General features: G+C 39.7%; 1 protein-coding gene across 5 annotated transcripts; it reads left to right on the plus strand.

Annotated features, from left to right (window-relative positions):
* Positions 1 to 9,066: 9,066 nt before the first annotated feature.
* csde1 (cold shock domain containing E1, RNA-binding) lies at positions 9,067 to 121,610 on the plus strand. 5 transcript variants are annotated; one of them, XM_069941446.1, is made up of 21 exons: positions 9,067 to 9,171; positions 22,035 to 22,375; positions 39,704 to 39,851; positions 41,246 to 41,444; positions 47,976 to 48,085; positions 52,714 to 52,812; positions 59,422 to 59,519; positions 64,265 to 64,346; positions 65,176 to 65,304; positions 69,230 to 69,355; positions 70,396 to 70,608; positions 70,896 to 71,036; positions 73,686 to 73,850; positions 81,977 to 82,084; positions 91,090 to 91,265; positions 93,616 to 93,728; positions 102,801 to 102,920; positions 103,410 to 103,588; positions 112,148 to 112,311; positions 118,181 to 118,313; positions 120,627 to 121,610. In XM_069941446.1, exons 3-21 carry the CDS (start codon positions 39,711 to 39,713, stop codon positions 120,672 to 120,674), a joined length of 2,544 nt encoding a protein of 847 aa, XP_069797547.1. In that variant the 5' UTR covers positions 9,067 to 9,171; positions 22,035 to 22,375; positions 39,704 to 39,710; the 3' UTR covers positions 120,675 to 121,610. The 5 variants fall into 5 exon arrangements, with proteins under 5 accessions (XP_069797547.1, XP_069797551.1, XP_069797549.1 ...); XM_069941447.1 differs by having other exon boundaries at positions 9,154 to 9,244; XM_069941450.1 differs by lacking the exon at positions 70,896 to 71,036.
* Positions 121,611 to 121,896: the final 286 nt, after the last annotated feature.

Genomic DNA, 121,896 nt, shown 5'->3' on the forward strand with positions numbered 1-121,896 from the left:
TCTATAAATGTAGTCTGATACCTCAATGTGAGCTCTTCATGGAATCATGTGAGAGTGTTTCAAACACCCTTTTTAGCTTAAGGGCTTCAATGAATCGGCTCAAAATTTCTATCTTGCGGTTTTGTCTGAGTATCCAAAGGGGTTATGCTTTACCATTGCTGAAGAACCCTCCCGGCAGCCTACGGCCCCATCTTCTCCAACACTGTGCTGTGTGCAAGCAGTGACTAGTTCTTTATATCAAGAATATAAGACCTATCCAAATCTTCTTAGAGGACCAATGAATACAAAGCACTGATTCTTGTAGTAAGACACTATTTGGATTTAGCCCTCTGGAATGGATTTTTTTCTGCAGTAATAACTTTGAACAATAATAAATAATTAAGGTTGCATTAAAGACTAACCAATTGTGGTAACCACAGTATTAAAGCCAAAGCTCCACCCCTTCAATAGGTTTCAGTTCCATTTCTGACTGGCACTTGTCCTTAGTGAAAATGATTTTCAGGACCTGCTCAGAGTCCAGGCCACTATATAAAGGTCCTCTCCTAGAGGACAACAATGATTCTACTGTGGCTAGATTTAACATCTCTGTGAAAAGATATTCACCTACATAATCCAGGATAATAATTATGAGTGTTAAAGATGGTGCAATACTGAGATTGGAAAATGCATTAAGATTATGAGCTGTTCAGAAGTAAACAGAAGAACATAACTTCAGTATATGATGTGTACTGTATCTTTATGCGACTGCTTCTGTTCCTGAATTCTAGAGCAGCTGTCTTTTGCTTCCAAATATATCACAGTATCACAAGCTCCTTCTTTTGATAGTTTTTATTTCATTGCCATGAGCTCTGCCAAACATCAAACTAGTTAAAACAGTAACATGACATTCACTCATTGGATCTTTAACAGATGATTTCAGTAACATCTCATTTTTCTTTGTCTTCTGGTTGGGAATTCGATGAACAGTCGAAGGACAGGACCAAAGGTCATGTTTGTTTCTCTTGCGCCCCTTACTCAGATGGATACTTTCAAGGTCATGTTTATGTTACTGGAGTTGAGACATAGTATTTCATGACTGAAAACAAATCTAGTAACCCAGCAATAAAAATACCCATGGTGCAATCATTGGAAAAACAAAGATTTTGTAATGCCGCCATTAAAAGGAATAGTAATAGTGAAAACAATGTAAAAAGAATGGGCAGCACGGTTCCCAAGGCTATTATAGCATCAGCGATCAGGATCAAGGTTCAAATCCTGCACTGTCTGTAAGGAGCTTGTACATTCTCCCATGCCTGTGTGGTTTCCTCCGGGTGCTCCAGTTTCCTCCCATCCTTCAAAAGGTACCAGGCTTGTAGGTCAATTAGGCGTTATTGGCAGGCCGAAAGGGCCTGTTACCATGCTGTCTGTCTAAATTAAGTGATGTCTCTGTGCTCCGGTTTGAAAATTTCCAGGACTTTGATGAACCATGAACCTTCTCTCTCTCTTGCAATTTCACCATCATATCCCACTTCGGGACAGAAGCAGTCGACAGTAATGCCCATTGTTCTTCCAGCTGTGACTGCCTCATGAAGATCTGCCAATTGCACTGAACTGACCAATCACACTTGAAACACAAGATTCTTCCAACGAAGCTTCCAAAGAATCTTCCCTCCCAATTCCAACGAAAGTTAACAAGTCAACTAATTGTTCACATTCATATTAGATTTCAGACTCATTGTCTGAGTACAAACATGTCATTGCAAACAACCGAGCTCCCTTTTTCCTGTGGGCATGGCAGAATTACCACTAATTGGTGGTGCCAAAATAAACTGCACACAGTGTAAACATGTAAACAAATAAAAAAACCTATACAGATAATTAATGCAAACAAACTGACTGCACTACAGAGAGAGCAAAAGAAAATCAATAAAGTGCACCAATAAGAGTCCTTATAATAAGTCTATGATTGAGTTTGTCCTTAAGGAGTCTGATGGTGGGAGGGGAAGCAGCTGTCCCTGAACCTAGTGGGTGAGCACCTATGGCCTCTTTCCTGATGGCAGCAGCGAGAATAGAGCGCGTGCTGGGCGGTGTGGGCCGTTGTTGATTGCTGCTGCTCCTCGATGGGTCTTGGGGTGTGCCCACTGTCATGATAATGAATATGTATGAGATGTACCAGAAGTCACGTGGTATGAGAGAGAGATAAGATCACAAGCAGGAGAACAAAGGAAACTGGAAAATAAAGACTCTGAGAAGTTTACCTGATAAAACTTGTGTTTGATGTTTTATTAACTTCACATTTCGGGCCACAAATGTGACATTGGCGACGAGGATGAAAGAAGCTTGAAGAAAATTAAAGACTAAACAAGATTACAGAGGATTACAGAGAACTTCAAGGTGATAAGAATTTTCTCTTTGATTCAGTACTTTTGGGGCTAGAATATTTCCTCATGGCTGGGGCAGACGGTGACTTTCTAACGCATAGTGGAATTGCTCATTTTGACCCAACGGGTGATGCAAGCACTGTAAGTGTGAAGTGGAAGGCATGGCTGGAAGAATTTGAATCCTACGCCGACAGTCGTGGCCTATTTCTAGATACCGGTACGGTTGAACAAAAAGCGCAGAGAAGGGCATTACTTCTTTTCACTGCGGGACCTGCAGTTCGGGAAACATTTAAGATACTTTTAAATACTGGAAGAAAGGATGAGTACCGGAAAGCGGTAGATGCATTAAATGCACACTATGTAGTGACAGCAAATGCTACATTTCAACGCCATTTGTTTAGGAGAACGAGACAAGAATATGGCCAGACAATTGCTCAGTACGTAACGAGACTACACCAGCTAGCTGTTGGATGCAATTACATGCCAGCTGATTTGGACAACCAATTATTGGATCAAGTCGTACAGCACTGTAGATCAGATAAACTCAGAAGACGTCTACTGGAAAGAGGGAGTGAGTTGGAACTCACCGATGCTTTAACCATTGCTGCTGCATTAGAGGCTGTTGAAGGGAAATTTCATACCATGACCCTGAAAGACAACTCAAGCCAGCAAATTAAGAGGCTCTCACATCGCCATAACCAGCCAAGATATACGTCGACACAGGACGTGGAGTGTTATCGATGTGGAAACCGAGGTCACTTTGGAAAAGACCCATATTGCCCGGCCAAAGGCAAAGTTTGCAGAAAGTGTGGAGGTAAGGACCACTTTGCAAAGAAGTGCAAAAGCAAGTCCAATGCAGACCAGAAGAGGAAGAGTACAACTTCCAAAGGCAAAGCCTGGGGGAAAGGAAAGTATCCTGGAAAGAAAGATACCATTCGCCAGATAGACGGTGATGATGATGATACCCAGGAGGAATAGAGTTGTTGCCAATTTACGTTGAATGAAGTACATCATGAGAAGGTCCTGTTGGACTCTGGCTTTAACTTACTCTTAATTTTAGTCTATGTGTAGTCTGAGTCCAGCGCGTTCTTTGAATGAAGTGATAGGAGAAGGTATTCGGTTCAACAGTCAATTTATTACACAGCACAAGAATAAAACTTAACAGAGCTCTGGGTCAGTCTGTTAGTTCATAGGTCACCTGCCAGTGAGCTACTCCCCGAGACTGACCCCTATTGTCCAGTTGGTTCAGTTTATATAGGTCAACCTTATCATACAGAACAAAAGTTGGCTTCCTTTGCTAGATTTCATTATCATACAGAACAAAAGTTGTCTTCCTTTGCTAGATCTTTTTGCATAAGGGTTATCACAAGTCATCTCCTGTTTTGCAGATATCTGGGGTGTAGCACTCCCATGTTAATCCTCCTGGCCAGACTATCCCGTTGTGTTGATCAGAAATTACTTCATCCCCAGATATCTCTAATCACCATTCTGTTCTTGTCCTGCCAATTTCTGCTGTTCTCTTTAACACCTCCTCCTGCCTTAATCTTCCTCCTAGACTGGTTTTCCATTCCCTTTGATTCTTGCGGGCCATTCTTTGTTCTGATCTGGCCTGTGTCTCCTGTGCTACTTCCCACCTCCTTCAGTTGAGCATTCCTCCTAAATCGTTTTATGCATATCCTCTCCCTGTATCTTGGGAGCAGCCAATTTTGTTCAGCCAACTTTGCTCCATGCTGTGACAGCCACTTAGCCACATTCCTCTTTCCCTGACTCATGCAGTCCAAATAAACTTATTGATTAATCATTTATTTCATACTGTTTTAACCCCTAGATTCCATGCAGTAAATATACACTTATTAATTTATCATTTATTTCATACTGTTTTAACCCCTAGATTCCAACAGTCCCAGTGATCATTGGTGGAGTGACAGTGCAGGCCATTGTAGACTCAGGCAGCGACAGTAATGTGATTGATCGACATTTATGGGAGAAGTTGAAAAGGAAAAAGATCATCTGTACCTCAAAGAAGTGTTCCAAGAAATTGTATCCATACACAGCAACCAAACCATTGAAGACCATTGGATGTTTTACTGCAACTGTTGAAGCTGGAGATAAGTACACCGAAGCAGAGTTTATGGTCATAGAAGAGAGGGGAGAACCATTGCTGAGTAGAAGTCACAGCGCAAGACCTGGCAATACTTCATATTGAAGCTTGTGTCAATTCAATTCAGTCATACGAGGATATGAAGCAAGAATTCCCCGCAGTCTTCCAAGGAGTAGGAAAGCTGAAAGGTCGACAATTGAAGCTAGCGGTAGATGAAACGGTCAAACCCAAGGCACAACCAATGCGCCGAACTCCGTTTGGACTTCGTGGGAAAGTCGAAGCCAAAATTAAAGAATTGATCGAACAAGACATTATTGAACCGGTGGATCATTTGACACAATGGGTCAGTCCCGTAGTGATTGTGCCCAAACCAAAGGGTGACATAAGACTATGTGTTGACATGAGAATGGCCAATGAAGCTATAATTAGAGAACGACACCCTATACCAACAGTGGAGGAAATACTTCAAGAACTAACTACCAGCAAGGTATTCTCAAAAATTGATCTGAAATGGGGCTATTATCAATTAGAGCTGGATCCAGGTTCCCGAGATGTGACAACATTTGTGACTCACTGTGGATTGTATCATTACAAGAGACTATCATTTGGAATTAATGCAGCTTCGGAGATCTACCAGTATGAAATCCATCGAGTGATTCAAGGCATTCCTGGAGTTGCCAACATTTCTGACGACATCATAGTCCATGCACCAACAAAGGAAAAGCATGACAAACGGTTGAGGCGTGTACTATCTAGACTACAGGAGGCAGGCCTTACCGTGAATGGAAACAAGTGCCAGTTCGGTGTGTCAGAAATGGACTTCATGGGACACAGACTTACACGGGAAGGACTAAACCCTGCAGAGGCCAAGGTGAAAGCTATTGAAGAGGCACGTGCATCTCAGAATGCAACAGAGGTGAGGAGTTTCCTGGGATTGGTCAATTTTTGTGCAAAGTTCATTCCTAATTTCACTACAGTGGCAGAACCACTAAGGAAACTAACCAGGAAAGGTGTACCATTTCATTTTGGATCTGAGCAGAAGAAAGCGTTCACAGCGCTGAAGCAAAGCCTGACAGATGCAAAAACTCTTGGATATTACGATCCGGCGGCATCAACCAAAGTCATAGCGGATGCCAGCCCAGTTGGTTTAGGAGCCGTGTTGGTCCAGATGCATGATGGAGGACCAAGAATCACTGCCTATGCCAGCAGATCGTTATCAGATGTGGAAAGAAGATACTCTCAGACAGAGAAAGAAGCACTCGGACTTGTATGGGCCTGTGAGAGGTTCCATGCATATTTATACGGCATTGAATTTGAACTCATCACAGATCATAAGCCATTAGAGGTGATCTATGCACCTAGATCCAAACCATGTGCCAGAATAGAGAGATGGGTACTCAGACTACAACCCTACAAATATAAAGTAATCCACATTGCAGGGAAAGCAAACATTGCAGATCCGCTGTCCAGATTGGTGAAGGATGGTGGTCCACAATCCAAGTCAGAATTGGGAACAGAAACAGAGAGCTTTGTACGCTTCGTAGCTATTCAGTCGACACCGAAAGCTGTGACTACGAAGGAAGTCAAGAGAGAATCCGAACGTGATCCAGAACTCATGGAAGTAAGAGAATGCATACAGAGTGGACAATGGGACAAGTGTACTCACAGGGCTTACATTCCCATTAGAGACGAACTTTGTTGCATCGGACAGTGTGTGTTAAGAGGTTGCAGATTGGTGATACCGCAAAGATTGAGACCGAAGATCGTATCCTTAGCGCATGAAGGACACCTAGGTATTGTTGGTACCAAGCAAAACCTCAGGACCAAGGTATGGTGGCCAGGTTGTGATAAGGACGCAGAGAAATTTGTTAAAACTTGTCACGGATGTCAAATCATAAGTAGGAGTAATCCGCCAGAACCGATCCGGAGTATGCAACTCCCGACAGGATCATGGATCGACGTAGCTGTTGATTTTCTTGGACCTTTACCGACGGGTGAATCAATTATGGTAGTGATAGATTACTACAGCAGATACTATGAGTACGTGGTGTTGAAGTCGACAACCACTGAAAAAACAATACAAGCGTTAGCAGAGATATTCGCAAGATATGGATTACCTGTTACATTATACTCTGACAATGGTCCACAATTCATTTCAGAGACATTTGCGGAATACATGAGGACCACAGGTATCCACCATCATAAAGTAACTCCGAAATGGCCGCAAGCCAACGGGGAAGTAGAGAGACGAAATCAGTCCATTGAAAAACGATTGAGGATTGCACACGCTGAAGGACAAAATTGGCGAGAAGCATTGCTATCTTATGTGGCTGTCTATCGAGCAACGCCTCATGCAACCACTGGAAAAAGTCCTGCAGAAGCATTTTTTGGGAGAAAAATCCGCACAAAAATGCCAAAAATAAAGGAAATCTGAGACGACCAGGAGATGAGGGACCATGATGCTGAAAAGAAAGGTGCAGCAAAGCTGTACACAGATTCGAAACGCGGAGCCAAGTACTCAGACATCATGCCAGGAGATAATGTTCTAGTGAGGCATGAAACTGGTGGTAAGCTAGACACACCTTATTACCATCAACCCTATACTGTCGTATCCAGAAGTGGCAGTATGTTGACAGTCAAGTCTCCGACTGGAGTCAAGTGTAAAAAGTTACCAGTCCAGAGATGCATCGAGCGATGAGGTTGAAAGGCCAATACGAGATGCTGAAACTGAGAGACCTGACGATGTTCCAGAGGCAGTTACCAGCACTCCTGATGAAGTGACTAGAGCGCCAGAAACACCCGAAGCCGTGGCGAGCAGTATTTCCGACGCCGAGAGTGAACAACCGAGAAGCGACGACAATATCGCAGGCAGTCCGAAACGAAACCGGAAAGTGCCCAAACGATACAAAGACTTTGTGCCATAGTTTTAATAAGAACTTTGGGACAGTATTTTAATCTTATATCATAAAGTGCATGTATGAGTGCTGTAGGAAGTAAATTTTATGTAGTTGAGTTATAGTATTACCATTAGTTACGATGTTTGTATGTTTCCGAGGGATATTGGTAAGTGAAGGTAAAGTTTATTTCTGATTAAAGGAGAGATGTCATGATAATGAATATGTATGAGATGTACCGGAAGTCACGTGGTATGAGAGAGAGATAAGAGCACAAGCAGGAGAACAAAGGAAACTGGAAAATAAAGACTCTGAGAAGTTTACCTGATAAAACTTGTGTTTGATGTTTTATTATCTTCACATTTCGGGCCACAAATGTGACACCCACTACCTTTTGCGGGGCTTTACGCTCAGGGGTACTTGTGCCCCCATACCAGTTGGCACACTTTCCACTGAAACCTCTGCAGAAATTTGCCAGGGTTTGCCCCGATGTCATACCAAACCTCCACAAACTCCTGAGGAAGAAGAGGCCCCCACCTGCTTACTTCATGGGGGAGTTGGGGGATTAATTCTCTCTTCTCCCTCCCCTGTCTCTCCCCCTCCCCCTCCCTCTGCCCCTCTCTCCCTCCCCCTCCCCCCTCTCTCTCTCCACCCCTCCCCCTCTCTCCCCCCCTCCCCCTCTCTCCACCCCTACCTCCCCACTCCCCCCTCTCCACCCCTACCTCCCCACTCCCCCCTCTCTCCATCCTCCCCCTCTCTCTCCCCTCCCTCCTCCTCTCTCTCCCTTCTACTCCCCCCTCCTCCCCCACCCTCCCCCTTTCTCTCTCCCCCCCCTCCCCCCTCCCCCCCTCCCCCCTCTCTCCCCCCCTCACCCCTACCTCCCCACTCCCCCCTCTCTCCCCCCCTCCCCCTCTCTCTCCCCTCCCTCCTCCCCTCTCTCCCCCCAACTCCCCCTCTCTCCCTTCTACTCCCCCCTCCTCCCCCTCCCTCCCCCACCCTCCCCCTCTCTCTCTCCCCACCTCCCCCTCCCCCCCCCACCCTCCCCCTCTCTCTCCCCACCTCCCCCTCCCCCCTCCCCCCTCTCTCCCCCCCTCCCCACTCCCCCCCTCCCTCCTCCCCTCTCTCCCCCCAACTCCCCCTCTCTCCCTTCTACTCCCCCCTCCTCCCCCTCCCTCCCCCACCCTCCCCCTCTCTCTCCCCCCCCCCTCCCCCTCCCCCCTCCCCCCTACCTCCCCACTCCCCCCTCTCTCCCCCCCTCCCCCTCTCTCTCCCCTCTCCCCCCTCTCTCCCCCCCTCCCCCTCTCTCCCCCCCTCCCCCTCCCCTCCCCTCCTCCCCCTCCCCTCCCCCTCCCCTCCCCCTCCCCTCCCCTCCCCTCCCCTCCCCCCCCTCCCCCCCCCTCCCCTCCCCTCCCCCTCCCCTCCCCTCCCCCTCCCCTCCCCTCCCCCTCCCCTCCCCTCCCCTCCCCTCCCCTCCCCTCCCCTCCCCTCCCTCCACCCTCCTCTCCCCCTCCCCTCCCTCCCCCCTCCCCTCCCCTCCCCTCCCCTCCCCTCCCCTCCCCTCCCCTCCCTCCACCCTCCTCTCCCCCTCCCCTCCCTCCCCCCTCCTCTCCCCCTCCCCTCCTCTCCCCCTCCCCCTCTCCCCCCCCTCCTCTCTCTCTCCCCCCCCCTCCTCCTCTCTCTCTCCCCCCCCCTCCCCCTGCGCAGCGGTCCACGCGGGATTTGGCCGGAGCCGTGGGCCGTATCGCGAGACTTTGATTTATTCCTACGTCATGTGCCGTGCTGCTTATGGCGGCGCTGGAGTGCTTCTGCTGTTGGGGTGAGTCGTTGTGATTGAATGTCGCTCGCCGACCCGGCTCTTTCTTCGCCGCCTCACGGTCGCTGAGAAGGCGGTAAGGTCGGCGGTGTGTGTGTGGCGGTTGAGCGGGCGGCGTTCGGGAAGGGGGGAGGGGAAGGGATGTGGGGGTGGGGGGGTTGGTGGCGGGGCCTGTGGAGCTGCGCCACCCTGGGGAAGCTCCCAGTGTTTTTGTTCCTGATGTCGTCGTCCCCCCCCCCCCCCTCACGTTGGCAGATGACGGGGCATCTGAGTGCGGGTACCGTCCGTCACCGTGGACGTGGTCGGCCTCCATCGCCCTCTCTTTGTCAAGAATCTTTTGGCTTCCGGTGATATTATTATTTTCTTAGAACTAAACCCCCTCCCCTCCCCCCCCCCATTTTTCTTTTGCGCGTGTGGATCACCTTTTATGGGTTGACGTTGATCGATGCGGCGAAGAACCAATCATGGGTGGGTAAGGGGTGGGATTTCCTGGACGACGCGTTAGCTTCTTGGAGCAGTAGGTCTCGGTTTCCGGGCGGGTGGGGCGTCGCGTGAGATGGCGGGGACTACAAGTACCATCGACCACCGCGCCAGCTCCTTGTTCACTGGTCAAGAACGTCCATGGGTGAATTTGCGCAATCGGCTGGGCTGGGAACCGGCGAGAAGAACCATGAGCGATACGTGTGATCTCCTTCCCTGCAAAGTGGCCTTCAGTTGTTATTCTGTTAAGCGTTGCGTTAAATTTATTCTTTGGTGTTAAGTGCAGGATTAAAAGGTTGAGCTATTATTAAACTGGAATCAGCTTTTGATTGGAGAGTTTCCTCGCGTTTTTCTGTTAATTGTTTCGTACTTTTAGTGAAGTAGAAATAAGTCATAAGGTTAATTAAATATAATGACGACAGGTTTTTGCATAGTAAAGGACATATGGGGGGGGAGTCAGATAGGTGTAACAGCCAAATCCAACATTATCTCAGACCTGTGGCTCGTATGCCTTGTTAATTCCAGACTTTATTATTGTAAGATTTAGCATATATAAATAACGTTTGACAGGGTGGGTGCAGCAGGAACTATATTTTAGTTGGCTGAGGTTATAGTATTGCAATAGAGTTCAGCAGTTTACCACGTGAAGTAGGCTTGACTGGCCAGGTCGAGTGTTTTTAGTTTAAAAGCAATTTTGTTAGTGTTCATAATTTTCACTTGGTTTCCAGGCTGGATAACTGGTTCAAAACATTCTGCTGAAATAGTTTTGCTAGCATTTGTAGTTGATCTTTAATCAATTAAATTGTTTGGTTTAATTTTTCTTGTAGCAGCTGCAATGTTATCTAACTTCTGAGTATCTCTGAACAATTGAGGCATTTCCATCTCTATTTTGAAATGATTGATCAGATCTTTAATAGTATGATTGCCAGGGATAGTTTAGGAGATTTTCTGGGTTGTTTCTTGAGCTGAGAATGTTGTCCTCTCAAAGAAAGTTAAAGGAGTTGGATTTGTATTCCTTAAAGTTAGGTGTTGTTATTCAAACCTTTAATAACCCAAGGGAACTTGGCAGAGTATATACTGAGATGGTTCCACATCATTAGATGTATTTAAGGTGGAAATATCACTTTGAAAGATTGAGGGTGTAAGGGTAACTGGCACTCTTGTCAGCCATGATTATTTTGAGGACCAAGTGGCCAATTTCAGTGCCTTGACTTAAGAATGTTCCTGAGAAGGAAACCAAGTGAATCTGTACTACCTTGTGCTTGTCACCCAGCAGATCTTGTTACAGAGATCTGAATGTGTTCTTTGGATATCAAGATTAATCTTTGCATCTGTTTATTTCTTCATTGATGGGATGTGGTGTCACTGACAAGATTAGTAATATTTGTCACCCTTGATTGCAGACTGTTTAGTTGCTTTGAGAGTAGTTAGGATTCAATCACAGTGGTGTCTTAAAATTTTTTGAGCCAGATGAGTTTTTACAATCTCGTAATTTAATAGTTGCTATCACTATGACCAGTTTTTGTTCCAGATTTATGTAAATTAAGTTGAAAATCAGGCCAGTAGTTCACAAGTATCAACAACATCCAGTGAATTAACCATCAAGTTATAGTTAGTCCAGAGGCTGAAGAAGTGCCTCTTAAAACTCTTATCCTGGTACCATGTATGTCCTTGCCACCTTCCTCTCTGTTTCTGTAGCTCCTCGAACAGAACATATTCAGTATCAATTTGGAAAGCTAGTCATTTGGAATAAAGAGAAAAGGAAGAAAATCTATGAAAACAAATTCAGTCTTTCCTGAATTTCAGAAATTGTATTGGTTTATCATGCTTTTCTTTTTCTGGTTCTTGTTGTCAAAGTAGTATCACTCCAGCTTTTCTTCCTCAATTCTAATAGTGTGATGGTTACACTATTTTTATGTTATCCTCTATAGTTGGCAACTTTTTATCATTTCCTGCATTCTGTGACAGTTTAATAATCATTGTAGAAATTTGTAAAAGAATATTATTCTGTCCATTGGAGGATCCATAAATGAGTACTCTTTTGAAGTTGTGAAATCTGAATTTAGGCACTGAATTTTTTAATCATTATTGATAATTATTATTACATATTGAATAAGCACCGATTAAAATCGCAGCACCAATCACGTTATATAAAATTCTGAACATGAATTAACTGGAGAGCAACCTTTTTAAGGATATTTAGTTTTATTAAATCCTGGATGGCTCAGAATCCCCTCTTTTCCAGTACTGTCACTCCAGTAATGTGATGTATTATTTTGATACTCAGCAGATTTTTCCCAAGATTCAATGATTGAAATTTTAATGTTGCTTCCTTTTAGGATAATTTGCTTTAAGAAGATGTAGATTGTCTTTGAATCTCTAGGGCTGTTATCCAGCTGTGGCGAGGTATCTTGTTAGAATGTTTAGGCCTCCATTTCTAATACCATGGTTTCCATCTTGAAATCAGTTATGAATCACTATCATGATGTCATGTACTCTAAATTATGTTTTGACGAATCATTGTGCACCACTACTTTTATATCAGTAACAAAGAACCATAACTGGAATGAGTAGACCCTGTGGATTAATACTGCACTTGAAATATTTTAAATTTTCCCCATGATTCTTCTCTGGTGCCTGCCTGAATGATTTGATTTGTCATCCATACTTTCTTGGGCCCTTTTGCTCTGGACTTTTTCATGTGGAAAACATTTTGATCAAGACCTGCCTTTTTGTTCTAAATTCTTGCAAGAGCTTGATCTGGTTTTATTTTCCTGATATTCCATTTAAATCATCTTGGACTGGTCAGTGATCACTTTCAAAGTTCCACTTGTTTTCTTTTGTTTACCCAATAAAGGCTCATTGAAGTGACTTTTTTTTTGCTACAACATTGCTATCAAGACAAGAAAGAGTAAAATATCTGCTTCAGATTCATTGTCTCTTTGTTGACTGCCGACTACTGACCTGCTGAGTTCCACCAGCACCTGTGTGCATTTCCCTTACACTTCCGAGATGTGTCCTGTGCCCCTATAACCTTTGTAGCTTCGTGGTTTTTTGACTTGTCTAGCAGTGATCCCAAGATTGGGGCGTCCAATGGCAACCACCTTCACCCAGATTCCAAACTCCTGAAGTTTAGGAAGCTCTCAGTTCCTGGGTTCCTTTTGGAGCCTTGCTTTCCTTGTGAATCTTAGACCCTGGTTTGAGGCCTTTGGCTGCTCAGCCCTGCGCTGGCCCCTGCTGTGATGTCCTACCCTGCTGGGTGCTCTCCAAGGTTCTTTCTTTGAGAGTGATCTGCTCTGGTGTCCTGCACTAATCCACTGCATCCTTGGAACCCACAGCCCTTGAAGCCTGGATTGTTGAATGTGGACTGCACCATCTTGGGTGCCTCATCTCTGAGGATTGGTGTAAAAACCACTGCGGACACTTTAAACTTGCATGGAGCTGTCGACCGCTGGGCCCTGTAAAGGAATGCTTGAAGGCTTTGGGTCTGCGGCAGTGCTGCTCAGCTTTGGTGAAAGGAGACAGCCTGACTTCCTGTCTTTTTTGCCTCAATCCTAAAAGCTGCTAAATGAACTTGCAAAATTGAAATGTGCATAATTCCACTGGCCAAATAGTCATAGAATCATGTAGCATGGAATGGCCCTTCTGCCCAACTCATCAATGCTGACCAATTTTGCACTCTGGGCCAGCCCAATTTGCCTATCTCAATTTTCATGTCTGTCTTTTGCCTTCCTATCCATAAATTTGTCCAAATGCCTTCTGAATGTCAGAATGTTATGGAAACTTATGTTTCCATAAGTTAGTTTGTCAAATGAGTTTTTTTTGGAAATCATGGCTCCATTTTCCCAAATTCATTGTAATTTTTTTCCCCTGTTCTGATGCAGTTTGCCAATCTATGGTCAGTTGTGTTTTGTTAACATGAATAGAAGGAAAGTTAGGAATAAACTTGTGATTAAATTCATTTGGGAGGCAGTCTATTTCAAAACTGCATAATTTGTTGGCTTCGGGCATCTTGTGATCCTACATGCCAAATGAAAATCTGGCAAAACCTTATCAGAATTGTTCTGAAACTGCTGATTCGGTTTGTGGGAAAATCAGTATTGATTAAAACTGCTTATCTAAATGGAAAAATAGCAAAAATATGTCAGGTCATAATCTCCATTGGAGGTGCTGTTGCATTGTTTTAGCTTAATGGAGGAGAAACAGGTTTACTTTATGTTTTGGTCTGTAAAGCCCCAAATTTCATACTAAATTGTGAAAATTAACCAAATATTAATTTCTTTTTAGTTAACATTATCATAAATATGCTGTTGTTTGACCAAAGGACTGATGGTAACATTCTCTTCCTTCATGTGGAATTGCACAAATCGCAATGTTTAACACTTGTTACACATTTCTGTTACAAAATTATTCAGGGAACTTTATTGTACACTCCTTATGATTAGATTAATTGAAATAAAATATTCTAGATGCTAAGAATCAAATGACTGATGCTTAAAAGCGGTCTGCCGGAGGAACTCCTGGACAAGCAGCATCAGTGGGAGATGAGAATAGCCAGTTTTTCAGGCTGGCTACCTTCACCAAGATTGGACCCTTGAGTAGCTTGTGCTTGATGCTCCTTAGTCTCTGTTCTTCCAGCAGTATTTTTTTTGCCCCAGATATCAGCATCTGCAGTCTCTTTGGTGTCTCCTCGTGAAAACTGAATCTTTGTAACCATCCAAGCAGATGAATTAAAATGGTTTCACTTCAACTGTTAGTTGAGCCAAGATTGAATTTGTTGGTGTGACAGATATTCTGAATGAACCTGGGAGAAAAGCAAGCTCTTGGTAAATGGTATGTCTTCTCAAATGTTGAGAGAAGGATTGATTATTCAAAAACTATTTCCTGATCTATATTAATAATTGTTCATTGTCTTATACATTGTACAATCTGAATATGCATCAAAGTTCTTGCTTGCTGCAGCTGAACAGGCACTCTGCCTTTTTAGAAATAATCACAATCCATACATAAAGAGGCAATACAAAAGATAACTAGATAACACCATTCTCCTTGACAAAAAAAAAGACTAATAGGGCCCTCATTCCTTTTGTGATATCTAAGCAGTCCATGATAATGGGGAGGGGGGGGGGGGGAGAGTTGGGGGATGGGTTCATGATCCTGATAACTATTGGAAATGAACTGTTCCTTGATCTAGAGGTGCTGGTATTCAGGCTTCTGTACCTTCTGCCCAAAGGTAGCAATGAGAAAAGATTGTGATGGAAATGACTTTGCTTCCTATTTTCTGGAGCTTTCTGTGCTCCTGGGCATTTGAACTGCAGCCAATCTGTTTACTTTTCCCAGTCATTTGTGGAAGTTTGGTAGGGTATTTGATGACATGCCAAATCTCATCAGACTCCTTAGAGAAATCGGTGTTGCTGCCTTCATTTGTCTTAATGTGCAGGTGAAGTTTGAAATATGTGCTCCCAGGAATTTGAAGGCCCAAACCTATTTCATCTCTGCTCCATCAATGTAGACAAGTATGTCTTCTTCCTAAAATCAACAGCGATCTTTTTGGACTTTGAAAGCAAGATTATTCTTCTGGCACCACCAACTAGGTTCTTGATCTCCATTCTGTATTCTGACTCATCCTTTCCTGTTTGTAAATTGCAGTACGTTGCAGGTTATAGGGAATAGAGCAGGGACTAAGCTTTTCTTGGGATGCCCCCGTATTGATGGCCAGCTTATTACTGATTCAGACTGGTGTCTGCCGATGAATTGGATTGTGTAAAGGTTCCATTCTACATTTAGAATGTAACACACATTTTAGAATGTAACTTTGTCTACATAAGGAAGAGAGTCGCCACTTTGTCCAGCGCCCCTCACAGAAGTGAGAAACGAACTCGTAACCCCTGGTTTACAAGACCAGTGTTCTAACCACTGAGCTATCGGAGCCTCTGTGACATACTGCACAATATTTCATGGTACAAGTCAAATGGGTTGATTTGTAGCACCGGTATAATTTAATCTAGAACTGTGAGATGCAGTCAATTACCAAAAAATCCCACCTGTCAAAAGAACCAAATCTATGAGGAAAGTAGGTGGTGGTTATCTTCTGTCAAGCTTGTGATTTGAAAAAGAAAATTGTATTAATAGTATTGGGTTGGTGGGGTTTTATTTGGGGGGGGTGGTTTAAGAACTGCAAAAGTATAGAGACATATTTTCTGCGCCTGAGGAACTTGATTTTTTGCTATTTTTTTTAAAATAATTTTTTTATTTTTCACACCATAAATCACAATAGCCATGATATACACTTTTTCTTTTCCACACATTTACAGTGACTTTTTCTCCCTCCTCCCAAGCCACCCCCCCACCCCCCACCTCTCATCCATTTTAGGTATACAATCTAGGTTGCATTAATTCAGTTAGACAATGTTGTCATTCAACAAAAATACACCAGAAATTCTACTGAGTCCATTCTTTTCTTTTCTTCTCCTTCCATCAACTTAGGTAATGTTTGTTCCCGGTAGGTTTTCGCTATTGTATTTAATGTAAGGCTCCCATACTTGTTCGAATATTTCAATATTATTTCTTAAACTATATGTTATTTTTTCTAATGGAATACATTTATTCATTTCTATATACCATTGTTGTATTTTCAAATTATCTTCCAATTTCCAGGTTGACATAATACATTTTTTTGCTACGGCTAGGGCTATCTTGACAAATCTTTTTTGTGCATCTTCCAAGTCAATTCCAAATTCTTTATTTTTTATGTTACTTAGGAGAAAGATCTCTGGATTCTTTGGTATATTGTTTTCTGTTATTTTATTTAATATCTGATTGAGATCATCCCAAAATTTTTCTACTCTCTCACATGTCCAGATTGCATGAATTGTTGTTCCCCTTTCTTTTTTACATCGAAAACATCTATCAGATACTGTTGGGTCCCATTTATTTAACTTTTGCGGTGTAATGTATAGTCTGTGTAACCAATTATATTGTATCATACGCAGCCTCGTATTTATTGTATTTCTCATCGTTCCAGAGCATAACTTCTCCCATGTTTCCTTTTTTATCTTTATATTTAAATCTTGTTCCCATTTTTGTTTAGTTTTACCATTTGTTTCCTCATTTTCCTTTTCTTGCAGTTTAATATACATATTTTTTATAAATCTTTTGATTAACATTGTATCTGTAATCACATATTCAAGGTTACTTCCCTCTGGTAAACTCAAGTTGCTTCCTAATTTATCTTTCAAGTAGGATCTCAGTTGGTAATATGCCAGCGCTGTATCTCCAGTTATATTGTACTTATCTCTCATTTGTTCAAAGGATAAGAATCTACTTCCTGAAAAACAATTTTCTATTCTTTTAATCCCTTTTTTTTCCCATTTTCTAAAGGCAAGGTTGTCTATTGTAAAAGGGAGTAGCTTATTTTGCGTCAATATTAGTTTTGGTATTTGGTAATTTATTTTATTTCTTTCTACATGAATCTTCCATATATTGAGGAGATGGTGTAATACTGGAGAAGTTCTATGTTGTACCAATTTTTCGTCCCATTTATATAATATGTGTTCAGGTATCTTTTCCCCTATTTTATCTAATTCTAGTCTCGTCCAGTCTGGTTTTTCCCTTGTTTGATAAAAATCTGATAGGTACCTTAATTGTGCGGCTCTATAATAATTTTTGAAGTTTGGCAATTGTAAGCCTCCTTGTTTATACCATTCTGTTAATTTATCTAGTGCTATCCTCGGTTTCCCCCCTCTCCATAAAAATCTCCTTATTATTTTCTTTAACTCTTTGAAGAATTTTTCTGTCAGTTGTATTGGCAATGCCTGAAATAAGTATAGTATCCTTGGAAAAATGTTCATTTTAATACAGTTTATCCTTCCTATCAGTGTTAGTGGTAGCTCTTTCCAATGCTCTAAATCGTCCTGTAATTTTTTCATTAGTGGATTGTAATTGAGTTTATATAATTGGTCTAGATTTTTGTTTATTTGCACACCTAGGTATCTTATTGCCTGCGTTTGCCATCTGAATGGGGATTCCTCCTTAAATTTTGAGAAATCCGCGTTATTCATAGGCATTGCTTCACTTTTATTTACGTTTATCTTGTATCCCGACACTTCTCCATATTCCTTCAATTTCTTATATAGTTCTTTTATTGATAGTTCTGGTTCTGTTAAGTACACTATCACATCATCCGCAAACAGACTGATTTTATATTCCCTGTCTTTTATTTTTATTCCTTTTATATTATTATCTCTTCTTATCGATTCTGCTAGTGGTTCTATAGCTAGCGCAAACAATAATGGTGATAGTGGACATCCCTGCCGCGTTGACCTGCTTAAGTTAAATTGCTTTGATACATGTCCATTTACTGTCACTTTCGCTAACGGTCCCTTATATAATGCTTTAATCCAATTAATATACTTCTCCGGTAAACTGAATTTTTGCAATACTTTGAACAAGTAATTCCATTCTACTCTGTCGAAGGCCTTCTCTGCGTCTAAAGCAACTGCTACTGCCGGTGCTTTATTTCCTTCTACTGCATGAATTAAGTTAATAAATTTACAAATATTGTCTGTTGTGCGTCTTTTTTTGATAAATCCAGTTTGGTCTAAATTTACCATTTTCGGTACCTGTTCTGCTAATCTGTTCGCTAATAGTTTAGCTATTATCTTATAATCTGTGTTTAGCAGAGATATTGGTCTGTATGACGCTGGTGAGAGTGGATCTTTCCCTTGTTTTAGTATCACTGTAATTATTGCTGTTTTACATGAATCTGGTAAGTTTTGTGTCTCATCAATCTGGTTGATTACATCCAGGAGGGGCGGTATTATTAGGTCTTTAAATGTTTTGTAGAATTCTATTGGGAGTCCATCCTCTCCTGGTGTCTTATTATTTGGTAAATTTTTTATTATCTCTTGTATTTCTACTGTTCCAAATGGTTCTGTTAATTTATTTTGTTCCTCTATTTGTAGTTTTGGTAGTTCAATTTTAGTCAAAAATTCATCTATTTTCCCTTCTTTCCCTTCGTTTTCGGTTCGGTATAACTGTTCATAGAATTCTCTGAAGTTTTCCTTAATTTCTTTTGGATTATATGTAATTTGTTTGTCTTTTTTCCTTGTTGCCAATACCATTTTCTTAGTTTGCTCTGTCTTAAGCTGCCATGCTAGGATTTTGTGTGTTTTTTCCCCTAGTTCATAATATTTCTGTTTTGTCTTCATTATATTCTTCTCCACCTTATATGTTTGTAATGTTTCATATTTTATTTTTTTATCCGCCAATTCTCTTCTTTTGGTTGTATCTTCCTTTATTGCTAATTTTTTTTCTATGTTTATTATTTCCCTTTCCAACTGCTCTGTTTCCTGATTATAGTCCTTCTTCATCTTGGTTGCATAACTTATTATTTGCCCTCTAATGAATGCTTTCATTGCGTCCCATAGTATAAACTTATCTTCCACTGATTCCGTATTTACTTCAAAGTACATTTTTAATTGTTTTTCAATAAATTCTCTAAAATCCTGTCTTTTAAGTAGCATGGGGTTTAATCTCCATCTATACATTCTTGGAGGGATGTCCTCTAGCTCTATTGCCAATAACAGGGGTGAGTGGTCCGATAATAGTCTAGCTTTATATTCCGTTTTCCTAACTCTCCCTTGAATGTGGGCTGATAACAGGAATAGGTCTATCCTTGAGTATGTTTTATGTCTAGTCGAGTAGTATGAGTATTCCTTTTCTTTTGGGTTTTGTTTCCTCCATATGTCCACAAGTTTCATTTCTTGCATTGATTTAATTATAAATTTGGTTACTTTGTTCTTCCTGTTAATTTTTTTCCCCGTTTTATCCATATTTGGATCCAAATTCAGATTGAAATCCCCTCCTATTAGTATGTTCCCTTGTGTATTAGCTACCTTCAAAAAGATATCTTGCATAAACTTTTGATCTTCTTCGTTAGGTGAATATATATTAAGTAGATTCCAAAGCTCTGAATATATCTGACATTTTATCATAACATATCTCCCTGCTGGATCTATTATTTCCTCTTCTATTTTAAATGGCACATTTTTGCTAATTAATATAGCCACTCCTCTTGCTTTTGAATTATACGATGCTGCTGTTACATGTCCTACCCAATCTCTCTTTAATTTCTTGTGCTCCAATTCAGTTAAGTGTGTTTCTTGGACAAATGCTATATCTATTTTTTCTTTTTTCAGTAAATTTAGTAGTTTCTTCCTTTTAATTTGGTTATGTATTCCATTAATATTTAGAGTCATATAGTTCAGCGTAGCCATTTTATATTTTGTTTATCTTCTCTTTCCGTTTTTCCATCATTACCTTTCCTCCTTTTCCATTTCTGTTTTCTTATTTTCAACTCTTTACCAGACAACATTCCTACAACATCCAACATTTTCCTTATTCTCCTATTTCTATCTTCTTTATCCCCAATCTCCCCTTCCCCTCCTGAGTTGCCCTTTATCCCTTGTCGGACAACCACATCTCCCCTCTCCATTTGGATTTGCGAATCCACTCGCAAGCGTCAACTGATTTTGCAGTGACCGCTCTTTTCCCCCACCCAGCCCCCCCCAGAAAAGATTTCGCTTTTTATATGTCACAAAGGTCACTCTTTTAATTCCCTCTTTATTCTCTCTATTCCATTACCTTCCCTTATTAATTCTTGTCTATACTCTCTATGTTTTCCTCTAATTACAGATACTTTCACATATGCCCATTGTCTCTATTCACTCTTATACCTCTTTACCCGCATACATATCAATCGTGGTCCTTTTTACCCTCCTTACCCGTCTTCATCCCTCAGTCTATTTTTGTCTTTGCCCACATACATATCAATCGTGATGATTTTTGCTCTCATTACCCGTCTTCATCCCTCAGTCTATTTTTGTAATTGTTCTGCAAATTTTCGTGCTTCTTCTGGATCCGAGAATAGTCTGTTTTGTTGTCCTGGAATAAATATTTTCAATACCGCAGGATGCTTCAGTGTAAATTTATATCCTTTCTTCCATAAAATCGCTTTTGCTGCATTGAACTCTTTTCTCTTCTTTAGGAGTTCAAAGCTTATATCTGGATAAATGAAGATTTTTTGCCCTTTATACTCCAGTGGTTTGTTGCCCTCTCTTACTTTTTCCATTGTCTTCTCCAGTACCTTTTCTCTTGTAGTATATCTTAGGAATTTTACTACAATAGATCTTGGTTTTTGTTGTGGTTGTGGTTTAGGGGCCAATGCTCTATGTGCCCTTTCTATTTCCATTTCTTGCTGTAGTTCTGGACATCCTAGGGCCTTAGGGATCCATTCTGATTTTTTGCTATTCATATTCAACTCTGCCCTCGAGTTCACTTTCTGGCACTTCTCTGCCTTTTCTGGATCTTTCTCTGCCTGGCTTGGATGATGACCTATCCTCTAATGTCTACTATACATCCATTGACTGCTACCTCTATGCCTCCTCCCATTCTGCCTCCAGTAATAATCCACCACTCCTTTTTCAAGATGAGGCTTTCAATTCCAGGACACTTGAAAACTCTTCCTTTTTCAGTAATTATCATTTCCTTTCTACTGCAATTGATAGAGCTCTTGCTTACACTTTGGGATGCCTCTTACCATTTTCTCTTTCCCCAAACAGAAGAATTCCCTTTGTCCTCATCTTTTCTGCATCCAGCATATCATTCTTTGTCATTTTTGACTACTGCAATGAAATTCCATCACTGGTAACAAGATGTCTTTGTCACTAATAATTGCATGATTCAACAATGTTTTTTGGAATAGTCTAATTGTGACATTGAATTTTATCTATTTTAATGGTCCTCTTTTGACTATTTTACTTGGATTTGAATGTTTTATAGACCAGATTTTCATTTTAGGAAAAAAATTCGAGGCTTTTTTCTTCTATCCTCCAGTTTTCTCCTTTACAAAAAGATGGCATGTTCATTTGTTATTGATGGGAGATAAATTGTAGAGAAATGTAACCCTGTCCTCTACTAGTATTTGCAAGAGGGTGCACTGCAAGTGGACTCGCTGATCAAGAATGAGCATGAGTTTTTCTCCATCCCCTCTCCCTTTCATTGCCCAGGTAATGTACCCATGGCTGTTAGAATAGGTCATTTACATGAATAACTACCTTCAGGTAGGTGTGGTTTCTTTTTGCACTGTAAACCTGCAGGGGTTTGCAAAAGATTGGAACATTGAAAGTTAAGTGGAGATGGAGTTTTAATCTCAAATAATGATCGAGTTTTCCTTATGATGATATACAAGGCCCAGTTGGTCTGCAACGTACTTTCATTCTTTGCAGTGGATAGTTTGTTTGAAAGTTTTATTTTTATTGTATTTGTGCTGGCAACTGCCCCTAGCATTCTTATCAATGTTAATGTTGATTCTATTGTTTTTTCAGTATGAAGTGAAATAGAACTGAATTTAACATCTGAAACTGCTGCTTCAAGTTCGGATCACGTTGAGACATAAAAATACGTTGAAACAACCAAAGAACAAACTACAGTTGAAGAAAACTTGATCTGAAACCGAAGTTTGTGCCTACTCAACAGCCTACAAAGAGCACTTCCCAACGCTGCTAGACCTTCTATACTTCTCGTTGCTCTCCTGGGATGCTCTCTAGTGCAGCAAGGATAGGAATTCTCTTCTAGCTTGGTAGATCCTCTTGTCTCTATTCACCCAGAATTTGTAAACTTCAAGCGTGTGATTAAACCAGACGGTAGTGCAATATTCAACATCAAGGTATGTAATCCACTGAAAGAAAGCAAGATTGGCCTGAAATGCTTGTTAAAATGCTTGAATCACAGGGGGGAGGGGGGGGGGTTAAACATTGTTGTATCAGTTTGGAATATGGAGAAACCTAGAACTTGGGCCATTTATCATGTTTTCATTCCTTTCATAATCATGTTTATTGAGACATAGTGTAGATGTTTGCATGTGGATTTGGATCACAAATCATCCATGATTTCATAGGGAAGCATAGGTTTGTTCAGTGATCTATTTCATAGAACACATCCTAATAATCCAGAGGCTGGAGCAGAAATTAGTTTGTATGGAGGGAGTTTTACCAACCCAGAGTAGGCCACCAGTAACTGAAGGAAATTTGGAGAAAGCAAACGTATCATGTGAGATCAGCCTGTACAAGATGCACTTCATAGCAAACATCCTAATAAATCTTCTCTGCCCTATTTCAATCTTATTGATATCTCTCTTGTAAGGCACCAAAACTGTATCAATACTCCAAATAAGGCCTCACCAATATCTTTGAACAGCTTTACCATAACATCTTAACTCTTATAGTCAATACTTTGATTATGGAGGCCAATATGCCAAAAACTCTCTTTACAACTCTATTTACTTGTGAAGTCACAAGTTGAGGTAAACCAGAAATCTGAAGATGCTGGAGTCCACTGTAGTACACAAATTTTGAGAAACTCAGCAGATCAGGTAGCATTCATAGAAAGCACAAGGCAGTCAATGTTTGTCCTGAACCCTTCTTCAAGAGTGCTGAAAATTGGGCAGATGCTTGAATAAAAAGATTGGGGAAGGACACAGTAGTAGGTAATGGGTGGATTCAGGTGGGAGGAGGGAAGAGGAGAGTAGCTGAGAAGTGCTTAGGGAGAGGGCAGAAGGCTGTAAGATTGCTCTCTGAAGGGAAGGGGCTGGAGAACTGGAGGAAGAGAGGGTTGAGGGAAGAGAGATTGGGCAAGATGGTTGATGGAAACTGTAGGTTGATATTCTTGGAGTTTGCCAAGAATGAATACAAGGTATTGTTCCTCCAATTTATGAATTACCTCAATGTGGCAGTGCACGAGGTCATGGGCAGACATGTCAGGGTGGCAATGAGGTGTGGAATTGAAGTGGTTTCCTGCTGGGAGACTGCTGTTGTAGCAGCAGAATGAAAATTACCCCCCACCCCCTCCCTGCAAAGACAGTCCTTTTAAGTGAAGCAGCACTTCACCTAAGAATCTGTAGTGGTCATTTACTGCATCTGGTGCTCCTGTTGTTGTCTCCTCTGTGTTGGGGAGAATGGTCACAGAGTGGGAGATCACTGTTCAGTACCTTCATCCTGACAACAGTAATGGCCTTCCAGCACTTCAGTCCCACACCCCATGACGACACTGACGTGTCTGTCCATGGCCTCGTATACTACGAATTTGAGACCACTTGTACATTGGAGGAACAACGCCTTGTATTTTGTCTGTGTTCTCCAATCAGATGGCATCAATATTGACCTCCAATTTCTGTTGAGCCTCTTCCCTGGTATCTTTCTTTCCCTCATCTCTGACTCATCCCAGCTCCTCAATGCCTACTCTTCCAAGAGTGAGCCATCTTTCTTGGCCATGATCAAGTGACTGGTAGTGCTGGCTCAAAGGGCTGAATGGCTACTCCTGCATCTATTACTCTCGCTTCATAGCAACATGCACCAGAACATTTACCCCACCCATTTTGTCCTTCCCATCATCAAGGTCCTTCTCCTTGGTGAATACTGAAGAGCAGTATTCATTGAGGACCTTGCCTACTTCTGCAACCTCCAGGCACATCTCCCCACCTTTATCTCTAATTGGTCCTACCTTCACTCCTGTCATCCTTCTATTCTTCACGTAGGACTTGAGTTGACTCCTTTTCAATATGTTTTTCTTTCATGTTAGCAATTCTTGCTCATTCTTATCACTTTAGCCCCCTGATCTGCAATTCAAAGTTTAGACGGTCCCTCATTTCACTATCTTAAAGCTGTCTCTGTATCTCACTTTCTGGCATAGGAAGAGAAAACATTCATGGTGCCCTATATCTGATTGTAGAAAATTACTATAGCTTCCTTCCCACACAGGCACTAACCAGATTTTTAAATGTCAGCAGATCCTTCATACTGTTCTTTCATCTTGAAACTTGCCAGTTTTTCTTTTTCCAGTTTTTCCACTTCTCTCAATTGTCTATACATTTTCTGCATTTTTCTTGTGTATGAAATGCAGAAAAAGTGAAACTACAGATACTTGGAAAGATTTGGATTTTTAATCTTGCCCTTTAGCCTAAAATGATGTGCACTCTTGTGGGAAATTCGAATAATCACTTCTTAGTTCTGACTGAATCTGTTAATTTTCCCCTGAGAAAGAGCACATCTCAATCATTGGTTACATTATTGTGGGCATCTTGGTTTCAAGAATCAAAATTCTGCAAAGGTTTTGCACGAATGGCTCAATGAATATTTACTAATACTCTCATCTGTGGTGCATTGGTAGTGGAATGACTTGTGAAATTGTAAAGGAGATTTGCTCCTTGTAGTTGAACAAGAAAGCTTGTAGATGCTGAGGTCAAGTGCAATACATGGAGTAAAACACTCAAGTCTGGAGACGCTGTGATTGTAGTAAAAGTGCAGAAATGCTGGAGGAACTTATTAGGTCCTGCAGCGTCCATAGGAAGAAAAGGGTTACCAACATTGAAGGTCCCAGGCCTGAAGCATTGGTTATCCTTTGCTTATGGATTTGCTCTTTGAGTAAATGTTCAACCTTGAATATTCTATGGTGGAATCTGGAGAGGTTGATGGGAACAAGTGGAGGAAGAAAATGAGATTAGTGTAAATGTTAAGTGTTGATGATCAATATGGCTTTGTGGGTGTCAAGAAAAGTAACTTCTCGGAGACCTCTAGTATTGTTTCACAGACTTTGTTTCACGTGCTATCTCATGGAGAGTAGGCAGCAGTCTCCACTGCTAATGGACTAAAATCCAGCTCTACGAGCACTGCTATTTGTGCAGGAGGTCAAACAAGCTTTTACAGAAATTATGATTGCATTGTGGAAAAACCATAGCAAACTATATCTAGAACTTTCAATTTTTATTAAAACCTTGGTTTTTTTTTTACTAATTGTAAGAAAAATTCATCATTAACTACTGTTAACATGCTTGACAACAGTAAAAGCTACAATTTAGCTTCCTAATAATCTCTTGCCTGGTGCAGGCTCTGTATTAAAACAGGCCATTTACCAACTATGTTAGAGTTAACCTCTACATGAAATTTCTTCCAAGGGTCTTTCCTTGTTAATCCTTTGAATTAATGCATTAAGCCTACTTTTGCTATCATTCACCTATCCAAATTTTGTTTTTTGCTATCTACAGGTTTATTGATGCTTCGTGATTTAAAGGGAGATTATAATCAGCAGGGGTATGGGCACATTGATAGATATTCTTCTTCATTGTAACGATCTTCTTTTGCCTCATTTGGGTCATAGAAGTTTACCATTTCCTTTTGGGCCTTGACTGTTGTTTGAATGAGGTTGTTAGTAGTCACCATAATGCAATTAATAATTGCTTGGCAACACATTTTGACGATGCCACTAGCACGACAAAGAATAACCCAAATCATTACTACAATCAATATCCTGTGTGGGAACCAGAAAGCTCTCCTTTCTTTCTCCTCCCTACCACCACCCCACCCCCCCCCCCCCCAGTTTCCTGCCTTTGCCCCCGCTCTTCTCCCTGCTGTCCCTTCTCTTAGGAAATGCAGTTGCTGTTGTTCCTTTCTGACAAGTGAGATGTTGAGTGAACTTCAACGAACTTGGTGCTCTCCATTCTCTACTACAGAGTTGTTGATGAGTAAATGGTGGTTAGTTGGTCCTAGTTCTCTTGAGATTCATGATTATCTCCTTGTCCCCATTGAGATTCTGATTGCTACTCTTGCACCACCTCACTTGATTTTCCACCTCTTCTCTGTAGTGCGACTCATGGTTGTTGAAGAGACCCACAAACTGTTGTAACCTACAAACTTGATGACGCTGGATATGGCAATGCAGTCATGGGTCAGTAGCGTGAACAGCATTGGGCTGAGCACACAGCCCTGAGGTGTGCAAGATGGTACTTGACATTCTGCTACCTATCCAGACAGACTTTCCATAAGGAAGTCCAGGATCCACTTATCACCCTGTCTACCGTTATCGATTATTTTCGATGCAAACCATTGCTGGGTATTATTGACCACGTGAGCAAAAACTAGAAGCAAAAAGAGTAATCTGGGGCAAATTAGGGAGTACTCAGCCAGCAGCACCTTTGGTGCACCCAGCATGCTGCCAGCTATGCATTCTGGGCTTGCTGCAGTTCAGAAAAAGAAATTGTGGGGGTGGGGGGGGGTGCGATGGGTGTTCTCGATTAGAGCCAGTCACTATAAAAGGATGATTGGCGTGAAGTGACTTGCTTGGTGTGATTGTCTGCTAGAGCGCTGCCCATGGATACAGGGTTGTTCCTGTTAGTGTGAGCCTCTCATTTAATTATAACGACATGCAATGGAATGAGAACGGCATTGAGGAGGTTTTGACTAAATGGGCATGTTTGATGGAGTGGCCCGACAAAGTGTCATATCCACAATTTTTCTATAACTGCCCAAAGTTGTGCACTGCTTGTAAAGCAGGGGGGTTCTGGGTGAGGATCCAAGCACGTGTCAGGCAAAGGTTCAGCTGCCTGAGCCGAAGAGGTTTGCAGAAGGCCAAATGTTTCAATTAGCTCTTTTTTTCTTTCTTTGGCTTGGCTTCGAGGACGAAGGTTTATGGAGGGGTATGTCCACGTCTGCTGCAGGCTCGTTGGTGATTGATAAGTCCGATGCGGGACAGGCAGGCACAGTTGCAGCGGTTGCAAGGGAAAATTGGTTGGTTGGGGTTGGGTGTTGGGTTTTGTCAGTGAGGTGGGCTCTGCGGTCTTCTTCAAAGGAGGTTGCTGCCCGCCAAACTGTGAGGCGCCAAGATGCACGGTTGGAGGCGATATCAGCTCACTGGCGGTGGTCAATGTGGCAGGCACCAAGTGATTTCTTTAAGCAGTCCTTGCACCTCTTCTTTGGTGCACCTCTGTCTCGGTGGCCAGTGGAGAGCTCGCCATAGAACACGATCTTGGGGAGACGATGGTCCTCCATTCTGGAGACCTGACCCACCCAACGCAGTTGGGTCTTCAGCAGCATGGATTCGATCCTTGAGGACTCTGCCAGCTCGAGTACTTCGATGTCGGTGATGAAGTCATTCCAATGAATGTTGAGGATGGAGCGGAGACAGCACTGATGGAAGCGTTCTAGGAGCCGTAGGTGATGCCGGTAGAGGACCCATGATTCTGAGCCGAACAGGAGTGTGGGTATGACAACGGCTCTGTACACGGTGATCTTTGTGTGTTTCTTCAGGTGGTTGTTTTTCCAGACTCTTTTGTGTAGTCTTCTAAAGGCGCTTTTTGCCTTGGTGAGTCTGTTGTCTATCTCTTTGTCGATCCTTGCATCAGATGAAATGGTGTAGCCGAGTTAGGTAAACTGGTTGACTGTTTTGAGTTCTGTGTGCCCGATGGAGATGTGTGGGGGGGGGGGGGGGGTGGAGCTGGTGGTCATGGTGGGGAGCTAAGGAGGAGATAATTGCATAACTGGCAAGAAGAACATTATCTGCAGGATGACGTAAGGAACCATCAATCAATAGGCCATTTCAGGTGGACTCTATGCCTTGAGGCCAGTGACAGGAACGGATTTAAAACTGCAAACGCACCTTTCATGTGGCAGTCCAAAAGGCCTCAGGATCTGATGGAGGCAGGGTGACTGTTGCCTCAGTGCCACCCGTCATAAATATGTGGCTATCTTTCTCCCATGCAGGTGGAACTGTTCTGTTTCCCGCAACTGTTCCAGTTGCTTGGGGGAATTATGGGTAGTGATGACTGCCATTGCTATGCTGTGTTTTGAGCTGCAGAGTGCAGCCCTGGGGGGGGGGCACAGTTAGGCAGCTGGGAGTTGGGTCATGGACTGATGGAGTCATCTGCCTGCTCCCAGGCTGAGCTAGAGGAGGATTGGCGTCAGTGCCTCAGAGGCGCATTTGCCACATTCAGGTGAGTATGTCTTTTTCCGCGGGGTGGGGGGAGATTATGTGGCTTTACAAGGGGTTGTTCAGTCCACCTGAAAGGGCCTAATGTAGTACACAGGATCTGCATTTTTCAAAGACTGGTCCAACAGGTTATGGTGAGCAGAGATAAAAGCTGTTATAAGAGTTGTGCAGTCATCTGATTCCCTTACTGGTCGCTTCTGGCAAGAATGTGGTAGGATTGATTGCTGGAGAACAGTGGAAAATGTTATTAGAATGAGACAGTAAGATAACTTTATAACCAGTTCATTGTGATGCTGTAAAATACTGAGTTGCGGAGGTATTGAGCAGTAACACCACTGCATGCAGTACACAAACAACATGGATGTTCCAACACAATAGGGGAAGTCTTTTCCTCTATTGTAGCTCCTTTGTTTAAACATTAACCTCCAGCAGGAGGGTTATGGAATGATGCACAACTGGGTGCATCATCTCTTTCCCTCCACTTCCTCCCTCCTCTTCTTCCCCCCCCACCCCCCAACCCTTTTACCATCCATGCAATTAGGCCAAAATGTTGGAGGCAAACCCATCACACTTGATAGCATGGTGTGAAAAGCTTATGATAATTTGGAAGTCCCAAGGCAGGTGTAGACATCACAGCATCAGTTAAAGAATGGAAAGCTTCCTGCCACTTCAGGGTCCACGGAACCTGCTCTGGCTCGCTACACAAAACATGGGTTTTGTGGGTCACTCACAGGTGTATAAGTACCAGAGAGAGAAATCGGCGAGCTTGTAAAGGTTGAATGCCAGGAAGGAATTTGAACTGGGTAATCTGTTGTCGCTCCCCAAATCATCCTTCTCTGTTAATGAAAGGATTTTTTTTTAAAGTAGGCGAGGCTTAACAGATTTTCTTGCTGTGCCATGAGGTGACAAGTCATTCGATCACAAGTCCCACCTTAATGGCTTTAAAAAGTGGACACCTCATCACAGTGATATATAAAGCAGAGCTTTGTGGATGTTTGTGTAGATCTTTCTGACAATCTTTCAGTTGCTCTTGTACCCCTTGTCCATTTGGCCCATTAAATATTTTTTAAGCCATCGCATCTTCCGAGTGGTTAATGTGGGACTTAGCTGTTGCTTCATACACTGGAGTGGTGAATGGGTATAATCATCCCTTGCAATGACATAACACTGACTTTTTAAAAGAGTTGAACAAATAGAAAAGGTGAACTAATTGTGGGTTAGTAGAAACCAATTGGTAAAGTTTAGCTCCAGCAGACTGGTAGGGGTTACCTGGGAGCTGCCATCAAAACATTACGGGTGTGCAAGCTGGAATTTCATTAGCTAAGACATGCAGCACTCTGGGGTAGTTCCAGAAACGTCCCTTGGGTAGTACAATAAACTACCTCTAGTTGCATTAGGGTTCTAGGCACATCTGCCCAGCACTCTAGATACCCTTTACGACTACATTGCTGACATTTATCTCGTGACCGATCTATGACCATCCCCACCTAGTCATAAACCAAGCCTAGTTTCCTCCCTTAACCTCTACTTCTGTAGTTGGTGCATTAGTGGAACTGACCCATGTTCTTGTCCTTGTCCTTGTATCTATCCATATTAACCAATGTAGTAGTAGAAGTACTCGAGATGGCAGAGGCCGACAGCATCGAATCCACGCTGCTGAAGATCCAACTGCGCTGGGTAGGTCATGTCTCCAGAATGGAGGACCATCGCCTTCCCAAGATCGTGTTATATGGCGAGCTCTCCACTGGCCACCATGAAAGAGGTGCACCAAAGAAGAGGTACAAGGACTGCCTAAAGAAATCTCTTGGTGCCTGCCACATTGACCACCGCCAGTGGGCTGATATCGCCTCCAACCGTCCATCTTGGCGCCTCACAGTTCAGCGGGCTGCAACCTCCTTTGAAGAAGACCGCAGAGCCCACCTCACTGACAAAAGGCAAAGGAGGAAAAACCCAACACCCAACCCCAACCAACCAATTTTCCCCTGCAGCCGCTGCAACCGTGTCTGCCTGTCCCGCATCGGACTTGTCAGCCACAAACGAGCCTGCAGCTGACGTGGACATTACCCCTCCATAAATCTTCGTCCGCGAAGCCAAGCCAAAGAAAAAAAGTAGTAACCTCAGCCCAGATTTTTGCTTGCCAATCAGAATAACTCATTTTGAAAGTTTGAGCTTGTCTTGCAATTTAGCAAGCTCTGTATAGCCAGTGATTGATTATATGTCAATGAAACACTAGCATATTCATCCCATTTGTGCTGTTGTACTTAGAAAATCCACCATCGGCTCGCTTGGCTGTGTAAAGTTCAAATCACTTCTAAAATAGCCCTAGACTTTCAGGCAACCTGCATAATAGACTGTTGTCCTCTGTTTGCCAGTCAGATTCATTTCGCTGTTCCATTAATATCTTGCCAATTCCTGCCTTCTCTGGGGAGGATGGAGAAACTTTCCTGGGACATGAGGGTCTGTAGGCACTCCTCAACAACATGGTTATATTCCCTGGTAAGGGATCATAAATATTGCAAATTTGGGTCAAACAATTATGAAAGTGCTTTCATTTGGGCTTCCTCTATCATAGTCCTCACCTTTGGGGGGTGGGGTCCAAGGCTTAAGAACTGGCATGCTGCCTATCATCATTTTTGGGACACATTGAGGAATCTGATTCCTCATCAGAATGTGGTCTCACATTTAACAAGTCTTGTGATCTTTTTACTCTTTGGTCTGATCAAGCTGGGGATGTGCTTCGGACACAGACCCAACAGCTGCGGTGACACCTTTATCCACAGTGGAAGGTTGGGTTTAGTATTGAGGAATTTTGGATGCGATACTCAAATTTCAAAAACAACATGTGGAGCACTTGAGTTTTAGGTAATCTCTGCAATATACATTACCAGAGTTATGCAGACATTCCGATTCAACTGCAAGACATCCATGCAAATTTAATAAAATCAAATGAGTTTTAGGTAATCTTGAGTTTTAGGTAATCTCTGCAATATACATTACCAGAGTTATGCAGACATTCTGATTCAACTGCAAGACATCCATGCAAATTTAATAAAATCAAATGAGTGTTAGGTAATCTTGAGTTTTAGGTAATCTCTGCAATATACATTACCAGAGTTATGCAGACATTCCGATTCAACTGCAAGACATCCATGCAAATTTAATAAAATCAAATGAGTTTTAGGTAATCTTGAGTTTTAGGAATCTCTGCAATATACATTACCAGAGTTATGCAGACATTCCGATTCAACTGCAAGACATCCATGCAAATTTAATAAAATCAAATGAGTTTTAGGTAATCTTGAGGTAATCTCTGCAATATACATTACCAGAGTTATGCAGACATTCTGATTCAACTGCAAGACATCCATGCAAATTTAATAAAATCAAATGAGTGTTAGGTAATCTTGAGTTTTAGGAATCTCTGCAATATACATTACCAGAGTTATGCAGACATTCCGATTCAACTGCAAGACATCCATGCAAATTTAATAAAATCAAATGAGTGTTAGGTAATCTTGAGTTTTAGGAATCTCTGCAATATACATTACCAGAGTTATGCAGACATTCCGATTCAACTGCAAGACATTCATGCAAATTTAATAAAATCAAATGGAAACATTTGACATATCTTGGACATTTTATCTTTGGTCTGTGCTGAAAGTTTATAACCTGAATATAAATATAAGACTGGCAAAATTTACTGTGGCAATATAACCCTCCTAAACTCAAGTCTTCCCACAATTATGTGGGAAATTTTGTTGATATTTGTATTTCAGATATTCTCAATGAATGCTTGAGTGGAATAGAATTGGGTATAGTTTCTAATGTATTTTCCCCTCTGATGTTGCATAAAGAATGGATGAGAGGGAGAAAAGATTAACAGTATTATCAGGGACAATAAACCAATAAATGGTCTGTTGCTGATCATGTTTCCTCAGTGGGGAAGAGGCATAAGGAAAATGCAGTGCATGTTGTGAAGGCATTTTACAAGGTGCTGTACATGAGGTTACTTGACAAGAGTTCATGGTATAACAGGAAGCATACTAGCATAAGTAGAGCAAGGCTGATTGGCAGGAAACAGTCGGAATACAAGGACCATATTCTGATTAGCTAATTACTATTGGTGCTTCACAGGGGTTGTCAGGGCTGCTGCTTTTTATGTTGTATATTAATGATTTGGATTGTGGAATAAATGGCTTTGTGACCAAGTTTGCAAATGATATGAAAGTAGGTGGAGAAGCAGTATAGTGGAGAAGCAGGGTAGAGGAAACATGGAGGCTGCAGAAGGACAGATTAGGAAAGTGGACAGAGAAGTGGCAGATGAAATATAATGTTGGAAAGTACAGTGAAATGCAACCATACATGCACCCTTTCTCTGTAGCATGGACTTCCGAGAGGGCAGGTCTGCCATTGCTTTTTCCCACGGTCCCTTATAAAGGTTTGTATTGGTCAGCACATCATCAGGCTCCGTATATAAAGCTTAATGTTATAATTAAGCATGATTAGTTTTGTTCAAATAGAAGATCATAATACATTGATCAGGATTTAAGGCAGATCCACAACTTGATGCGTTATGACGTCACCAGTGGAAGGTAGAACAGTCCTAACCCTGGGGATGGCTCCTTGCAAATGTGTACGCATGCAGTTAAAGAGTGGTCAAATGTGAACAGCAAAAACGCCATTCCTATCCTAGGATACTGAACAGTCCATTTAGTGGGATGGATGTGTAAAAGGGGCTAGAGAGAGGTTCTTGATTTGCCAGGGCATCAAAGGTTAGGGGAGAATGCCTAGCTGTGGGAAAATGGATCTGCTCATGATTAAATGGTGGGACAGGTTCATTGGGCTGAATAGCCTATTTCTGCTATGTCTTAGGTCTTGTATAGAATTTTTTTGTAAGACAGTAAAACCTCATTCGAACGTGGTAGTTGGAGTCCAAGATTTCAAACCACGTTACAGCCGGGTCGCGGAACGAATACTGTGACTGAAACCCTATGATCAGACCTTTAAACTCCACGTATTGAGATGCACATTTTGTAAATGAGTCAGAAGAGTCCATTTTAGAGTTTGTGTCTGTTCTCCTGGCCTCCTAAAATCAACGTTCGGGGTCCACAGACACCCGCGCTATAAACGATTCTGCGGATTAACGAATCACGCTCTGATGAAGTTTCACTGTATATTGGACATTTAAATTTGCAGTGCCACCAATTGCTGCAAATTGGGCCTACTTCCACGGACATTTGCCCACGAATAACAGCAGATATGATTTCATTGGATACACTGAAAGTCTGGGAGCCAATGTCTAATATTGTGCTTGCACTTCACAAGGGGTAATTTAAGCAGGTGAGTGTAGCCTGAAGTAACTGCAATTTTATGCTGTATTAATCCTGCAGAATTGTACTTTGTATAATGAAGATTCATAACCAACGTTTCAGGCTTGAGTCCTTCAAAGTATGGAAAAATGTCAGCAGGTGTTGGAACAAAATGGTAGGGGATGGAGGGAGGAACACCGTCCCAGTGGCAGAAGGTGGATAAGGGAGGAAGGGCTCAATGCAAGCAGAGGAATGAGGGATGGCTGGGTGAATAGAGGGATGGGGGTGGAGAGCTTAAGGAAAGAAGACAAGGGGGAAGAGAGTGGAGAGTAGGTTAGCAGAAACTGGAGAAGTTGATGATGATGCCATCCAGACTAATGAATCACTGCTTGCTTACTGCTACTCAACAGAAGTGTCACAGTTAGCATTGTAGCAGCACCGTTATTACAGTTGTTTATGCAATGCTATTACAGTACTAGCAATCTTGGTTTGAATCCCCGCTGTCTGTAAGGCACTTGTACGCTCTACTCGTGTCTGCATGGGTTTCCTTCCACATGTCAAAGATGCAAGGGGTGATTCGGTTAATTGGTCATTGGTGTATAGCCCCTTTTGCACTTGTGATCCAGTAAATTGGCTGTTCAGTATCCTAGTTAGAAATGGCATTTTTGCTGTTCACGCTTGGCCACTCTTAACCAGGACACTGCTTGATTTCACACTTGCAAGGAGCCATCCCAAGGGATAGAACTGTTCTTCCTTCAATCGGAGGTGTTGGAATGCAATTCTCAGTTTCGTAATTTGCTGATTGAAGCGCCAGCGTCTGCAGATGCCAGGGATTGCAGTAGGGGTCGAGGCAGTCTATCCCTAGTGTGAGATTACATCAGTTCACGCTGGCTTTCAGATGATTTTGGTTTTACATTTGACCTTTTTTCAGCTGATTGGCCATTAATTGCTGGGACCACGTGCAAGTGTTGAAGGGCCTTGTACGTACAGTACAACTCCGATTATCCAAAATGGTCAGGACCTGGCCTATGTCAGTTAAATTGCTTTTAGAGAACTGGCCATTTTTTTAAAAAACAGCCCATTAGCAACAGCAAATCACTTACAACAGGGTTTAAAATACAACGAAAAATGAGGGAAGACTTTTTAAGCAATAAAATGTTTAAATCTCACCAATAAAATGCTGGCCACCGCCGATCACCAACACCTCCCTACCGAGGTTCCTGGTCATTTCGGCTCTGAAAATATTTCCGATTAAATGTGGATTTCTGATTTGTTTCGGATAGCCTCATTTATCTGAGGGATTTCGGAGAATCGATTTCAGATTATCGGAGTTGTACTGTAATTGGATGATGTAAGCATATGGGCTAGGAGGACCTGTGACAGTATATAGATATGTTTTTGGGAGATAAATTGGGGCAAGGTTTGTTTGTGTATGTTACAAACAAACACTTTAAAACAGATCTTACTTCAAGTACTGGAGCTCTCCTAATGCTAAACATGTCAGGGCCTCAGCCTTTGGAAAAGCTTTGGAGAGCACCCAAGAGACTTCACTAATGGATTGTTGTTTACAAAAAGGCAACAGATGAAAGGGCTTGTAGGAGCCGCATATTCTCTGGAAGGGAACTTGCTGTTCTAAGAGGGTCATGTGGATTTGAAAGCAGAGAGAGTAAAACTGGCTTTCTCTCTGTGTGAGAGAGTAAAACTAGCTTTCTCTCTGTGTGAGAGAGTAAAACTGGCTTTCTCTCTGTGTGAGAGAGTAAAACTGGCTTTCTCTCTGTGTGAGAGAGTAAAACTGGCTTTCTCTCTGTGTGAGAGAGTAAAACTGGCTTTCTCTCTGTGTGAGAGAGTAAAACTGGCTTTCTCTCTGTGTGAGAGAGTAAAACTGGCTTTCTCTCTGTGTGAGAGAGTAAAACTGGCTTTCTCTCTGTGTGAGAGAGTAAAACTGGCTTTCTCTCTGTGTGAGAGAGTAAAACTGGCTTTCTCTCTGTGTGAGAGAGTAAAACTGGCTTTCTCTCTGTGTGAGAGAGTAAAACTGGCTTTCTCTCTGTGTGAGAGAGTAAAACTGGCTTTCTCTCTGTGTGAGAGAGTAAAACTGGCTTTCTCTCTGTGTGAGAGAGTAAAACTGGCTTTCTCTCTGTGTGAGAGAGTAAAACTGGCTTTCTCTCTGTGTGAGAGAGTAAAACTGGCTTTCTCTCTGTGTGAGAGAGTAAAACTGGCTTTCTCTCTGTGTGAGAGAGTAAAACTGGCTTTCTCTCTGTGTGAGAGAGTAAAACTGGCTTTCTCTCTGTGTGAGAGAGTAAAACTGGCTTTCTCTCTGTGTGAGAGAGTAAAACTGGCTTTCTCTCTGTGTGAGAGAGTAAAACTGGCTTTCTCTCTGTGTGAGAGAGTAAAACTGGCTTTCTCTCTGTGTGAGAGAGTAAAACTGGCTTTCTCTCTGTGTGAGAGAGTAAAACTGGCTTTCTCTCTGTGTGAGAGAGTAAAACTGGCTTTCTCTCTGTGTGAGAGAGAAAGACCGAGATAATATTTACAGTGTTAGTCAGAAGCAACAACTGGGACTGGAACAGGACAAGCTGGCAACCTTGTGGAAAACCCCATTTGGAAGATGGGTTGTGAATTCTTAGTTCAGCCTGGTCAAAGCCTTTATGGTTCATACAAGAGGAGAGGACTGGCTATCTAATGTTTCACTTGAAATAAGAGAAACAAGAAGGAACTCTATGGTGACCTGAAAGAAAGAGGTTATCATCTGGAGAACCCTGTGGGGCAAGTTTCTTCAGCAAGATACTGAAGTGGCTGGCTGTCCATTGTACAATAAATCTCTCTGAAAACTGACAAGAACCTTCCTGAGTGGTAACCATTTACCTTTCAAGCACCAAAGCCTGGTGAACTTTATAAATGTTAAATTCTGTACACAGTATAAGAATTGCTTGCAACCAGTGAACTTGGAGGAATGAGAAGTGAGATTGGGCGATGAATCAAATAACTTTTCTGAACTTACACACACGTTACATACACATGCGATAAGAATTAGGGAGTTAAGTCAGGTTAGTTAAGTCAATAGTGACAAGTTCAAGTGTGATTCTGTTTTCATGTTTAAAAATAATTAAAAGCAACTTTGTTTAAGTAACCATTTGTCTTGGTGAATATCTATTGCTGCTGTGTTTTGGGGTCATCTGGGCTCGTAACACTACTGTATCTCCAACTTGTCTGTTCCAAAGTGTTTCAAATGAATTGTTACATTATTTGTACTTTTAAAAAAAAAAGATTTAATGTGCTGTACTGCATGTAGATTCCTTTATCAGCATGCTCTCCCTGAAAATATGTAATGTAACATGTAAACAAAACAATTGAATGTTGTCAGGTGGAGCAGGAGTTGATACACCGGCCACTCCTTCAGCTGAACTTGTGTACTCTATTACTATTTGTTAAGTGCTTGCTGAAAGCCCATTATGGCAGTAGAAAAGCACAAGCTAAATTTGACACTTTCCCATGGCATTCGTCTTTGTAAGTTTTATGTAAAAAGAACAATATTAATTAGACAACTGTTAATATGAAGAAGCTTTTTGTCTAAAATTATTGGACAACATAAGAAATAGGCTATTTGGCCTATTGAGCCTGCTGTGCCATTCAATAATTTCAAGTCTGATCTGATGATAGGCTCATCTCCATCTTAATTTCCCTACAATGCAAAAATCTATCCAGTATTGTCTTAAATATGTTTACTGAGATAGAGTCCACTGTTTCCATAGGCAAAGAATTCCATAGATTTTCTCTAAGAAAATCAATTCCCACTCATTTCTGTCCTGAATCTATTACCCTGAATCTTGAGGCTATTCCCCCCCCCCCGCCTAGTTTTCAAATCACCGACAATGGGGAAAATACTTGCCTACCTTGATCATATCTATTCCTTTCAGAATTTTGTTTCTATAACATCTCCTCTCATTCTTCTGATTTTCAGCAAATAAATTACCAGACTATTCAATCTCTCCCCATAGGCTAGCACCCACACCTCTGGAATCAATCTGAACTTTCACTCCACTGCCTCCAAGGTTGGTATATTCTTCTTCTGGTAAGGAGACCAGAACAGTGCTCAGTACTCCAAATGCAATCTTCCAGTACCCTGTAAAGTTGCAGTATAACCTCCCTGCTACTAAACTCAATCCTTCTAGCAACATTCAATTTGCTTTCCTGATAGCTTACTGTACCTAAAAATTAACGTTTTGATTCAAGCATCTGTCTGTACTAGCCTTCACATCACCCCAGCAATACATTCCAGGTATCCAACTATTTGTTGTAAAAAAAACACAACTTGCCACCTGACATCTCCCCTAAAGAAGGTAGTTTATTTGTCTTAAGATCACTGAATTACAGAATTACATTAGGTGTGTCATTGGTTTATTTTGAATGTACATTATCCAAGATCACTAGTTTGGGATGTGCTATTGAAAGTGGCTTAGATAAGTGCATTTTGTAGATGCGTACACTTCAATCATGGTTTTTTGATGGAGGCAATGTTCAGATCATTGCATGGTATTCTTTTCCCATAGAGGAAAGAATGTCAGTTAAATGTGAAAAACTGCATTTAATCAAGTCAATATATATTTACTTGATTGTAGATGACAATTTGGTGGGGTCACTAGCTAACTGATGCATAACCACCTGAACTGTTCTGGCCACTATATTTGTGTGGGAGGACCCATTGGATTTATGGTGACTGAGCTGGACCAACTACTTCAATGAGTTTTGTTGGCAAATGGTCCAAGCAGTTGCATAGAGCTGTTTTAAAATGTCTTTGTGCTTGGGGAAGACTTGCAGCTATGTAGATTTTGGTGTTGGGGAATTGAATGCCACAGAACTCGTCATACAGCTTTGAACAAGGTAACACATTTTGTAAGTGTTTGGAATAGATTTTCCTATCTACAGTAAAACCCCTGGTATCTGGAACTGAGGCAACTAGCAGCCTCCAGCAACTAACCAAAAAAAAATTGAAAAAATAAGAATAAAATAATAGGTTAAAAAATACGCGTTTAAAATTGTAAAAGTAGTAAATGTTCTCTGAAGTAACACAAACCTTTGAAGCAGATATTCAGCCAGTGGAGAGCCTTGGTCGTGCTTTGCTCATAGTAGCTGTTTCAATAAAGTGTGAAACAGCAATGGTGTTGCCCAGGATGAAGAGCTGGTTGATGCTGCTTGTTATTGGGGTGATGCTCTTGGTGTCTTCCCTGCTTTGAAAGAGTCGCCTGGTCAGAGACCTTGTCTGTAAACTTGGGGGTGGGGGTGTTAATTATGTATAATTCTGTTCATCTCTGTGGAGGGGGAGGAACCTGCAAATGAAGCAACAGTTGAATGTTTTCAAAGAATGTGACGGAAAGTAAAGTAAAATGCTTTAAGGTTTATATATATTCATGCGAGTGAGGTTTGTTCAATGTTAAACCGTTCATTCTTAATGCATTTGTATTAGCATTGTAAGAATAAACTCTCAAGCAACTCGGAAATGCACTTATCCAGCATCTAGCAATCCCCACAGGTGCTGGATACTAGGGGTTTTATGTACTTGGCATTCCTCCTCTCCTTCTGCCCTATATTTCCCCCTGTCCAACTGCAGCCAGCTACAAATTCATCCTTTATATTAAACAAATTCATGCTTGGATAGAATCAAGCTGAGCTTGGCCCTGGTTGGTACAAGCATTAAAAAGGATATTAAATGACTGCAGAATGTCCACCAAAAGATTGAAACTTGAATTTTCATAACTTCTTCGCTGCCTGTTGGATTGCAATTCCAAAACTATCTTGTGACTCAATGTCCAACTATTAAGGCACATACCAAGAATTTAAGTTTGTGCAGTGAAGTTATTGCTTTTCATATGGATGTTAACAAAATGGGACTGGATTTCTGTGGATTTGATCTATAATACTTTACTTTCATACTCCAGCTGTAAAATGGAGAATCTCTACGCTGTGTCTTCAGAGCATCTTGCACCTTCAGCTTCTAATACTCTCTGTCACCCTCTTTCAACAACACCACGCTCTGCCTCAATCAGTGCTAAAAAACAGAAGAGAATTCCACTTTATCAGAGATCAGTAAGTGGGGAAGAATTGAATATTTAATCTCTTGTGCTAACAGCATGTAGTAACAGCATTAGTTTGACTTGGTATACAAATACACTTGCATGGACTAAGTTCGGTCTTTTTGTTTAAAAATGAGCTTTTGACTATTTTGATGTCAGAGCATTATTAAATAGTTAAATATTTAACATGTACACTGATGACAAGTTCATATTCTTACATCATATCTAAAAGTACTTCGCATTCTTAAGCACATAGATAGAAATGAATCCATTACTGATCAGCCATCAGATATGGAGAGAATACAGGTTTCTGTTTGAGGCATTTTCAGTTAAAATTATTTAAAATAAAACCTGAGGTGAGGAATTGCACTTCAGTGGCTTAAATAATGGTAAAAGTTTTTACTTTTGAAGTTCTGAGAGTTCTATGTGGGATGAAGAAATGGAATTATCCCCAATATTCAAACCAAGTTACCACTTAAATTCTGCTTTCTGTTATCATCTTTTGCCTTTTTGGGGTATTAAACTGTCTTGAACTGTTTAAAAAGAAATGTCATGGCAGAGGCATCTTGACTCTTCTGATCTGAAGTAAATATTTCTATCTGGTCATTTATCAGCTTCAGTTTTTAGATCATAATGTTGAAAGCCAATTTATGTTTTTAATTGAATGTATTGAAAAACATATGTGTGCATTCAAACTAACAAATTCCAAACTTGCAGTTGTGATACTTGTATTTTTTGTTGCATCTGTTACTAAATCATTTAGTTGCAAGTACTGTGACAGTCTGAATTTTAATCTTTGGTGTGGAAAAAGATGGTATATTTTGTTGTCTAATTTAAATATTGTTCCTTAAAAGCTTTCAGACATATGTAATGTTTTAATGTTGGTATCTAGAATGCTATGAGTAATCTTCATTTGTACACTCTTAATGTGAGATGTTGGCAGCGTTATTAGTTTTCATTTTTTGCTCTTGCTAGAAAATATGAAAGAAATGTAGTGGTGAATGCTTTGTTTCTACATTTTCCAATAATGGTGTGGTAATGCAATATTTCTTGCATGTTAATAACAAATGCAACCAGCCACATTCCATAGTATACTTGCCTAACTAAGAACTTGGCATGTAGTGAGTAACTGAAGATTGCCCAAGAATATATCTGCTTAGGAATTTTTCCCCCCCCCCATCCCCACCCCAAGTATTGCTGCCTGTTTTTTTTAAATCTTGATCAGCATTTACAACTTGATGAGATTTTAAAACATTGCTAATTATGCATGTTTAGATCCCATTTTCTTGGGCAGAGTTTTCACTTTCTGCAAACGTTATCACTGTTAATTGTCTGGTTACAGTATGCTTTGGTTTGCAGTGATTTGGGGTGATCTTTCTGTTTAAATTTTACATATCTTCATTACAGATGAGCTTTGATCCAAACCTTTTGCATAACAATGGCCACTCTGGTTTTGCTAACGGTACCTCGGGATCCCTGCGTGAAACAGGAATTATTGAGAAGCTGCTGTCATCCTATGGTTTTATCCAGTGCACTGAACGTCAAGCCAGGCTATTCTTCCATTGCTCACAATACAGTGGTAATCTTCAAGACCTCAAAGTGGGAGGTGAGAAATTGTCACTATTTGATGTGTATAAATGTTCCCACATGGTAATGTCCATGCAAGTTGTCGATAAAATAAAAACTTATAATATGGATAAAATTAATTTTGCAATATGTGGAGTAATGTTGTAAGTAGAACTCTAATTTATTTCAGAATTGTTAACTTCAGTTTAAATTATTAGCAGATATGTGCCAGAAATGTGAAACACGTGTTTAAAATTGAGAGTTTTTAAATACAGAACATTTTAAAAACACATGTTTAAACTTTGGACATGGGTAGCATAGCCAAGGGAATGAACGAGCATGGCTGGTTTTCTCCCAAATCAAAACTGCTAAAACATCTAGTGTCCAGGTCTCCATCAGTCTCAACTGTTCTGTCATTGGATTGCCTGGCCACAGAGCAGGAATTGATTATGCTCCTTTTACACTAAATCTGAATTTCACAAATGGGCTTACTTTTTAGTTGGCACTTCCTTGCAACATGAATCAGGATTCTGCCTAATTATGCCACAGTTACATGTACAAATGGGCTCATTATTTGTAAAGAACAACTATCATTGCAATGCTGTCTTTATGTTGAAAAAGACTCAAAAACAATGACAAAATTGCCTTAAAAGACATTATATTCTATTATGCTTTAAATGGTGTTCGCAGATCTGCAAAATTCTTTGTATTGAAGTATTCATCCGAGGGCTTTTCCAGCTTTCATTAATTGCTTCAAGGAAATGACTATCAATCTCTTTTATTTAAAATAGCTTTTTTAAGTCTCTTGAAATTAAGACTTTGTGGTGTTATTAGTCTTGGGCAGATAGAATGGCTTTCCATTTGGCAAGGCAAATTTTAATCTGGTGGACTTCATGGTCAGAATTCTGACTGCATATTTACCACTATAATTATGATCAAAATATAATTGGAATGCTTGGGATTTTCATTCACCTATTTAAAAATTCATTTTTTAATTTAAAAAAAAAATTCTAGTTAGCATTTAGTTATGTGCAATTTGTAGTAGCCCCCAAATGTAGCCAGCACATTTGTGGAGGGAGGGGATAAATGAACAATTAAGATAATTTTGTTCTGGGTGCTGTTTAGCTGCTTCATGTATGGGTGCTGGCTTCATCCAAACACATGAAGATGACTCCATTCACTTTCTTGGTATGATTGAGGTAATGTGGGGTCACTTGCCACAATATCGTTGACGCTCTGTGGTTATTTGTGGCTGATAAAGTTCAATTATAGGTGATCAGGTAAATGAGCGAGTTGACAGTGGTTGTAACTCTCTTATCTAGTGCTCTGTGGTCCGGCAACTCCTATGGTGCAGCACATTTAGGTATGCATCGCTTAACATCTGTTCATGCAATGTCTGGCCACATAAATATCTGTGGTCCCATAATTATTCAGTTACTGCAAGCAAGTCCGCAGCAATTTAGAAAAGATGATCACGAGCTATAGAAAATTGTATACTTAATACCCAAACTGATCTGACTGCCCCGCTCTCTCTCCTCAGCCCTGTGTCGTTTCCCACACTGATCCCTACTTACAAATAAAATGTTTACAGGTACACTACAGTATCTGATATAGCTTTGCTAAGTATATAACATGCTCGCACAACATCCACATCACATAATGTCCAATTTCACAATGTATCGTGGACATTGTGACAGCGTGGGACTCCAACCCCGATCCTAATTGCTGCATTGAGCTAACCATGCTGCACCACGATATTCCTGTTTTAAGCTTTTTTCTATCTTTGATATGTTTACATGGGGGGGGGGGGGGGGTCCTTTCGGGGTTAATTTCTTTTTCTGTTGTCCAGAAATGGCCAGATCCCAACATTACTGGATTAAAGAGGTATAACCTGCACCATGGAAAATATGTTAGTTGGAGTTGGACATTGCCAGTCTGCTAATGTAAAGTTCAAGCTGCATAAATTTACGTTTGGACACTATTTTAAGCCGTTTTCAGGTGGCAAGAATACTCCAATGTAAAGCCTCCCATGCAGCTGTTGGGAGGCTGACCCGAGGAGTACTTACCCGACCCTCCTTGGGTACTTACCCGACCCTCCTTCCAAGCGCTTCCCCCTAGGCACCTGAAAGCGGGCAGGACTATGGCCACAGTCGACGGGAGCTGACGTTTGCTCCACAGCGCCTCTCCTCGCTGCAGATTTTCAGGTGTCAGAACAGCGCCTTCAGCGCTGCCACCTGAATGTCACTTCTCACACACCCGCAGCCGGCTCCAGAGCTGCATTCTCCCAGCTATTCCACCTGAAAGCAGTGAAAGTCTTGTTGACAACAGCATTGCATCTTTCATTGAGGAATTTCAAATAGAACAACACTAATTAGTGGATACCCTACTTGTGACCATGTGATGGAGGGAATATAATTGGAATTCCCAGAATGCTGCCCTGCAGACCTCCTAGGGATGATTGGCCTTGAATGGTGTGAGACATTCCTTTTGAACCAGTTGCAACTCCATCCACACAAATTTATTTCCTTTTTCTGAGTCTACTATGATAATTGAAGGATAAAAGTCTAAAAATTCTGTACATGGTACATCATACTTTTCAGACATTTTTTCCAGCTCGTGCCTTGGAGAAAACGTGTTTAAGCCATTTTCCTAACCACTATCCTGCGAGATCATTCCTTGCAATTTTGTTTTGGGTTTCTGTGAAGTGAATCTCCTCTCTTCATTCAATTCTATATAAGCACAGATGCACTCCAATGGTATTTTCTTGATTTACTCCATTTAATTGGTGATGACAAAGTGATCCAATGCTGCTGTTTAACAGTTGAGGCCAACATTAGATTTTGTGGAAGTAAAACATGAATGTCTACAGACACCGTGGTTGAAGTAGAAACACAATGCTGGAGAAACTCAGTTGATCGAATAATGCACTTTATGTAGTGAAGCTACATCAACATTTTGGGCTTGTGCCCTTTATTAAGGTATTAAAAAATGTCACCAGGTACCCAAATAAAATGGTCAGGGGCAGGGGGAGGAGCATAGTCCCAAAGACAGGAGGTAATAGGTAAGCGGGGAAGGAGGAACAGCTCTGTGAATGGAGAGGGAAGGGGTGGAGAGCTGGAGGAAAGAAGTCAAGGGGAAGGGAGGGAGAACAGAGAGTAGTCTATGTTGATGCCATCCAGTTGGAGTGTGCGCAGACCGGAACTAGTGTGGTTCCTCCAATTTATGGGTGATCTTGGTGGGATAGAACTTGAGGCCATGGGCAGACTTGTCAGCATGGGAGCGGGGTGCAGAATTGGTGGTTGGCCACTGGGAAAGCCCTGTTATTGATACAGACATAGCGAAGGTGCTCAGTGAGGTGATCTCCCAGTCTGCGCCCAGTCTCCGATGTAGAGAAGGGAGTACCGGATGCAATGGATAACTCCCGTGGATACATAAGTGTTGCTTCACTTCAAAAGGCTGTTTGGGGCTCTGAATAATGTTGCTGACATTTTTAAATACCTTGATGAAGGCCTTAAGCCTGAAACATTGGTTGTGTATCTTTATCTTTGCTATATAAAAGTACAAAAATTTTCCCTTGCAACCGTGCCTGCCTGTCCCGCATTGGACTTGTCAGTCACCAACGAGCCTGCAGCAGACGTGGACACACCCCTCCATAAATCTTCGTCCGCGAAGCCAAGCCAAAGAAAAAAAGAAAGAAAAAAGAAGAAATAAAAGTACAGTTTGACCAGCTGAATTTCTCCAGCATTATTTTTATTAGATTTGGTGGTTGGATAAAGCTACTGTGAAAGAAGCAGATTTTATCAATTTTATTTGAAGTCTCAATACCGTGGGGCATTAAGATGTGGATACCGTATTGCCACGTCAATGGCGTTGGCAGTATCAGCAGAATCCCTCCTTTGTTGTGCCCTCTCCAGGAGGACTATGTATGAACAGACCTCTGAGTGCAGTGCTAGTACACTCATCAGCAAGGCTTGTGTGAGCATCACAGGGATGGGATTGGAGTATCAAGGTTGTGGAAGAAAGATGTCAATAGACAACAGACAATAGGAGCTGGAGTAGGCCATTTGGCCCGTCGGGCCAGCACCGCCATTTTAGATCACGGCTGATCATTACCATCAGTACCTCTTTCCAGCCTTATCCCCATAACCCTTAACTCCGTTACCCACAAGAGTCTTATCTAACTCTCTTTTGAACATAGTCAGCGAATCCGCCTCTACCACCCTCTGTGGCAGAGCATTCCACAGATTCACACTTCTCTGGGTAAAAAAAAAATGCCTTCTCATCTCCGTCCTAAAGGGCCTACCCTGTATTCTTAAACTATGCCCTCTAGTCCTCGTCTCTTCCATCATTGGGAACAAGTAATCAGACTTCACCTTGTCTATCCCCCTGATGATTTTGTATACCTCAATCATGTCCCCCCTCATCCTTCTAAACTCCAATGGATACAAGTCCAGTTTTTCTAGCCTTGCTGCATATGACAACCCTGCCATCCCTGGAACTAACCTTGTAAATCTGTGCTGGACACCCTCTATAGCTAGTATGTCCTTCCTCAAGTTTGGAGACCAAAACTGGACGCAATACTCCAGGTGGGGTCTCACCAGGGCCCTGTATAACTGCAGAAGGGTGTCTCTGTTCCTATACTCCAATCCCCTCTTTATGAAAGCCAACATTCCATTTGCCTTCTTCACAGCTTTCTGAACCTGCTAGCCTTCAGTGACCGGTGAACAAGTACACCCAGATCCATTTGCACTTCCCCTCTCCCTAGCTTGTCTCCATTTAAATAATACTCAACTTTCCTATTACTTCCCCCAAAATGAATAACCTCACATTTGTTCACATTGAAATTCATCTTCCATTTAGCCGCCCACTCCTCCAGCCTGTCCAAGTCCCTCTGCATTTTCCTTACCTCCTCCTCACACCCCACACCGCCACCCAGTTTAGTGTCATCTCCAAATTTGCTCATGTTATTTATAATCCCCTCATCCAAATCATTAACATAAATTACAAACAACTGAGGACCCAACACCGATCCCTGAGGCACTCCACTCGTCACATCCTGCCATTCTGAAAAAGACCCATTTACTCCAACCCTTTGTTTCCTATCTCTTAACCAATTTCCTATCCATGTCAGCACCTTACCTCCAATACCATGCTCCCTGATCTTGCCCATTAGACTCCCGTGCGGTACCTTATCAAAGGCCTTCTGGAAGTCCAAATACACCACATCCACTGGCTCTCCCGAGTCCACCCTCTTTGTCACATCCTCAAAAAATTCCAGAAGGTTAGTCAAGCATGACTTACCCTTAAGGAATCCATGCTGACTAGCCCTTATACTATTATTACTGACTAAGTGTTCTGCTATTTCTCCTTTTATGATGGACTCCAGAATTTGGGGAGGTACAAGACCTCCAGTACTTCTTCTGTAAGATGGATTCTTTTCAAGACATCACTATTTGCATACGAGTTTGCTAGCCTGCTCATCTTTCTCAGCAGTAAGCCCACTGAGAAGTACTCCAAGTACCTAGAGTCCTTAACAGAAACCATTAGTTTTAAAGGAGTAATGGAAAAATGTAAGAATGATCCACAAGTTATAGACCTTAACTGGGGAATGCCAATTTTGATGGTATTAAAACAGGATCTTGCAAAGATTAATTGGGAGAGACTGCTTTCAGGTGAAGGAGCGTCTGGTAAATGAGAGGCTTTTAAGGGGGAAAGTTCAGGGGAAGTATGTTCCTGTTTAAGGGCAAGACTGACCAGATTAGGGAGCCCTGGATGACCAGAGGTGTTAAAGGATTTGGCCATGAAAAAAAGGAACATCAGTTGAAATCCTTCAATCAATATAGAAGATGTAGGAGTTTAGAGTGAAATATGGAAGGTAAGTGGGGAGGAGAAAGCTAAGGATAATCTTAAAATATTCTAAGTATGTTGAAGGCAAAAGAATAACTAGGGAAAGAATAAGCCCCCTTAAAAATCAGCATTGTTGACAATATGTGGAATCATAGAAAATGGGTGAGGTGTTTATCGAGTATTTTTTTGTGGAGGAAATTGTGCAGATTGTAGACATTGAAGAAAGTGATCTAAGATTACAATAGGATCAAGATCAACTGGGAGAGTGGTCCAAAGAGTCTCTAGGCTATGTGTCTATTAAGAGCCTTGTGTCAGGCTCAGTGAGCATGCGAGTGCCTAGGTGGGATGAAAGTGGACCTTGCAGTTTGGGAAATCAGCAAGTGCTGGATATTGTCCCCTGGATAGAGACTGTAAAATCATTAGTGCTAAACTTTATTTTGTTCTGAGACTCGTGAAAATTATCATAGTCGTGCAAGTTGATCTATGTATTTCTGTCATTTTCTTTATAATACAAGTCTGCCGAGGTGGGCTAAAGTGGTTCCACACTTGTCACAACTTGTGGAAAGTTGGCTTTTGGAGCCACCCATTGTATTCAGCAAATGGTCCTGCTGCTGTCTTTTAAACCTTCTGAATGTCAGATGGTGGATGCATATTGTAAATGTAATATTGTAAATTTCATGTATGTTCCAGTGAGAGCTGAGTAACTAATTTGAGTCATCTGCAGATGATGTGGAATTTGAAGTATCCTCTGACAGACGGACTGGAAAACCGATTGCTGTGAAATTGCTGAAAGTAAAGCCTGAAGTACTGCCAGAAGAAAGAATCACTGGTCAGGTAAACGGTGCTGCATTCAGATCTGAGAAATATCTTGCCAACATCTTTAGAACTGTTGAGAAGAGTTGTTCAGGATGTGGGGACAACATCAAATCAGATTAGTGTCAATGGGTGCTTGAAGGTGAGGGTTTGGTGGGCCAAAGGGCCTGTTTCAGTGCTGTCTAACTCTGACTCTCAGAACTTAGTCACTGCAAACAATGTGTTTGGTATTCTGTAAAACTACAGTTGTGAATCTAAATGTTCAATTTATCTGCTCCAACCTAAATTTGATTTTTTTTATTAGGGATTGAAATGGTTCTCTTTTGGAACAATTCTCTTGCTCCAATCCAGTTTCAAATTTGATTCTTCACACAATACTGCATGCAGGAAGTCTGAATTTTTTTCAAATCACAAAATATTAGTGTTGGGGTTAGGCAGTGGGTGAAGGAAGGTCAGTTCTTTGTTCTCCACATACCATATGTAGTTCCCTTAAGACAATAAATCTGATGGGATGCTGATGTTTGAATTCCTGCTCCTTTGAGAGAATACCTTGTCTGCATCTCCCACTTGGTGGTATTGAAAATAATTGTCATCCTTTGTGCTTAGAGTTGAGGATTCCATTTGATGCTTCATAATCTTCAGCTGGATGGGACTTGTGGATGTTTCATAAATCATGCCTATTGATTTTCAGATTTTTTTTGAGCCCCAATTAAAAATAAAAAAAACAAGCCACAGTTGGAGTGAGAATATCTAAAGTGGTTGGAAAATTGGGAATTAGCAATGTGCTGATTTGCAGAACCTCTTCTGTTCAGTAGTTCCCTGGATGAATATTTTTTTTCCAATAATTTAAGCTTCTCCACGTCAATGATCTTTACTCACCAGTTCAATTTGTATGCTTTTGTTGCAAGCAACTATTTGCGAAATATTGAATTTGTCCTTCGGGCACAAGCATGACTGGGTTCACAAGTACTTTGGTTCGGCGTTCTTCCATTTGTCCACACTTTGTTGCTGAGCGATTGGGAAAATAAGTTCAATTGCATTTTTTCAAGGTGGATGCAAGAAGCTGATTTCTTCAAGTGATATTTGGAACAAAATGGGCTCTTGGCTATCAGCAGTTTTAAATATTGCTGTCATATCTGTAAAAGTTCTTGGTATGTAGCTGATGTTATTTTCACTCATGAAATATAAATATGCAGCTGGTTAAGTGCTTTTTTAAAAAAAAACCTCTTGTTCCTTGTATTAGAGGGTTATTTATTCAGTTGTCCTTGTAGTAACTTTTTAATTATTTTGAGAGAGAAATTCATTGCACTGTTTATAATCCCATTACTTCCTGACATGACAGCACAAAGTAACTTGCATCTTTGCTACGCGTTGAATGTTTTTGTGGGGGGGGGGGGGTGACAATGTTACCATTGTCTGATTTTTTAAAATTTTTTTGCTGCCCAGCACCAAAGGCCCTTCACCTTCTATCAGATTTCTGAATTTTAAAAAAAAAAATTATTTCGAAACCCATAATGTTACGGTTCATAATGCAGTTCCAATATTCAAAGTTATTTTGGTGGCAGGCAGACAAATTCTCTTCCTGAGTTCCAATCTAAAGCAGAATGTAAAGGCACTGAGTAAAGTTAAAATAGAAATTCAAATGCCTTCAAGCATTTTTTATTGAACAAATAAAATGATTGTGATTACACAGGTGTTGTTATTGAATTGACATTAAATCATAATTCTTCCATTGTTAAGCCTAGTATTTCTAGTGGATGCTCATTTAATTTCTAAGGAAAATCAAACTGAGGTTAGATGAGATGAACTAGAGGATTATGGGTTAAAGGTGGAAAGCGAAATGTTTAAAGGGATCATTGGGGAGAACTTCAAATGGTGAGAGTGTGAAACAAAGCTGCTAGCTGAAATGGTGAATGTGGGCTCAATTTTGACATTTAAGAAAAAATTTGATAGGTACATGGATGGGAGGAGTATTGACAGCTATAGTTTGGGTACTGATCAGAGGTGAGGCAGAATAATAATTCAGGATGGACTTGATGAGCCAAAGGTCCTGTTCCTGTGCTGTTGTGTTCCATTTTGGCTCAATGGCTATCATTATTTAACATGCTAATAGTTGGCAGTGTTGCGTTATGTCAGTTGATTTTCATGTGGGTTTCATTACCAGTGAGCACTTCTCCATTCTGTTCTCTTTTTACAAAATATGGTATAAGTAGCTTAAACGTGGGCCATTGCAGATGAAACATTAGACTGTCTTGCTGAGGATTGGGTGCAGTGTGCAAATATTTGGAGTATAGTTATAGTACTTGGACCTGTCTGTTTTATAGACTTGCAGAGAAAATAAATGAACTTTTTCAAAATGGGCTTTCCCTTTTGCTGAAAATGTTTTTTATTAGTTTTACTTTGATTTTGATATTCTAATTTCAATTATTTTAACCTTTTGCTTCGTGCTTACTTTTGAAACCAAGGCTGATCTCAGAGTAACCCTATTTCAGATTTGTGCAATTATCAAAGGACCATCACCTTCAGACATTAATAAGATAAATTCTTCAACTATTGTTTCAGTGGATCTGTAAAGTGTTTTGGGAGGAAGAGCATAATTAAATGTAGATGTAACACAATTTTGTACATGCAGATTGCATTGTGCACTCTAATACTCTCACCATCTTCATTGGCTTTTAAGAGGTGGGGAGGAGGAACTAGCTATTGTGAGTAGCTAGTTTATGAAAATGGAGACGAGTCTGAGGAAGGAATCCAAACAGCTAGGCTCTAATGCAAACTGGGCATTTCATGAGATTCAATAGTGGTGTTTTGGTGCAGTTGACATCATTGTACTTTCTATGGGCACTCTTTAGACCTGTCAGTTGACCCTCTGTGCAGTTAAATTTTGTTAAATTGAGGACTGCTGCTCCTTTGGATATTTGAGATCATATCAGTATTAACAATCAGAATTGAATGCAAGCAACTAAAAAGTGTATTCTAACAGAGATACTCCAAAATTTAAAGGGAGGTGAGTTCCTAACTATTCCAAGTTGTCAGGTGTCATCGAAGTGTAGTGAATGGGAGTTCTAATTTTATCTTTTGAATAATCAAAAGGAGAAAGGAATCTGGGTTCATTCTAATTTTGTTCTTGAATTTCATTTACTTTCTGAACACTAGCTTTTTTAAACAAGAGTATTTCTCTCAATTTAAGGATTGAAAATATTTGATATGAAGATGTCATCCACTTTGGGGGGGGGGGGGCCTTGTGTGCAGACCACAAAACCTTACAAACTGCAATGTTTATATAGAAAAAGGTGTAGAACACTTCCATTGTGATGCATAAGAATTATAAACTGAATTCTGTGCTCAAATGGTGAGGCAGAATGGGTCATCTAGATTGCTAAAATTATGAAGGGTGCTATTATTAAGAGAAGTGTGAACGTTGGTGTGGATATTTTTTGTTTATTAGCTTAGAAGATATCAAATCTGATAATGTGTCATTCCTGTGGCTTGAGAATCAATCAGCCAGTAGGGTGAGTGATCCACTGCTGAGTCCTGTTTAGTTTTTCATATAATTCTTCAATTCATGCAGTATCTGAATTCTAGGTTTAACTGAATTCTAGGTTTAACTGAATTCTAGGTTTAACTGAATTCTAGGTTTAACTGAATTCTAGGTTTAACTTGCATTGTGTTGAAGTTGTATCCAACTTGCCTAGTCCTTTATCCATCACTCTCCTCTGTTTTAGTCCTTTGCTTCAATAAATGGATTCTTTGCTATAGCTTTCCATTTTGTTGCACTTTATTCCTGCTTCTCAAAAGCAAAGCTCAGACTGACCTACTATGGCTTTAATGTAAGTATCTTTCTCAAATCAGTAAACTTTTGAAGTGAATTTGAAGATATTTTCTGCATGTAACTTGGAAAAGTAATTAAAGAAGCAACTATGTAGGCCTTTGCAAGTAAACAAAATCAGACCCCAAGCTTCATAAGGAGGAATTGGGTTGGATGACCAAAACCTTGTGAAAGGTAGATTTTTAAGTGGTATTTAATGGAAATAAACTAGAGTAGTTGAAGGCATAACCACCAGTGGCAGTGTGACGAAAATTGGGATGCTCAAAGGCAAATCTCTTAAAGGGACAGATGAACAGTGATTGCCCCATTGCATCATGGTTTTTTTTCACCCCATGGTATGTGGAGGATAATATCCATGTTTGAATGAAACTATACTGATTGGTGTGCAAGTTGCCTTCCTCTAATAGAACAATGTCATGGAATGTTTTTGACTGTTGCCTTCAACAAAGTTTCTGACCTTGAAAGAGAACTGTTTTTGCCAACAAATCATCTGGAAATCAGGGGTTGAAAAGTTGGATGTAGTTGTTTGAAAATACTGGTATTTTATCCAGTTTGTCGGGCCATTGCAGGTCTGATAGTTTCAGTACCGAATTACTGCTGCTAGATACTTGCTGTAAACTGAATAGAATAGCTAGTGGCAGAAATCTGGTACTATAATTCAAGTTTTCTACCAATTCACAAGACATTAGAGGAATATTTCTACTGGTCTAAACCCAAAACTAGACACACCTGGGGCCTTTGACCAGTGGCATTTTCAACCCCTGGAAAGCCTACATGTACCTTCCTGACATTATTCTCTGTTATGTCATGGTATGTCCAGGTTGTCTGTGCTGCTCCCCTTAACCTTGAGAACAAATCTGGGCTGAAACCTTCATCTCCTGGTCAGACTTCAGGCAGTGTGTGCTATGAACGCAATGGGGTAAGATTGGATTTTGTCTTTCCAGGTAATAAATGATCTTTCAGGTAGGTCACCCATATAGGCACTTGAGTTTAGGCATGCATGCGTCAGCCAGATTGATTCTTAATTGGATGGTTCCAATAAATATAGGTAGCCTAGAGTCCAAAATTTAGAAATGCACATAATTAAGTAACAAAAAGAATCTGTTTTTACCAAAAGCATGAAAATATCCAAATGTAGCTTTAAACGATTCACCATTGTCTACAATTACAACACTGGAAAATGATTCATTTTCTAAATTTGATACAAATGCTTGTTTCAATCCTTGAAAATCACTAGATCCCTTGCAAAGCATTATGAACATTGATTCCACGACATTTATGTGCAGATTGTGTCTCATTAGCAAGCTCCTAGATACCCTTATACCAGATTAAGTGAAAGAATCTATTTTTAAAATGCAGTATGTTGGTTGAGAGGTGGGGGTTAGGGTGGAAACCTGGGAAATTGGAATCTTTGGCAATCTATTATATGCAGTTGAACTTTGTGGAAGTTGCATGTTTGAAATCATTAGGAGAGATTGTTATGAGGTACATGGACTTGTGCTTCTGGTCAGTTTTTAATGGAAAGGTATCAAGGCCTATACAACCAACCCACCTTGATCCTTGCTGATTTAATTTTTTTTGAAATGGAAAACTGTCAATTAATTTAGAAGAGCTTTCAAAGGAAAATGGTTAATTATCATACTTTGAAAAGGTTGTCTGTTGTTCAGTGAGTCATTGTGTTATATCTTTGAATCCATCCTCCTTGCTGCTGTGTTCTATTATAAAGCAAAGTTTCCAAAGTTGGTCAGCTGGAATAATTATGAAGTTAATTTCAACTTGTGTTGATTCGAAGATGCTATTTAATGTATTGCCTATGTTTTTCCTCATTGTAAAGAATTGGTCTCTTGCACTAAAACGTCAACTGCAATACATTTATGGAAAATGTTTCAATGCATGATGTCATGCAGAGGTTTCTAAAACTGTTGTATTGACTCCATAATTAAGTTTTGCTCAGGGGTCATAATTGCAGGAGGTTTCTAATTTGCTTCAGGATTTGGTAATAGCAGAGCCTTCAAAGATCTTGGGTCACAAAGTAGAAATGGGGAACCAATTAGGTATCAACATCTATTCAACTGCTTGAACTATTTTGGAAGCAGGGCAAAATTGCCCTGGATTTGTTATTCTCCATGAATGTTTTGGTGTTTTCCTAGTTCATTCTACATTATCCTCTACATACCATGAAAAAAATCCAGTAAATCCACTAAATTGCTTCTCCCCTTACACCTGCAAAGTATAGCTCCATCAGTATGGGATAACATTGGAAAATTATAAATGTACAACTTGCTGATATTCAGCTTGTTTAAACTTGCTGCCTTAAATTTTGCCACATTTTTGTGATTTTTTTTGCCAAGTTCCATTTGCCAAATTTATAATAAAATTTCCTGCTGCCCTCTGACTCTGCTGTGTTTGAGAAATAGCCAGTAGAATTTGCTATAAGGGCAGATTCATTTGTTTTTGTGTTTTGGACATGTGGTCCTTGGACCATGAGCTTGGGAGGACATTGTAGAACTTGGAGTGTTTTGGAGAGGCAACAATGGTGAGTGGGAAGAGAGGGTGCTGAAGTGCCAATCAGTGAATAAAAATAATGTTTCAAGAATCTGGTGTTCATTGGGACCTGCCTAGTCTACAAGGCTCTCTTTAATCAGTGATACAGCAGAGCAGACTATAGAAGCCTGTGGGTCACCAATAGTAGGCATAGTCGATCATCTTTACTGTTGGAGTCATGTTTTCTATGTATGTTTGACACATGGGGATCTTTTGCAAGTGTGATTTATGAAGGGAAGTAGCTGGTTGGATTTCTGGATTGTTGCTTTTGACTGGAAATTTTCATTTTTGCATGTACTGAAAATACATCAGTTAGCAATTTTTGATTAAAGATGGTGACTTTGAATGCACATCAGAATTATTGCTGAACTGGGCAATTGATGCAAATTGTCTACACTCACCACAGTAATTTTGTCTGAGTTTTGCTAAAGGAAAACATTTAAAGGTTTTTTTAAAAAAATTGTGTACAATTAATATTTTGTTTTACATATTAAGGGCATTGATTCTTTAAATTTGTATGAAGGCATGAGATGCTGGAAACACTCAGGAAGTAAGATAACATCTTATGAAAGAGACTGTCAATATTTCAAGTTGAGGACCTATTATCAGAACTGGGAAAAGAGGTAAATGGTAATTTAGGTTTTAGAATCATAGACTGCATGGAAGCTCTCTTCCTACACTCAATACACTCTTCCTTCTCTAAGCCTAATTTTTCTCTCTACATCCCCATCAACTCTCCTTTCTTCCCTCTGTCCAGCTTCTTCCACTCATCGCTTATTTACACGTTAGGTGCAATTTGCAGTAATTAATCTACCTCTAAATATCAACAACTCCACAGATGTGAAGAAGGTGGAAGGAATTGATAGGACAAGCTAAATGTATTTGGATCATGCTATGATGGGGAAAATGGCGCACTTGAATATTGTTAATTGTAGAACTTGGGGACATGCCCAATTTGTCAGAAAGGGGGAGAGCGACTAATTATGGATGGCTTGAAGCAGAAAGGGCCAATTCTGATGCAGACAAATCCAGTTACCCAAAGGTCAGGATTTCAGAATCAATTCCAGAAGGCTGTAGTTTCCCCAGATGAAGCTATTTGGACTTTATTAAAGCAGTGCAGAAAGTCACAGACTGGTCAGAACTGGAGTGAGATAGAGGTGAGTCATTCCTGCAGATTGGGCATGTGGTGGAGTAGTTGTATTCAATCTAAGTTTAGTGTCTCTGAAATAAAGGAGACCACATTGTGAACATGAAATACAATATATTAATTGAAAATTAAATTATCACTTCACCTGGAAAGTCTAGGTCCGAAAGTAGGAAGGGAACAGTTGAAAGGAAATGCAAGATGGGAATTGGTGGTTGGATACAGAAGGATTTGAATGGAATGGCCCCTTTTAGAATGCTAAAATGGTAATGGAAGCTTGTTGCTGGTAGAAATTGAAGGGCCATCCTTTTGAATGTGACTTTGCTGGAGTGGAAGTTGAGAACTGGATTACACTAACTTCTGTCCAGGAGAGAAGGGTAAAAATACTGATGTAGGAAATAAACAAAATGTGGTTTAGTGCCTTGTCCATTATTGGAAATAATTAAAGGAAATTTTTAAACATTTAAAAACATTTAAATAAAATGTTTATTATAATGTTATAATTATATTATAAAACAAATGTTTATTAAATAAGAAAAACATTGAAATGAACCTTTAAAACATTAAAGGAAATATACAATTCAAGAGAAAAACATTTACGAGACATCTTTGAAAATTGGATGAACTTGCAGAATGCAAGGTGAGTTTCTAAATGATTATAAACCATCATTATAAGTCTATCTTTTGAGTTGGAAATGGATCCAAGAAAAGAAAAATCAGATGGATTATGTAATGGTGAGAAAGGTGGAAGTTGGCAACAAAAGTGGAAAAAAATTTGCAAGTTCTATTGTGCAAGACATTGTCAGCAGTGTACTTGTTGAAGTACTGGACAGAGCTGAGGGAGGTGATGTGATGAAGATAAAAAGACAAGTGTAGCTGAAGGACAGGATTGCACTTTAGAATTGTCCAATGCAAAATTCCAAGTTCAGCTAGGCTAAGTGAGCATTGCTGGAGGGAATGTGTTCAAGGAAGAGGCAGTTGGATTATTCTGATGGAGATGCAGTAAGATTCTATATCATATCAGTGGTAAAGACCAGTTTGGACTAGGTTGCTGGAAAGTTCAGTGATGGATGGCATTCAATGTATCACTATTGTCAGGGGGAAAGGCTTTCTATGAGCAAACCACACAGGCAAAGAACAGTCAATCCAACTATTCTCATATACCCATTTGACTTGGCCTTGCCCTGTTACAGATATTCCCTTTGTTCTGTCTAATCTAACTACCACCTATGCAAATTTACCATTTTTGTCTCTTTCCCACTTCTGGCAAAGAATCTTCAACCCAAAATGTTTTTTTAAACCTACAGATGCTGCTTGACCTGAGTATTTGCAGAATTTTCTTTTTTTTTAAATTTCAAATTTGAAGCATCTTGTTTTCCTTTTAAATTCCATTCCCATTTCTTGACCAAGACCACTGATCATGTTTTGTGGTTGAATGTTTTCTGTTTAGAACTTGCAGCAAGAATATATGAAAGAAGGATAACTAAATCTAATTTGGCTTCTGTGGAGAATTTACTTGTTTCCACTCAGTGCTTTCCATAATTGTTTGATTTGTAAGTTAGCATGACCACATTGAAGTAATTTTACATTAATGGATAACTTGGCATTACCAATCCTCAAATATGTTTGCTTTTTTCTGAAAACCATCTATTTGTTTACACTTTTGCCAAAGGTAATTCTCCTTTCCTGTTTCTTGTCAAACCTTTCAGTCCCAGTAGGGTGCAATTCATGACTCTTTAGTTCCCTGTGTCAATGTTAAAAGAGCAACTGAAGTTGTTGTCTCCCAATTAATGTAGTGAGTAAACCTTTTCAATTCCAAAATTTTGTTTTTCTGGCATCAAATGTAATGGCTTTCCATGCTTAATGGTATCTAAAGGTGTCCAAGGTCCAGATCTTTTTCTGTGTACAGAATGCAGTCTTGTGTTGCAGAACATCATGCAAGGAGTCCAAGAATTTTAACTCCAGGTATGCTGAGTGCTCTGTTAAGGCTCTGCTTTCATTTATTTAATGTGAGGAGAGAGGCAGAGGGAGATTTAAAAATAAAATGGATTGTTGTAAGGCAGTTTTTATTGTTTCTTTATCCCTGGATTTTTCTGAGTGAGAAAAGCTAAAATTGAATTTTACCTGCTTATGAGTATATCTGGCTTTCAGCAGGTGCTCCTAACAGAAACACACTGGTAAAGGAGCAGTACATAGTTTAGTTGAACAGAAGAAGAGAAATCTTGCCACTTGACATTCTACATCAGATTCAAAAGATGCAGCCTCTCTGGACCACTTGTTTTGTATATTCTTCAGAAAATATCTTTAGAGTGCCAGGTTATCTTGCAGCAGTTAGTTTTTATAGAATGTCTGCCCATTTCCCTTGGCAAAACATTTTTCATCTCCACCCTCCAACACTGGCTTGCTAATCAAAGCAGGACATTTACAGGGCAAGCCATTACAGACAAAAGTAATTGGCATGTTCGGAACTAAACCCAAGTGTATATGGGAGACTGACCTGCTGGGAAATTTGTAATACTGTGATGTGCTGAGCATGTGGATAATGTATTTTTCTGCACAGCAAATGTTTTTCATATAGAATCATTATGCAATATCTTTGAGTAATTCCCTTTTCTTAATGTTACTGACATCAAACTCCTGACCTCATAAAATATATTTTGGTGCTTAATAATGTTTACAGCAACAGGATTGGCAAACCTGGTATCTTGTTGATCTCTTCAGTGCAGTAACGTTGAGAGGAGGGGGGAATGGGAATTTAGCACTTGTGGTTTTCTGCCAGTCTCCAAATATTTCAGATACTTAAGGGGGCGTATTGTTTAAATCATCTCTGTTCCACTGGTTTTTATATTGAAGCAAACATTGTAATTGACCTAAAACATGTTTGCATTGCTTGCCACTCAATCTCTGAAGACTATTTCCTTAGCCTCCACGTCTTTGGTGGAGATCTCAATAGGTAGTGAAGAAATGTAAAAATGTTAGCAGTTTGTCCCAGAAGTCTCTCAAGCATTTTGAAAAACCCTGCTTGGGAAGAGCAAATTAATGGTCAGGTAATTGTGGTGGTGTCCCTTGTAAATGTATTTTTAGAAGTTGATCTAGCATTCCCACTGATATTTCATCTGTTGAATAGCCAGATCATAGAGATGAGAAAAATACGGGATTTGATTTCTCACCTGCACTGTTAGGAGCTTTCAGCATACCATTGATCCTGGCGGTTCTGGGTTTGCAGCCATTGAGCTGAGTTCCTTCTGATTGACCAAGCATGAGTAGAGCACGAAATATTTGGGTAAAGGTAGAATCACACTTGCTGATCAACCCTGCATTTAGATAAGATTGAGAAAAACTTCTGTCTATTGGTAATGTGCAAATTTGAATCTAATTGGCAGAAAATGTGAAGTAATATTTTAGAACTTTAATGACAAATGAAATTGTCCATACAGAGTATTTCAAATCTAAGCCAGCTGGTGATAAATAAAAGAAAAAAATGGATAAGTATCAGTTATTTAAAGGAAAAATACTTGGAATAAATATTTGATATCTTGGCATACAAATCTGACATCTTGCTGTCAATCATCGCTCTTGCAAGGTTTTTTAAATTGGTGCAGACAGTCTTGCTGGAAAAACTCAGCAGGTCGAGCAGCATCCGTTGGTAAAGATGGTCAGTTGACACAAACCAAAATGTTGACTGACCACTTCTACCAAAGGACCACTTCTACCAAAGGATGCTCTCTGACCTGCTGAGTTCCTCCAGAAATTTGTTACTCAAGTTCGCAGCCTGATTTTTAATTGTTGTCTCTGATTGTGTTTAAACTATCAAATCTAATCAATTAATTTTTGGTTTAGGAAGTATTTTATCTGACATATACACCTGAAGATGTTGATGGAAATGTCCAACTTGAAACAGGAGATAAAGTTTCTTTTTCCATGGAAACAAATAAACAGTATGTATGGTTGCCTTGGCTTGCTAATTTTGGTATATTTTTGTGATTATAACATGAATTCAAACAAAATGGGGCCCCACATTCTGTAATTTGTCTTGATTAACAAGGGCATATAGTTTTCATGAATATGCTTATTCCCTCTTCATACTTTGCTGGTAAACTGTTTCCCTCTTCTCACATTTCAATATTTTACTGTCATCCTTTGAAGGATCTGCCATATTACAATCTGAAAATTCAAAATAATTTTGAATAACCCTGGACTCTATTGTGAACAGAAAATATTTGTTTTGTGCTACTACATGGCAATACTTTGACATTTGTTATTCATTCTTTCAAGTTGGCCTTTAAAGCAAATTGTTTCTGTTTATCAAGCATCAACAGAAAATCCCGGAGATAAAACAACTATTTTTGGAAAGGCCAATAGCAAGTTGCTGGAAATACTCGGAAACTTGGGCAACATCTGAGGAGGAAACTGGAGAGGTGACGTTTTGGTTCAACCCCTCCAATACTTGATGTAGGATCTTGACCTCAACTCTGTTTTCCTTCCGCAGAAGTTGCCGGTCACTGAATTCTTCCCGCAACTCGTTTCGTTTCCTACAGATTCCGGCATCTGGATTCTTGTGAATTTTTTTGAGGAGAAACAGATTCGGCATTTCATCAAACATGCTGAATGTGGATGGGGCACAAGGATGAAAAAAGAATGGTTGGGTGAATACCAAAATTGACCATATAACACCTTCTGTTATCTAAGGAAAGGGGTGATTGAATTCATCATTCCTGAGTTCTTTCAGATCAGCTATGATTCAGCACCAATCACAATGGTGTCATCTGGCAAATTCCATCTCCATCCATCAGAGACGAACACAGAGTGCTACCTCTCCCCATACCACCTGCATATCTCTTGTTCACTTTTTCATTTCTGATGTAAGGTCATCAACCTCAAAGTTGACTATTTCACCTGGTGCTGTCCACCGTGTGCACCTCTTGCATTTTGTTTTCTCTTCATGTCTAGTATCTGAAGTTTCTTGCCCTTCATGAATAGTTTATATTTACATTTTCAAATAATCAAAGTTTCCACATGCATGATTATAAACTATACTCCTTCCCTTTTTCAAAAGCAGCAGTAAATGATTATAGGACAACAGTATGTCCCGTCATAAATTTTGACAAGATTTGATGATTGTATCTTTGACATTCATTCACAGGACACCGATATTGCTGTTAAGGTTTATGTCCACAGTCCATTACTGGTTCCCATTCTTTCTCCTTGCACTCCCTTCCCCAACCTAGTGATCTGGATTACTACAGAGAGGAATTAAGAGTTAATGATGTTGGTAGTTCCATACTGTCCTTGTGTTCCAGATTTTTTTTAAATTAAAATTCCACAGCTGATAGAATTCAAACTTCAAATAAATTTAATTCTAGTTCCTCTAATTTTCTTTGTACAGATGTCCTCTGGTATTTGCTGATCCTGCCCAAGAAAACAGGTGCTGGCTGTCCACCCTATCTAAGCCTCTCATAATCTTATAAACCACTATAACAAAATGTGATGTTTTTTTTATGATGCCATATTAATGCAACATTGCATAATAAAAATTTGACTACTAAGAACAAAAATAATCTCATTTTGAATTTTATTTTGTAGTGTATCCCTTCCAAATATTTGAACTGCTTGAAATTCTAAATAATTTGCCAGGTTTTTTTTTATATCCTGACCCTGGGGTAAATATTTTGAGTATCTCCTGTATTTATGCCTCTAATATTATGGACTTTGTGAAGTCGCCCCTCAGCTTCTTTTGCTCCAGGTAAAACAAGTCTAGTCTGTCCATGGTCTTCCCATTACTAAAGTCCTCAAATCCAGGCAAGATCCAGGTAATCTTTGCACTCATTTGCACAGCAACATCCTTCCTATCGTGTGAAAACCAAAACTGCACACAACACATTAAGTTTGGCTTAACCATTGTTTTAGTTTGGCATCCCAGCTTTTGTGTTCTATTCAATGCAAATGTCTTCATCACCTAAAGACCGATGTTGCCACTTTCATAGAATAATGTAGTTGGACCCTTGGGTTCATTTGTTTTCAACATTACTTGGTGTCTTTTCCATATTTAACTTCCCAAAATGCATCATCTTGCATTTAGGATTAAAGTTCATCTGCCAATGTTTTGCCCAACTTTCCCCTTCTGTAGCATTGTGAAGCCTTCCTTGCTATACACAATGTCACTAATTTTCATGCCATAGAACAATGCAGCAAAGTACAGGCCCTTGATATTGTGCTGACCCATATGTTCCTTTTTTAAAAAAAAAGTACTAAACCCTCCCTACCCCATAACCCTCTGTATCTAAGAATCTCTTAAATTCCCCAATGTTTCAGCTCCCACCACCATCCCTGGCAAGGCATCCTAGGCTCCCACAACTGTGTTAAATAGAAAAAAAACAACAAAAAATAAATACTTTCCTCTGATGTCTCCCCTAAACTTCCCTCCCTTAACTTTGTACAGATGTCCTCTGGTATTTGCTGATCCTGCCCAAGAAAACAGGTGCTGGCTGTCCACCCTATCTAAGCCTCTCATAATCTTATAAACCTCTGTCTCTTCTTGTCCTTCTACACTCCAAAGTGAAAAGTCCCAGCTCCGCCAACCTTGCGTCATAAGACTTGTTTCCCAATCTAGGCACCATACTGATAAATCTCCTCTGCACCATCTCCTCAGCTTCCACATCAAGTAACCAATCATTAACCCTGCACTCAGTCGTCTGGATCATCTTTCCAAAATGCATCACCTCACACATAATTGGATTGAAATCCATCTGCCACTTTTCTGCCCAACTCTGCATCCTGTCTCTATCCTCTTGTAGCTTTTGATACCCTTCAGCTCCATCCACAACTCTGCCAATTTTTGTCATCCACAAGCTTACTGACCCATCCTTCTGCCTCTTCATTCAGGTCATTTATAAAAATCACAAAGAGCAGGAGTCCCAGAACAGATCCCTGTGGCACTCCATGAGTCACAGACCTCCGGACAGAATGTTTTCCTTCTGCTTCAACTCTGCTTTCTTCCTACAAGCCAATTAATTATCCATACAGCCAATTTTCCATTGATCCAGTGACTCATGACTTTCTGGATGAGTCTCTCATGGAGGATCTTGTCAAATCAGCACCTACATTCACATTCAAGCCATTTATTTGTATATCCTACCACCACTATCTTCTGCTTCTTGTCGCTATTCTAGTTTGGATCCAGTTAGTCAGCTTGACTTGGATTGCCTGTGGCTTAACCTTCTGCACCAGCCTACTTTGCATGATCTTTATAAATGCCTTGATAAACTGTTTATACATTTACTGAATTGTCCTGCATTTCCTATGTTCCCACCTCAAAAAAAAAACCCTACCACTAACGCAAAGCTCGCTGACCTGTGGTTACTTGGCTTATTTCTGCTTCCCTTGAAAGAACAACGTTAACTACCTTCCAATCTTCTGGTACATCACCTGTAGCTAACAAAGATACAAAAACTTCAGTCAGGACCCTCTAATGTCTTGCCTCATTTCCCATGGCATTCGGGAATAGATCCCAGGGTTTTATCTGCCCTTGTGTGCTAAGACATCCACCTTTCTCAATACTAGCACACTCAGAGCTATCAATGTATCCTTCCTTGAGGAACATGCCACCTTGATGAGTCATATTAATTTAAGACCTTGTCCACATTCTAAATTTTTTAAGTACTCCAAATGGAAAACCATTTTTATTGAATTTAAATTTAAATGTTAAATTTTAAAATTTTAAATTTAGACATACAGCACAGTAGCAGGCCATTTTGGCCCACGAGTCCATGCTTCCCAATTTACACGCCATTAACTTATATACCCAGAATATTTTTGAATGGTGGGAGGAAACCAGAGCCCCCAGAGAAAACCCACACCGACACTGGGAGAATGTACAAACTCCTTACAGACAGAACGGGGTTTGAACTCCATTCTGGTCCTGATCGCTAGCGCTGTAAAGGTATTGCACTATCTGCTATGCCATCTGCGCCCCTAATGATCTGAATGTTGTAGCTTTTTCGTAAGATGGGATGTTACAATTTCCTGGTGGATGTTGCATTCCAGGTAAGTGGAACTGAAGGTGTAGCCTGTGAAGCAAGAAACCTATTGTGAAGTAGCTTGTCCAGTGGCTTCCAAATTTGAAGAAATTGTTCACTTATTTGCACTTGGCAACATAGCCCTTTCATTTTCCTCCACCTGAGCCCATCAATGCTTAGTTACATGTGGGCTATTTCTTTCATGGAGTTTGTCTCATTGGTCTTGGAGTATGGCTAAAGCAGCTAATATGCTGAGCATATTTCTACTTGTAAATCTTTCATTTAAATTACTTCACTGGTTTGGATTGATCAGGAACCACCAAGGGTCTTAGGGGTGTGTTTTGTATTCCTTTATCTTGTCAGCATTGGAATGATGCTGAGGTAACTATTCATTATTGGAATGCTTACCTCAGCATTGAATGAAGGTTTAAGTGGTTGAGTGTATGCATATCATTTGACAAGTGTAAATTTCATTCGCTCCTTTCATGAGTTGAGGTTGAAATGCAACCTTTTCTGTACTTGTCCAGATTGCGCTACATTACATGATCTAATTTTTTTAATTGTATAAATTTATGAAACAAAACTTGTCAGCTATTCAGTTCACATCAGATCTAATTGTGCAAAGTACAATGTGATCGCTACTAACTACAAATCATTGTATTTCTCAGTACTGGTGCTGTAAACGCTCACAACATTGTACTGGTTAAGAAGAAACAAGGCCGATGTCAAGGTGTAGTTTGTGCCATGAAGGTATGTTTCCTATTTAGAATACTTACTATCCCAGAGGAGATAGTTGATGCATGGAAAGATGGTAAATTTCTGTTGGAAGGAAGATGGGGAAATTTGTTTAGTAACTAAAAATTATAGGGACAAAAAAGTGTGTGTGACAAATCTAGAAATCGTTCAGCCATGTTTACATTTCAGCAATTCCTTTACCCTAAGATTTTTCTGTTCTCATCTTTGTTCCAGTTTTGCTGAATAAACTTTGACACATCCTTAATTTTTTAAACCCTTTCTTGATTTGTGTATGATTTAGATTTTGAGAAGCTGTACATGACAGATTCTCAGGTTCTTTGCTGCTCAAGACTGTCCATTTAATTAGAATACTGATTACAGTCACAGTCCATTGTCTCCCCTATAATTCCCTAAAGAAAAATGTTTTCAGAAATTGATGCAAGTGCCTTTTTAAAAGCAATCCTTGATTTTTTTTGTTTTTGTTTTGAAATGTTTTCATCAGATTATCATCAGATTGTGTAAATTTGCTTTCACAACCCTAGTCTTTAAACTTCTTCATTTCTCCTTGCTCAGAGCTTCAAAAGGGGATATAATGGTGTGTATCAAAAAGATCATGCAAATAAGTATTTTTTCTGAGTACTTCTAAGAATTGGGCCAAATTTCTGTACAGTAGCTATGCCATTAGGGTATATGGCTGTGAGGAAAGGGGATTACATTTTTGAGTAAGCTGAAATTTATCAGGAAAATATCATGTGCAAATTTAATTTGAGGTTCTTGTACGCCTGAACATAGAATTATATTTTAGGATATTGCATTAACATTCATTCTTCACTGAAATTCACAGGAAGCATTTGGATTTATTGAAAGAGGTGACCTTGTGAAAGAGATCTTCTTCCATTATAGCGAATTCAAAGGAAACCTAGATACGTTGCAGCCAGGCGATGATGTGGAATTTACTATTAAAGAAAGAAATGTAAGAAATGTTGAAGGAAAATTGATATGTTGGTTTTATTAACTGTTAAAAAATGAAACTAAGTAATTGGATTTTTGGCTAGTTTTACAAAAGATGCAACTTCTAGGATTCAGTACAGAAATTATTTTAAGAAACACCACTGCAATTTCAGCTTTTTTTACCCCTGGTTTCTCCATTCAGAATCAGAATTTATTGTCATGACCAAGTCATGAAATTCAGTCTTTTGCACAGCATCATAGTGCAAGCATTCATATTATAACCCTCTTGCAGCATTACTATAAATTAAATAAATAAAACGTAAGTGCATGAAAAGTAAGGCCATGGCCTTCATTGATTATTCAGGAAGTAAGGAAGAAGCTTTCCTTGTGCTGTTGAGAGCTCATCTTTAGGCTCCTCTACCTTTTTCCCCAATAGTAGCAGAGTGAAGAGGGCATGGCCTGGGTGGTGGTGGTCTCTGCGGATAGAGGCAACTTTTTTAAGACACCGCCTCGTGTATTTGTCTTCAACGGAGTGAAGTCTGATGTCTGTGATGTCGCAGGCTGAGTTTAGCAATCCTCTGGAGTTTATTCTTACCCCCCTCCATAAATCTTCGTCCGCGAAGCCAAGCCAAAGAAGAAAGAAAGAAGAAGAAATTCTTGTCCTTGAAGTTGGTGCCTCCATCATCAGGCAGTAATGATGCCAGCCAGAATGCTCTTCACAATACACTCTAGAGGTTTTCAGTGACATTCTGAATCTCATCAGACACCTCACAAAGTATAGCCGCTGGCAAACCACCTTTGTGATTGCATCAACGTGGAGGCTCCAGGACAGATCCTTGGAGATGTTGACACCCAGAAATTTGAAGTTCTTGACCCTCTCCACTACTGTTCCCTCGAAGAGGATTGGGTTGTGTTCCCCAATTCAGTACAATTCCTTCATCTCAAAACCATGTTCCTGCTTTTTTTTCCTACACCTTCATGCCTTTTAAGTATGTGGTCATCTGTCTCTTTAAATCTGCTCAGTGGTTGGCCTCTACCACAAAAGCCTGCAGAGAAATTTTGCATCTCATTTCTAAATATTTTGCCCTGTATCTTGAAAGGAGAATGTCCTGGTTGAGACCACCTCTATCCGATCCAAAAAGAGAAATGACCATTTACTGGTTTGCAGTGAGCAATTGATAATATTTAGGGTGCCTGTTAAGATCTCTTCCATTTATTAAATATGTTAAGAAAATCTATATCTAACCTAGTTTTCCTTTGCAACGTTTTTTCAATTTGGTTAGTATATAGCACTTTTTTTAAAACTTCTGATCTTGGATGCTAATTGTATTTTATTGGTTTTGTATTTTACTTGGACACAATGATAGTAAATTTGAATCTAATCTAATTTAATATTCTGACATTGACCTACTGGTATTTTAATGTTATCAATGATCAAAATGTACCTTTAATTACCTCTGGGGTTTAAAATCAAAGATGAATAAAATATTCAGGTTCCTGAGGGTTGAAAGAGTATGAAGATGTATTAATAGGATAAGATGAAGAAAAGTAGAATGAGGCTTCTGTAGAGCACAGACATAACCTGGGACCAGCTGAGCTGTAGTGACTACTCTGTAATAAAATAGTGCAAAAAAAATCTTACTGAGGAGCACGCCCCAAAAGATTGCGAATAGCTATAATCCTTTTAGGAATAGTGACCTCTAGTGAGCAGCTGAGAAGCCTCATTCTTTAGGCATAGTGTAGATGTTTATTTTCTTTAAATATAGATTTCTGACTTTTTTTAAAAAATTGGAAATGCATGTACATAATTTGTGGTTTATTTTCTCAGGTCCCTCTACATTTATACATGTTACCACTGAACTATAAAGCTGAGGCTTTGGATCAGAGCCTAAGCCAATGTTGTATTTAGTTGTCCAAGCTTGGAAGCAGTAAAATCCTTTCTTAGAAAACTGGAAGGAAAGAAATCTACCACATTTTACAATCTGTAATACATCTTGTTCCCACTTGTCATTCATAATAATTGATGTCAAGATTCAATCATCATAGCAATAAAACAGTCACATTACATGAAATTTCTTTTTGCCTGCTGCAAGGCAGACAGATTTGCCACCAGCAGGAATTGTCTAAGTGCCTCTTGCAGTCAGAATTACAGTCAAAGAAAGAGAGAGAAGCAAAAGAGAATTTACTCCCCTCCAAGTCACCGAGTGTCCATAGATTCGCCTCCAACGCTTCCACAGCCATACAGTACAGTCCAAACCATAGGCAACCTGAGCGCTGGATCTGAATCTCTGACATGGTCAGGAACCATTCAGCACCTCCTTGCATCCCGGTTCCGATACCTGGTACCCTCTACAGTTCAAGCCAGTCTCTAGCAGTCTGCAGAGTTTTCCAACAGCAGTCTCCAGCAGCCCACAACTTCTTGCCTCAAGTTGCCAACAGCCCGCCACATGCGCTGATCTCTCAGCCTCGCTGGTTTGCCGCCATGATCACTGACCCTGCAGGTCGTCTCCTCTGCTTCTCCTCAGATGGTGCGTGATCTTCCCGTCCTCTGGTGCCCTGCTTCAGTCCTCTTCCCTGGAGTCTGCAGTGCTGCCGATTAATAGGCGGTGCCATCTTGGGTGCAGATCCATATTGCAGGATTTCAACGAAAACCACAGTTGGCACCCTCAACGGGCTGTTCACAGCCTGTATGGAGCTGATGACGGTCGACTGGGTGGCTGAACCCCGCGGGAGTGCTGCATCTCTGCTTCCCGCGGATCCACAGCAGCTCTGCCGCTACGGCAGCTTTGCCAGCACCATCATCTTATGCATGTTACAAACGTAGCCAAAAGTAGATCAGTAGGAAAAGATGAAGATTATGGAGCCTGTTCTGGGTTTGGATGGCTTTGTTCTGGGAATCATTGTTAATAATGCAGGTAAAGATTGGGGTGGTGTTCCACATCTTTCTTTTGTGTCACTGTATTGGAGTGACCAATCTGTGCATTCAAGATTTGTTAACTGATTCTGCATGATAGAAATGGCAGATTTCAAAATCCTAGCATTATAACTTTCTGTATCCATGATTTCCTTCTGAAGTGTTTATTGCTTAAATACATTTCCCTCTGAAATAAGATGAGAGTGGTATATCTGCCTTCCTACTTGTAATCCACTCCAAACCATGTATCCATTGCCAGCACCTGGTTGAACAGTGATTTGTATTGTGAATATAATGATGCAATACTTAAATCTGCTTCAACACGTGTAACTGCTGAAGATGTGACTGATTTTTTGTAATCATTAATAACCATCTCAAGATTTATCTTTATTTTCTTCCTAAAAATATAACCATAATGGAGTGGGATGGTTTATGATTTAAACATGAGCAATTCCTCTTTGTGGTAGATTTCCAAAAGTAATAGGCCCTTCATAATGCATGTTTTGCAGATAAGAAGGTTGCCCTAACTTTCTAAATTTCTAAAAATATTTTTTTCTGAATTTATCTTTAAATCTAGCAACATACAGTTGTGTACAAGATGAGCAAAATAACAAGTGCTCTCAAGTAGTCAATTTTAAATTTAAGATTTTAAAAGGGACAGACAGAGTAAATGTGGATAGGCTTTTTCAATTAAGAAAGGGGAGATTCAAACTAGAGGACATGGTTTAAGATTGAAGGGGGAAAATTATAAGGGGAACATGAGGGGAAATTTCTTTACGCAGAGGGTGGTAGGGATGTAGAATGAGCTTCCGGCAGACATGGTCGAGGCGGGATCAAGGAAAGACTGGATCGTTAATGGATAGGAGGGGACTAGAGGGGTATGGACTGGGTGCTGGTCAGTGGGACTAGGAGGGTGGGGATTTGCTACGGCATGGACTAGTAGGACCGAACTGGCCTGTTCTGTGCTGTAAGTGGTTATATGGTTAAATAACTTTGATGAAAATGCAATGATCTAATGTTTTTACATCCCTAGGGAAAGGAAGTTGCCACTGAAGTGAAACTGCTACCCCAAGGAACTGTCATATTTGAGGATGTTAGCATTGAACATTTTGATGGAACAGTCACCAAAGTTATTCCAAAAGTATCCAGTAAAACCCAGGTAAATCTAGTATGTTTAACTTGGTTAGTTCAAAGATAGCTATACAATTTTGGCAGCATGGTTAGTGCAATGCTGTTACAGCGGCAGCAACTAGGGTTCAAATCCGGTGCTGTCTGTAATGAGTTTGTACGTTCTTTCTGTGACTGCATGGGTTTCCTCCCACTGTTCAAAATGTTCAGGGGTTGCAGGTCAATTGGGTGGCACAGTCTTGTGGGTCGAAAGGGCCTGTTGCAGTCCTGTATGTCTAAAACCTTTTAAAATCATATTAATTTGAATTGTGTAGAAATAAGGGTTCTCGGTAGCAAAATGGCCATTATATTCAATGACAGTCACTGTTTTGAATAACTCACAAGAGAAGGTGGGCAGAATAATTCAGTGTTTAAATGTTAACATTGGCAATTGTTTTAATGAAGTTGGGAGAGCAATTTCAAAACAAATAAAATAGGAAAATAATATTATTCCAGAAAAGGTACAATACTAATTAAGTACCAGTACATAATATTGAAATACAAGTCAGGTAACTGCTCAATATAACTGATTGCCAGTAAATCTCATGAGTATTTTGTCAAAATTTGACTTGCAATTTAACTTTGGGATTGAGGAATTGATTCCATTGTGAATTACTGTTGATGAGAGTGGTACTTGAAATTGACCATTGTCAGGTAGCTAGTTGCTCACTATACCTTGGTAGTGATTTCTTTGCTAAATGTGGTTAATGGTTTGTGGAGTAATGTGTCCGTAAATGTTAACATCTTTGAAAATGAACAAAATCATACAAGCAAAGGAACAATAAAATCACTATTCTAGTACCTGTAAAAATGTAATCATTTTGCAACTAATTTATCCATAAACAATTCCAGCCTCTGTGATAGCAGATTCTTCACAAAAAATATTTTTGCAAATCTTTTAAATAAAATTACAAAAAATTATTATTTTTAATTTAGTTTTTTCATGTGTTCAATACTTCCCTGAATTGCAAATTATTATTGTACACATTGTCATTTTGCTTACTGAAAAGTTGCAACTCTTTTTTTGTGTAGACTGATCCTTTGCCAGGACGTATCAAAGTAAACTTTACCATTTCCAAAGAACTTCCCTTTGGAGATAAAGATACCAGATCTAAAGTTACTCTATTGGAAGGTGATCATGTTAGGTTTAATATTTCTACTGACCGACGTGACAAATTAGAGCGTGCTACAAATATTGAAATCCTGACCGATTCTTTTGAGTTAACTGGAGAAAGTAGAGAAATGGTAAGTTTATTCATCTTCAAATGATTCTCCTTAATATAAATACTCTGTTAGGATACAACTAGATACCAGTGAATTTAAGTCGGTGGTTTTCAGAAGGGGAGGTAACCAAGTAGCAGATGGTGAGATGCTGGATGTGCAGTTGGGAGCTCAAGAATAGCTCATTCTTTAGATTTTCTAGGATGACTGAAAACTCTAAGGATGCTTAAATATCAATGAAACTATTTCTACATTAGAATTTCTGAACTGTGTATTCTTTCCCTGAAGAGTTACATGTTTTGTTTCTATAGGGTGTGATTGCAGCTATGAGAGATGGATTTGGTTTCATTAAATGCGTAGATCGCGATGCTAGAATGTTCTTCCACTTCAGTGAGATCATGGATAGTCTGCAGCTTCACATCTCTGATGAGGTTGAATTCACAGTTGTCCCTGTAAGTGCTTCAATTGTGTGTTGAGTGTTTTTATTTAAATTTAAATTCAGTTGTGGTTGATCTGATAATGGAACAGTACCTACCCATGGCTCCTGGTTTGTTGCTCACTCTAAAAAGGACATTGTCATTATTTCAAATCTGAAGTTTGGCAGTTTGCTTACAGCAGGTGGTATCAAACTGTGCCTTGCTATTGCAAAATAGTAATTGGTGTGTATTATACTGAATTCACTTTGGATCTGGTTGGAGGAATAGTAGCTTTGGTAAACGTGCTAGGATCATCTTGTGAATGCCTGAACTAAAAGTTGGATCCTTAATCTAGCTTCTGAAAATGGAGCACTTCAGGTGTCAGAAAAACATGGTATCCTGTGGAACATAACAGTCCTTTACAAAGAAAGGAAATCGGCAGGAGTGGAGATGGGGGCAGGGGGAGAATTGAGTAAATAAGTTTGAAATCACTAATAACTAATTAGAGACAGACAGCATTTTGTGAGGGAGTATTGTCTCGACTTGCTCACCTACATTGACAGCTGGTGTTTGTCTTCCAGTGCTTTAAACTAATTCATGTAAGATTGGCCTTTGATATAAATGCAGAAATTTTTAAATATCTTACTGTGACCTTGCAAGAAGCATTAATGTTTGAAAATGTCAGGTTTTGTGATCAAAGATGAGGTATGATCTTACCCTTGTGTGGAGAAAATGAACAGTTCTTGTAATGAGTTGGAATTTTACAGCATAGAACAGGCCCTTCTGCCCATTTTGTGCATGCTGATTGAGTTGCTTATCCAAGCTAGTTCCATTTGCTTGTTTTTCCCATATCCCTCTAAACCTTATGTACCTGTGTCAATGTATTTTGTGTTGTACCCACCTCTACTTCCTCTGGCAACTCATTCCATATATCCACCACGCTCTTGTGTGGTGGGGGGAGGTTTCCTTTGGATCTCTCCCATCTTTTTCCCTCCTCATCTTCAACCCATTCTCTCTGGTTTTAGATTTTCCCCCTACCCTGTGAATGTCTGAATATTTACCTCATCTGTACATCATGATTTTATAAGCCTCTTCAAAATCCCCAGGGAGCAAGGTCAAACCTGTCCTTGTAATTCAAACCGACCTGTCTCATTAACATTCTTGGGAATCTTTTCTGTGCCATTTCCAGCTTGGTACCATTCCTCAAGCTGGATGACCAGAATTGTGCACAACACAAACGTCAAGTTGTCATCATAACTGCTGGAAGAGTGACTAATTCTATGTGCATGTGGACGATGTTGCTGGACAGTAAAGCCACGTGCCCAAAATTGAACCACCATTTAATATTCAGTGTCCACACAGGTCTCCACAAATGTACAAGGTGTGGGAAATGTCTAGATGAGTGATTCCTAAAGTGGATGCTGCCACCACCCCCCACCCCCAGGTGGGCAGTGGAAAGATGGCAAAGGTGCAGTGAGGGAAAAGGGAGCAGTCCGAACCTTCTATCTTGCTATTATTCAGTGTGCTGCAAAGTTTAATGAAGAAGCCAGTGCAGTAATTTTCTGACTTGACTTGGGGTGGCAGTAGTGAGCAAAGTAAATGGCGTCAAGGCGTTCTTGCGAGATCTGGTCTCGGTGGCATTCCTGGAGGCCAAGGGGGCAGCAGCGAGTTTTTAAAAAAAGTTTGGAATCACTGGTCTAGACGAAGATTTACCACTTATGAGATAACTATGACTGAACACTAGGAAATTCATTAATCAGTAATATTTTGGGGCTCGTATAAACTATTATATAAGATCAAGGGAAAATTTTCATTTGCATCTGATTAATATTTGTTTTAACTTCAATTATACCACTTCAATTAAGTTCAGTTGGCAAGGTTAGCCATCTTGGAGTTGGTTGGTGAATCACTTGGAGAGTGTCTGTTTTAAAAGAGTGACCGAAATCATCACTGGAAATTATCATGAATGTTTTTATTGATGGATTACTCTGAGATGGTTGTGAATATGCTACATCCTACTCATTCATAGCAGAGAAGGTGAGAGAGAAAAAGGTGTCGTTAGCCCTTTTTACATAGAGATCCCACAGTACTGCAGTAAAGACCCACGATTAAGCCTGTTTTACTTTTTTACACACTAAACCAAACAACGTGAACATAATGTGATTTGGTGCTGTGACTACCTCCACTGCTGGCTTAAAGGTGGGACTACAATGACGGCCCCACCCCCCCCCCAAACAAAATTCCATGTTCATACCTTTTACACAGAACGTCATGGTGCAATAAAAGCACAATATTTTTACCTTGAGGCTGTAGTCTCAAATTCCAAGATATATTGGAGCAATGATCAATACTACACAGCTGTCATTTATTAAACCACTGAATCAAACTTTAACACTGGTAAGTAATTCAGTCCTAGGGTATTGTAAATGTAGCTGGTTAGGGAAAGTCAATACTCCTACAAAAGAAAGCTCTGTCTGCTTAAGAAGAATGAAACTGTTCCATGTTTTACTGCTTCTAATCAATATGGGGGGGGGGGGTTAAATTATTAAAAAGTTGTATCTTAAATATTGCATTTTTATATTGATTACATGTGATTGGCAATTATATTTTGGGTGTTGTGCTGATCTGTGAAAAATTGTAAATCTTTGTTAATAAGTTTCTCTCTCTTTCTTCCCTCACCCCCAGGATGTTCTTTCAGCTCAAAGGAACCATGCAATCCGTATTAAAAAGCTTCCAAAGGGGACGGTGTCATTTCATACACAATCTGAGCAACGTTACTTTGGAGTGGTGGAGAAAGAAGCTGCTGGTTCAATATCGAAGTCTACCAGCCCGGCTAAGAGTAAAGAAAAGGTAATATGATTTGAATCAATATGAAACATTGAAGTTTGACTATCATTTAAAGAATATCATTTTGGACGTGGTATCTTTTGAAATTTTGACTCGTGTCGAATTCAGGGGAACTGATTACAGTAAATCCCTGGGGATTGAGGATGCTGGGTATGTAAATTTTCCAGTTGACTTTGACAGACTCTTGCAGTGCCTAACTAATACACCTGCATTAAGAATTATGCAGTTTAAAAAAAAACAAAAGGTAGTGCAAAATGTAAACTAATTTGAAAAAAATTAGTATTGTGGTCCTTAATTATGTAAAGTTCACTTTAATCAGGTAATTCCCATAACTTAAAAAATTTAAATTCGAACCCTGGTTGCTAGAGCTAACTGCTGCCATCATAATTAACCCCCTCACCCCTGCCAAGTTTATAGATAAAGCTTCACTAATATATTTAAAAGCATTAAAAACTCTTACTAGATGAGGAGAAGTTTTGGGAGAGTCGCCCCAGCAGCAAGCGGCACTGGCCAGCTCTTCATCCAGAGCGATGCTATTTTATTTAAACACAACTTTATTCAAACAGCTGCCGTAGTCAGGGCACGACTTGGGCAGCGCAGGCTGAATGTTTTCTCCCATCTTCAAGGAGTTGTGTGTTGCTTTGGAAAACATTTTTACAATTTTAAACTTCTGTTTACATTTTTATTTATTACTAATTTTAATTTTATGTCTTCGTCCTTTATTATTTTTGCTGGTTGGTTGGGTTGTCAGTTGCTTGAATTCAGCATGCTGCTTATTTTGCAGTATGTCTATACCCAAACCAATTGTGGTAAGAATGAACCAGCTTTAGAAATATTAACAAAGCTGCTATATTATTCCAATCATGGAATGGAGAAAGCAGAATTGATCTTATCAAAGTTGTCAAAGTGAGGGCTTTTCATAACTACTTGTTTTTTCCCCCCCCCTCTCTTGAATGGTGAGTCAATAATAAAAGATCAAGCTCTTAGATTTAAAACAAATGGAAAAAACAGATCTTAATGAAATTCATGAAATATTCTCAAATAATTATCAAGATCTGTGGTTTCTCAAAAGTGGTTAAAATTAATTCAGTAAGTCAATTAGAGAGCAAAGAACAAGAGCACAGAACAAAATGGCGTCTATTTAGCATAGATTGAATGGCCTTCATCTGTATTGTAGACATCTGATTCTGAATGATTTATGAAATGATCTGCGCAGAATATTTATCGAGCTGCCAGAGTTGGTTAGTGGACAGATGTCTCGTCTTGCTACCATGGCTCCCAACCTTATCCACTAATGGATTTATGGAAATGTTGTATTTTTTAGTGGGATTCATAATTAGGTTAGAACCGATAACTGAAATTTTGTTTTCTACACTTTATTGAGTTTCAGAATCATGACTCAATTTGTATTAAAATTACTCTAATTCATGGATAGAACTTACATTTTTTTTGTCTTTATCTGCATTAGGAAAATTAAAGTATCCTGACTGCTCTTTGATACAAAACTTGGCTATAAATTTCAGGCCAGGTCTCCCCATCAGATGTTAAAGTAGATTAGACTGGACAATTGTGTACGTGGAAAATCTGCTGAAAAATTATCACCTTAAATCTTGCTTTATGCAGGTGTGGCATAGTTTAGAGGACAGAGTTTCTACCTTCTGTTTAATTTCCATGATATTTTGGTTTCAAAATAGTGTCTTTGCATTTTGATGTGCTATTTTTGTTATGTACGAGAGAACTATGAAGCCAAATCAGGTGTGGGTGAACGAGATCACAGTTGTAGGAAGTGTCTGCAGGGCTTGTTTTGCATCTCACCCATCTCCCGTTCCTCTGCTTGAGGAACTACCACAATCCAGTAAAATGAGATGAGTGTACATGACCTAGACGGCTCAAATTACCAAACATTTCTTTGAGCCAATTTATCTCCTGGTCCAGCAGTATCTATATCAGTGGTTTTCAACCTTTCCACTCAAAATACCACTTTAAGCAATCCCTTACTAATCACAGAGTACCGATGGCATAGGGATTACTTAGTGGGATGTGGGTGAGAAGGGAAGGTTGAGTATTACTGCTTGAGACCCAATTGTTATTGAACTATTTTGCTTGAGAAAAATTGTCATGGGCCCATTTCCTTTGGAGTTATGAAAATGTGCACATAACGGGTCAATTAGGGACAATTAAAAGTGTTTTTTTTAACTTTTTCTTTTCACCCACATCCCACCTTGAGCAATCCCTTACTAATCACAGAGCTCCTATGGCATAGGGAATACTTAAAGTGGTATGTGAGTGGAAAGGAAAAGGTTGAGAACCACTGATCTATATAATGTAATTGAACTATCCTTGATCTATATTTCAGAGAGCAAAATTGCACTACTTAAATTCTACATAAAATGTCGGCATTGTGAAATTCAACGCACTGACAAGTTTATTGCCAAGTCCATTTCTGATTTTAACAATAAAATGTGAATTCCAAACAGCATCTAATATTAAATGGGGAAAGGAGAGCAGTTATATGAAAGAACACTGGAGCTGTAATTGGCAAAAACATCCCATCAAACCAAACAAAGATTTAAAAAGTTACTGGAGTGAAGTAGTTGTTTAAAAATAACTTGGATTCAAAGTTATTGATCTAAGGAATGGGAGAAAGTAAATTCTAACAAATAAAGAGATGGAGATTTTTGCATTCTAAGGGGGCAAGAGACATTAGAAACTTTTTGTTTAAGCTTAGGAAGGCTTTGGCTTCAGTGAAACATTTTCAAACAAAAAAGAATCATGAATACAAAGCAGATCAATTGGTCAGCGGAGTCCTTGCAATGCATGGAGTTGGTGGATTTGAATGGCCTCGAGTAATCCATCTGTCATGATAATGAATATGTATGAGATATACCGGAAGTCACGTGGTATGAGAGAGAGATAAGAACACAAGCAGGAGAACAAAGGAAACGGGAGAATAAAGACACTCAGAAGTTAACCTGATAAAATTTGTGTTTAATGTTTTATTTCGGGCCACAAATGTGACATTGGCGACGAGGATGAAAGAAGCTTGAAGAAAATTAAAGACTAAACAAGATTACAGACAACTTCAAGGTGATAAGAATTTTCTCTTTGACTCAGTACTTTTGGGACTGGAATATTTCCTCATGGCTGGTACAAACTGTGACTTTCTAACACATAGTGGAATTGCTCATTTTGACCCGACTGGTGATGCAAGCACTGTAAGTGTGAAGTGGAAGGCATGGCTGGAAGAATTTGAATCCTACGCCGACAGTCGTGGCCTATTTCTACATACCGGTACAGATGAACAAAAAGCGCAGAGGAGGGCGTTACTTCTTTTCACCGCAGGATCCGCAGTTCGGGAAACATTTAAGACACTTTTGAATACTGGAAGAAAAGATGAGTACCGGAAAGCGGTAGATGCATTAAATGCACACTATGTAGTGACACCGAATGCTACATTTCAACGCCATTTGTTTCAGAGAACGAGACAAGAAGATGGCCAGACAATTGCTCAGTACGTGACGAGACTATGCCAGCTAGCTGTTGGATGCAATTACATGCCAGCTGATTTGGACAACCAATTATTGGATCAAGTCGTACAGCACTGCAGATCAGATAAACTCAGAAGACGTCGACTGGAAAGAGGGAGTGAGTTGGAACTCACCGATGCTTTAACCATTGCTGCTGCATTAGAGGCTGTTGAAGGGCAATTTCATACCATAACCCTAAAAGACAACTCAAGCCAGCAAATTAAGAGGCTCTCACATCGCCATAACCAGCCAAGATATACGTCGACACAGGACGTGGAGTGTTATCGATGTGGAAACCGAGGTCACTTTGGAAAAGACCCATATTGCCCGGCCAAAGGCAAAGTTTGCAGAAAGTGTGGAGGTAAGGACCACTTTGCAAAGAAGTGCAAAAGCAAGTCCAATGCAGACCAGAAGAGGAAGAGTACAACTTCCAAAGGCAAAGCCTGGGGGAAAGGAAACTATCCTGGAAAGAAAGATACCATTTGCCAGATAGACGGTGACGGTGATGATACCCAGGAGGAACAGAGTTGTTACCAATTTACGTTGAATGAAGGACATCATGAGAAGGTCCCAGTGATCATTGGTGGAGTGATAGTGCAGGTCATTGTAGACTCAGGCAATGACAGTAATGTGATTGATCGACATTTATGGGAGAAGTTGAAAAGGAAAAAGATCATCTGTACCTCAAAGAAGTGTTGCAAGAAACTATCCATGCACAGCAACCAAGCCATTGCAGACCATTGGATGTTTTACTGCAACTGTTGAAGATGGAGATAAGTACACCGAAGCAGAGTTTATGGTCATAGAAGAGAGGGGAGAACCATTGTTGAGTAGAAGCACAGCGCAAGACCTGGCAATACTTCATATTGGAGCTTGTGTCAATTCAATTCAGTCATACGAGGATATGAAGCAAGAATTCCCCGCAGTCTTCCAAGGAGTAGGAAAGCTGAAAGGTCGACAATTGAAGCTAGCGGTAGATGAAACGGTCAAACCCAAGGCACAACCAATGCGCCGAACTCCGTTTGGACTTCGTGGGAAAGTCGAAGCCAAAATTAAAGAATTGATCGAACAAGACATTATTGAACCGGTGGAACATTCGACACAATGGGTCAGTCCCGTAGTGATTGTGCCCAAACCAAAGGGTGACATAAGACTATGTGTTGACATGAGAATGGCCAATGAAGCTATAATTAGAGAACGACACCCTATACCAACAGTGGAGGAAATACTTCAAGAACTAACTACCAGCAAGGTATTCTCAAAAATTGATCTGAAATGGGGCTATTATCAATTAGAGCTGGATCCAGGTTCCCGAGATGTGACAACATTTGTGACTCACTGTGGATTGTATCATTACAAGAGACTATCATTTGGAATTAATGCAGCCTCGGAGATCTACCAGTATGAAATCCATCGAGTGATTCAAGGCATTCCTGGAGTTGCCAACATTTCTGACGACATCATAGTCCATGCACCAACGAAGGAAGAGCATGACAAACGGTTGAGGCGTGTACTATCTAGACTACAGGAGGCAGGCCTTACCGTGAATGGAAACAAGTCCCAGTTCGGTGTGTCAGAAATGGACTTCATGGGACACAGACTTACACGGATGTCAAATCACAAGTCAATCCGCCAGAACTGATCCGGAGTACGCAACTTCCGACAGGACCATGGATCAACATAGCTGTTGATTTTCTTGGACCTTTACCGACGGGTGAATCAATTATGGTAGTGATAGATTACTACAGCAGATACTATGAGTACGTGGTGTTGAAGTCGACAACCACTGAAAAAACAATACAAGCGTTAGCAGAGATATTCGCAAGATATGGATTACCTGTTACATTATACTCTGACAATGGTCCACAATTCATTTCAGAGACATTTGCGGAATACGAGGACCACAGGTATCCACCATCATAAAGTAACTCCGAAATGGCCGCAAGCCAACGGGGAAGTAGAGAGACAAAATCAGTCCATTGAAAAACGATTGAGGATTGCACACGCTGAAGGACAAAATTGGCGAGAAGCATTGCTATCTTATGTGGCTGTCTATCGAGCAACGCCTCATGCAACCACTGGAAAAAGTCCTGCAGAAGCATTTTTTGGGAGAAAAATCCGCACAAAAATGCCAGAAATAAAGGAAATCTGAGACGACCAGGAGATGAGGGACCACAATGCTGAAAAGAAAGGTGCAGCAAAGCTGTACACAGATTTGAAACGCGGAGCCAAGTACTCAGACATCATGCCAGGAGATAATGTTCTAGTGAGGCATGAAACTGGTGGTAAGCTAGACACACCTTATTACCATCAACCCTATACTGTCGTATCCAGAAGTGGCAGTATGGTGACAGTCAAGTCTCCGACTGGAGTCCTGTATAAGAGAAATGTATCAAGTGTAAAAAGGTACCAGTCCAGAGATGCATCGAGCGATGAGGTTGAAAGGCCAATACTAGATGCTGAAACTGAGAGACCTGATGATGTTCCAGAGGCAGTTACCAGCACTCCTGATGAAGTGACTAGAGCGCCAGAAACACCCGAAGCCGTGGTGAGCAGTATTTCCGACGCCGAGAGTGAACAACCGAGAAGCGACGACAATATCGCAGGCAGGCTGAAACGAAACCGGAAAGTGCCCAAACGATACGAAGACTTTGTGCCATAGTTTTAATAAGAACTTTGGGACAGTATTTTAATCTTATGCATTTATGAATGCTGTAGGAAGTAAATTTTATGTAGTTGAGTTATAGTATTACCATTAGTTACGATGTTTGTATGTTTCCGAGGGATATTGATAAGTGAAGGTAAAGTTTATTTCTGATTAAAGGAGGGATGTCATGATAATGAATATGTATGAGATATACCGAAAGTCACGTGGTATGAGAGAGAGATAAGAACACAAGCAGGAGAACAAAGGAAACGGGAGAATAAAGACACTCAGAAGTTTACCTGATAAAATTTGTGTTTAATGTTTTATTAACTTCACATTTCGGGCCACAAATGTGACACCATCTTCATGCATATACATCAACAATATGCTCTTAACAAGGAATGGCATCCACTTTTGGTGCTTTAATATAGATTGCAACAACTTGCAGCTGTATTAATTGAGCAAATAAAGAATACTGACACCCAGTTGCTTTCTGAAGTACATTTGTAGATGGTGAAGGTCCTTAGTTGGGAATGGATTAGTTGTAAGTAAAGACCCTGCTTTGGACTTTTTAAATGATTACAACACCTAGAATTTATAGGACAAGACCAAATAACGTTCTAGTGGTAATGTTATTGATTGTTAAAGTATAATGGTTAGATTCTTCCTTGTAGCAGAAGGTCAAAACAAGCAGTGAGCATTTGTGCCAGGTAATTAGATGGTGTGAATGCTGTCCAAGGCCCTGCTGCACATAAGCAAGAACAGATTTGCTACAAGAGGAGTTGGTAGTTAACCTGAACACGAGTGTAATCATCAGGCAACCATTCATACTCCAAACAGGATGGCAAGAAGGAAGATTACTGAAGAAACTTGAATTTGGGGCAAGGGGCTGAAGAGTTTTGGCAGCAATTTCATTGTATGCTTCATGAATATATTCCACCAAAATTTATTGACATCATTAAGAGCAAAAGTGTCCCTTCTGGCCCTTTAAGTCTATCTGCCATTTATCAGGATCATGGCTGATTTGTCTTTCTCAGCTCTGTTTTCACTTACTGTTCAAAAAAATTAATGGATCTCTTTGAAATTCACTGTCCACCACCTTACTGGTAAAGAATCACAAGGATTTGTCACACTCTGAAGAAATTTTTCCTCAACTCTGCTGATCATCCTTTCAAAACATCCCAAGAAACAACTTTCCTGCATCGATGTTATGATTCCCTGTGATAATTTTGTATGAATCAATGTCATCACTTCTCATTCTTAATATGGTGTTCAAGCCCAGCCTCCTTCAGTGAGCTTTGGGTGACAAACCAAATTTTATCACCCTGCTATTGGCAATTCCAGCAATCAATCTGGTGAGCTTTTCCTGCATCCCCTCCGGTATGTATAAATCTATTGGAGGAAAGGCCAGATCTGAATATGATAATAAAAATGTGATTTCACCATGACCCTGTATAATTGGTGCAAAAGTCTTTCCTATTCATATCCTTTGCAACAAAAGCCAGCTTGCCATTGCTGGTCTTGTAAGGCCTGCATATTGACTTCCAAGGATTTGTGCACAAGGACACACCATTATTTTTGTCTTTCATTCTTAAATTTTCATTTGTGTGGTAACTAAGGAAACTGAGATGCACCACTTGGATATGGGTAATGCATTCCAGAAGAGAAAATTTAATGCATGTATTGTGGAAAATAAAGAATATGTAGTCTTCTAACTATTGAAATTTGAAAAATATTAATTTTACATTTTTTTAAAGTGGATTTTTGTGGAATGTACATTTGTTCAATATACATACATATAATAAATATATATAATATATATATTTATTATATTTATATATGTTTGTGTGTGTATAGAGAGAGACACCCACCCACCATTTTGCTAACTTGGGTCTGGTTAATGTGTTAGGGTAAGCTGACCACTGCTGAACCTTTCCTATTTTGTAATTCTTCAGGATTCAGAAGAGGGAGTAATTGCATATGACGAAGCTGGGATAAGAATGACTGTACCCTACCATATAAAAGAGCTGGAAGGATGTGCAATTCCTCAACTTGGTGATAAGGTACACAAAGCTAATTTTTTACCAGTTCAATTTTATATTTGCTACTTGGGTTAAAATATCAGTTGTTCAGATATTTTCAGTGATAACTGGACCAAAATCTAATGGCAGTCAAAAAAGTAGTTCCATATTAAAGATGCCTCTAGTGATACATTTTAGAATATTTTTCTGCATTTCATATTTACTGCAAAACTAATTCTTCCCCGATAATTGTTTTAATAAAATAATTTGGCCTTGCTAAGAATTTGCACATGAGAATTCAAGACTAAAATGGATAGTGGTTCAAGAAAAGGGTGCCAATCCAGGGAACAGTGTGTTTGGGTAGGCTGTTCGAGTAACAGTGATCATTGCACATCATCAGTGGAATGAAGTTTAAAGCTGGTGAGGTTCCCTGTAAGAAGATAATGCTGGAGAAACTCAGCAGGTCAAACAGTGTATTTTATAGAGTGATGGTAAAGATACATCACCAATGATTCAGGCTTGAGCTCTTCAGCAAGGAGGTACCCATGTGTCTGCTGTTATGCAAGTTTTTATTGTATTGTATATGTCGGCATTGAAGACTGTATTTGACTCTTAAAAATGTCACCCCAAAACCAGGGTCATCTTGTATGGCAAGTATAAAAATCCAAACAGCAAAGTTTCACTGGTTTCCTGCGCCAAGTATAAAATCCAAACTTTTGCAGAGAAATCTCAGCACTCCCCCGCACCAAGTATAAAATCTGAACCTGTACATTGTCTCAGCGCTTCCCTGTGGGGTCCATCAGTCCAGTCTGACTGCCGTCAGACATATAAACGGCCTATTAAAAGAACCAGCGGGGACTTATTTTAAAATATGTTAATGAAATGTAAACCTTAACTGGGTAATTTGCTTTTAAAATATTGTGACAGTATTACTGGTAAGTTGCAGATTTGGGGCAGTCTTGTACAGTGAGTGTAGCTCAGAACCTACATTGTAAGTGGAAATTCTGGAGTTATCTTGTACACCAGTCATCTTGTATGCTGACATGTATGATAATTGTACGCTACCTTTCCCCAGATTAGGTTCAGCTTTTGCACTTTATTCCATCGTATTTTAAGATTGAAAGTCTTTGCATCAATAGGAGGTTAATTACTGAAGTAGTTTTTGGTGCAATTTATTGTCATTTTTAAAAATTCATTGGTATGTTCCTACCACCAAGGATTTGCTTGAGGGAAACTGGGATAATGTTGCCTTTTAATTGCATGGTAAAATAATACCTATCAACGCACTCAGTTATACTATGCAAACCTTTTTAAAGTGATTATTTATTCTCCCATTACTGTATCTTCTTCCTTTCAACTGTTGCCGCACCTCTCAGATGCAATTTAGCCATTTAAAATGCAGCATCACCATGTGGCCATAGTTGAGAACAGCAGGCTATTTACCAATTCCTTGTTCTTAAATCCAATCTTACATGACAATTTGAAATATTGCCATGTTGTCTTCAGATGTGATGACTACTGCAAGCAATATGTTTCCTGTGCATATTCACGTTGAAATGGTGCAAGAGGACACTTTAGAGGAAACGGGGTAGTATCAATATCAATATTGTAGAATTCCTTTCTGCACATTGTATGTGCAATGATTTCAGGATTAATATGACTGCAAGACATGTAACATGAAGATAATTTTAGATGATTGGAGTTTATCTTCACTATTAGACAAGAATGATGCAAGATTTGTAGCTTTATCCAAAGTCATGCCTAAATGACATTAAGAATGTGTTGAGCTTTAAAAAAAAAAGCATTAAGTTGGATAAATCATCAGGTCCAGACAAGCTTTGCCCAAGGCTACTGTGGGAAACAAGAAAGGAGATTGCTGAGCCACTGGCGATGATCTTCGCATCATCAGAGGGAACAAAAGAAGTATTGGAGGGTTGCAAATGTTATTCCCCTTTTCAAGAAAAGGAATAGAGAATAACCCAGAAAATTATAGACCAATGAGTCTTGCTTCCGGGTGGGCAAGCTGTTGGAGAACATCCTGACAGGATTTACAAGCGTTTAGAGAGGCACAATCTGATCATCATTGCTTTGTCAGGGGAAAGTTGTCTCATGCACTTGATTAAATTGTTTGAAGATGTAAAAAAGCACATTGATAAAGGTAAAGTGGTGGATATAGTGTATATAGATTTCAGTAAGGCATTTGATAAGGTTCCCCTTGCAAGACTCAGAAAGTAAGGATGCTTGGAATCTAAGGAGTCCTTGCTTTGTGGATGTGGAATTGGCATGGCCAGAGAAGTCAGGATGGTTTTAGATGGTTTGTATTCTATGTGGAGCTCAGTAACCAGTGATGTTCTGCCGGCATCTGTTTTGGGACCCCTTTTTGTGATTTTTTTTTTATAAATGATCTGGATGAGTAAGTGGAAGGATGGATTCATAACTTTGCAAATGACAAAAAATGGTGGTATTTTGGATACCCTGCGGAGTTACCAGAGGTTACAGAGGGACATTGAAAGGATGCAGAGAAGTGGTAGATGGTGTTTAACTCAAAAGTGAGAAGTAGTTAATTTTGGTAGGTCAAATTTGAAGGCAGAATACAATGTTAATTGGGAGGAGTCTGAGCAGTGTGGAAGAACTGAGCTTTTGGGGGTCAGTGTCCACAGGACATGCAAAGCTGCTGCACAGGTAGATAGTGTTGGTAAGAGTGTATGGCGTGTTGGCCTTCATTAACCATAGAATTGAGTTCAAGAGCTGTGAGGTTAAACCCCACTTGGAATATTGTGTTCAGTTCTGGTCACCTCATTACTGGAATGATGTGGATGCTATAGAGAGGGTGCAGATTGGAGAGGATAGGTTGATCGAATTTGGTCTTTTCTCCTTAGAGCAACTAGAGGATGAGGTGTGACCTGATAGAAGTGAACAAGATGATGAGGCTTTGCATGGATGGCCAGAGGCCATGGGGCTGAAATGACTAACACGAGGGGGGGGGGGGGGGCAGCATAGATTTCAGGTGCTTTGGAGTAAGTACAGGGGGAATGCAAGAGAAGTTTTTCACACCGTGGTGTGCCCATGGAATGTGATGGAAGAAATGGTTGTGGAGGCAAGTACAATAGGATCTTTTAAAAGGCTATTAAGACCTACATGGAACTGAGAAAAATGGAGGGTTACAAAGTAGGGAAATTCAAGGCAGTTATTAAGGTAGTTATTAGGTTGGCACAACACTGCAGGCCAAAGGGCCTGTGGTGCAGATTTCTGTCTTCTCCGTTCTGTGTTCACTTGCATTAAATTAGCTATTTGGGACTGTATTGTTAATCCGAGTGGTTCTCGACCTTTTTTACCATAGGCCCCATTTTAATTAAAAAAAAACATATAACCCACCATTAGCGAAATAAAGTTATATATTCAAAAGAAGTTCTAATTAAATAATTTACTATAAGGGTATTTCTATACAAAAGGCAAAGGAGGAAAAACCCAACCCCAACCAACCAATTTTCCCCTGCAACCGTGTCTGCCTGTCCCGCATCGGACTTGTCAGCCACAAACGAGCCTACAGCTGACGTGGACTTTTACCCCCTCCATAAATCTTCGTCCGCGAAGCCAAGCCAAAGAAAGAAAAGAAGAAAGAATGTCGGGAATACACTGGAACACATTTCATATTCAACTACTACTTTAATATGTCAACCATCTTAAACATACATTCAACAATTGTTGTCACTTCAGTGGGAACCTTGCCCCTGATGCTGGCTGCAGATTTTTTGATTCAAGGGGCTAATTTTATTGGTTTCAACCTTAAATCTCCAAGTTTTGTAATTTCTAGTGTAAGGTAAAACATCATGAGATGGAAATGTGTAGGGAGTTACCCTGTACAGGGCAGTAACAAGAAGGGGAGGTGTCCTTGTACTCCTGTTAGGTAAAACTCAGCCTGGTGTTTGTCTCACTCATTCATGAACAAAGCAGACCTAACACTAGTCAGTTTCTCTTAGCTTGCAGCAAATCACTAACAGCACTGAAGCCACATTCTACTAAATAAGACAATGGAAAATGTATCAATAGTTCCCTTGCTAAAGTAGTCGACTTTGGGTATTTTTCATCTCTTTGGACAGCCACATGGTTCCTTTCACTTTGAACAGAGTTTTCACAGATTTGTGTTGCAACTCCAATAACTCCTTGACATTGCACGAGAACTTCAGGTAAGTCCACAAGCAATGGCTGAGTTAACCATGAGGGGAAAATCCATTGCCTTTAAATCACAAAATCTATCATTGAAGATGGTAATCAAATGGTCAACGATGATGTTTGTAGCAGCATTAGTTACCTCACACTTATTCAGCCAATAGAATTGACTGAAGTTTCTTGCAGAAATATTCCTTTGACATCATTCTAGAAGTGTCATGAATCCAAATATCTTTGTTTTTGCATCAACAAGCATCATAGTTGCAACTTGGAATTGCTTGTTCGATGTACTTAGTTTTAGTCTTGTCAAGTAACTTGCAAGCTTTGCCACCTGTTGTTAACAAGAGTTTCATTTCAGGTTTGTCCTTTAAAAACTCGCTGAGGAGATCAAACAGTTCCATAAACCTTTTGAGGCAGTTTCCCTCTGACAACCACCTACTTCAATCTGAAGCAATAATCTCACTTGTTCTGCATTTTTATCGACACAAAACTGCTTAAATGGACATTCACATTTGGCATTAGCTTTGATGGCATTGATACACTTGATCACAGAATGCAATATCTAGGGTAGAACAGGGGAAACTTTCTTGGCAACCAAGTTTTGTCGGTGGATAACACAATGCACAACCAACATGTTTGGATTTTCATCCTTCATTAATTTTAAACATCCTGTTTTTTTTTTAACCCATCATAGCAGGTGGATCATCTGCAGCACAAGATACAATGTTTCCTCTTGGTATTTCATTTTCATCCAAATAATTTTTGAGCTTGCTGTAGCTATCAATGCAGTAGTGGTTATTTCTAATGATTCACAAAACAACATTTCTTCTTGAAACTCTTCTTGATCAATATATCTCACATATGCCCATAACAGAGCCTCACTGTCCCGTATGGTAGATTCACCCAATTCTATTGAGAACTTTCATGATTTCATCTTCTCAATAAGCTGTTTTTCAACATCTTGACGCATGTCATCTGTTCTGTTGCAGACAGCACTATTACTCAAGGGCATTGCTCTGACATCTTTGTCATCCTTTTGCATTTTGAGAAACGATATTGTGGGTTTAATCAGTTCCTCTCCAATGGTATGATTCTCCCCGTTATTTGCTATTAGCAGAGAAATTTCATAGCTAGCTTCAAGGGTACGATTCAGGGCTGTAGTTTGCGCAGCGAATGAAGTGATTTTTGATCTATTTCAAACTTCTCTTTCAGTAATTTTAAAATATTCCAATTTTAAATTGACATGGTTCAAATGTTTTACCCTCAAATGAGCTTCAAGGTGGCCTCCTTTCATTGATTCATTTGTCAGTCTGTTGGCATAATAGGCTAAAAGTGCACATTCAGAGTGTACACCAGGTATAAACCCAAACTTCAAGGCCTCCACTGAATATTGACGAATCTTTTGCTTGCTTGGTCTGCTCATTTTAAATATACAACTCCCTGAAACAGATTAATACAACAGCACAAGCTCCCTGAAGCAGATTAATCAATATTTTATGTTTTAGAATTGAAAAAGTAATAAAAGTAATGATCGAATCAAAGGAAGAATATTGACTCTTTAAAAAAAAACGAAAAAAAAAACACTAGTGCGGTTTCTGACATTTTTTCTCGCAGTGTGCGTGTCAAAACTGCCATAGCCTCATGCTTTACTTTCTGGGGTCTCTATTTTCTGATTTTGGCGTCCCTCTCAGACTGATGCCTGGGGCGGGCCCCAGCCCCAATCAATACACTAGTGGTCTCGCTCTCTACTGAACTGAAAAAGTTAAGGGATATGGATGGAGACATGATTGTTGAGATCATTTGGAATTCTTGTCAACAAGGAGATCATTTGGAATGGATGATAACACCGGTCAAAAAAAAAATGTTAACCAAGGATAACAGTTAAAATGAGAAACAACGGATAAACATTGGAAGAGCAAAAACACATGTTAGGAAAATAAAAAGAACAGATTTTACTTAGAAGTTGAAACAATTGTGTTATATTGACGGTTTTGCCAAGTCTCATCTTTCACACCAACATAGCAAGTTTATTTACCCCCTCCATAAATCTTCGTCCGCGAAGCCAAGCCAAAGATTTTTTCCCAAATCAACTTTTTAATTATTTCCCAAAATATTCCTATGCCCCACTAAAATATTTCTTAAGCCCCACCTTGAGAATCTAGGGTTTATCCCCAATTAAGAAGAACAAGAACCACTGAGTGAAGAAAGATTTACACTCATTCCATTGGAATGGAGTTGTTAATTTCTAATCTGGTATGCATTGTGTAAATCTTCCATGTGTTCTTATAATCCTTGCTGATAAATTGCTATCAGAAATTGGTGCCAGCAACATTATTAGGTCTTCACTTTTGGTTTGCGCGATTAAAAAAAAAATAGTGCTGATCTAAAAAGATAATGTTCACTGTACAAGATTTGGCTGTTTTTGAAAAGGAACTTCATAGAATTTACTGTAACTATTAACATGGGAGAAGACGTATTACAAATAATTTTTAATCCTAATTTGATTAAACACTTTTCCACTAGTGAACATGGAATCACCTTTTAGACCAAGTCTTAAACCTTTCATCTGGAATAAACCACTTTTTGTAACAGCATGGAAGATTCCAACGCTTTTTAAAAACCTGTCTACATTCTTTCAAGAGGTGGTTAGGATCCTTAGAAATTATTTCTGCTTTCTTTCTCTCTTCCCCCTCCCACCACCATACCCAGTAATAAATTAGTCTTTACATTGCCAAATAATTCTTTCTGGGAAAACTGGTTTATTTGTTTAAGAAATGCCTTGATGAATAAAAACTATTCTGAAGACACCCAAGATGTCCACGCTTAAGTAGATTGGCACAAAGGCTCTAAAATGCTGTAGAGTGATCTGTACTCTGAGAAAATAGAAATTCAGGTACCTATGAACTTGAGATAACATTGCATAGTTTTAGTTCCATGCACAAGTACGAATTTTACTGGAGACACGAAGACTGCAAATATTGGAACGGAATGGGGAAAATAAACAATGAGCTGGAGGAACTTGACAGTCAAGCAGTATCTGGGGAGGTGAAGAGATGGTCACTGTTTTAAGCAAGATCCTGCATTAGGATAGCTCCGATGCAGGGTGATCTCCTGAAACTTTGACCATCCCTGTTACCTCCCCAGATTCTGCTTGACCCATGGAGTTCTTCCTGCTAGTTTCCAAGTTTTCAGCCAAAAGCAGATCCTATGAGTTCTGTCCATTTGGTTATAAAGGACCTGATGTTGGAAACATTGTGGATTTTTTAGTACTAACTCATGCTATCCACTAAGTCTGAATAGATGTGTGAATGATGCATTCTGATGCAGAAAGCAACTCAATACAAAATACTTGCTTCTTTTAATGGAACAGCTGATGCCAGACCATAATTCTAGTCTGCTTTAAGAAAAGAATGAATAGAATGGGTTGGGAAAACTTGTTGAATTTATTGGAACAAAGTGATTTGAGGAAATAATAATTAATACACATTCCCCAAAAAAACTGGATTCTCAAAGCAAGAAATTGATAATGATACTTGGAAAAAAAAATTGGTTGGGAAGTGAATGGAAAAAGAAATTTTTGGTTACTTTGGTTAAATAACTTCAATACATACAAAACTATATCCCACTCTACTATCTGTGGTTTGTCTAACGAGTTGTCAGTGTCTCGTTACTCTCAGTAGAGTAGAATACTGCTTCAGTATTCAATTTTTGTCTGAAAGAATGAGAGTGCATATGTATCCCTTTGTCAAATATTAAAGGGTAATAGTATGGGATGAGTTTGAAAACTAAATTCGTGTGTGAGTAAAGTTTCAGATTATCTGCTGCAAACTCACTTTCAAAAAGTTCCATCTCTGAATGCATTTAAAATAAGTTTGCACTTACCTACAGATCTTGTTTAAATGAAACTTGCTATTAAAGGTGCTTTTGCTATTAAAGTTACTGCTGATGTGCTATATTTTGCAATTTTGGCTGTGGGCTTCGGTGGCATCCCAGGACTCCAAAGTCGTGCATGTTCGCCATCTTCCAGTGCATATGCGCTATGGACTGAGGGTTGGCGCATGTGGGGGTTGCACACAGTTGGAGCAGTTTGTTAGCTCACATTGAACAATATGGCAGTATAGAGACTGTGGGTGAGTGAGGCTTGCATATTTTCTGTTGACCATGACGTTACCACAGATTAAATGTTCGTCGTCAGTAAAAATAGACGTCATCACACGTTATTGTTACCAAATTTGAGTTCTTTTGGGTTAATAAGCAGTTTAAAAACTCATCCGGTCTTGGTGGATTATATCAAAACTCATCACAGTAGAGGCCCACCTAGCCTCCAAGCGACTTTTATGGATAGTAGTTGCTATAGTGAGCAAATTTAGATCTGATCTGCAAGTAACAGCTGTTGGTAGGACAAACTCGTTGAAATATCAAAACCTATTTTTAAGTTGGAAAAACTCTAAATATGTATGCTTTTGCTCCTAAAGTGGTTAGTGAAACAATTTTTCATGGACCTTTGACCACAAATATTCAGCTAAAGCAGAATCCCACATCCTATTTGATTGAGGCTCCTCAAAGATAATCTGGGCATTAAAGCAAAATTCACCTCTGTCCCATAATACACGATACTCCATTTTGGTGGCCAATTTGTAAGCTGGTTCCAGTCATTTAACTAAAATTTTGGTTATCATTCAATCACTAACATCACTTGCGCTGAGGTAGCAAGTGGGGAAAACTTTGTCTGGCTTGTTGCAGATCTGTATCCATAAAGGTGTGTTTCCATTGATGTCCATTCTAGTTTTATACACCTACACTGTTTATTAAATGGCACTTGATTGTCAATTCAATAACCATTTCTTAGGCAGCTCTTGTCTCTAATCTTTTTGTAGATTGAATTTAGCATTTGTGAAGTTAAAAGAACTGGTCTACAGAGTGCAGTATCAATCAAAATTCTAAATCGTAACCCTAATGCCAAGAGACTTATAGGATACGTGGCAGCATTGAAGGATAACTTTGGTTTCATTGAAACATCTCAACATGATCAAGAAATTTTCTTCCACTACAGGTGAGCCACATTATTTGCCACTTGTATTGCATTTTTTTTTTAAAACATTCTGAGAGGATGTTTGACAGCTATTAACAAGACCCTTCAGCATCCAACTCATCAGAAAGCCTGACTATTTAGATGGAGTGCATTTTTTGGAAAAACATTTGGATGATTTTATTAATTTTTAGAATTTCCAGTGTTGCATCTTTTTGTTTCGTTTGAAACATTGTGCAAGTAAAAATAAAACGATGCCATCTAAATGATGAGATCAGTGACTGCTCGGCCATCCACAAATAGCATCCCTTTAATTCTGACCAAGCAGGATTCATTAATGATATGTGGAGAATTTTAACTGCCAGATATATTATAAACAAATTTCATTAGCCGATGGATTTAGCATGTAAAATAGAGGGGGGGGGAAATCAACTTTACTGACCATATAATCTCCTTTGGTTCATTTTTTTCTTTACCAATGCATGTCCAAAATCTCATTTTGGTTCCAAAAAAATAATTGGAATACACTGGAAGCATTATTATGCACTGTTCAATCTGACATCTATGCTGTCCTAAGTACTAGAAGGAGGGTTGTTAGGCTGATGGTAACAATAACCTGCAATGGCATCACTAAAATGTTTCATACTGCAGAACATATTTAAAGGCACTGGCACAATATCGCTGGTCCCTCTTTTATTTATAAAATAAATCAATATCGCTGGTCCCTCTTTTATTTATTAAATAAATCAATATTGCTGGTCCCTCTTTTATTTATAAAATAAATCACAATGACATTTTTTCTAGATTATTTACCATTTAAACTGGGCAGGGGATCCATGTTCCTTCACTACATCTAATTTTCCAATTCCCTTCCTATTGCTCAATTCCTTTTTTAAAAAGAAAATTTGTGCTACAATGTAGTTGCTCCACAAGCAATAGCTTTATATTCTCCTTCAAAGGTAGTACTTTAAATTGAAGACAATAAATGTTTAAAATGGTCCAAGTGAAGAGCTAAGGGCCAAGTTTATAAATTATTTAACAGATCTGATCATTCCCTCTTGAGCTTCTGTATTTGCACTCTGGAAAAATGAGATTTTAAAAATTTGTAAAATCCAGGATTATAAACTATAGGGTAGCAGGACATTAGATACCCCTTATTCTTCCACCATATGATTGCCTTCCTGTATAAGTCATACGTGGAGAAAGAAACTTGTTAAACTATCTTTGTTATCTTTGAGGGCCTAAAAGTTACTTTTGCTTTTGGTTCTGCTGACAATTTCCAGCGATATCCTCTCAGTGGGTAAGCTCATCTCTTGGGCACCTGCCAGTGATCCCCTGCTTTGCTACTGACCTCTGCATTGAGGCCAGGGTGGATTGTTAATCTATTGAATTGACAGGTCAGATATGAAATGAATCTGAACTCTGAGCTTCATACCAGCCATTGATAGTGTATTTGGCATTGCATGTTAATTTGAATACTGTCACAGACTGTGGTTGGAAAAAGTACATAACTTGTTTACATTCAATTTGAACATAAAACTCTAGAAATAAAATATTGTTTACATTTAACTTCAAATCTCTGGTACTTTTGAAATACATAATTATTCATAACATTTAAGAACCATTAAAAGATGATAGTGGATTGTCCAAAGGCCATCAGGATGGTCGAAGAGCTGAAGCCTTTGGTATATGAAGCCTGGCTGTCACTTGAGAATTGTTCAGAAACTCTGGACAGCTGAGGCTCCCTGACCTACAGCTATATTTCTGCAAGGCTGCAAAACATAAAATGCAACCACAGGAGAAATCATGGGAGTGGATTGTGGATGAGTGTGATGTTGAGTTGGTTCAGAGGGGTGGTCTCTGGCATGGGATGCCTGGCTCAGAGTGGAGGGTGTGGTGGTTCTGGCTCACCTGCGAATAATTGGTGAGTTTTATTAACAGCTTAAAGTCAAATGAAGTTGAATCTGAATAAAAACATCTGCCTCAGGCAAGTGTATCACTTGTACCAAAATGATAGAGGTCATTTTGTGAGCAGACCAGTTACCTTTGTACAAGGTACAACAAGCAGGACCTTACAAAAGCAAGAGTTAGAGACATCAAGTGGTAGGGATCAAAGGCAGCATAATTTTGAAATTCATTCAGGTGTCTGACAGTCATTTTTTTTAAACTTGTAGGGTACTCTTTAGCTCAGTGAAGGTTGAAGCTATTGGATATTTTTTTAACCAACGTATTGACACCTCGGCCAATATTTGACTATTTTGATGTATTGGACGGCTCAAAATGTGTGGATGTATGTGCTGTATACACTTTAACCTTTGAACGGTGCTGTATTTGAGTTTGTTACATTTCATACATTGGTGTTTTAAATTCTCAGTGAGTTCTCAGGTGATGTTGATGAGTTAGAAGTTGGGGATGTTGTGGAATACAATTCATCAAAGGGAAAAGGAAATAAAGTGAGTGCTGAAAAAGTTGCCAAGATTACAACAGGTGAGTCAGATGAACTTCATTATTGTAAATGTCTTTCTTATGTAACTGCTAACATTTGATTTGGGTAGGACATGTTAAAATTCCTTTGCACATGAGAATTTTTAAAAACTATTGTGTCGCCATATCACTGAATGTTTAAAATCTGCTGTAATTGTCCTAAGGTATCTATTTTCATGACGCCATGATATAATTTGGTAAACACCTTGTTAAATTTTTCCATTTATTTCTACTGCCCTCTTGTTAATACCTGAAGCCAGTAGAACCATGTACAGTAGAAATATGCATGAAGACCTAGAATATAAAAAATCAATGGCCTGGTCTTTTTCTGTTCATTGTACATAAAACTTTACAAATGCAGACAGATTGACCCAAGGAAATATTCAAGTAATTGAACAGGATTCTGCAGTATAACTTTGTGCTTGTATTAAATTATGCTCGTTTTCTATTGCTATTATATACTAAATATTTAGTGATTGTGTCCTACTTCTGATGTTATTTTTGTATTAATTCACTTGAAAGCAGAAGTGATTTCTTTTTGAGTATATTTGTCTTGAATTTGTTTGGTTTAGCCTGATGGGTAGAAGTCCTAAATCTTTATGGGTGTAAATTACTGCTTGTATTTTCAAAATTGCAATATTTTCATTTGCTGCATTCAGACTTTTGGTCCAATGACTACTGTATCAACTCAAAATGTGTGTGTTTACACTTTTAATTTGGGGGGCTTTGATACATTTGCTGCTTCTTTTTGGGCCATATCGGCAGCAAACAGAACATTGCCCCAGTGCATTGAAACGTTTCAAGTTGCATCAGAACGGACCATTGCTGTCACCCATCTGTAATATTGGCATTTTTTTCCTTTGCACGCTGCTTTCATTTTGCACTGGGATGACTTTGTCTGACCTTTAACCTCATGGGCAACCTTGGACTTGCCCTATAAGCTTCCATTTATCTTATCCACATGATCTCTAACTTTTTCTCCCATTTCTGATCAGTCTTTAACCTGAAACATTATCCCTTCCTCTGGTTCAGTCTGACATGCTGAGTGCTTCATTTATTTTCATTATTATTTTAGGCTTCCAGCAGATGCAATTTTTTTTAGATTTTTCCTGTTTCTCTAGGCATTTTAGTAAAATCAGTAATCCTCCCAAGTCATAATTGAAATTCAATCAAACGCACTAGCATGGTCCCAAGTTCAATTCAGCCCTGAGGATACCACAGGGGAATTGATTCATTTTCTCAAAATGTGACATTTATTTTGGTATAGACATCTGTAAAAATGAATACAAGTTGAGTTTTCAAAACATTGGAATGCTTTTTATTGAGATATTAAAGTGTATAAATGATGCAATTTTTTGGCAAGGGGACTGTTTAAACATTTGCAAATCTCGGTTAGGAAAGATAAGTTGGAGCAATGCAGTGCTAGTCACATAAAACAGAATACAGGTGGTGAAAGATCTTTGAAAGAAACCAGGACTCCGAATGGAGGTGAGGTTGCTCGTGGGAGATATCTGTAAAATTGGGATGGTATGATTAATCCTATTGTTACAAGCTAACAAACCTTGTTAGTACTAACAAATGAACAGTAATGGTAAATTCAAAATAATAGTTTTTAATTAAACTATTAATAAGAACATTTCTTACTCTCTAATCTTAACTCTAAATTTAACCCCACTGTGTGCAAATGTAAATTTGTGTGTGTTGAAGTCCAAACGATTTTAGTTTAAACTTGAGTCTGAAAAGTCCACTTTTAAGTCCAGTTTCATACTTTGTTAAACAGGATCTTTTTAAATTGTGGTTCAGAAGCAATTATAAGATGAGTGAAGCCCACTCGCATGTCTTTTGAGTTGTCTTTTAGAGAGATTCTTCTCACAAGTGTTATCACAAGTTTCCCCCTATCCTGTTAGAGTTAAGGAACTGTGATCTTCCAGGTGAATTATTTCTTAAACAGGAGTGACCCTCTTTTGGGCACAAATGAGGCTACCTTTCAAAAGAGCAGTCAGAAGTGGTCTTGCACAACATAAGTAGCTTTTAAATAAGTATCTCCTGTGATAAGGAGGGACACCACTTTCCTTTCTTTCGAGAGATTACTGCCCCAATCCTCTTTTTCCAAGATGTTGTTTATCAGATTTATGATTCAAAATGTCTCTTCAGTATATAATTCTCTGACATCCTGTGACGTGACATTATCATAGTTTTAGTTTCATTTCTGCAAAACCTCCTGCCTTTCTGCAAAACCACCATAACAATCTCTGACCTCATCTCTGTTTGTGGCTTAAGTGGTTTTGGTTCTGGAAAGTCTGCACAGGTCATTCCAAATGATACTTGAAGTTTGGAACAGCTGCCAGCCTAATGTTGATTGTACATTAAAAATTGTTTTTAAGAACCACAGCTGGTACTCGAGTTTCAATTGAGAATACTTCAGTTTTATGGCTATTTTTCCCCCCCAGACGAATCGACCATCTGAATTCTTTCTCTAATAACAATGATGTTTCTGCAAATGTGCTGTAACCTTTTATGTGACCCTGTATCCGGCCCACAATTCCCTCACTAGAAATATTTTTAACTCTAACTTTACTAAGACATTTTTTATATGAACTATAGCTTGACATTAACCTAAGTATTAATATTAACACAGATCCATTACACCTATCAACATTGTTTAAGATATGATGTTCAGGAGATTGCAGTTTAAAAATGTTTGTTCCTGTTAGGATATTTAGAAAAGTTGGTGGACGTCGATGGAAAAAAACTTTATGAATCCTGATTCTTTGATGACATTAACATTTTAGAGTAGTTTGAGACTTGTGTTCTTAGTATTGAAGATTTCTATGACAAATAATTTCACTAATTTATTTGGGAAAAATCCTTCGAGTATCCTTTTCAAATTTTCTCTACTTGTTAATTCCAGATAAGTCTATAAGCTTGTGTAAAACATTTGAAGATTGTTGCTCATTACAGTATTGTAAATTTTCACATGGTTTGAATAATTCACCATTTTTTCTTTTGACTGAGGAATTTATTTTCTTGTCAAATATAGGAACAGAAGATGTACCTCCATTGAACAAAACCCTTGTGATCAATAGGGTTGTAGAGATCTACAGTTAGGAAACAGTCACATTGGACCAACGTGTCCAAGCTGGTTCCATTTACCAGTTTGGTCAATATCCCTATCCACCCACCTGTCTAAATGTGAAGATTACATCTTTCCTTCCTTTTACTCTTATGACAGCTCATTCCATGCACCTATCTTCCTTTGAAGGTGGTGCCCCTCAGGTCCCCTTTGAATTTTCCCTCTCACTACATTTATGTCCTTTAGTTCTAGATTCACCTATTCTGGGAAGGAAAGGGCAATAAACTTTCAACCTATTTATGCCCCTTGAAATTTTATGAAAATCTAAGGTATTTCCTTTGTCTCCTGTGATCTTTGGGGGAGGGGGGGGGAGCTTCTGCCTCCTTATAATTCAAGTTTCCATTCCTGGTGATAACATTTTCATCCATCTTTTCTGCACCCTTTTCAGCTTAATGATATGTTCCCAATAGCTGGGTGACCAAAACAGCACACAATGTGGTGTCGTTTATATCTTGTACAGCTATAATATGACATCCCTGCTTGAAGGCATGTGTGCCAAATGTTGCTTTCATTACTTGGTCTCCCTATGTCACCACTTTCATGGAACAATGTACTTGTTCCTCCAAGTCTCTTTGTTCCACAATACTCCCCGGAGCCCTATCATGTACTGTACAAATCTTGCCCTATTTAACCCCACAAAGTGCAATATTAAATTCTCACCTATTCCTTGGCCCAATTTCTCAGTTCATCTATTGCAGTGGTTCCTAACCTTTTTTATGCCCCGCACCCCTAAAAAATTTTAATATGTTCTCGCACCCCTTAAAGTAATAATTTATTTAAGAATAAAGGTAAAGGTGACCAAAACAAATTTGTATAATCAATTTTTAATAACATATAAACAAAAATGAAACATGGAAAAGAAAAAATATTACAACAAATTAAAAGTTGCATAAACCCCACAAAAAAATTAAATTTTCGTCCATACATGAAATTTCTTTTAAAAAAAATTAAAGAACTAATGTTCAAATGTCCATAAGCCAATTAAATTTAATAACTTTTGTTCCTGTTTATTGCTTGAGTTTTTCAAAACGTGGCACTTTGTTCCTGATAGTAATCCGTGCGTCTGCCTGTGCACCCAAGCGATTTCTAGATTCTGTCTTGATTGACAAAAGGGCCCTAAATCCAGACTCATGTTAGTATGTCGTCGCAAAGGGGATGAGCACAGTTAGTGCTTTTTCAGAGTCTTGGAACACATCCATTGCCGAAAACCAATATTGTTCCAAAGTTTGGCTTTCAAACTGCATTTCAAGAACACGATTTGTGCACTGTTCAATAAGATCTTCCTTCAGCTCTTGATCATCTGACATATCCAAATTGAAGAAGTATGGATTTATTTTTTAAAAATTGAAATGCTATCTCGCACCCCCTGGTTGGGAAACCCTGATCTATTGTAATCTTCGATCATCTTCACTGTCACCAATTTTGGAGTCATCCACAAGCTTGCTAACCATGATGACTCTGTTTTCATCCAAATTGTTAATATTGATGACAAGTGACAGTAGACCCAGCCCTGATCCCTGCAGCAGACCTCTCTCTCAAGCTTCCAATCCAGGCCAGCCTACCATATGAGATCTCCAGGGTTTAGGCTTTGCTAGAGTCCATCCAGACAACATCAACTGCTCTGCCCTCCTCCATCTTTGTCATCTGGTTTTTTTTAAAAGTAGTCAAATAAATGTGAGACACCATTTAACTGCAATCCTGTCTGTCCCTTATTCAAATTCAAGTAGATTTATCTCTGAATCCCTTCCAGTAACTTGCCTGCAACTCTCATTAAGCTTACCACCTGTAGTTTCACCATTTGTAGCATTCATGTGTAAATACACTATTAAACTCTTATCACTGAGACTCATTGTATGTTCTTTGCTTATACGTTGTAATAGAAGAATAAAATAATTGAATGGTTTTTTAAATTAAATTTTGATAGAAACTTGTATTTAGAATATCTGAGGGTCAACAAAAGCTTTTGTTTCGTTTACCTTGTTTTCTAAATTCAGAAAAGTTAACTGGTTTGGGCTCTCATTCTTATTTTAAACATAGGCTTTTTAAAGCATAACAAAAAGTAGAAGGAAGGAAATGCCTTTTTAAATGAAAACAATTTCAAGGTCATTGACAAAACTTGGCTTTGTGATGTTTTTGTGTCTGTATGGCCTGAAATAAATGGAGTCGGTGAATTCGGGCATGGCGCTGGAATTTTCTCTGTGCTAATTTTTTGCAGTACTGTTCATGGAATGATTTAATAAAAAGGAATGGGATCTCCGAGTTTGGAACCTCTTGGATGCATAGCAGAATCTTCTTATTCATATTTTACTTTTTACGTTATTATGATATTTTGAGGTTTTTTTGGTTCGGCTGGAGAGGAAGAGATTTGTTCTATTAGTCATCAGCCACTGGTGGGTGATCCACACCCAAATTTTGATTAGGGATTACTACCTTTTGGTAATTTTTTTGGGGGGTGGGGGGGTTTTGTTAATTATTTTTTTTTTATTTTCATTTTATCTAGCTTTTATTTTGTGATTTTTTTTTTTCTCCTATTGGAGGGCCTATATACGATGATTTGAGTTTTTATATAAAGATATTATTGGTCTTTAGTAATATCAGTAGATCTGTTAATGTTGAGGTTTGCTACTTTTAACGTTCGAGGTTTATACAGTTCGATTAAGCGTAATGATGAGGGACAGCTATGGTATTGATAAGAACTCTTTGTTGCTTTATTCTTAAATTTGATTTTTGGTAAAATGTGTGTTTGGTAACGATATGATTTTGCCTGAAATGACTAAATTTGAGACTTTTCTTATGAAGGTACCAGAGAAGGGTTATATTTCATTTATGTATTAAATGTTATAGGATGGTATGGATAAAAAGGGTTGCGATAAATCCAAATCTGTATAAGACTAAAATACTTTCAGATCTGATAGTATCTTTATTGGGCAGTTTGCAACCTCTGAAAGGTTTGGGATTAGATAAATCTCAATTTGCTTTTGTATATTTAGCATTATTTGTACAGAAAAAATGTATTGTTAGTATGTGGAAAGATACAAATATGATTGATATTAACAGATGGCATAATGAGAGGATACACTTTCTTTCTTTGGCTTGGCTTCGCGGACGAAGATTTATGGAGGGGTATGTCCACATCTGCAGGCTCGTTGATGACTGACAAGTCCGATGCTGGTACAGGCAGACACGGTTGCAAGGCAAAATTGGTTGGTTGGGGTTGGATGTTGGGTATTTCCTCCTTTGTCTTTTGTCAGTGAGGTGGGCTCTGCGGTCTTCTTCAAAGGAGATTACTGCCCGCCGCACTGTGAGGCGCCAAGATGCACCGTTGGAGGCGATATCAGCCCACTGACGGTGGTCAATGTGGCAGCCATCAAGAGATTTCTTTAAGCAGTCCTTGTACCTCTTTGGTGCACCTCTGTCTCGGTGGCCAGTGGAGAGCTCGCCATAGAACACGATCTTGGGAAGGCGATGGTCCTCCATTCTGGAGACATGACCCACCCAGCGCAGTTGGGTCTTCAGCAGCATGGATTCAATGCTTGCGGACTCTGCCAGCTCGAGTACTTCGATGTTGGTGATGAAGTCATTCCAATTAATGTTGAGGATGGAGCGGAGACAGCGCTGTTGGAAGCGTTCTAGGAGCCGTAGGTGATGCCGGTTTGAGGACCCATGATTCGGAGCCGAACAGGAGCGTGGATATGACAACGGCTCTGTACCCGCTGATCTTTGTGTGTTTCTTCAGGTGGTTGTTTTTCCAGTCTCTTTTGTGTAGTCTTCCAAAGGCGCTATTTGCCTTGGCAAGTCTGTTGTCTATCTCTTTGTCGATCCTTGCATCAGATGAAATGGTGCAGCTGAGGTAGGTAAACTGGTTGACTGTTTTGAGTTCTGTGTGCCCGATGGAGATGTGGGGGGGCTGGTGGCCATGGTGGGGAGCTGGCTGATGGAGGACCTCCGTTTTCTTCAGGCTGACTTCCAGGCCAAACATTTTGGCAGTTTCCGCAAAACAGGACATCATGCACTGGAGAGCTGGCTCTGAATGGGCAACCAAAGCGGCATCGTCTGCAAAGAGTAGTTCACGGACAAGTTGCTCTTGTGTCTTGGTGTGAGCTTGCAAGTGCCTCACATTGAAGAGACTGCCATCCTCAGCAACAAGATCTCCATCCTCAATCGATGGTCAGAACATTTCCAATCCCTTTTCAGTGCCAACCGCTCAGTCCAAGAATCCGCCCTGCTCCAGCTCCCTCAACAGCCTTTGAGGCTAGAGCGGGAAGAGGTCCTTACCTGGGAAGAGACATATAAGGCAATTGAACAACTGAAAAGTGGCAAAGCAGCAGGTATGGATGGAATGCCCCCCCCCCCCCCCCCCAGAGGTCTGGAAGGCTGGCGGCAAAGCTCTGCATACCAAACTGCATGAGTTTTTCATGCTCTGCTGGGACCAAGGAAAGCTGCCTCAGGACCTTCGTGATGCCATCATCATCACCCTGTACAAAAACAAAGGCGAGAAATCAGACTGCTCAAACTACAGGGGAATCACACTGCTCTCCATTGCAGGCAAAATCTTCGCTAGTATTCTCCTTAATAGACTAATACCTAGTGTCGCCGAAAATGTCCTCCCAGAATCTCAGTGTTGCTTTCGCGCAAACAGAGGAACTACTGACGTGGTCTTTGCCCTCAGACAGCTCCAAGAAAAGTGCAGAGAACAAAACAAAGGACTCTACATCACCTTTGTTGACCTCACCAAAGCCTTCGACACCGTGAGCAGGAAAGGGCTCTGGCAAATACTAGAGCGCCTCGGATGCCCCCCAAGTTCCTCAACATGGTTATCCAACTGCATGAAAACCAACAAGGTCGGGTCAGATACAGCAATGAGCTCTCCGAACCCTTCTCCATTGACAACGGCGTGAAGCAAGGCTGCGTTCTCGCACCAACCCTCTTTACTATCTCTTCAGCATGATGCTGAAACAAGCCATGAAAGACCTCAACATCCTGTATACACTGTTTAATAATGGAAAAAATTACGTGTTTCATGTGATAACTATAGCTTTTTTATTAGTAAGTGGTTATATTCAGAATATTTGCATTTCGATTTATGTTGATTAGATTTTAATATGGTTTCATTTTTCCTTTTTTTTTCTTTATGACTTCTTAGGAGAGCTGGCTGAAGGAGGGGGTTTTTTTTCTATAATATATAACATTCATGTTTTTGGTTTATTGTTGTATATGTTATTTATTATCTGTATTTTGAATGAATAAATAAAGTTTAAAAAAAATAAATAAAAAGGAGGTAGGAGCCCAAAATCTGTTTTGCACAGAACCATCACATAGAAGTTTTGCTGATTGGAGAATTTTTTTTTTTATTGGGTCACAAAAAACTGAAGCAATTGAGTGAACCTGAGATTCTGTGTTCATGTTTATTTTGGGACTTGGAACCCTTCGTTCTGATTCTTCATTTAGTAAAAGGAATTGGTGTGTCGGGATACACATTTCAAATACATAATCTAAATCTGGCTTGATTTCTAAAGTTTGCTCAGATTTTAATGGTAGGAAAAAAATTGAGATTGATTTGTATAAGTCTGCAGGAATAGAAGTTTTGGATTCCTATTTAATGTGAAAGACCTACTGCTTGTTTCAAGCTTTTATCTTGTTGATAGGAATTTATTTTATCTGGCAAGCTCTTTTAAGATATTTTTAGGGTGACCAATGTTAACCTAGATTAGGATTAATTGCAGAAAGAACAAATGCAATGTCCCTGAAAGTATTTTGTAGGAAGATTACAGAACCCTTGAATGTGTCATTTGACCTTTTTGTTGGTGATCCATGTTTTCAGAAGTATTGAGAAATTTGGCTGCAACTGATTCTTATTTTCGATTGCTAGTTTGTTTTGCTACCAGCTATCTACGATTACAATGACTGTCTTGATAATATAATGATTTATTTTCTGTTTGCAGTAAATGGCCCCAGCGATGAAGTGTACCCAACAGTCTATACTGGTAAAGTGTTGAGGCCATTGCGCAGTGTCGATCCACAGCAGGCAGAATATCAAGGACTTGTTGAGATTACAGAGGAAGGTGAATTTGTAATATGCTATGCATGATCTCTTTATGACTTTACTGGCACTTTCATTGAGTTTTCATTTTATAATAGCATTTTGATTGTGGACAGAAGAGGGTAGAAATCCAGGAATAGTGATGAACAGGAATGGAGGGAGGAAAAGGAACTCCAACTGCTAACTCTGGTCAATAACTACTTTGAAAAGCTTCATTCATTTTTTTATCTACTAGTCAATTATCCATCCTCCATTCAGTGTAAAGTTGCTTCTTTAAAGTTCCTGCATTAGTTTTCAGCTATCTCTCCAACTTTAAGTTGGATTATCTTTTGGATCCCAGTTTTTTCATAATTTTCATTTGCATTTGTATTTCCATTTTCACTGTACTATATGATGTGGCTTAAAATCTGCTAAATTGTGCCTGAACTGTGGATTTATCTTAATTTTTTGCATGAGGGCAATAGTTGATGTTGAAGATTTTTTTTTAAGTGCTGAGGTGTCTGTGTTACAGGAACTGATAAAGGTGAAGTATATCCTTTTGGCATAATCAGTCTGGCAAACAAAACAGATTGCCTTCAGAAGGGCGAAACTATCAAGTTCCAGCTATGCACTGTGGCTCAGACGGGACAGAAATTGGCCTACAATGCCACTCCTTTACGGAAGGGCACTGTGGACTGTGTAAAAGACCAGGTGAGAGTTCATTGGTTTATTTCCCAAATCTGAACTTGGACTTTCAAGAATTTCCTATTTTCCTACTTAAAAATTGGTGTAATTATGTTTATAGAAGTGAGACTCCTTGCCACAGAAAAAAGCTATTGGATTGACTTAAACTTCTACATTTTTGCCTGGATTTGCACATGCCAACAGTAGCTGAGTAGTTCAGAATTTATTGTCATGAACAAGTCACAAAATTTACCAACCACCAAAACTAATATTGACGCAAAATCAGCTAATCCCTTTTACAATAGATAACCTTTCCTTTAGAGAATGGGAGAAAAAAGGGATCAAAAGAATAGAAAATTGCTTTTCAGGAAATAAATTATTATCCTTTGAACAAATGAAGGATAAATATAATACAACTCACGATACAGTGTTGGCATACTACCAACTGAAATCCTACTTGAAGGACAAATTGGGAAGCAGTCTGAGGTTACCAGAGGGAAGTAATTTTGAATATGTGATTACAGACACAATGATAATCAAAAAATTTATAACAAACGTGTATATTAAACTACGAGAAAAGGAGAACGAGGAAACAAATAGTAAAACTAAACAAAAATGGGAACAAGATCTAAACATAAAGATAAAGAATGAAACATGGGAGAAGTTATGCTCAGGAACTATGAGAAATACAATAAATACGAGGTTACGTATGATACAATATAACTGGATACACAGGCTATATATTACACCCCCAAAGTTAAATAAATGGGACCCAACAGATTCTGACAGATGTTTTCGTTGTAAAAAAGAAATGGGAACAACAATTCATGCAATCTGGACATGTGAGAAAGTGAAAACATTTTGGGAAGATCTAAACCAGATATTAAATAAAATCACAAAAAGTAATATACCAAAAAAAACAGAGATCTTCCTCCTAAGTAACATAAAAAACAAAGAATTTGGACTTGATTTGGATGGTGCACAAAAAAGATTTCTTAGGATAGCCTTAGCTGTAGCAAAGAAATGTGTTATGTCAGCCTGGAAATTAGAAGATAACTTGAGAATACAACAATGACATATAGAAATGAATAAATGTATTCCATTAGAAAAAATAACATATAATTTAAGAAATAATATTACAATATTTGAACAAATATGGGAGCCATACATGAAACACAATAGAGAAAACCTACCGGGGACATCTACCACCTAAAGTGACAGAAGGAGAAGGGAATGAAAAGAATTGACTCAGTGGAAATTCTTGTTTGTTTTTATTGAGTGACAACATTGTTTGACGGGTTTCATGTATCTTAGATTCTGAACTAAATGAATGGGAGGGGAGGTAGGGAGGGTGGGATGGGAGGGGGGGGGAGAAAACAACACTATATATTTGAAAAGGAAAATGTATGTATCTTGATCAATGTGGTTTATAGTGTGAAAAATAAAAAAATTTAAAAAATTTAAAAAAACAAGTCACAAAATTTGGTGTTTTGTGACAACATCATATGCAAGCATTCATATAAACCACCTTACAACAATAATTTAAAAAGAATAGTACATAAAAAGTAAGGCAGTGTCTTTAGTTCATTGACTATTCAGGAATCTGATGGTAGCGGGGGGAAAGCTGTCCTTGTGCCACTGAGTGCTTATCTTTAGACTCCCGTACCTTTTTGCCAATGGTAGCAGAGTGAAGAGGTCATTGGCCTGGGTGGTGAGGGTCTTTGAGGATAGAGGATGCCTTTTGAAGACATTACCTCATGTAGATGTCCTCTCTGGAGTGAAGTCTGGTGTCCGTCATGCCACCTCTAGAGTTTTTTTCCTGAGAGTTGGCGCCTCCATACCAGACTGCGATGCAACCACCCAGAATGCTCTCCTCAGTACACCTGTAAAAGTTTTCAAGTCTCTTCAGTAACATGTCGAATCTCCTCACAAAGTATAGCTGCTGGTGAGCCTTCATTGTGATTGCATTGGCGTGGAGGCTTCAGGACAGATCCTTGGAGATGTTGACACCAGGAATTTGAAGTTCTTATCCCTCTCCACTACTGAGCCTTCGATGAGGACTGGGTCGTATTCCCCTGACTTTCTCCTGAAGTCCACAATCATCTCCTTGGTTTTGCTAACATTGAATGCAAGGTTGTTGGTGTGACTCCACTCCTTGAGTTGATCTCCCTGTACGCATCCTCGTTGTCTTTTGTGATTCTGCCAACAACTGTGGTGTCATCGGCAAATTTGCAGATGGCATTGGAATTGTGTCTGCCCACACATTCATGGCTGTACAATAAGTAGAGTAATGGGCTAAGCACACATCCTTGGGGTGTGCCTGTGTTGATATTCAGTGAGGAGGAGACATTTCCAATTCATTCTGACTGGTCTTCTGATGAGGAAGTCAAGGATCCAGTGGTGGGGGGGTGGGGGGGGGGTGTGCAGAAGCCCAGATTTGTAGCTTTTTGACCAGCACTGGGAATAATGGTGTTGAAGGCTGAACTATAGTTGATAAAGAGCAGCCGTATGTATGAGTTGCTGTTTTCGAGCTGAGTGGAGAGCCAGCGATATTGCATCTGCTGTGGAGCGATTGTGACAATAGGCAAATTGTTAGGTAAGTGTTAATTCTGGCGATGACCAGCTCTCAAAGCATTTAATCAAAAGAAGTTAGTGCTACTGGGCGATGGTCATTGAAGCAGCTCACACTGCTCTTGATGCCCTTTTGAAGCAGATGGGAACCTCTGACAGCAGCATTGAGAGGTTGCAATTATCCGTGAGCACTCTGGCTAGTTAATTGGCGTAGATTTTCAGTACCCTGCCAGGTACACCGTCAGGGCCTGATGCCTTGCAAAGGTCCACCTTCTTGAATGTTGTTCTGACATCATCCTCAGAGACCGATATCAGGGTCCTCAGCCTTTCCAGGGATTCTAGTAGGCACTGTTTGGTTCTCCTTCTCAAAAAGGGCGTAGGTGTTCAGCTCTTCTAGTAATGAAGCATCACAGCCATCTATGGTGTTCGCCCTTGCTTTGTAGGCTGTAATGGACTGCGCTCACCGACATAGATGGCATCCCTGTCTCTAGCTTCCTTCAGAATTGCCACTTCAGAGATGGCCTTCCGCAGGTCAGACCTGGACTTTAGATATTTAGATCCCTAAACACCCTTGATCTTGTCCTCATTCAGTTACGAATCCTCTGATTTATCCAAGGCTTTGATTGGGGAGAACCCAGTATTTGTGTGTGGGCACACGCATGTCCACACAGGTCTTGAAGTCGATGACACCCGTTGCATTTTCATTCAAGTTTATAGATGTGTTTGTGAATATGTTGGTGATAATTGGCATTGGCATAAGCACTGGTTTAAGGGAAGCATTAAAATAGAAATGTCCTGCAAATCTTCATATGCAATTTAAAAATTAGCGTTCACTTTTATATTTGGTCTATCGTGTTGAAACAATTGAGTAATATTTGTAATAGTTGCTATGGAACCTTGAGCTAGTATGGAGAAAATTCTTTGTCAACTTGATGTGCATTGTGCTATTGTTTTATTGCCATGATTATGCTAAATAGGTTATTTATAATTTAGTTACTATACAATCTAAACATACTGTAAAGATTATCATATGATCCAAAATGCTGCACCTTTTGAATTACTGAAGTATTTTTAATGTTGGTGTGTACTGGAACCAATTTTGAGATTCATTACTTCTTTCAAGAAGATGTCACAATGTGTTCAGGACAGAAGGGCACAAACTGAGTGTGCATCTCATTAATCTGCATTTTTCTTTTGTACCTTTGTTATTTTTCTGCAAAACTGAATACCCAGCCTAACCATGCAGGATTGGTTTCCAAGGGAATACTTGCATTGCAGTTTTGAAAAGGGTGTTGTGGGAGTGTAAGTTTCACTGACTACACTAATAGATGTTTGTCCTCGTTTCTCCAACTCCCTTTCCAACAAGCACATACAATCACAGGATAGATTTGCTGAATGGAATTTGTATTCCCACTGAGAGTAAGCAACTCTTAACTCCTTTAGATTTTAACTCCCTCTCCAAGAGGGGAAAAAAGTCACTTTTAGTTTTGTTATTACCTTGACAAAATGAGCAAACTAAAATGTGCATTAGTTTGAATTTCTAATTGGAAGGAATTGGCTACATAGAATAGCAAATGCAGGTGACAAACCTTTCAAAAGTTAGTCAATTTATAAATGTAGGAAGTAAAAACAAAAATGCTAGATATGCTGAGCAAGTAAAATAAAAGTACAAGAAGTGCTCAGCAGAATATTTGAGGCAAAACTTTTTTAACACATCTTCATCCCTATTGAGATATTCACCAAGTCTGTCAGATCCACATGCAGAACTGTTCAAGCTGATCCATTGTTTCAGCCTGCTTTTGCCCCACCCATTTGATTTCTTCCTACATTGAATGCATTCTTCTGGTCCGTTTCCTTTGTATTTGCTTCTATGACTTGTTTGTTGTCTGTCAATTTGAGTTTGTAATTTCATGTTTCTGAATAGTTCATCTTCATTTTGATATACCCACCCATATCAGGTGGATATAAGGCCTGCATCCTTGAAGGGGCCTAACTCATTTCCTTCCATCCCACGAATTTGCCTGGCTGAAATTGTCTTCACATCAAACATTCTAGCGTTCATCAAAGACTACATTGGTTCAGCTTTCTCCACCTATACAGAACTCAAATTTCATAATTTCTGCTTGTTTGCATTCTGCTTCTCCCCATTAAGGCTGCCTGATTCTGCATCTCTTGTTTTTGGTTTAAATCTTGGAAGAGCTAGACTATTGGCTAGCCAACTGCTACATGACAATACTTCTTCCCATCCTGCCTTCTGCAAGGACTCTGTTCCATTCTTCCAATTTCTTTCTCTATTGCATTGTCTTTGGCGAGTTCTGTGCGGGTGCGTCTAAATTTTTATTTCTGACCAAGCAGATTGAGCCCTTCACCAAATCTGATCCATTCCTAAGCACTCCCTCTTTTGAGCTTAACAAGCCCTCTCCTCACCTTCCACCAGTCTCTGCTTTTGTTGGATTATCCTTTGCCACTTCAGCTTATTCTGAGATCTTGCCACCAGACAGGTGTTAATCTTCCATTCACTTCCAAGCTTCCTTTTCCCTCTTTCATTCCTACCAGCCACTTCTTGATTTGGCACTTCTCCATGCAGCTGGATGAGGTGTAACACCTATCCTTTCATCATCCAGGACTTTCCTGGCAAAGAAATAGAAAGAAAAAGTAAAAGATGGTAAGTGAAAATGACCAGTTTGATATATACAGTACAACTCCGATTATCCAAACTGGTCAGTACCTGGGCCTAAGTTGAATAAAAGGTTTTATCGTTTTTTTAAAACACCACCTAGTAGCCACAGCAAATCACTTGTAACATTGTTTAAACAATAAAAAACAACAAGGGAAGGCTTTTTAAGCGTTAAAATGTTTAATTCTCACCAAATAAAAGCTGGCTACCGCCGATCACCGACACCTCCCCACGAAGGCCCCGCTGCTGTCCAGGAGGCCGACGTCCCCACTGCTGCTGGGAGACCGCTCTCCTTGATGATGCCGGGACAAGGGATTCTTCCAACCGCTTGCAGCTGGGAGACAGTGGCACACAGTTTGGGAGGAAGAGTTGGAGAGAAAAGTCAATAAGGGAAGGTAAAGAAGAAATGGAAAGAGAGAGGGGAGGAAGTTACCTGAAACGAGGACAATGAGTGTCAAGTGAATATTTTTTTCCACCCACGAGGTCATTTTGGCTCTGAAAATATTGGGATAAATGAGGACTTCTGATTTGAGTATCCTCTTATCCAAAATATTTTTTTAAATTTAGATAAATGAGGATTTCTGAATTCAGTTTTGTCTAATTGGAGTTGTACTAAACAAAGAAAGTGAGTTAATCAAAGTTGGAGAACATAATGTTTTCCAATGACGCCTCGTATTCTGTCTGAGCATCCTCCAAACTGATGGTATTAACATCAACTTTCTGTTGGTCCTCCCTGCCCCTCCATCTTTTTCCATCCCTTCTTTTGCATCTCTCCTAACTATTGTACAGCATCTGGTGTTTAGTGTGGGTGTCTCCCTATTAGAGAAATCAACAGATGATTGTTCTGCACCAGTATTCAGTCTGCAGGAATGTCCAAAAGCTTTCGATTACCTACCACTTTAACTCACTCTCGATACCATCTATTATGATAAGACGAGACCCGATGCAAGTTTGAGGAATGTCACATCTGGCTATCTCCGTCTTCGAGACTCTATTATGTTCGGGAAACACGAAATTCTGCAGACACTGTGATTGTAGTAAAAATAAATGCTGGAGGAACTCGACATCCATTTTTCTCAGCATCCATAGGAGGTAAAGATGTATAACCGACACTTCAGAACTGATTCAAGTTGTTAGTAAAAAGCAGACAGGTGTCTGAATAAAAGGATGAGGAGGGAAGAATGGCAATTATAACCAGCAACCTCCAAACCCGGAACCTTTTCAGTAGTTGACATCTGCTTATCAAAGATAGTTTGGCGTCATGCGACCCACCCCTCGCTCACCTCCCGTTTATCCTGTTGCATTTTGCATCACTAATTAGTGGTATCATTACTTTATAAGTACCCTACCCATCAAGCATGACCTTCAGTCAATTCGCATTGGAATATCCTGTGTCGATCTGCTACTTTATAAACTCCTCCGAATTGCCGTATACTGATGCCCGTCCAGCTTCGTGGCACTTTCACTTGGCCTGGCAGCAGATCAATAGCTGTCGTTGCGACCTATAATTCCCCCTTGCAGCCAAAACTGCTGTGGCAGCACAGGGGAACCGAGAAAGGAGCCGTTCGCCGGGGGTGGAGGGAAGCAAGGCGGGGAGAGATGGGAGCGCGACTCAGGTGGGCAGTGGGGGGAGACACAGCAGCGTGACTCCAGCGGGCAGGCTAAATGGGACAAAAATCAAAAGTAATCCAGAAGATTCTGAACAATGGCATGTGTCTGGTCTCAATGATCCCAGATAAAAGGTTAGGCACCTGTACTTTGTGAGGAGATTCGGTAGGTCACCGAAAATTCTCAAACCACTACAAGTGTACTGTGGAGAGCACTTTGGCTGGTTGCATCACTGTCTGATATGGAGGTGCCAAGACACAGGACAAGAAAAATCTCCAGGGGATTGTTAACTCAGCCTGTGACATCACAGGCACCAGTCTTCATTCCATTGAGGTCATCTACAAGAGGCAGTGCCTTTATTTTTTTAAAAAAAGCAACCTCTATCCTCAAAGATCTCCACCACCCAGGCCATGCTCCATGCTCTCTTCACTCTGCTACCATGGTGGGGGGGGGGGGGGGGGGGGAAGATACAGGAACCTATAGATGAATTATCAGCGACACAAGGACGTCTTCCCCGCCGTCATCAGATTCCTGAATAATCAATGAACCAAAGACACTGCCTTCCTTTTCGTGCATTTTTTTAAAATTTATTGTTGTATGGTGGTTTATCTAAATATTTGTACTGTGATGTTCCCACACAACACTGAATTTTTGTGACTCATTGATGACAATAAATTCTGATTCAAAAAGAGAACAGTCCAACTGTTAATTGGATATGGGATATGAATGTGGATGAAGGGAAAGGTGAGAACTGGGGGAGAGGGGGTTTTGTTTGCGGCTTTGCGGAAGCAGAGCTAGGGGAAAAAGAAAGAGACACAGAACAGAACTAGAGGAAAGGAGGCATGGGAAAAGTTAGGGGGGTTGGGAAGGACTAACAGAAATTGAAGACGTTGATGTTAATGCCAGATGGAATGTGAATTGTAGTTGGAAAATATTCTCCAACTTTGAGTAACTTGTATACATCAAACTGGCCATTTTCACTCATCATTTTTTACTCTTTCTATTATAGTTGGGCCTGTTGGGCATGACATGAAACTCTACTGTTAGCAACTTGCCACAGGCAACCCTAATGAGCTTTACTGCCCTGTTAAGCTATTTAGTTGTCCTCTGAGAGGGGCTCCATTTGTTCTACCCATCCCTCCCTGACCTTCTCTGTAATGAAAACTGATCTTTGTATCTGAAATGTGAATTGTTTCTCTTTCCACGGGTACTTCATTAACTTGGTATTTCCTGGTTTCTCTGATTTTTGTATTTCCAGCCTATGCAGTTTTGACTTCTGCAATCTGAAGAGAAACTTTTAATATTTCGGGCAGATATACTTTCATTTGTAATTTTGTATTACTGCCATTGAATCTGTTATATAATGCAGAAACTCTGCATCATGCCCAAATTGCCAGGTTCTTGATCCATTTGATCTGTAAGTACCCTGTAACCATTATCCGATTCACTCCAATGCCCTAATATACCAACAACTAAATTACTACCTTACTCCTGCAGTCAAGGCTCGAAGACCAGAGTTGTGAAATTCCATTGCTAGAACAACTGCCAGTTTTGCCCATGTGTGTGGGTCTATGGAGGCTTGCAGTTTCTTTATTTAATGTTTTTGAGTTTTATCGTTTTACTAAAAGCTACTCTCCATTTTTTTAAAAATCTGAAGTAATCTCTGCTATGTTTTTGTGCATTTCAAAATCTGGTAATATAGTAAACATGGTGATTTGTGTTTTCCCCAGTTTGGCTTCATTAACTATGAAGTTGGTGATGGTAAAAAGTTGTTCTTCCGTGTGAATGAGGTCTTGGATGGTGTGGAGTTGCAGCCTGGAGATGAAGTAGAGTTTTCTGTCATTTTAAATCAGCGTACAGGAAAATGTAGTGCCTGCAATGTGTTCCGTGTCAGGTAAGCTGGTAAATCCACATAATGACTGATTAAATCACTGTTATCAAATATCTCTAGATGTTCTTGGTAGTGAGTTAAAATAGTTTGTGCTCTTACAATTATAACTTTAATTAAATACGTATGACCCTTTAAAGACTAGATTGCATTTATTTTGTTTGAAACATTTATTTCAGTAATGTGCCAAGATGGACCAAATATAGTTTTAGCTCTCACTGGACATCAAAGATATCCATTGTAATTCACATCTGTTCAGTCCCTGTAAATGAAAATCAGTTTAACTTCAAGGACTCCTTGCTGCTTTCACATGTATGCTCTTGTCACCTCCAGCACCAATTTTCCACATCAATTTGTGCCGTGAGCTGGTTGGACTGAGAATTCTCATCCTTTTATTCAAGGACCTTGCAGCCGAATTGATAGAATTAATCCAATGGTGAATACAGCTAAGCCTTGGAGGGTGAACTAGCAGACTTTGTGAATAGCAGGATTATACCTGCTTCACTTCTATTTGTAGGAACTGTTCCAAAATCTGAACATTGAGGAATGGGGATGTTGGTTGTTTGAAAATGCTTTAACTGCATAAGAATGTTCAAATCATAAAACTTTCATTTTATGCATAAACTTTAAAATAAATTTCCAAATTGTGCTATTTCCATGCTCTTTTTAAAAACGTTTTGCCCTGCAATTGTACATTTATTAAAATAAAACAGCAATCCTAAATGACTCACCATCACATGAAGTTCCAAATCTTCAGAGGGTGTTGCTGTTGATCAACTCAATTGCACTGTCCTTGTGCATGAATGAAAACTAAAATGCCATTTCACGATTTCTTTGCATAACACTCAACGTAAAATTCAGTTTTTGTTTTACCTAAAAGCAAACCAATCTTGCATGTGCAATTTTTGCACTACCACTCAAACTAAAATTGCTAAATTCTAAATGTCAAAGGGGCAATGCAGTTTGTTCACCATTTTCTGGGTGTTCATAACTTTTGAGTGTTGCTAGCTAAGGAGTAGCCTTTCCAAATGAATTCCAAATGTCCATAGTTCCTTTATTTTTGCTGGTTTCATGAGAATCCTCAATATATTTTAAAAATAACTCGTTTATCACATCGCCACAATCTCCAGTTCCTTGGATTCATTTGCCTTTCAGTCCTGTTTAATTTCTGCAACATGTTCAAAGATTTTAATAAATTTCTCTGAACTCTTCGCCCTACATTTGTAGTGAGGTTTTCTGTACTTTCACTGAAGATGGACGTAAAATACAATTTCTCTGCTACTTATTTCCTATACAAATATTGGTGTGTCAACTTTACATGGTCTTTATCTTCATCCCAAACTATGGAAGCAATTGCAATGGGTTTTTGGCTTTTCCTGTATTCTACATCCCTTTTCCTTATCCATGTGTTTCCTTATCAAGGTCCTCCTTTGCTGACATTTTTTTAACTATTCCTGTCCTTTATAGCTTAAAACCGCAATAAATCACTTCTGATTTCATGATTACTTCACTAAAAGCCCCTTAACTGCCATATCATTAATTGACTACGATACTAGATCTAAATGACCGTGTTCTCATTGGTTCCTCTGTATTCATTGAGAAAACTGTCTGATACACCATGAAATACATAAGCCTATTGCTCGTTTGGTTATCTTGATAGGATTTAAAGTTCCCTGTGATTATTAGCACCTACCCCACAAAGTCACCATAATCAACGGAGGGAGGCCGGGGTGGGGGGGAGAGAATATTCAAAGCATTTCAGTCAAATACCATCCGATTAGAAAGTCAAAGTCCAGTAAAACAGTGATTAGATCCCTGAAGAAAGAATGTCCATCAATTCTGGGAACTCCCTTTGATTTTTGCTTCAAATTGTTTTGGTTTGAATTTCAGCAGAAAGTGAAAGAATCTTCCTTTTTGATCTGTAGAATGAGATCATTATCTGAATAAAGAGTTAGCATATTTAGCTTAATGCATTTATTCACCGTAAACACTGCTAATGTTAGAAATGTGATTCTAAACCTTTTACCTTCTAAACTTGTATAATGTCAGTAGAGCAAAGAAAGACTTACCATTGTTGAAGTTCATTGTTCAAGTATATTGTTAGCGTGCATGCATGACATCACATACAAGCCTGAGATTCTTTTTCTGCTGGGCGTAGCAATTTCTATACCAATAACTAAACAAACTATGCAAATGCAGATGTAAATATACAATATTAAATAACAAGTATGACTCTTTAAAGATTTTTTCCCATTTTGTTCAAAAGTAAGGATAGTTGAGGACTCGTAACTATATCTGAACTTGGTTGTAGGAGTCCTGTGGCATCTGTACCTCCATCCTGATGACGGCAAAGAGAACAGAATATGGTCTGGGTGGTGCGAATCCTTGATGATTGATGCTGCTCTCCAACGGCAAAGTTCTGTATATATGTGCTCAATGATGGGGAGAGTTTTTCCTGTGATGAACTAGGCTGAGTCCATTATCTTTTGCCGGATTTTCCGCTCTGAGGTATTGGTGCTCATTTATCAAGCTGATCCCCAGTGATTACTGGGTCTTATACCACTGATTTTCTTTTCCTGAAGTCTGCAATCAGTTACTTTGACTTGTTGAGATTGATCTGCCATTCGGCCATATTTTCGATCTTTCCTGAATGCTGACTTGTCGCCCTCCTTTTATACTGTCCACTGCTGTGGTGTCATCAGCAAACTCCACAATCTCCATCAGTATCGGAGCACCACAGGGCTGTGTTCTTAGCCCCCCCCCTCCTCTCCTCACTTTACACCTACGACTGTGGCTTGGTGTGACAATAGCACTGTCTATAAGTTTGCTGATGATACCATGGTATAAAGGAAGGGGATGAGTCAGCCTACAGGATGGAGATTGAAAACTTGGCTGAATGGTGCAACAATAACAACCTTGCACTCAATGTCACCACAACTTTCAGGCAAGGGAAACCAAAGGTAGACAACCCAGTGATCATTGGGGGATCAGAGGTGGAGAGGGTGAGCAAATTTAAATTCTTGAGTCACTATTTTAGAGGATCTTTCCTAACACACCAATGGCATTGTGAAGAAAGCACGTCAGCACCTCTACTTTCTCAGGAATTTGCAGAGGTTTGGAATGACTTCGGAAACACTGGCAAATTCTACAAAGGTGTGGTGGAAAATGTGCTGACCGGCTGCATCATAGTGTAGTATGGAAACATTCATACCCCTGAGTGTAAAGCCCTCCAAAAGGTAGTGGGCACAATCCAGGACATCACAGGCAAAACCCCACTATTGAAAACATCTACAGGGAATGCTGCCACACCACCCTGCACATGCTCTGTTCTCACTGCTGCCATCAGGAAAGAAGTATAGGTGCCACTAGACTTGCACCACCAGGTTCAGGAACAGCTACTTCTCCTCCATCAGACTCCTCAATGACAAACTCAGAGACTCATTTAAGGACTGTTACTTGTGCACTTTATTGATGTTTCTTTTTGTTCTTGTATCGTAGTCAGTTTATTTACATTCATTATCTGTTCAGTTCTTTATTTGCTTACACGTTTTGTGCTGTGTACAGTTTATTTTTTGTTCTACTAATTGGTAATTCTGCCGCACCTGCAGGAAAAAGGAATCTCAGAATTGTATGTGTCTGAAATCTGATCTGAATCTGAAACTTGTATATAGTGTGAAAGTTTACATAGCTACACATCATTGAGCACATATATACAGAACTTTGCCGTTGGAGAGCAGCATCAATTATCATGGGTATAGAGAGAGTAGAGCAGGGGGCTGAGTATTCATCCCTGTGGTGCCCCAATGCTGATGGAGATTGTGGAGGAGAGATTTTTGCCAATCCAAACTGATTGGGGTCGAGAGGTAAGGAAGTAAAACACGAAAATCTGAAGAATCCATGGTTGAAGTAAAAAAAAAACACAATGCTGGAGAAACTCAGCAGGTCAAGCAATGTCCTTATGTAGCAAAGGTAAAAATACATAACCAACATTTTGGTCTTGAGCCCTTCATCAAGGGATGGAAAAATGTCACGAGGTGCCCAAACTGATGTGGTCAAAGAACTGAAGAGAGATTTGAACCCATGATCAAATGGGGGAGCAACACTTGGATATCAGCAGGACTGATTTGCTGCATCCGGTGCTCCCTTTGTGGCCTTCTCTACATTGGAGAGACTGGGCACAGATTGGGAGATCACTTGGTTGAGCACCTTCGCTCCAACAGCACCAGTGACAGGGACCTCCCAGTAACCAACCATTTCAGTCCTGTGTCACACTCGCATGTCTGTCCATGACCACCTGCAAATCAAAGGTACAGCACCTGATATTCTGTATGGCACTCTCCAGCCAGATGGGATTAACATCTACTTTTCTTGTTTCTGCTAACCTGCTCTCTTCTTTCCCCCTTCCCTTCCCCTTTTCAGTTCTCCTCCCTCCCCTCACCCAGTCATCCCTCTTCCCTTGATTGCTGCTGTTCCCTCCCTCCCTTCTCCACCTATCACCTCCTGCCTTTGCGACCACCCCTCTTTTTTTCCCCCTCCAAAATCCACTCTTGTTCAGACACCTGCCAACATTTTTCCTTGATAAAAGGCTCAAGCCTTTAATCTAATGGTTAAAGGACACTGTTGGATTTGCTGAGTTTCTCCAGCTTTGTTTTTACTAGAGGTGAGGAAATCCAAGATCCAATTGAGGCCCACGTCTTGGAATCTACTGATCCGGTTGACTCCAATCTAAACATTAATGAAGTGTGACAAGTCTGTATGTCGTCTGCCAGTTGCACTTTGTATCTATGACTGCTACCCTTTTATATGACTGTCATTGCAAAATGTGCCTTGCAGTAGCTGATAGAAACCAATATGAAGGGAAGGGATCAAACAGCAGTCGAGGGTTACTTGCATACAAGTTAGGGTAGACCTCGAGTCTTCATCGCCAATTATAGTAAAGAGCCATTAATTTGGCACCCACAAGACTTCATCAGACAGCAAATTTTCTGGTCTATTGAATGTGTCTCTATTAATGCTCCAATACTTTTTGCATTCTTAAGATGTTATGAAATTTTTTTTTTGTGGATCAGATGAGTTTCAAAGGAATGTTGGGGAACAGAACCAGATGTGTCTAAAAGGAGCTTGGGAACCAGGCCCCTGGTGAGTGTAGGTAGTGTGGGAATCAGACCCATTTAGCCAGATGTTGAATCATTGGGATTTCTGGAAAAATTTCTTCAAATTTATCAAATTTCTTCTGTAATAACTTCATGGATAATTCTGTTTTTACCTCTGCAAGTCAAGTTCCCATCTACCCATTGTTGCAAACCTGTCTTTGTTTAGAATATAGTAAAATCCCTATTAGTCTGTAATTCAAGCAACCGGCAAAAATATTGCAAAGTAAATAAGTAAGAAATAGGGAAATTTAAAACTGGTGCCCCTAGTGGTTAGTTTGCCAATCACACAACATTCATTCTCAAGCAACCAGCAATTTCACTCTTATTCCTGATAAAATGGCAAATTCTAAAAAATGGAAGTTTTAGGTATTTCCCTGGTTGGATGTCCCTTTCTGAGTCAGAGATCATGGGTTCAAATCTCTCTTCAGTTCTTTGACCACATCAGTCAGCTTGATGCATGTATCACTATATGGTATTAAATATTAAAAAATGGCTGTATTTACAGTTAAATTGACAATAAAATATTCCATTTGAGCACCAGTACACTTCCTGCCTTTCCACAATGAACATTCATTTAATGCAAGGGTAATTGAAGATTAGTAATAATTCTAATCTAATGGTTCTGCTCTTTTCTGCTAGAGTATACTGCCTTAAACTGTACGTTGTCAGGTATGCAGGCTAATTATGCAAAATTCTCACCACTTGGCGTGTCTCTTTTTCAGTGAAGGTCCCAAACTTGTGGCGGCTCCACGTCCTGACCGTTTAGTACATCGTCTGAAGAGCATCACCCTGGATGATGCAAGTGCTCCAAAATTAGTTGTGCTTCGCCAGCCAAAGGGACCTGATAACACCAAGGTAAATGCCCATGTTATGTTGGGAGTGATTATTCACCTGACATTACGTTAATTAATTGGCAGGTGATACGTTTCCCTGTTTATGTAGATCACCATTATAGAATTCAAACCTATTGGTTCATGAAGACCCATGTGCAAGAGTGAGTTATACTTTAAAATTTGCTCAGGGTTCACACATTTGCCTTATGACCACTGCTCAAGCTGCAATATGGAAATGTTGGAATGGAAGTGCTAGTGCTTTCACTTGGCAACTATAACAGTTGGAAATATTTTCCAACATCCAAGCTGCCAAATCTACAATGCCCATCCACAGATGTTGAAGTGCAGGATGAAGCAAGAGAAGGAAGTTTGTCAAGCATTGATTACTGAGTATTGCAGGAGCCAAGAAAAATTCAAGACTGAAATCCCAAAGAGAATTAAGGGAAGACAGATGCATTAAAACATCCTGATTGATAAAACCAAGGAATTCCCTCAAGATTCTTTTGTAAAAAATGAAATGTGATCACTAAGATTTAATGTCTGAATAGGGACAAAGGGGATAATCGTAGTGTGGAAGCACAAGTTCAAAGATACTGATCAAGTACTTTGCCTTCACAAGAGTGGAGGCGAGACAAGCATTGAAATTGGGGGAAGAAACGGGTGCTTCAAATGTGGGGAGGAAATATAAAGATTCCAGTAGCTTCAAAAGTGGGTAAATAGATCACCTGCCGAATGTAATGCATCTCAGATGATCAAGAAGTATAAAAGGAATGACCTGAGCTCAGGCTACCTTTTTGACAAACCTGCTAACTTGGTGCTTACCATTTCTTATTAAAAGGAGTCAGGCCTGCTTACCTAATATTTGTAATGGGTAAAATTTAATGGAAAAACTGAAGGAGACTATAAATTAAGGAATGTTTAGTTTAATTGGGTAGTCTCTCCACATGGATTTAAGTGAAGATGGTGGTTGATCAGCAATGGAATTTTTGGGAGGAGGTGAAGTGGTGGGGTTTTAGTGCATGCTGGTATGAATTTTAGCAGTGTGTTGACTCGTGTTTCACGTGGCAAAGTGATTGGAGAAATTAAGCTGCTGGGTCTATATTTGGAATTTGTCCTTGGCTGAGTGAAATTTTTAATTTGATTATTGATATTCCTCTAAATTTACTTTTTTGGGGAGGAAAAAGTGTAGTTTACCAAATATTTGGTTTGTTAATTACCTGCGTGACATCCTTGTGTTTTGGTGAAGCCAGTGGGTGTTGGATCATGGAGAAGCTCAAGTATATTTTCCATCGTAAAACTCAGAATGAGGAGCAGCAAAGTATTTCTAAATCAACTCAAGGTGGTTATGACAATGAAAATCTGAACTTGGAGCATGAGTTTTCACGAGTTTGAGGGAAGTTCTTGTCTACTCCTGTCATTTCTTTGACCTACAGCAGGAGTGTTGTACCACATTGCACCAATATCTACTTGTCAGTGAGTTTGAGTGCAAATCAGGAATCAGGCATGAGTGGAGCTAATGGAAGCACAGGTTGTGGTATGTGTGGTGGACTTTTCTATCCTACATGTTTTTCCACCCAGACAAAATCTGAGCAGCTGGGACTCCCAGAATAGAGAAGTGAAACTTAGAATTTTATTTGGTGAGCCTCTCACATCCTCCCTTGGGCTTTCTACTAAAGAATGGGTTCATATTCTACAGAATTTAAACAAGTGTAGCCCATTTGTCTGCTTCTGAATAACCACCACATTCATTGAGGAATTAAGTCACAAATATTGTAGGTTTGTCACCCTGTGCAAATATTCAGATGGGTTGCTGTAGGGATACTTTTTGTTTCCTTGGTTGTGGAGTGTTTCTTAAATTGGCTCAGTGGGCTGGAGAGTAGGATTGCACTGTCTCCTCATAATGGCCTGCAGATGCTTGACATTTCAAACTGAATTATTGTTGATTTGTGACCTTCGGTCTTTTGCCACCTGTGGAGCAACAGATGTTGCAGTCAATGAAGCAGAAATTGAGGGGGAAGAGAATAAGCTGCCTGTCCCTCTGTTATTTGTGAATCAATTGGAGTTGATCATTTGCTGCCTGTCTACCACACTTGGGTTGTTTTTATTCACATTAACTGCTGTTTGCCTTGCAAATGAAAGCTGAGAAATCTTCCTGCTCAGCCCAGAATTAGCAGCTATAGTGTGAAGATTTTGGCTCTTGGGTTATGCTGCACTGGTTTCAGGCCAACTGAAAATTTAATTCTCAAGCCCAGGTTTGTCCTCTGAGTTGTGGTGCATCCAGTTTTTCAGTGGAACCTTTGGGGAAATTAACCATTTTGTTTTTTTTTTCTTGCAGGGATTTACTGTGGAGAGAAAGATTCGTCAAGCTGGAGTAATCGATTGATTTCTTTTTCTTCCCCCCCAGCAAGCACATTACCCAATGCAGTATCTTTGGGGAGGGGAGGGTTTACGCAAGGTTATCTGCCTCCACCACCCTCTGTGTTTCCTACTCCAAAATGGAAATGGAGCACAATTTATCTATTTTCAAGCAAAACTACAGTTCTACCACTTGTCTGTGCTTTTATCAAAAGCTTAAAAAAAAGTACAAAACGAAGCAAAAACAAAAAAAAACTACAAAAAAATGGTAACGCACAGGCACCGGCAACGAATGAGCAGGAAGCCTTAGTTTCACAACCTTATAGGAGCTTGATTTAAAATCAGAAAGCATCTTACATCAATGCTAATTTGAAATTTAAGTTTATTTGCCTTTGTTAGTAATGAGAGAAAATCTGTGAAAAAAGTTACACGACTGAAACACGAGTGCCATGAGTGCTGTCTTTCATTAAACCTTTCAGTACAAGTTTGATGCTGTGGAGCACTGCAGCCTTGGAACACTTTCCCCTATTCCAGAAACTAACAGATTTGTGCCTAAAAACAAATATCACTGTTAATTCCCACAAAGGGCACCCTGTGTAAGGTGGAATAGAAAAGGAAATGGCTGATTTTTTTTTTAAGTATATTAATGCATCAAGGTGGAAATGTTAATTGTTGGTACTGTATATATGCCTTTTGCATAGAAGCAGGGAGACTAGTTGATATCAAGCATTAGTAATCAAAAAAATTGTTCCTATACCAAATAAGATCAGGAATTTAATTGAGGTTGATGTGGGACAGAGGCGTATCCTGGTTCTGTTTTGCCTCTGCTCACAGTTTGGGTTTGTTTAAAGTGGAGAATGCTTTGTTCTTGCAAGAAGGGGAAAAAAAAACATCACCTGGCTTTCTCCTGTGTCTCTGTTAATGGTCATGAAAAAGAAACTAGAATAAAAAGTTTTACCATAAATTTTGAAATCTTGAGTGAACTTTGTCTACCTAGATGACTGTACATTGTCATTCAGTGAACATGTTTCTATTGATCATACTGTTTAAACTTGATTTGGTGCAGGCTATGTCCTTGTACTAATAAAGTATGCATCAGCCAAGAATTTTGCAGTGGAAATCATGGAGAGTCTGGGTAAAATAAGGGTGAGGATGAAAATGTTTGTTTTGGCCAGCACAATGTCGTGAGTTGAGAGACCTATACTTTGTTTTAAAGATCATCAAAGAGTCCTGTAATTGCAGGTCTTCTC

Source organism: Narcine bancroftii, chromosome 5 (genome assembly GCF_036971445.1).
Source record: "Narcine bancroftii isolate sNarBan1 chromosome 5, sNarBan1.hap1, whole genome shotgun sequence".
Taxonomy (NCBI): domain Eukaryota; kingdom Metazoa; phylum Chordata; class Chondrichthyes; order Torpediniformes; family Narcinidae; genus Narcine; species Narcine bancroftii.

Bases quoted from the DNA above. Each gene is read 5' to 3' on its own strand.
- csde1 (XM_069941446.1), top strand. From the start codon at position 39,711: ATGGAGAATCTCTACGCTGTGTCTTCAGAGCATCTTGCACCTTCAGCT. The intron at 59,520-64,264 runs GTATGTATGGTT...TGTATTTCTCAG, and splicing joins TCCATGGAAACAAATAAACA to TACTGGTGCTGTAAACGCTC. The intron at 93,729-102,800 runs GTGAGTCAGATG...TTCTGTTTGCAG, and splicing joins AGTTGCCAAGATTACAACAG to TAAATGGCCCCAGCGATGAA.